Below are 144,179 nucleotides of genomic sequence, written 5' to 3' on the forward strand. Positions count from 1 at the left end.
CCATTGCTAACAATCCCTTCCCCCCAGGTGGTAGGGTTGCCAGCTATTAGTAGTTTTGTTTTTATAAAAAAAAAGTAAAAAAAAAAAACACTTAAGGGGACTCCTGAAGTATAAATTACGAGCATTAAATTGCGTAGCGAAATTTATATAAATTTACATATAATAATTAGTTATATTTTTCTAAAAACTTATAATTTTTTTTATTATATAATAATTTAAAAAACAACATTAACAAATATCCAAAATTATTCAGTAAATGTAAAACAATTACAGTACATCAGTATTTGCATGGTTGTGTTTCGGTTTGAAGAGTGGGATATGACGTGAATTTACTGGGTACAGAGGAATAACACCTGAGTCCTCAGGAATGGCAACGCATGGGGGGTATCATGGGTGAAACAGTATACTCTGTTATGTCCATGGTACTGCTCATGTCTATAGGCGACGGTTACCACTTTCCATCAGGTGGACCGTCAGCTTGTTTGCCATTCTAAGTTGTATAAAAAAAAAACCATATTCGACACACCATCTAGTGGGGGGCATCCTACACTGCGTGTCGGGTACACGCAGTGTACAGGGAAGCCATTCAAAAAACTTTCTATTTATGTATATATAAACTATTAATCCCAGGCCGAGCGTCTGGACCTAGAAGAACGCTACTCCAGTCTACAAGAGGAGAACGCAGCCAAAACTCGCAAGCTCAAACGGGCGGTCCAGCTCCTCAACTCAGCTAAGGCGGAGTTGGCCGACCAGCAGCGGGAGCAGCAGCGCGAGATGGAGGGCATCCTGGACGGAGTCCGAGCGCTGCGAAGGGAGATACAGTTGGCTGATTTAGTCCTCGACTCCTATATACCCAAGGAGTACCAGGTACTGATTATACAGCTGTGGTTCCAGTCTTTTTAACCGACTTAAAAAAGAAGGAGATTCCAATTCGACTGTATTTTTCTTTTATATTTGTGACCTCATATCTCCGTCAGTTGTGAATCTATTTGGGATTTTTTTTTAATCTGAAAGGAGATACTTAAATATTGGTTCCATAGAAATTTAATCAAAATAGGTTTTGTCATAATTGATAGGGCGGGTTGGTAACCGCAGTTAGTTTTCGGTGGTGTTTTAAGAGAGACACTGCCACACATCCCTCGAGCATTAAGTTCCCTTTGTCGCCTCCCGTAAGTGTTGTAACCCACGGGAAAGGAAGGGGTGATCTATTGTACGCCGGGACCACACGGCGGTTAAAATAACACAATGCAAATAATTGCAAATAATAAAAAAAAAATAACAATGTTAAAATATCGTTCCTTTTGACTTTTACGGTAGGATTTATCACATACAAAATGTGATAAATCTTCATTTACTTGGCCAATTTCGGTGTGAACGAAAACACGAAATGGAGTCTAAAAATTTAAAAATTTTACTTCGTGGTAGACCCCCCGGACAGTTTCCTTCCAATGTAGATTTGACATAGACGTTCGTACGTAGGCACTGATCGAACAGTACGTGCACTGGAATGAGCAGTTGGGCGAGTGGCAGGTCAAGTGCGTCGCGTACACCGGCAACAACATGGCGCCCCACCAACATCAGCAGCAGCAACAACAACAGAAATATGTACGGTGAAAATACTTCAACGACTAATGTAATATTAGTGGAAGGGAAGGGATTGTTAGTACTGCAGATTACTAGTCCCATTGCTAACAATATACCCCAAGGGGTAAAGAGGTTTCTTCAGGGTCGGCAACGCGCGCGTAATACCTCTGGTATTGCAGGTGTTCATAGGCTACGGTAACCACTTACCATCAGGTGGGCCGTATGCTTGTTTGCCACCTCAGTGGTATAAAAAAAAGCCCTACCAGGTCAACCTCCGCATGGTCAACCACCGTGCTGAATTCCAGGTGTATTCATCACGAACTCATCACCATCAAGTATCCTGAATAGGTTACGTAATTTCCTCCCAGTTACCACCAAAATTTCGCCCGCACACTTCTTACTTCTGTCCATTCTTGATAATGACCCATGTTATTTAGACCTCACCGAAGAGCAATTAAACAAACTTGAGTGTCTTCAAAATTTATATATCCGCTTCATATTTGGTCTTCGCAAATATGATCACATTTCTCAATTTCGTACTCGACTCAAGTGGCTTCCGTCTGTTTTCGTCGTAATCTGCATATCCTGTCTCTTCATTACGCAATCCTTTTTAATCCCGCTGCTCCTGATTGTCTAAAAGACCGATTCTTGTTCCTCAATGAGGCTAATGATCATACTTTACGCAGTGTCAATAATCTCCGCCTCAAATTTCCCGCTCATTCTTCCTTCTTTTATTCTAAATCCTTTACTGTTCAGGCAGTTCGCCTGCGGAACTCACTACCTGCCTCTATTCGGTGCACTCGAACTCTCATTAGCTTTAAAACCTCTGTGAAATCCTACTCCCTCTCCCTTTAGTACTATTTTCCTGTGTTCTCTCTTCATTTTCCCTCGTCATTCTCTTCTATTGTGTGTGTGCTACTAAGTATGTGTATGTTTATGTATATATTGGGACAGAGGTGCCTGAGCACCGCCTACTAAATTTTATGCTTGCCTCGTGGTTGACTGGTAGAGAACGCCATTAGGTATTAAGTATATGTACACTTATATAATTGTACATTGAAGTTTAAATAAATGTATCAAAACAATACTATGTTTACAGATGGAGCCACCGGACTTATCGGACCGCTATTTATCGTACAGTCGCGTGAACACGCGGCCGGGCACGCGACTAGCGCGCCCCCAGACGTCGGCCGTGCCGCGTCCGCACACCGCGCTCCGGCAGCGCCAGTAATGCGGATACTACTATAACGCCCACTACTAGCACGCATGCTAGTATTGTAATCACTATTAACTACTTAAAGCGAGGGTTTTTCTGTTAAATGAGGTCAACTGGCGCACGCACTAAATTCGAACGAGCATACAATAAATATACACTGAGCTTTATGAAATACAAACAGGCGAGAATTGATCGCTCCAGATTAAAATATAAACATAAGTGGCGAGAGGTACTCGAGATAGCGCAAATCGGAACACATTTGATGCGCGTTAGGGTCTCGTTCGAGATGCTTAAGTGGTTAATATATCCGCTACTAATGCACATGTTAGTAGCGCGTCCTGCTAGTGTGTCTTACTAGCTCACTTGATACTAGCGTGCCCATTACTAATATGTCCACTACTAGCGTGCATGTTACTACGCATCAGTTGCTAGCGTACATTTTAGGAGATGCTCAAGTAATACCTAACGTGATTTCTGTACATTTTTAATAGTCCTCCCCATGTAATACACCTTAACATTTATCTGTACGTCCCTCCCTAAACGTTACGTAACACCTAAATGAGCATTTTTACCTCAAAATTCACAAAATTAACGCATACTGACAGCGAAAATAAAATAAATGATTACGTACAATACAGTTGAGGGGTTCCCTCTAAAAATAAAGAGAGGAAAGGATCGACAACTTGGGAGATATTAATATCCTACTTTTTAATTTGGTTAAAAAAATACATTATTACGTAATGCGTTGTTATAACCCTTTTCCCGCCCCCTATCGCATTTAAACGTTTCACAAGACCCGCCCCTTCCCCCAAATCGCGTTATGCAATACTTGAACGCTCCTTTACTACCGCGTTGTATCCGCTATCGTGGCCACAACCAGCGTGAATGCTACTGCCCGTCTATTACTCATATATCCGCTACTAGCACGCATTCTAGTAATGTCCGCTTATAGCGCGTCCACTACTAGCACGCATGTTACACATCCCCTAGTGGACACTAGTGTGTCCGCCACTACCAGGCATGTAACTAGGGTGTTCGTTATTATTGTGTCGGTCACTAACACTACTAGTGTGGCTACAACTAGAGTGTCGACTACTAGCATGTCGACTACTAGAGTGCCAACTACTAGCGTGTCGACTGCTAGAGTGACAACTACTAGCGTGTCGACTACTAGCGCGCCTGAACATTGTCATTTTAATGCTACATGATATTACTATTATATAAAAAAAAACATTGTGTGAATGTATAATCGACCGCATACCGTAACATTAGCATTACTAGTGCGGCGGCTAATATTTTCAACCGACTTCAAAAAGGAGGTCGTCAATTCGTGTATTTTTTATTTATGTTTGTTACCTCAAAATTTTGTTAGTTGTAAACCGGTTTGGAAAATTCTTTTTTTTTTTATCTGAATTAAAATTGATTTAGTAGTTTAGTTTTGAAATCAAAATAACAGATTTTTCCAAAATTGAAGTCGGTTTTTTTTTTAATAAAACACGAACATAACTATTGCATTATGATCTCAACTTTTCTATTCAAGTGAACATTATGCTATCCATAGATTAACTTGCATTTTATTTTTAGCTAAACATTTATACTTAATTTTAAATTAAAAAAAGATGTTCCGAATTGAACTTTAGCACCAGTGAATTAGATACAATTTTCTGTTTTATTCTATAAAGATTAATTTGATCTATGTACCTTAATTTGTGATTTTGCTAGTCGCATTCCGTGATTTTAATGCTTTTATTGTATCAGTATTAGCTATACAGTAGAGTCTCGATTATTCGATTAAAATAAAACCAGCGGTATTCCGGATAATCGAAAATCCGGATAATTGATTCTAAAGTCAAATCAAACAATACATAATTAAGTTTTTTTTTTTTATTTATTTAATAGTTTTACGTACGTCATTTAGACAATACGATATAAAAAAAATACGACCTACAAAGATAATGGATTACGTAATAACTATTTACCCAATTAATACATAATTCCATTTTTAAATCTGTAATTAGAGCCGTGAAAAGTAAGTCCGGATAATCGAATATTCGGTTAATTTATGTTCGGATAGTCGTGATTCCACTATATATTGCAAATTATTTATTACACATAATTTTATTATATATTAGTTTGTAATAGTGCAATATTTTTTTTAAATAAATTTTATACCTGTAAACCTAGTGGTTTTATTTAAAACTCTCTTAGATATGCCATAGCCATGGTACCCGTCGCCTATAGACATGAGCAGTACCGTGGACATAACAGAGTATACCATTTCACCCTTTGATACCCCCCATGTGTTGCCATTCCTGAGGACTCAGATGTTAGTCCTCTGTACCCTGTAAATTCACTGCTATATCCCACCCTTCAAACTGAAACACAGCCATGCAAACACAACTGCTTCACGGTAGAAACACGAATGGGACAGAGGTACCCAAGCAAACGACTACACATACAACAGGAGGTAATACCGAAGAAAGATGAAGAAAGAATACAGGAAAATAGTCCTAAAGAAGGAGCGATAGTAGGATTTAACCCTTAAAAGCCTGATTTTTTAAATCATATTAAAAAAATATATAAGTGTACCCTTTACTGTTTTTACTAATGGGGAAAAATAGTAAAAAAAAATCAAAACGATATTTTTATATATTTATTTAGAAAAAATATTTGGTAACGTGTTAACAGCCAAATATTAAAATAAAATCGATTGTAGGCGCCCAATGCGATTTATAACCGGGGTTTGATACCGGGGTATCAAATTTGAAACTTCAGGTATTTAAGGGTTAATAGAGGTTTTGAAGCAAGTGAGAGTTCAGTCCCGAAAGAAAACGGGAAATAAATCTATTAGAAATTTATATTAGTATTTAGAATGATAAATGAAGCCGTATGGTCCCGGCATAAAATAGGCCACCTAGATTCAATTCAACTAGAATTAGCCACGATGGTTTCCAGGGGAAACCACGTGGAGGTCGACCTGACCCTGAATCTACCCTATATTACTAGTAATGAGGATATTTGACCTCCATTACTAACAATCCCTTTCCCCCAGGCAGATCAATTAGCCTATAGTGATTAATACACCTGGAATTCAGCACGATGGTTACCAAGGGGTTCGACGTGATAGGGTATTATATTACTAGCAATGGGACTGGTAATCCCCATTACTGACATATTATTTGACATTAATTTTATGCCTGTCTACAACAAATCGGCCATATAGATTTCCGAACACATTTCACATGATATTTTCAAAGGGTTTTATATAAATTTTTGTGTTTAGATTCGATTATATTTGTTTATTTGCCCGAACATTGTCTTTTACAGATATTGATCCATTGTGAAGTACAAATGTTCGCCTTATAGTCTAAAGCATGCAAAGTTATTAGATTTTTCAAAATTGTATTGTTTATAAGGTCCCTATTCTTTTGAAATATGACACTCATTGGTGCAATTTTAAAGAAAGCCCAATCCAAAGAATCCGTATCGAGGAGATATTCTTCTCCACCGCCTGAGATTAAAGAGGATGTGATAATTAAGAAGAAGAAGAAATTGTTAGTGCATAAGGTGAGTTATTTTTTTTTAGGATAATGTTTCTATAGGAAAAATTCGAACCGTCATGTTTAGGGTTGTGCCAATGAAGCTGCATTACTGATTTGTTCTCTACACTGTGGTAGTATTTTTTTTTTATAAAACTTAGAATGCCAAACAAGCTGACGGCCCACCTGATGTAAAGTGGTAACCGTCGCCTATAGACATGAGCAGTACCATAGACATAACAGAGTATACTGTTTCACCCATGATACCCCCCCATGCGTTCCCATTCCTGAGGACTCAGGTGTTATTCCTCTGTACCCTGTAAATTCATGCCATATCCCACCCTTCAAACCGAAACACAGCCATGCAAACACAACTGCTTCACGGTAGAAACACGAATGGGACAGAGGTACCCAAGTAATCGACTTTTGTACAAAGTCTCCCTTTGTAATTAAAACCATAAGAAAATTATATAAAAATCGCCTGCTCAGGTCCTTTGGACTTCTACCCTGTTCGTATTTTTTTTAATGGATGATAATGGAGTGGTAACTTTGCTTACGCTAAAGGTATACGGTATGTATCTATATAATACAATTTTATCTTTAGCTGTTAAATTGGTTACACAGGTTACGCTCTGGGTTCGTTGCACGCGTCTATTTTTGAAAATCAGTGCTTTGCTGCTTAAGCAAAACCATCACTGAGCTGTAGCCTATTTGGGTCACTGCGACACATATGGCGAAACCATATTTTATCTTTTGTTGTATATTTTAAAAAATGTAAATATTTTGATTGTATAAGCTCATTCGTAAATTTACGTGTGTCATAAATGGCTCAAATAAAAAGTTTTTCTATCTATACACTGGCGGAGCACCAGTGAGAGATTTCTTTTAAATATTATTTTAAGGGCTTTTACCTTCTTCAATATATCAGTCCTATCGTACCCTGAACTGATTTCTTAAACGAAACTTTATTTACTTTCCCTAGACGCGGTAAGAGAAGAATTAATGGGCATCAATAATTTACAGAGATGTTCTGGTTTAAGTTCAGCTAACATAGATTGAATGAGACCAACGTTAAATTTGTTTAAGTTAAAGTGGCGCATGAATTCTTCTCTTTCCTTCGTGTTAATACGACACTCTAATAGAATATGATGCACATCATCCATGGTATTACAAGTTTGACAATGGGGTGACAAGGACTTTCCCATCATAAGTGCAAATATTTTTGATGGATAATGACCAGATCGTAGATGAACAGCTAATTTAATGATAAGTGAGAATGAAAAAGCAGGTCTGTTAACTTATTGCACCGGGAATTCAGCACGACGGTTTCCTGGGAAAACCACTTGGAGATCGATTTAACACGATATATTGCTAGCAATGGAACTGGTTCATTCTCACCTATCGACCCTTTCTAGTAAGGGGAAAAGGGATTGTTAGTAATGGAGTCTAAGAATCCCATTGCTAGCAATATACCCAACCAGGTCGACCTCCTCGCGGTTCCCCCTGGAAACTATCATGGTTAATTCCTGATGAACTCATTATGATGGGCCAACGGGGTTATATGGGTGCCTCGTCGGTTTATATCGATAGCGAGGGCGGGGTTAACATTCCATTTTCATCCATTAAAAAAACCCTTACTAGTGCCCTGCCAATATATACCGTTAGCATAGTAAAAAAAAAATCATACATATATGAATCTAGAAGTCATAACACCGCCTTTTTGGACAGTCATGTAAAAACGCCACCAATTTGAACATTTTTAGTTCGCGCACGTGAAGCCCGCAGTCGACTCGTCTCCCCCGCGGTACACCCCAGCACTAATGCTGCGTTCGCTACCCGTGTACCATCGCCAGCTGCTACATACGTACCAAGAAAACATACGACTTCTTATGGCCATAAAGAGGATGCATTTTCTGAGGGTCAGTTATAGATAGCAGATAGATAGATACTTTTCATTGTTCCCTCCAAAAGATTACAATAGTAAACTTATTATAAATATAAATAATTACAAGAAATAATCGCAATGAGAAAACAATGGGCGACCTTATCGATAAGAGCGATCTCTTGCAGGCAACCTTTGGATGGAGAGGAGTAATTATAAACAATTTGGTGGGAGGCATGATGAAAAATTCTGTTAGTTCTAAATATGGGAGATGTGATACATATAATAATATAAATATTATTATTTTATTATTTTTCCATTATTTCTGCCTACCCTAATGGGAGACAGGCGTGACAGATATGTATGTATGTATGTATATAAATATTATCCCTACTCATTTTATATATATACATACACACACACACAATCACACGCATATATATAGATACCTACTCTTTATTATTTCCTCCAAAAGATTACAATAGTAAACTTATTATAAATACAAACAATTACAAGTAATGATCACAGTGAGACACAATGGGCGACCTTTTGCACTAAAAGTTGTTTTAAATAGACATTTTTATTAAGTTATAGGTATTTTCAATTCCAAAAGTGTATAAGTCCGTAAATGGATCTATGTTAATTGGACGTAATAAAACTTAATCCATCCGTTTATTTAGACTTGGATCTTGTAACTATCTGTACCTGAAAATCTCTTTAAATAAAGTTATTAACAAATTGAATTAAGTATCACCGAATGTAAGAACTGAAGTAAGAACGAAGTACCAGAGGGAGACTGTACAAAAGTCGTTTGCTTGGGCACTATCCCATTCGTGTTTCTACCGTAAAGCAGTTGTGTTTGCATGGCTGTGTTTCGGTTTGAAGGACGGGATATGGCGTGAATTTACTGGGTACAGAGGAATAACACCTGAGTCCTCAGGAATGGCCACGCATGGGGGATATCATGGGCGAAACAGTACACTCTGTTATGTCCATGGTACTGCTCATGTCTATAGGCGACGGTTACCACTTTCCATCAGTTTGTTCAGTTGTTTGCCATTTTAAGTTGAATTAAAAAAAATATATCGATTTTCGATTTATATTATCCCAATATTTTGTTTTGTTCTATAGTTCTATACTCAAACAATTATAATAAATATTAAAATATAATAAATAATAATAATTAAAGACTATTCTTTTTTAATAACAGTAATTTATCATAGGGTAAAGTGGACTGCTGGCGGAAGGAACCACCTCACACAGCCACTGAGCAATATTACAAAAACCGAATGCATTTCCTTAAACAAGTGCAAAATGAAAATGAAAATATGTACTGGCGAATTGTTAATTCTGTAAGTGTTTCATTGTATAAATTCATCATAATTGTTAAACACGAAAACTACATACGATTTTAAAAATTCCTCCACTTTTTAAGCTAGCGTTGCTAGTCTCAAGATGTAGACTTTATACAAAAGACATCTTGTTTATTTGTATTGAATTATTTTGTTTAATTCCACTACCATTAGTATGTGTGTGACTGGCAACACTCGAAGATTGACCACCACTATTTTTTTTTATTGGATGAAAATGGAATGGTACCCTCGCCTGCGCTAACTGGGATACGTTGGCGGGGCACGAGTGAAGGGTGAAAGATGAGAATGAAAACAGGCCAGTTAGCTCATCATGATGAATTCATCTGGAATTAACCATGATAGTTTCCAGGGGGAACCGCGAGGAGGTCGACCTGGTTGGGTATATTGCTAGCAATGACTAACAATCCCTTTCCCCCCCAACCACCACTATTACTACCATGTGGTCCGGCATAGAATAGGCCACCCCTTCCTTTCCTGTGGGTGTCGTAAGAGTCGACTAAGGGACGGTGAGGGATAGGCAGTAGCGTCCCTCTTAAACATCTCTAAAGCCCAACTGCGGTTGCCAATCCGCTTGCCAAGCGTGGCAACTACTGGCAGAATCCCCTAAGGGGAGGCTTATGTTCAACAGTGGAAAGTTAAATGATTACTACCAAAAGTTCTACAACATTCCGTTTTAGATATCAATCTCCGATTGCCATTTTGTTCACGCACGTTTTGCGACATGTGTTTCACCTCTAAACGAGGCAATTTCACGCAAAATATTAGATTGCTGCTCGGAGCCTAGTGTTAACCGTTCAGCACCCAATTCGACCGTCTTACCGTATTTATATCCCTTTTTTTTGATGGGTGAAAATGGTATGGTAACGGGATTCACTGGTGGAGCACCAGTGAAGGGTGATAGATGAGAATGAAAACAGGTCAGTTAGCCCATCATGATGAATTCATCAGGAATTAACCATGATAGGTTCCAAGGAGAACCGCGAGGAGGTCTACCTGGTTGGGTTTATTGCTAGCAATGGGGTTCTCAGTCTCCATTACTAACAATCCCTTTCTCCCCTTTATACCCCTTTAACCGGCGTGAGTAGAGAGTATACTAATAATATGCTGGCCATCCCTCGCCGTCCCTTAGTCGTCTTTTACGACACCAACGGGAAAGGAAGGGGTGGCCCATTCTATGTCAGGACACACGCGGCGAATTAAATATAATAAAATTTAATTGAGCCCACGACAATTGTATAAAACCCATGTTAGTGTAATTTGATTGCGACAATAAAAATAAATTTATAACTGTAATCCAAAAAATTTTCTATTCTGTTTTTCCTGTACTTCAACTTTGGTGCTCCCTTGGACTATTTATTTATTTATTATATACAAGAAATTTACAATGCCAGTACATTGAACCCCGCATTAGGCGAACCTGTATCGTGGGAGTTCATAAGAGATTACCAAGACGTGGTGATTTACAAATATAAACTAGTGAGCCCAACTTTTTTTTTTATACAACTTAGAATGGCAAACAAGTTGACGGCCCACTTGATGAAACCGTCGCCTATAGATATGAGCAATACCATGGACACAACAGAGTATACTGTTTCGCCCGTGATACCCCCCATGCGTTGCCATTCCTGAACACTCAAATGTTATTCTTCTGTACCCTATAAATTCACTGCCATATCCCACCCTTCAAACCGAAAGAGCCATGCAAACACAACTGCTTCACGGTAGACGGTTCACGGAACAGAGGTACCCAAGCAATCGACTTTTGTGCAAAGTCTCCCTGTGGTAAAACTATAACTATACATTTGTGAACTATTTTTATTTTCAATTGATTTCAGAAGGCGCGTGTGGCTAGCACGGCATCACTGCGCAAACACTGGCGACGTAACCGCTGCCAGATCCTGCACCGGGCACAAGCGCCTTTCGTGCTGTTTCCACCTGTGCCCCAGCAGATCGTAGAAGACGCTGCGTTTGCGCCGCCAGCGGGCGTAAAACGACCTAGGTCAACTAAGTAGTGCTTACAATATAGTAAGGGGGAGGGATTGTTAGTAATGCGAACTACCAGTCCCATTGCTAGCAGTATGTTTAACCAGGTCAACCTCTTCGTTGTCCCCCCTGGAAACCATCGTGCTAAATTTCAGATGAATTCATCACGATGAGCTAACTGGCCTGCCTTTTCATTCTCACCTATCATCCCTCCTAACTGGACATATGCCAATAAGGCATATACTACACAAGATGGGTCTATTTTCGGACACACTGTACAGACTGTGCGGGGAGAAATCGGAATCCATGGAACGCTTGATGTGCAACTGCGATTCGTTGGCAAGTATGCGCATGAGGCTACTGGGAACGGCTTATTCAAAGCCAGGGAACTACAGATATCTCAAACCGCGGGATATCGTTAGGGTAACACATAGGATCTATGAAGTGACGGTATAAGGCAGGGGGAAGCACAAAAGATCCGTATGGGTCGACGTGCAACAGCTTAGCTGACCCCATATGCGAAAAAAAAGATGAGACAAGATAAGACCATCCCTCATTGGTGCCCCGCCAGTGTATATTGATAGCGCGCGGGGCTTCTATTGAGTGAGAATGAAAAAGCAGATTAGTTTTTTTTAATACTACTATGGTGGCGAACAAGCATACGACCTGTCTGATGGTAAGCAGCGTTGCCATAGCCTATGAACGTTTATAATACCAGGGATTTCATACGCGCGTTATTAACCCTTAAGAAAACTTAATATGCTTTTTTAAAGAACTCCATGTTTTTTTTTAATGGGTGATAATGGAATGGTAACCTCGCCTGCGCTGCGCTGCGTTCCAAGACAGGTGAGAATAGAAAGGCAGGTCAAGCATCGTGACGAATTCCATTAGAATTAACCACGACGGTTTCCAGGGGGAACCGCGTGGAGCTCGACCTGATAGGGTGTATTGCTAGCAATGGGTCAATTAGACCCCATTACTAACAACCCCTTTCCCCCCAGGGAACTCCATGCTGTAGTCTCTAGGGAGAATTGACGTCAAAAAGTAGGTTAGAAATCCTGTTTCCTAGTTCCTTAATTCCAGTGAGAACCTTCCATTATTTGTAAACATAATTAGAAATATAAAAGACAAGCTTTTACAATTTTCTCAGGGTTTTTCTATCGTTGCGTATCCGCAACGGCGCCGTGCTCGGTGACCTGACCGCGGAACTCTTTACCGACGTGTGCCCACGGACTTGTGAGCTGTTTCTCGCTCTGCTGAACGGCGATGGACTCGGCCACGGTTACGTAGGCACTTGCTTCTTCAGGTCAGTTGTCATTAGTACTGTTTTGTTGGCGAAAATCCCTAAGAAAACCAGATACTTTCTTATATTTTTTATCTCAGACTTCATAAACCTAACCTGAGAATAGGAGGGGGAAAGGGATTGTTAGTAGTAATGCGTAATATACCATATCTTTTTTTATGGATGAAAATGGTATGGTAACCCCGCCTGTGCTAACGGGATACGCTGGCGGAGCACCAGTGAAGGGTGATAGATGAGAATGAATACAGGCCAGTTAGCCCATCATGATGAATTTATCAGGCATTAACCATGATAGTTTCCAGGGGGAACCGCGAGGAGGTCGACCTGGTTGGGTATATTGCTAGCAATGGGATTTTTAGTGTCCATTACTAACAATCCATTTCCCCCCAATATACCCTATCAACCTCTCCGTGGTCCCCCCTAGAAACCATCGTGCTGAATCCCAGGTGTATTCATCACGATGGGCTAACTAACCTGCCTCTTCATCCTCACCTATCATCCCTCACTGTTGTATATCGTAAGCGCGGGCGGGGTTACCATTCCATTATCATCCATTAAAAAAAAACCTCAGAATAAGATACCGAGATCTTCTCCCTCAATGATCTCATGAAAGTTACGAGTTTCAAAGTACTTATGCCACTATAAAATCATAACCCACCTACACACCATAGTGGGGGGAAAGGGATTGTTAGTAATGGACACTAAGTATCTCACTGTTAACAAAATACCCGAGCAGGTCAACCTCCACGCTGTTCTCCCTGGAAACTGTCATGGTTTTCCTCTTGTAATTTCCAGTATAATTTCCTTAATACGACGTGTACAAGATATCAATCATGTAAGAAAACAAAAAAGTTACAAAATATAAAATCTAAAAAAGAAAACTTATATAAAAAGAGGTCTGTCGCCAACAGCAGATATTGCAGATTTCATTACATCTTAAGAAAATGTTATGAAAATTATTATAAAAAAAAAAGTTTCACATCTGTTCTATTACATAAGTGCTTTATGCATATTTATTTATTTATTTATTCTTTATTGCACAGTAAAATTTTGTACAAATGGCGAGCTTAATGCCATATGGCATTCTCTACCAGCTAACCATTGGGTAAAAACAGAAAGCGTATGAAGGGCAGATGTGGTGAAAAATATGTGACAATTATAGTAACACATTAAGGCAATACACAATATAAATATAATATACACATAAGAAATGCACATATAATACATAAACATTACTTTTAATATATATGGATAAACTAATACATATGAAATATATACATATATATATATATATATATATATATATATATATATATATATATATATATATATATATATATATATATATATACATACATATACATAAATTAAAACAACGATAAGCATTATGAGATATAATAACTATTGAGTAACCTGTAACTAGAGCTGGTTTTCTTGACTCAACAAATATTGAAATATAAATTATAAAAAAAAAATCATTTTAAATATTTCAAATTGTCAATCAATAAAATATGTCAATGTAATGTCACAAAATTATGATTAAACTTATTTAGTGTCGATTAATTATAATTTTATTTCCTATATTAATTTTATACTTAACCTATCAGGAGATGCTGGTCTCAGATTCAGGTTTCGCTCCTAATAACGAAATACTGATCAAAGTCGTCAGTCCTGAAGGACAAACGTTCACCGCTTACTTCTCTGAAGAGACCCTCGTCGAGGAAGTCAAGAACCGGGCTTTGGATTATTTTTATCCGAATGGAGAAAATGGGTCTGGCAGATTTAAGATCGTTCGTGTCTTTGACACGTCAATATTGCACGACTTCTTGACACTCGCGCAAGAACAGGTAATGATGCAAGAAGAGTTTCTATTAGTGGAGAGAAGGATTTCAGAAGCTGGCACCTTATGGGATCTAGGAACTGTAAGAGCTCCCCAACATGGTACTATAGCTGCTGCTACGGCGTCTCTCCCGGCACCACAAAACACAATCCGTCAACCAAACCTTCAGTCTTTACTGTCAACTAACGAATTATCTCACGAACTTCGGAAAATTCTGATATCACTAATAGAAGCTGGAGCCCGTTTGGCAGCAGCCGGCAAAAACTACGAGATGACATTAGCTCAGCTATCAGCAGCATTGGACGAGCCCCAGCGACCTCACCAAAACATCGTACAAGTCATAACTCCTGAGGAGATCGCTTCTAAATTCAATCTTATAGAGGAAACCACGTCAGTAGCATCGACAGCCACTAAAACGGATGGCCAAGAGTTATTCAAACGCGCCGAACACTTGCAGAGGTTTTTAGAGAAGTTCCGAATTTGGAGATCGAAAATTGCTGACCCTCCTAACACAGAAGCTGTGACAGCGTTAAAAGATCTTGGTTTCTCCTTCGAAGAAGCGGACAAAGCATTACGTTTCACAGGCTGCAACGTGCCTGCTGCTGCATCTTGGTTAATTGGGGAACGTGGTTCGAGCGTTTTCGAATTGATCAACGGCTTACCCGATGGCTTAATATTGCAATCTCTATTGAAGCAGCCTCAGATCCAACGTGGTCTGCTGAATACGAGGATGCTGATAGCGTTCATAGCGATGGTGGGGCAAACCGGCACCGCTTCGTTATGGCTCAATTCTCCCCACGGAAGTCCTCTGCTTTCTCAGATTTCAAGAACTTACCACTCGGAGAAGTACTGCCTGGCTGTCAATCAGTTTTCAGAGACGAGACGGGAGCGTTCTTCATCATCACCTTCCACATCCAGACAAAGGAATTGACTTATGGTTTTATTAACTTTTTGAGAAATTGTTACGTAATATTTACTGGTAAATAAAACGTGTTTGTGCTATTATTGTTACAAATGATATGTTAATTTTAAACTTTCACGTTATTTACTCAATTCAATTTTTCAATTCCATTCAATTTATTCTATAACAATATTACATTGTGTTAAATTTGATAGGATATTTAGACAGTACAAGTGCAAAATCACAAATATGCAACAATTTTACATATTAACAATGTCACATATAAATAAGATAATAATAATTAGTCTGAATTCATGAATTAATAATAATAACACATACACAATCGGGACTTAAGGCGATGAAAAAGCTTTTACAGGTACATAAATAGTACTTACATACCTGCTTCTTTATTAACGTTTCGACGTGGATTACACCACGTCGTGGTCACGACAGGGCTGAAGTGAGCGGCGTCTTCGTCTGGCAGCTCGCGTAGAGTCCTCGGGTACCCTCACATTGTCACCATTACTGTCTAGAGCCACCCTACACACCGCATTCACGGTATCCAAACTGCGTTTAAACAAATCACCGCGTGTTTTTAGTGTAGGTCTTACTACTTGATCACTGGGTTCCATGCTGGTGAAAGCCAATTTTTTTTTATACAACAGAATGGCAAACAAGCTGACGACCCACCTAATGGTAAGTGGTAACACGTGTAAGTAGTAACCGTCGCCTATAGACATGAGTAGTACCATGGACATAACAAAGTATACTGTTTCGCCCATGATACCCCCCATGCGTTGCCATTCCTGAGGACTCAGATGTTATTCCTTTGTACCCTGTAAATTCATGCCATATCCCACCCTTCAAATCGAAACACAGCCATGCAAATACAACTGCTTCACGGTAGAAACACGAATGGGACAGAGGTGCCCAAGCAATTGACCTTTGTACAAAGTCTCCCTCTGGTGAATCTAAGCCTATACCCATCTTCCTTATTGAAATAAATAAAATTTAAATAAATTAATATGGTACTAGAAATTTACTTCGATTTTAATTTACACCAAAATTTTATGAGTACCTTAGACTTATATCTTTCATCATCCCAAATGATGATAAGACGTCTAGAAGTAAGGAGAAATGAAGGGACAATATGGTAATTACCAAGCAGATGGCACCAAATAAATGGCTAAAATTTAACTTCTGTATTACTTATTGTAAAACACGATCACACCTTACTCTGCTAATGTTAAAAATCTTTGACTATTTTTTTTATACTACTGGTGGTAGGTGGCAAACAAGCATACGGCCCACCTGATGGTAAGCGGTTACCGTAGCCTATAAACGCCTGCAATACCAGAGGTATTACGCGCGCGTTGCCGTCCCTAAAAACCCTTAACGTAGCTTTAAGCTGATTTATTGACTTTCATCGATATTTATACAATGTAAAAAACAAACTTTTATATTTTTAGTATTTTTTAATGATATTTAGAATGGCAAACAAGCTAGCGGACCACCTGGTTAAAAGCGGTAAACATCATTTATAGACATGATCAGCACCATGTTCATTACCAAATACACTCTCATGTACATGGTACCCCTAATGCGAGGAGGAGGGATTCTTAATAATGCGGACTACCAATACCATTGCTAGCAATATATTCTGTCAGGTCCACCTCCACGTGGTCCTATCTGGAATGCATCGTGCTGAGTCCTAGGTGTATTCATCACGATGGGCTAACTGACCTGCCTTATCATTCTAGACTGTCTTCCCTCACTGGTTCCCCGCCAGCGTATACCATTAGCGCAGGCAGGGTTACCATTCCATTATCATTAGAATAAAGGTACCCCTAATGCATTGCCATTCTTTTTTTTTAATATTATTTTAAGGGCTTTTACCTTCTTCATGTATATCAGCCCTATCGTACGCTAAACTGATTTCTCAAACAAAACTTTATCTACCTTCCGTAGACGCGGAAAGAGAAGAATTAATGGGCATCAATAATTTACAGAGATGTTCGAAAATTTCTGGTTTAAGTTCAGCTAACATAGTTTGAATAAGACCAACATTCAATTTATTTAAGTTGAAGTGGCGCATGAATTCTTCTCTTTCCTTCGTGTTAATACGACACTCTAATAGAATATGATGCACATCATCGATGGTATTACAAGTTTGACAATGGGGTGACAAGGACTTTCCCATCAACATTGCCATTCTTGAAGACTAAGATTTTACGCTTCCATACTCTCTAATTTTACTGCTATATTTTACCCTTGCCTTTCAAACTGAAACACATCCATGCAAGCATAACTACTCCACGGCAGACGACTTACGTACAGCACCCCCCCCCCCCCCTCCATGCCTAAATTAATAAGGATAAACATCAATGGTACAGGAAAGTTCCAAATCTCTACTGGAGCGGCGGAGATGTGATACACAACAGTGGGTACGGATGTTACGCGCAGCGTGGACGCCTAATGCCGATTGGGGCTGAAAACTACCACTTCCCACACTCGATGCCAGGTACTAGTAATCACGAGAAGCAGTTTAGTGGCCTTCTAACAGAACACTGTGAAGGGAGAATGTTTAAATAGATGATAATGAAGTTGTATTTTTTCTTTTTGATGGGTAAAAATGGTATGGTAACCCCGCCTACGCTAACGGGATACGCTGACGGAGCACCAGTGAAGGGTGATTGATGAGAATGAAAACAGGCCAGTTAGCCCATCATGATGAATTCATCAGGAATTAACCATGATAGTTTCCAGGGAGAACTGCGAGGAGGTGACCTGGTTGGGTATATTGCTAGCAATGGGATTCTCAGTCTCCATTACTAACAATCCCTTTCCCCCCTACACTGGCGGGGTACAAGTGAGGAAAGATAGGTGAGTTTGAAGGAATGAATTCACCAGAAATTATTCACAATGTTATTTTATGGCTCATAGATATGTTGTTTTATTGTTTCCTCCAAAAGATTACAGCAGTCAATTTATTATAAATAGATACAAACAATTACAAAAAAATGTTTACACTGAAACGGCCTTATCACTAAAAGCGATCTCTTCCTGGCCTTTGGATGGAAGGGAGTAATTATAAACAATTTGGTGGGGGCACGATGAAACATTCTGTTAATTCTAAATATGGAGACGTGATACATGATAAAAGTCGATTGCTTGGGTACCTCTGTCCCATTCGTGTTTCAACTGTGAACCAGTTGTGTTTGCATGGCTGTGTTTCGGTTTGAAGGGTGGGATATGGCGTGAATTTACTGGGTACAGAGGAATAACATCTGAGTCTTCAGGAATGGCAACGCATGGGGGGTATCATGGGCGAAACAGTATACTCTGTTATGTCCATGGTACAGCTCATGTCTATAGGCGACGGTTACCACTTTCCATCAGGTGGGCCGTCAGCTTGTTTGCCATTCTAAGTTGTATAAAAAAAAACATGTAATAATATAAATATATATCCCTACTCATTATTATATGTAATGCATATTACGATAATGGAATGGTAACCCCGCCTGCGCTATCGATGTACGCTAGTGAGGTGCCAATAAGAGATATATAATCTCTAACGACGAAACAGGTCAGTTGGCTCGTCGTGACGAATTCATTAAAAATAAATCATGATGGTTTCCCGGGAGAACCGCGTGAGGATCGACCTGATGATATTAATTGTTAGCAAAATTAAGTCTTATTACTTTTCATGTTAAGGTCTACTATCGATGCGCGTGAGTAGCGACGATGAAGTGTGTGGCATTTTCAACATCACCTTCAAGCCACTGCCTCAATTTGATCTTCGGAACGTTGTCTTCGGGAGAGTTAGTATTTAATCCTACCAGTATATTACAAGAACGAAAGAATGCAAGAAGAAAAGAAAGAAAGAAGGAAAGAAATAAAGAAAGAAGAAAAGAAAGAAAGAAGGAAAGAAAGAAAGACAGAAGGAAATAAAGAAAGAAAGAAGGAAAGAAAGGAGAAATTTAAGAAGGAAAGAAAGAAAGTCATCAGGATAGAAAGAAGGAAGGAAGGAAAGAAAGAAAGACAGAAGGATAAAAAGAAAGAAAGAAAGAAAGACAGAAGGAATGAAAAAAGAAAGAAGGAAAGAAAGAAACAAAGAAAAAGTAAAAATGCCATAAGCACGCGTACAAGTTGACCTAACTCGTGCCATTAAATTCTAGTGCTATGCCTCTGAATCCCGTAATTTTCAGTGCCATATCCCATGCGTCCCTCTTAAAATATTACCAATGCCTAACTGCAGTTGCTAACACGACTACCAAGCGTGGTATCTACTAGCAAAATTTCTCAAGTTTAGCAGCAAACAGTTAATGGCTGTATCATCCCCAGTTGTGACATTTTTTTTTGATGGGTGAAAATGGTATGGTAACCCCGCCTGCACTAACGGGATACGCTGGCGGAGCACCAGTGAAGGGTGATAGATGAGAATGAAAACAGGCCAGTTAGCCCATCATGATGAATTCATCAGGAATTAACCATGATAGTTTCCAGGGGGAACCACGAGAAGGTTGACCTGGTTGGGTATATTGCTAGCAATGGGATTCTCAGTCTCCATTACTAACAATCGGGCATTCTAATACCGGGAGTACTAATGTAGATGTTTTTAATTTGTGAATATTTTCCGATTTGTTTTTTAATACGTGATAATGTAATGGTAAACCCGCCTGTGTTGGACAAAAGAGAGGGACGAAAGTAAGGATGAAAGCAGAGGGCCTACCACGAAATGTTTTCCGAAATTTCGGAGCGAAACGAAACACAAATTTGATATTAAAATTACATAATACATGCCTGTTTGGAAATATTAAAAATGTTAAAATGTTGTTACTTTGGATTTTTATGATAGGATGTGTGACGAACGAAATGTTCAACTCCATTTATTGGCCCGATTTTGGTATAAACAAAAACACGAAATTGAGTCCGAAATTTCGGAATTTTATTTCATGGTAGACCAGCTGGTCAGTTGATCCTACATGACGAATTTCAGAAGAATGAACCACGATGGTTTCCAGGAGGAACCGCGTGAAGAGAAACCTGAAAATGGAAAGAAATGGACCCATGGATATTATTCCTTCCCCTTCAATATTTCCAGATTATCCGTCCGTGCAAAACCTACGAGGCTATTCGGGAATTGGGTTCACCGCTTAGTACTCGACCTATCGTCGAGATGACTGCAGCTCGGCATCGCGTCGATGGCCGCTGGGTGTACGGACAACCTAACACTAAGATCTAATTTTTTTTGTGATATAATTAATGTTTCGACTATATTCAGTGTTATTTAATAATTTAAATACTTTTTAATAAGAGTATTAATTCGATGTCATTTAATTTTATTAATCATATTTCTTACTTTTCTCCTCTAACTAAAGGTCATCTGAGAAATTGCTTAACAATAAGATCGAATATATATATATATATATATATATATATATATATAAATTTAGATTTAGACATGTTCATGTTTCACATTTACCAACTCACATCCTCACATTGGTAAGTCCTAAGATTTACTACTAAAAGATTTACCAATGTATGGAATTTTACAGTAACATAGATATACTACATATGTTTACACATATATTTTATTATTTTTTAATTGTATGAATGAACGAATAACAAATTGTTTAAGCCATAAGGCGCCAAGGAGCATCAAACAAAATTCACTATTACATTTGTAAGGAGAGGGACTCACCAGAGGGAAACTTTGTACAAAAGTCGATTGCTTGGGTACCTGTGTCCAACTCGTGTTTCAACCGTGAACACCAGTTGTGTTTGCATAGCTGTGTTTCGGTTTGAAGGGTGGGATATGACGTGAATTTACTGGGTACAGAGGAATAACACCCGAGTCCTCAAGAATGGCAACGCATGGGAGGTATCATGGTCGAAACAGTATACTCTGTTATGTTCATGGTACTGCTCATGTCTATAGTTGACGGTTACCACTTTCCATCAGGTGGGCCGTCAGCTTGTTTGCCATTCTAAGTTGTATAAAAAAAAAAGATTAAATATAAAGGTATTATAAATTAATAACACAGATTCTATTATTAGGCTTTATTTAGTGGGTCTTTTAAATCAGTCTACATTGCTTGAAATTAACATTTTTCGAGTGTGGAAAACATAATTTTATCATTATACCTAATAATTTTACAACAAATAAACATAATCAGAGAAACGCGAGTTGATCACACCGAAAGATCCGTACATAAAATAATCTGCCTTAATTTTTTTTATTAAACAAAAAACATTTAGCAGTACCAATATATAATTATTTATTTCTACACTACATTTGTCAATTTTAATTCGTATTTACTAATAAAAAAGATTCAAAGTACAATGTATTTATAATTTTCATTTGTTTTTAAATAAACATAAAAAATATTGAAAGTTATTGATTCATTTTCGAAAACTGACAAATTCCAATGTTGCCGCACCTCGATAACTCTCTTAATGGTGTAGAAAAAGGACAGCGATATGTCTTCTGTAAGTATGAATAGGACGGGCGTATAGCTTCACTTACAAATAAGAGAACTTTTGTCCATCGCCAAGGTTTTTGTAGATTTGATGCAAATGTTTGATTCCAGTATGCTACAAATATTGTTGCAAATATGGGTTCAAACATTTGATCATCAAACACATGAATACAAATTGTCACTTTACACTATTAACATGTTTTATTACTCTGTGATGCTAAAAAATGATGATAAAAAAAATATCTGTCATGCTTAGTTAACTTAAATTAGCTTACTCTAACTTAACAACATTAAACAGAGGGAGACTTTGTACAAAAGTCGATTGCTTGGGTACCTCTGTCCCATTCGTGTTTCAACCGTGAAGCAGTTGTGTTTGTATGATTGTGTTTAGGTTTGAAGGGTGAGATATGGCGTGAATTTACAGGGTACAGAGAAATAACATCTGAGTCCTCAGGAATGGCAACGCATGGGGGGTATCATGGGCGAAACAGTATACTCTGTTATGTCCATGGTACTGCTCATGTCTATAGACGATGGTTACCACTTTCCATCAGGTGGGCCGTCAGCTTGTTTGCCATTCTAAGTTGTATAAAAAAAAACAGGCGAAATTTAAGTATGCGAGTATGTATTTTACATACATCTCAATAATAATTATGTACAAACAAGAAAAAACTAGCATTCAAAAATCGTACACTATTTTAACAGTGAAAGAAAAACGGTAGAGATCGCAAACAGCAGTATAATAATGGACAATGCATTATACTCTGCAACACGTCGTAGTATGGTGTGGATGAGAGCTAATATTTTAATGTAGTCTTTAGCGATGTTGTAGTGATGATGCGAGTGCGAGCCTGAGGGTTAAGGGTCACGAATTGATAACGAAACTAGTCGAGCTTTATCGATTTAAATATACGTAAGTTAAACCGGTGTGTTATTACATTAAAATATAATGTGTACTTATAAAAGCTGATTATATATATATATATATATATATATTAGTTTTTACTGCTAACTGCAAATTATTACCTGACGGAAAGTGGTAACCGTCGCCTATAGACACGAGCAGTACCATGGACATAACAGAGTATACTGTTTCGCCCATGATACCCTCCATGCGTTGCCAAAACATAATTATCAATGTCTAATGTTATTTCTGTGCTGTAAGTAATGGAAAGAAATCATATATGTATTTATCTATTATGCCTATAAATTCACTCCCATATCTCATTTCAATGTGAAACACAGCCATGAAAAGTATAGCTGCTTCAAAACAGCAACACGAGTTGGACAGAGTTATTAACGCGGACGACTTTTGTACAAAGTCTCCTTTCCCTCTGGAAAATTACAATCAAACCATTTGTTAAATCCGTAAGTTACTTTTCATTTACCTTTTTCTATAGTTTTATCAATCTGTCACTTACACCATACTACAACGCACGCAGTGCAATGGCCAATATTGGAACTAGCATTGTATCCAATGTTGGGTCAAATACCAATTAAGGAACATTACTAATGATATGTATTGTACATTGTATGAACACGTTGGTACGCGCCTCACATGCCTAGATGTAAGTCGTCTCGTGTCTTGTGTTTGAGGTACTTGAAGATTTTCCTAAAAAAAAAAAAAAACAAAATAATAAATAAAAATGCTGTGTAGTCCAGTACAGAGTAGGCTTAAGAGGGAGGCTTATGTCCACCAGTGGACATTTAATGACCGATATGAGAATGAAAGTGTAGTCCATTCTTTTGTAGTATAGTATACTTAACTATAGTGTACTTCAATGTAATATAGTATACTCTACTGTACTATAATGTACTGTTCTGCAGTATAATGTATTTTACTATAGGGTAATGCATTCTTGTGTAATTATAGGGCAGTTTACCGTAGTGTACTCCACATAATATGATATACTCTACTGTACTGTATTGTACTGTACTGTAGTGCATTGTTATGTAATTATAGGGCACTTTACCGTAGTGTACTGCAATGTAGTATAGTATACTGTAGTGTATGGCACTGTAGTGCAGTGTACCAGTGTACTGACCAGACGGCGGTGGGCACGTGCCCCCAGCCGGGCCGCGCGGCGACCAGCAGCCGCTGCAGCGGGCGTGCGGGCAGCGGCCGGCCGCCGAGCACGCTGCTCAGCTGCGGCGCGGCCGCCCGCGGCCACGGCGCGCCGCCCGCCCGCTCCACTACCAGCTCCATGCGCATGCGCACCTCCCATACGCAACGCATCGCCATGTTCGCCACCTGTGCCACGGATCATGTTTAATAATAACAAATAGATTTATTTTAACTTTACAATTAATCACAGTTAAATACAATGATGAATGCTTACCAGAGGGAGACTTTGTACAAAAGTGGATTGCTTGGGTACCTCTGTCCCATTCGAGTTTCAATCGTGAAGCAGTTGTGTTTGCATGGCTGTGTTTCGGTTTGAAGGGTAGGATATGGCGTGAATTTACTGGGTACAGAGGAATAACACCTGAGTCCTCAGGAATGGCAACGCATGGGAGGTATCATGGGCGAAACAGTATACTCTGTTATGTACATGGTACTGCTAATGTCTATAGGCGACGATTACCACTTTCCATCAGATGGGTTGTCAGCTTGCTATTCTAAGTTGCATAAAAAAATATTAAAGTAATCAAATTATAAATATAATTGTGAGGGATTGGTGCCTGAGGTAGGTATAGGAATACCTGTATTACAGGTCACCAGGGCCTCACTCCGCAGGGTTACTTACTAAGTACTTGTAATATAATAAGTGAATTCAATGTAACAAATATTATATCTTAGGATGCAATATGGCAGTAAAATAACATTGTATGGAGGAATGAAACCTTAATGCCCTCACTCATAAAAACTAAAACCTTATACAAATCTAGTTTAATTACTTTTTTGTTTTTATACTACTGAATTGGCGAACAAGTATACGGCCCACCTGATGATAAACGGTTACCGTAGCCTATGAACGCTGACAATACCAGGGGAAATTACGCGCGCATCGCCGACCCTGAAGAAACTTAATTTATCTATTACATCATTCCTCACTGGTACCTAGCCAGTGTATACCGATAGTGCAAGCAGGGTAGTCATTCCATTAATAGGCCTATGGTTTTTTTATGGAGGATAATGGGATGGTAACCCCGGCCGTGCTAACGGTATACACTGGCGGAGCACGAGTGAAGAATGATAGGTGAGAATGAAAAGGCAGGTCATTTAGCCCACCGTGATGAATCTAAGAATAAATTAATCACAATGGTTTCCAGGGGGAACCACGTGGAGGTCGACTTAATAGGGTATATTGCTAGCAATGAAGGTCCCCATTACTAACAATCCCTCCTCCCTTTATAATCTAAGGTTATTCGACTATACCCTTACTTACTGTGAAAGTTGTAGGTGAACCTTATTAAATAGGGGGGAAAGGAATTGTTAGTAATGAGGTCTAATAACCCCGTTGCTAGCAATTGACCCTCTCAGGTCGACCTCCACGCGGTTCCCCCTGGAAACCATCATGGTTAATTATTGTCGAACTCATCACGGTGGGCCAACTGACCTGCATTCATTCTCGCCTATCGTCTTCCACTGGTGCCTCGTCGGTGTATACCGATAGCGCAGGCGAGGTTACCATTCCATTTTCATCTATTAAAAAAAAACCTTATTAAATAAACAAAAAAATAAGTACCCTGAGCGTCAAGCAGCAGTCGTCGGTAAGCGTGTAGGCGAGGTGCATTCTTGCCTCGTGCATGGCGCGGCCCCAGCGCAGCGCCACCCGGGCTACAGCGGCGCAGCGCCGCAGCAGGCCGGGCACATCACCAGCTCGGCCGCAGCCTTCGCCCACCACGTACCGCATCGCCTCCATCGCGAACCCCACGCACAGGCTCGCCACCGAATTCTTCTTATCTGGTCATTGTAATCAACAAAATAAAATCTAAGACGGAGTAGTTACGGAGTGCTCAGTCCTTAGCTTCGTTTAAAGGACATGTCTAATCACATTTTCTCTCACTGTACTTACTATTTGTCATTGTACTGTTATATTTTACTGGATTCGTCATATTTACTTGTGTTTGCTATATATATATTTATATATGAATATTTTATCACTCACACACGCACACACGCACGCACGCACGCACACATAAACGGACGCACGCACACACGGACGCACGCACACACGGACGCACGCACACACGGACGCACGCACACACGCACACACATACACACACACGCACACATACACGCACGCACGCACGCACACACACACATACACGCACGCACACACACACACACACACACACACACACGCACGCACGCACTCACGCACGCACGCACGCACGCACGCACGCACGCACGCACGCACGCACGCACGCACACACACGCACGCACGCACGCACGCACGCACGCACACACACACGCACGCACGCACGCACGCACACACACACACACACACACACAAACACATTTTATTTTGTTTAGTATATTCGGTTTTGCAAATTTTAAAAACGAATGGTGTACATGGTGTCCGAATTGGGGGCCTGGATTTCTGAGATACAGATCTCTGATCTAGTTTACGGTATTTTTTTTCATGTAACTGTAATTTTCTGTAAAATTTGTGGAGAAAATAAATTTTAAAAAAAAGTAAGTTTATGTATATATTTAAATCTGTATTTTAAAGTATCGTGTAAAGCTAGTTAGAAATGAACCTACCGTTCGCATGATACGTGGTATCTACGGTGGCGCTGAGCACGGGCGTGTCCGCCCGGACCCTGGTGCGCGTAGAGTCGTGGTGGCGGTGCTCGAGGCGGACAGTCAACCGCAACCGGCCGTGCAGCAGCCTGAACGACCACATGTCCGCGCCCGATGACTCCCACTCGCATTCGTGGCTCCTGTACACAGTAAAATATACATATATATATTAGAGGTAGGGTGTCAGGGGTGTCCTTATCTAGGAATCTGTCCAATTTTAGAATAAGGGTATACGGGTATGCGACCCCAGCCTCCCGAGCCGCTGCAGTGTCCTTCCCCCTTTTCTTTCCCACATAAGTCCCTTATTCCTGTCATTTACTACTTACGACACCCACGAGAATGGAAGGTTAGTTTATAATATTAGTAAAAATTAAAAATCTTACCCCATAAAAGGAAGCATGTCGATCTTCGTAACTACATTGGCGCTCGATTCGCATTCGCTAACGTCGACACTCGACTCGTGCGACACTTCTGGCCGCCACAACGACCGGTACTCCCTCTGTTGGCTCAACATCGTTTCGGCATTGCTCGACGTCGTCACAGCACTATCCTGCTCTCCCACACGCATCTCCATCTGATTCTTACTGCTTGTAAACGAACTAACTATATCTGGGCTCTTAACACTTACATCCGATTGTACTGTGTTCGGTGCCTTTGAATTACACTTGTTTAATTCCTCCAAAATCTGCTTGTTCAGCTCTTGATCTACCTTCGGATTTATATCATACTTTGTCACCAATTGCCGTACAGTCACATCTGTTAATGGCTTTTTATGTTTCTGTCTAGATTTCGATGGAGACTTTATTCCTTTTGTTGATTTTACATCTAATTTCGATTCTATCTTCGTATCGAAGTTTTCTAGTTCTTCTTTCATATCGGATTTAGATTCATCCTTCTCTGCGGTAGCTATCAACTTTTCGGGTGATAAATTTAGTTTACTGCCAATATTTTTCGATGTATTTGGAGTGTTAGACGTTTTCTGCATCTTACTAACCGGTTTCGGTGTAATATCTATGGTCGACAGCGTACGGTTATCATATTTATCCTTATTTGATGGACTGTAATTCCTTTTTTTGGGATTATTCATTATTTTTATTGATTTATTTTGTTCTTCGTCATTGGATGTGAGATCTGAATCGATTTTATCTAATGCGTTAGGTATTTGTTCTTGCTTGTATATTATTTTAACGAGCGATTGGCTTTCTCTTTTGGATACGTCATTTTTCGAAGCAGTGGCTCTAGTATCAAGATTAATATCGAAAATGCTACGTGCATGCGCATCGTCCACTAATGTAAGAGACGAATTGGCTTCTAAAAGTTCCTTGTTCCCTTTCATAGCAATCACAGTGTTGACTTCTGTATTTTTGACCTCCGTGGCTTCAACATCTGTACTCTGATCAATAGACTGTGGTTTGCTGATATTAGAAATTAAACTTTCGGTGTTTGGTATTTCAGAGTCGGTATCGCCTGATTGTTTAACTGAATGTAACAAATTAACACTTTCTACTTTGCCGTGAGTGGAAATATGCTTGTTATTCAGTTCTTCTGAAGAATATTGCACGGATTGATCCCGATCGGAACCACATAAAGTCTCACTAGATTTGCTAGGGTTATATCTATGGACTTCAGGATACTCTGTCGGAACAAGTAACACATTGTTCAGCGGATTTTCGTGGTCAAAGACTAGAACTTTACCGGGCACGGTCTGTTCAATCGACAATCGCTTAGGACGGAAGGAAACTTCTTTGAGATCATCTACTATCATCTCAGATTCTGATGGTAACGTTTGTTTCATACAACTTTTATAGGGCGATGTCTTATCAACATTAAATGTTCTTGAGGGAATAGATGTTTTGTCGAGATCGAAAGCTGACTCTGTATTAGAATATAATTCAATGTCCATATCAACTTGGCTTGACGTGATCAGATTTGCTTGGATTTGTGTGCTGCATGTTGAGGGACTTTTTTTAACACATTTATCTATATCAACTGTATCGAATGGTAATACGTCAGCCATGGGCTTGACTAAATCGGTCATAAGTGCTTTTAATCCATCTGAGACATCCTTTAAATAGCTCGGTATGACTTTTGCCTTGCTCTCTTTCATATAAGTTGTCTCACCAAATGCAGTTTTTTTCAAAGGCGAGACTTGTGTATCAGATTTGATACTGTTTTCGCTTACTGAATCATCTTCGAAATGCAAGGTTTTTACCACTTCATTACTGACTCGAATAGATTTTTTATGAGATGTACATTCTTCCATTGGCGTGTCGATAGTTTCATCAATGCTGTCACTCTCATCCATATCTATTGACATCTGCAATGCTGCCTGAGCCATTGATATGTTTTTTATTAAATCCTCTCTACTAATGACTATAGATTTTCTTGGTGCAATACTTAAACGTTCCAGCTCAACTATACTAGATTTATTTTCTAAAGCAATATTGCCTTTCACCTTTTTGGGTAACATTTCTTCAGTCTCTTTCCTATCAACTGAATTTCGCCTGTCAGTAAAATCAGAAAGCATGTCTAGCAACTCCTTAGTATTGTCCGCTTCTTTGAAGCTTTTAGAAAATTTAGAAACATCTAATCTCTGTGATTTATTCGAATTTCCTTTTTCTACATTTAGATCAGAACTAACAATTTTCTTATGATGTCTGTTGTTCAACGGACTCTTTTCTTTTATAGAATCTTTAGATGCATATAATGATTTTTGCAGATCATTAACTATCTCAGGAATTATTTCTTCTTTGTATTCCAACGGTAGAGATGGATTTTGTAACTTAGGCAATTCTTTGGTTAACATTAAACACTTCTCACCCTCAACTGGTTTAGAATTGTCATCTATATTTTCTTCGTTTTCCACTGTCTGAGCTCCTTCTTTATCTTTTCTTATTATGAAAATTTCACTTGATGAACTTTCTGTATTAGTTTTTACTGAAGTACAATTTGATGGTTTCTCAGTCATTAAGTTTTTATCTTCCATAGCAGATTCCATAGAAGCATCTGACATATCTAATAGATCCTTAAGGATAGATTTTGTTTCCAGTTCAATGTTTTGTGCTATTTCATTATCAGGTTGGATTTTGGTTTCTATATTTATTGTTGATCTGGATAACGATTGAGGTGTTTCATGGATATTTTTAGTATTTATCGACTGATTATTTGACATTGTTTGGGTAATTACTTCATTTATTTCGTCTTCATGATCACTCATTGGTATAGCTTCTACAAAATCATTGGCATTTTCTAATTTTATACGCGAGCTCATTTTATTACAGGTATTAGATGCTGGTTCCTCTAGTTTTGAGTAACCTTTTTCTATTTCTGTCTGTATTTTTGGTGAACTTTGTTGTACATGAGTGACTGCTTGGTATACCAAAACGTCTTGATTGGCACTATTCATTACCACTTGTTCATAACTCGAATTGTTTGTGGGTTGATTTAGATCTGCAACATTATTCTTTTTTGATGTATCCAGTATTTCGTTTTGAATGGATATTATTTTAGCAAGTATTGGTTTAGTCATTGATAAATTACTAGTTTCGTCGTGATATGTAATCGTTTTTTTTTTCTCTGGTTCTATTATATTATTTTTTATTAATTTTTGAGGTACTGTTGCAGTGACAGACATGTCGGCATTATCATTATCTGCTTCAAATACTATCGTTTTTCTTTTAATATCCATTTGCTTCTTAGACATTTCAATTATAGGAGCATTAATATTATCAGAAGCCTTTTTACACTGTCCATTTATTTCTTCCGATAAAAAATTATTATAATTTACTTGTGTGACAGATACATTATTATCATGGATAATAGTTTTACTGTTTTTAGAACTTGTTTCATGAGTATTGGACAAAATTATATTCGTAGGTATAACTTGTGTGACCGATATGTTCGTTGTATCATTTTCACAGACAATCGTTCTTCTTTTGTCATTTGATTCAATTTTAGATGGCGTTGAATGGAGTTGAGATATCACTTCCATTTCACTATGACTAATAGAGTTTTTCTTTTCTGATAATAATGTTGTTACTGGATGTATATTTGTAGGAACAGTTTGTGTCATAGATATATCATCATCATTCTTAAAAACTATAGTACATCTTTTTTCTTTGATAAACGAAGGTCGTTTAGATAGGTCTTCATTGGATATTATGATCTTTTCACTCACATCAACTTGAGACGTTTTTATTGTTACTTCTTCTACAATTGTTTTTCTTTGATTTAATATGATATTTGAAGGCACTGCTTGAGTAACTGATATATTACTCTTGTCATTTTCATAGTCTGTTCTTCTTTTTTCAGATGTCTCAGTTTTTGGTAAAGAAACATTATGATCGACAGCTTGTGTGAGAGAAATATCTGCCATATCATCAGAATAAAATACAGTTTTAATTTTCTTAGATTCTTGACTATTAGGCAATATAATGTTTGAAGAAATAGCCTGAGTTACAGAAATATCGCCAGTATCATTTTCATAAATTACTGTTTTACGTCGTTCTTCGTTTTTATTGGACAATATAAGATTTGAGGGAACTGCCTGCGTCATGGAAATATCGCATACATCATTATCATAATTTAGTGTTTTATTCTTATCTATATTGACTGCTAAAATGTTAGTAGGAATTGCTTGTGTCATTGAAATTTCGCCCAAATCACTCTCGTATATGATCGTTTTTCTTTTATCAGGCATATGTAAATTTTCATTTTGAGACATAATATTTGAAGGTAAAGCCTGTGTTATTGATATATTGCTTGTGTCATTCTCATAAACTATTGTTCTCCTTTTTTCTGTAGTTTCTTTTTTATTAGGTATGATGATATTTGAAGAAACTGCTTGCGTAATAGATATATTTCCAGTATCATTTTCGTAAACAACAGTTCTTCTTCTTTCAGGATCTATATTATTTTTTTCAGACAGTATAATATTTGAGGGCACAGCTTGAGTAACTGATATATTTCCAGCATTTTCTTCATAAAGAATCGTTTTTCTTTTCTCCGATATAGGATTAGATAAAGCCTGTGATAGAGATAAGTCATCGTCATCATACAGCATACTATGTTTGCTGATATTTCTTGAAAGAGAATGCGATGACACTTCTCCGAAATTGGGTAAATCGTCATTTACATTGATTACTACAGTTTTCCGTTTTGTGCTATAAGATGAATTTTGCTGATAACTTTTTTTTGTACCTAAAACAGCATCTGCTTCTTTACCAGACTGCACAGTCAATCGTTTTCCATCAAAAACCAGAACTTTATCGGATTCCTCATTTATAGCAAAATTAAGAGTTTCCTTCGGAGTGATATAAGGATTAATTGCAATATTCTCTTTATCGCAAACCCAATCATCATTATAGTTAGTCTTTAGATTAACTTGGCTGGAGTTGCTGATTTTGGATACATCTTGAACTTTTGGACAACGAATTGTATCAGTTATAGACATGTCTGACTCTTCATCTCTTAAATTGGCATGTGTCACATTTAAGTCCACTTCTATATACTCAGATATATCCCTGCCACCTTTAAAATAATCAAGACCTACAACATTATTCTTCTTTTTCATTAAATCTCTCTGTATTTCATCCAAATCGTCTTTATCATCACCTCCAATGGTTTGCATTGTTGAGAAATTGACATCAATTTTACCTGACATTTCACCCATAGTGGGTATAATAAGGTCATCGCCAAATACCTTGCTCTGATGCTCTGTAAAGGCGCTTAGCTCGAAATTATTGTTGGGCATTGGTAATTTATTATCAGCACAGTCTAAAGATACTAACTGTTCCGTAAAATTGGCATTGTTAAACGAAGAGTTAACATTTCTATTGGTAAGAGTATCGAGTGACGTGAGGAAATTTTCTACTTCCACTTCTTCGAACTGTTGATCAAAGATACGTTTGCCTAAGTGTCCGATAGGTGGCCGCAGCGCATGACCTTCCGAGTCATTACCTGACGACTCCAATGTTTTATTGTGTTCTTCGTAAAAGTTTTTCCAAGTTGTCGTCGCTTCGTTCGTTACGAATTCTCTGGGGAATTGAAAAATAACTGTTATATTGTTCAGGCCACGTATAACTAAAAACCACGTATAAATAAAACACATTCATCATCATCAACAATCATCATATCAGTCTTTAACTGTCCACAGATGAACATAAATAAGCCTTGGGGGTTTAGACATAATTGCCACGCTTGGCAAGCGGATTGGCAGCCACAGTTAGGCTTTAGAAACGTTTTAAGAAGGGCGTTGCTGCCCTTCCATAGTCGCCTGTTACGATACCCACGAGAAAGGAAGTGGTGGCCTATTCTATGCCGGGACCACACGGCGAACATATTAACTATAAAAAAACATATTAGTTTTTAACAATTTACAGTGGGCCTGTATACATAAAAGTTGCAATCTTTTCAACAAGGAATACACAAGATATTTTTGATATTGCACGTGGTTTGACTATATTAACTTTTCGACTTTCACATTGCATAGGTTATGGTTTATGAGAAATAGGAATAACTGTTTAATTGATCAGTTTATTTGATGGGCCAAGACCTTTTAATAACGGTCCATATCTACTGTCCCAAGGTTTGTATCTACCTACAAAGTTTGTTCATATCTACAAATGACCAGAGAAATGATGAATGAGTTACCACTTACCATCTGTATGTTTACCCTTGAATAATAATGAAATTTTGACATTTATTTACTGCATTCAGATTGTGATGATCACATAGCACTGAACAAATTTTATCACTTCATGGGAATCACCTTCACCAAGTTGTATATATACATCTTAATTTTAATATATAACAATCTCGTATCAGGATGTTTAACCAATTTTAATGAAGTTTTGTAAATAAATGTGTGTTGATTGGCATTTGCAATACCTAATATCTTTTTTTTATACAACTTAGAATGGCAAACAAGCTGACGGCCCACCTGATGGAAAGTGGTAACCGTCGCCTATAGACATGAGCAGTACCATGGACATAACAGAGTATACTGTTTCGCCCATGATACCCCCCCCCCCCCTTGCATTGCCATTCCTGAGGACTCAGGTGTTATTCTTCTGTACCCAGTAAATTCACGCCATATCCCACCCTTCAAACCGAAACACAGCCATGCAAACATAACTGCTTCACGGTTGAAACACGAATGGGACAGAGGTACCCAAGCAATCGATTTTTGTACAAAGTCTCCCTCTGGTAAAAAATATCTATTGGCAAAGGAATCCCTGACACATTTAAGAGCGTTCAGAACTTTTACCATTACCTTCAGTATGAAGGTGATAAGACAACGTCACAGTTCAGATAATTGCGACATTTTGCAATGTTTCTAATTAGACGTACTCAAAACTTTGTACCTACTTCATATTTCAGAATTTCTTAAATACCTTTTCGCCGTTAAAATGCAAATCTTCAGTGACAGCTTAATAAGAATATTACTGCACGATTAATGTTTTAGGCCGCTAGCAAAGAGCACTTTTTAAAAAAAAATATTTATTTCATTATTGCACCATAAATAAAAATATACAATGACAAGTGAATAATTCAAGTGAAATACAGTAACATAAATACAGATTGAAATATACACATAAAGGTACAAAAGGCGGTCTTATCGCTAGGGCAATCTCTTACAGACAACCTTTGGTTAAAGGAGAACAGAAATGGGCAGGTGGCGCAAGAGTGAATTAATAATTTTTCGTGCATAAAATACAAAAGTCTATTAGAAACATTCTTTTTTATCTACTTCGGTGGCAAACAAGCACACGGCCCGTCTGATGGTAAACAAGGTAACCATAGCCTATGGACGCCAATAAAACTAGGGATGTCACGCGCGTTGCTAACCCTTAAGAATTCTTCTACGTCCTTTTTGACGAATCCCATACTGTAGTCTTTAGGGAAAGCCTCGACAAGAAGATCATTCGACATTCTGTGTTCACGAAAAAAAACCCCTCCAAGAAACCGCACTGTGCGTAACCATTCTGGTTCTAAGATATGAGAAGATTAGAAACAATGCAAGATGTTCAATTCTATTCGAATATTGACTATTTATTATACTAATGCGACATTCTCATACTGGCTTAGCAAAAACCGGTTAAGTGCGAGTCGGACTCGCGGAACGAGGTTTCCGTACAGAATCATAAAGTTTAATTTTTTTGTGAAATAGCTGCAAATTAAAGATTTTCGGATTTCCTCCTTTTGTTTGTGCTACACGACATTGTTTCTTGCCAAATTTCACGATTCTAGGTCAACGAGAAATACCCTATTGATTTTGGCTTTGATTCCCTTTGCGAATGTCAAAATATGCGATATAAATGGAACATAAAGAGCCGTATCTTTTGATTGCGTCGATTTAGAAGCTTGATATTTTTCTTGCTTTAAAAGATTGCAGACCTGAGTGTATGATATTAGTTTGAACTTAATACCTCCATGCGTTCCTAAGAAAATGGGTTTTTTTTTATGAGTGATAATGGAATGGTAGCCTCACCCGCGCTATCGGTATACACCGGCGGGGCACCAGTGAAGGATGGTAGGTGAGGATGAAGTAGGTCAGTTAGTCCATCGTGACGAATTCAACAAGAATTGTTCATGATGGTTTCCAGGGGAAACCACGTGGAGGTCGACCTGATATTACTAGCAATGGGGCTGTCAAACTCCATTGCTAACTACCCCTTTCCCCCCAACAAACAGACGGTTGGACAGACAGAAATCGAAGTGATCGTATACGGGTTCCGTTTCTTAGGAGGTACGGAACTCCAAAAATGAGAACATGAAGAAACTCACGCCACTCCAGTTCGCCGAGAGAAACTGACGCGGCGACTTTTTGTTGTGTCGGTGGGTGTTGCAACATTGAATTCCACCTCTGAAAATGGAGTTCGTGGCGGACGCTGACTCTTTAAAATGGACGAACGCCTCTTCCTTCTGTAAGATATTTAAGAATAGGTGTTTGTCATATATATTGATTTTTTTTTTACAACACAGGGGGCATACGAGCATGCGGCTCACCTGATGGTAAGTGACTACCGCCGCCCATGATCACCCACAACACCAGCGGCATTGCAGGTGTGCTGCCGGCCTTTTAAAAAGGAATATACTTTTTTCTTGAAGGTTATGTTGTCGTATCGGTTCGGAAATACTACTGCTGGAAATTGATTCTAAAGAATGGTTGTGCGTGGAAGAAAGTGCCTTGAAAAACGCACGGTGGAAGACCGCCACTCGTCCAGATGATTGGGATGAAACTTTAGTTTGTGGCGGGTTGTACGGTGGTGAAATGGGTGATGTGGGAAACTTTTATACTTTGTTAAATAATAAAGTGTACTAATGTAGGTAGAACATGTTTCAACATGACATAAACTGATTTTTTTTTAATGCAACTTAGAATGGCAAACAAGCTGACGGCCCACCTGATGGAAAGTGGTAACCGTCGCCTATAGACATGAGCAATACCATGGATATAACAGAGTATACTGTTTCGCCCATGATACCCCCCGTGCATTGCCATTCCTGAGGACTCCGGTGTTATTCCTCTGTACCCTGTAAATTCACGCCATATCCCACCCTTCAAACTGAAACACAGCCATGCAAACACAACTGCTTCACCGTAGAAACACGAATGGGACAGAGATACCCAAGCAATCGACTTTTGTACAAAGTCTCCCTCTGGCAAAAAGCTAGTCTGATACAAGCTACACAACACATTTTATTTTGCTAAATTACATTATTAGAACATATGAGTGTTAAATGAAAGGAGATAGATAGCAGCAGTAAGAAGAGGAAAGCTTCACTACAAAAACCACATTCCCATACGAGCCATGCTGCTCGCGTACCCATGAATTGTGCATTGCACTTGATTGGGAATATGCTCACTTGGTATAACAATATAGACAATTTAGCTGATAGACTGGAAAAATTGGTTGACACTATAAGCTGTGATTACTGCATTTTCTATGACATATCTTTAATATATATATTTACATTTGGTTTAAAATGGATTTGGACATTGTATTATATTATATACACTCCTCGCAAAAATTAAGGGAACATAAAAATTTTTGAAATTTTTGGGTGATTTTCAACAGGCTGTATTTCAGTGAAAAATAATCGTACAGGAAATTTAAAAAAAGGGTTTTGAAGCTTGAAAACTCTAGTTTTCAGATTTTTTGGTTAAAAAATTTTTTGAGCTCCGGTTTCCATGCAATTCTTAAACAAAGCTCAAAATAATTTTTTTCTAAATTTTCTAGGTTTCGTTTTTCACTCTATGGGCATGGAAAAATTTTTTCGAGCTACTCCATTGTATAGGTCTCTTAGCGTGTTTATTCAGCTTCAAAAATCGCTTTGGATGGCTCAATTACGACCATTTGTCTCCGAGATATCGAACTTTGAATGCAAAAGCATCCTTTTCCATTCAACTGCTAATATCTCTGGAACTACTGGTCGCACAGCAAGCAAAAATTTTTCTTAAAAATTTTCTTGATTTTTTTCGATTTTTTTTTTTTGATTATGAATTTATAAAAAACAAAAAATTGAGTAAAAAGTGAAAAACAAATGAAATTATTGATTTTTGAATGGATTAGGGTGAGTTTAAGGGACAAAAACCTTGTTCCCTTATTTTTTCCAAAATTTCAATCAATTGGTCCGGGAAAAACCGTTGAACCGATCGCTCCAGGGATTTAGGGGGTTCTTTAAGGAACAATAGACTGTAAAATTTTCCTCAAACCTTAGCTTTCCCGCCCATATTAGCGAAGATACAGCCAAGTAACCAAAAAAGGAGAAAAAGTCACTTTTTTCCACTTTTTTCAATTCAATGTTAGAGGTGGAAAAAAATTTTTTCTTCACTAACTCTTGACTGTGCTTAATTGGAAATTTTATGCAGATAAAGAAACTCGGCGCCCGCTTGCTGTGTGACCAGTAGTTCCAGAGATATTAGCAGTTGAATGGAAAAGGATGCTTTTGCATTCAAAGTTCGATATCTCGGAGACAAATGGTCGTAATTGAGCCATTCAAAGCGATTTTTGAAGCTGAATAAACACGCTAAGAGACCTATACAATAGAGTAGCTCGAAAAAAATTTTCCATGCCCATAGAGTGAAAAACGAAACCTAGAAAATTTAGAAAAAAATTATTTTCAGTTTGTTTAAGAATTGCATGGAAACCGGAGCTCAAAAAATTTTTTCACCAAAAAATCTGAAAACTAGAGTTTTCAAGCTTCAAACCCCTTTTTTTAAATTTCCTGTACGATTATTTTTCACTGAAATACAGCCTGTTGAAAATCACCCAAAAATTTCAAAAAATTTTATGTTCCCTTAATTTTTGCGAGGCGTGTATAATTATCATATTTCTATTTACCATTATGTTTTAAATTACAAAATTGATATTTAATAATAATTAAAAGATACAACTTGGTTGAGATTGGAAGCAAAACTATTTTAATTGTCATAACTATTATACAGGTACCCACATCAATTGACTTAATCAAATTACCCATTATTTTTATACATAACATATCTCACCCCTATAATCTTGAAGTACAATTAATATCTATAATAGTTACAAATACAGAAATCAGCACATAAGACTAAGATACTCTTTATATTAATCACAACACATGAACGCTACACAGATTCCCTAGGTATACCAATTATATCTGGCCAGGAATCAGGGTCTGGTATTTCAATCTCAGGCGAAGCCTCAGGTACAATATCATCTGGTTGATCCCAGGATGGTCTACGTTGGCGCATAGTATGCTCTTTGCTACCACGTGATAAAATCTGATCTACATGGCGCCTATGTATCTCCCCATCCTCTGTTCTCACCCTATATGTGGTTGGACCTTCAACCTCCACAATGGTAGCCCTGAGCCATTTCCGTCCTGGCTCATAAACCCGAATTAACACTGCTTGATTTATATTAAACGTTCTGTTTCGAGACTGTTGGGCTACAGCTTCAAGTTGCTTCTGGGCATCATCTGGTACACAATTAGGGTGTAAATTGGAAACAGCAGTTCTATATCGACGGCCATTTAGAATTTCCGCTGGTGTTTTATTAGTGCTATTCGGTACTGTGCGTAAATGATACAATACTTTCGATAGCTTTTCAGGCCAAGATATGTTACAATTGGCATATGAAAATTTCTTAAGTTTATTTTTAAATGTTTGTATAGCACGTTCAATATGCCCATTAGTCGCAGGATGATACGGGGGTGAATACTTGTGCTTTATACCATTCTTTTTCAGAAAAGAGTTAAACTCTTCAGAACTAAAAGCCCTGCCATTATCAGATACCAATATATCAGGCAATCCTTGTGCAGCGAAAATCTTCCTTAATACATTAATAATTGTCTCACTGCTCATTGATGGAATAATCTCGGCTTCAAACCACTTGCTATAACTATCCACCAGTACAAAAAATGTTTTACCTTGGAAGGGTCCTGCAAAATCTACATGCACCCGACCCCAAGGTTTCTCCGACGGTATCCAAGCCTGTGGATCTTTTGGTGGATTATTTCTCACTTGTTGACAATGCACACAGTCTGCCACAATTCTCTCAATGTGTAGATCCATATCACGCCACCAAACATATCCTCTAGCATAAGCCTTAGTCTGAACAACGCCAGCATGGGGAGCATGTAATAATTCCAAAACTTTACTCTGCAGTGCTTTGGGTATAATAACTCTGTTGCTCCATAGTAAACATCCTTTACTATGAGAAAGAGCCTCTCTGCGAGACCAAAATGGTTCCACTTCCATATTTGGACTAGAACGGGGCCAGCCATGTAGTATATGAAACATAACTTTCTGTAGAATTGGATCTTTCTTAGTTTCTACTGCAATCCGTGTTACATCAAGGTCCCACCCCTCTGGCTGCTCATCAAGTAAAAGTACTTCTCTTAGACGTTCCTCTTCCCCTGCAGACGTATTAGGCACTGTCCATCGACTAAGGGCGTCTGCATTTCCAATAAGTTTCCCTGGCCTATATTTAATATTATAATTATAACAACCAAGCTTCAGCGACCACCGTAACATTCTTGGTGATATTTGGTCAGGTATAGGTTTTAAAGGGTTAAACAGACCAACAAGCGGCTTACGGTCCGTAATAATATCAAATTTACGTCCTGCCAAATATTCATGAAATTTTGTGATACCAAATATAATTGCCAGGGCTTCCTTGTCAATTTGTCCATAACGCCGCTCATGTGGCTGAAGAGTTCGTGAAGCCATCATAATCGGTCGTTCTGATCCATCATCCATCACATGGACAATCATAGCTCCTAGACCATAATCAGAGGAGTCACAAATTAATAGCAGTGTTCTGTTTAATTCATATCCAACTAATGTCAAATCTGATGATAAAAGATTCTTAGCTTTGTTGAAGGCCACTTGTTCGGCTTCACCCCATATCCAGGGTCGTTTTGCATCTAATAACCTATACAATGGTTCAAGAATCGTCGCTTTGTCAGGCAAGAATTTTTCATAAAAATTATAAAGACCCAAAAATGCCCGTAACGCCACCTTACTCTGAGGTGCTGGTTTCTCTTTAATCTCCTTGACCTTTACTGGAGATGGATGTAGTCCTTCACCATCAATCATATGTCCCAGAAAGGTAATGCTGTCTGATGCAAATACACATTTCTTTACATTAAGACGAAATCCCATTGAATTCAATTTGCTTAAAACTTTGCATAACCTTTCATTATGTTCTTCAATGTTTCTCCCACATACAGCAATGTCATCGAGCAAGCATGCTACTCCTTCCATGTCTACAAGGGCTGCTGACATTAATCGCTGGAAAATTGCTGGTGCCGCACTCACACCAAAGGCCAAACGATTCATCCTCATGAGTCCCATAGGAGTGTTAAGCGTTAACAGTTCAGCTGTCTCCTTATCCACCTTCACCTGTGTATAAGCTTGCTTAAGATCCAATTTACTAAACACACGTCCTCCACTTAACTTTGCAAAAGCTTCAGCTGATGTGGGCAGTGGGTATGTATCTGTATTTATAGCAGCATTAACAGTGGCACGATAATCTCCGCAGATACGGAGTGTGCCATCATCTTTCTTAACAACTCTAATTGGTGTGGCCCATTTTGAATACTTAACTGGTGTCAAAACGCCATCATTAATCATCTGTTTCAAAGAAGCTTCCACTTGTTGTTTAAGTGGAAATGGTACTGGTCGAGCTTTAAAATACATCGGTGCCATCTCAGGTCGTACATGTAATGAAACTTCTGGACCAATATATTCTCCTAAATCATTCTTAAATAAATCAGGAAATTTGTCTATGAAGGATGCTAACTCTTCATTAGACCAGCACAATCCAGAAACATGTATATCCAGAGGGTTGAACCAATTTCTTCCTAATAAACTTGGTCCCTTGCCTGTTATCACCAACAGCTCACATTGTGCCTCCTTGTTACCTAAACTAGCCCGTACATTAGCCAGTCCCAGCACTTTCAGTGGTTCACGTGTCCATGTCACTAATTTTATGTTGGTAGGATTCAGTGGGGGTGGTGTTACCCATAATTTGTAATAAGTTTCCTCTGAAATAATTGTTCTCGAAGCTCCAGAATCAATTTCCATGGAAAGGCTCACACCATCTATTATCACATCAGCTCTAATTGCTGGAAGGTACTTTTCTGTACAATTATACACCCCCAACATCTCTTCGGGCAAGGACTTACAGCTTCCCTCCCCACATTCTGTAGTCTGATGCACTTTCGCCAATCTCCTCTCACAAGCAGATGCAATATGCCCATAACGTTTACAAAAGTAACATCTTGCTTTCACAAACGGGCAGCGCTCACCAGTTTTATGTAGTCTTGCACAATGTCGACAGTCATTTGACTTTATCCTACCAATTTCCATAGGTTCCGTAACATGGAACGGAGTTTGCTTCTGCAGGATGTTATCAGGGTATAAATCCAAACATGTAGCTTGATAATTGAGACACATTTGTAAAGCACTTTCATAAGTTAGCTTTTCTGTTTTCAATAATTCTCTTTTCAAGCGTATATCACAAACCCCTAACACCAGTCTGTCTCTCAACTGACGTTGCAAGTCCGAAAAGTTGCACTTAACAGCCAATAAACTTATAGCTGCTACAAAGTCCTGCACGCTTTCATTTTGTAATTGATGACGTTTATGAAATTTTTCCGTTTGTAAAATTTCATTAATTTCCGGTTCATAAAATTTGTCTAAAACATGTAGTATATGGGAAAATTCCACTTCAGTTGGTCGATTTGGTACTAATAGAGATACAATTAAGCCATAAGTGTCTTTTCCACACTGAGATAAAAACAATGAACGCGCTTTATCGATGTTCTGTTCACCATAACCCGCGGCATCGAGCGCACATAATAACTGCTCTTTATAATCCCTCCATTTATCTGTTTTTGGATTAAAATGTCCCGGAAGCACTATATTGGTAAGATTTGACGTCATTTTCGCATAATTACATTTATTTTCATCAGTCGCCATTAAAAGATACAACTTGGTTGAGATTGGAAGCAAAACTATTTTAATTGTCATAACTATTACACAGGTACCCACATCAATTGACTTAATCAAATTACCCATTATTTTTATACATAACAATAATAATAAATCTTTTTTAATTCATTTTTAATACCCATAGTTTACATTCATTATGATAATAATTTAATTTTAATTAATTATTTTTAAATACAATATACAAACATTAATTAATAAAATAACAAAATAATTTTATTACAAATAACTTGATCATCAGGTACACAGTGGGATACCGTCTTAACAATAGGATTACTTATATTCATGAATCTTCGATGAAATTTTACTTTACATTTAGATAAAATTATTGTATTATACAAAGTTTATTATTAAATTATATTATTTTTTAAAAAGCATTATTATTATGTAAAATTATTTTATTTATTTAACACTTTATTGCACCAAATAAAAAACAATAATTATAGTAAATATTAAAAACACTATGCAATCTCTTCCAGATAGAGGGTAGGTGGTGCAGTTTGTATAATACACTAATATATACAAACATAATTATATATATTAAAAAAAAACAAATATATACATAAACATACACATATTTAATAGCACATATACAACAGAAGAGAATGATAGAGCAAAATGATGAGAGAACATAGGAAAATAGTACTAAAGGGAGAGGCAGTAGGATTTAACAGAGGTTTCAAAGCTAATGAGAATTTTACTGCACCATAATTCAAAGTATAATCTTAATCTCTTATAATTAAGTATTTATATTAAATATTGTAAATAATTTGACATGTACAAAAATTATAATTGACTATAGAATCATCCGTAAACTGCAGGTAATGATAATTAAATAAATAATGACACCCAGTTTACATTGGCAGCATACAAATGTAGAATTACAGATGAAGTTGTAGGCAGGTTTGTTTTAATATATAAATATGGAATTATAGGCAGGTAACTGATTGTAATAACTGTTATAATTGGTTTGGTCATTTGGAGAGGATGGATGAAAGAAGAATTACGAAAGAGATTTATCGAGCAAGAATGAATGGAGATGTCCATGGAGGTCGCTCTAGACGAACATATGTCGACCGAATAGGCGACGTGCTGAAGAAGGGTCAAATTAAAAGATATGTATGTATGTTATAATTTGCAATAGCCTCATTGCCAGGAAATCATACTGAAAATCATTGTAACAAATTGTCAATGAATTCGTCTCGATTGGTCAACCGACACTACGTCTGTTAATTTTCACCTATCTTCTTCACTGGTTATAATTTTATTTTCATCTACCAAATAAAAAAACTTTTATCAAATCTGACACGGTAAGAGAGCAAATAGGATGGTTGCAAACATGAGTTGAAGAGGATAAAATATTATTCAGACCCAAACGGTATTAAACAAGGGCAGGAACGTGATAATAATTATGTTAAATTAATATTTTATTAAATATACATACGTAGCGGCGGCAGAAGCTTCGGACGATCGGCTTTGTTGCGTCTCATCCATTTTTACCAAGTAACAATACCATTAATTTCATAAATACTGTATAGTAAATTCTCATAACATTATACTAAATAACTATTCTCATATAAAACAGAATAACAGCACTTTTAATTACATTCAAAAGCAAACAAACAAATCAACAAACGGTAACTTATTCAAATTTGACATTGAATGTTTTTTAAATGTTAACTTTTTTTTTATTTCGCATTAGTGTTACCATAACAATTTATGGATATTTTAAAGGGTATCGATAAGAAAAAGACTATAATTATAAGGATGTGTATATAATAATCCATTGGATTAGCAAACTTGAAATAAATACAGATTTTTTTTATTATATTAGTATCTGAAGGAAATCTTTAAGACACGAAACGTGTTATACTAAAAATAGAGATCCTTAGTTTTAAGGTTTTCTCCGCTTACGTCCTGAGAGACCTTAAAAGACAATATTACCTACATGGAAAAAAAAAATAATTTTGCTACATATACATCAATATGTAATTAAAAAGATAATTTTTCTCATTTTCGTCTAACTACTTACATAATAAATATTACTGTTACTGCTGTAATAGCTAAAAGAGTCGTGTACACAGAACAAATAGTCTGCCAGATGATAATTGCATAGTATCCTACACTCACTGCTTCAGGCATTAGTATAACAGACCCACATTGCTTACCTAATTTTTTTATATAATTTTATTTACAAAATAATACATTACAATTTTGCTACCTAAAGTGACATTTTAACGGTGACAACTGAAATTTTCTTCGATCACTTTAGCTGCAAAGAGCACTTAAGGAAAAAGGCGCAATATTGTGTATTATATCTAATTTATAATTGGATTTGGAAAATGTTTTTGATAATTAACTACATATATATCTTCTGATATTTATAAAATAGTTATAAACTTTTTCTAATATTTAAATTACCTTTTTGTATATAAATAGAGAAATAGTTTTCACATCATTATAATTTTGCTCTATATATATATAAATAAATGCTAGGACATGACAACGGGTCACCTGTATAAGGTTTTAATGCCTCATTTTATTAGACTAGCGAATCCTTAAGTGTTACTATGGTTCTACGTAATTATCATCACTATCATCATTACTTCATCATCATCATTATCATCACTATTATCACTATCACTACATAGTGTCGCTGTCGCTGTCTATCCGTCCATATGTATGCTTAAATTTTTAAAACTACGCAACGATTTGTGAAGCGGATTTTTTTAATAAATAGAGTGATTCAAAAGGAAGGTTTATATGTATAATACATGCATAATATTGTACAGAAACATTGATAAATTTAGAGGTTTCTAATGTGATGTTGTAAATAAACACAGTTTTTTGCGTTTACATTGCATACGTTGGCTGAACCCCACGAGATAAATCAAAATAATGTACTACAGTATTGTATATCTTAAAAAGGTCAACAAAAAAGTTTGCGATGGTATATGTCTATCTCTTAAGGATTACCCACAATAACCCGTTTTTATTGTTTACATTTTACGGAAAAAAATAGGTTATTTACGAAGTGATTTCAGGCAATACAGCATTAATTTTTATCCAATTAAGTACCTTAAATACATTGTTCATTTAATATAGATCAAAAATGGCCCTGTACAGCATGTAATTTATATGAATATTTTCGAAGATATTACAGATTTAAAATACACGGTCATAGTAGTTGCGTCGGTACCGGCCGAGTTGAGGGGGGGGGGGGCGGAGCTATTTAGTATCAGCATTGCACCCGTACGAAGCCGGGGCGGGTCATCGGTTATTCTTTACAATAAAAATTAAAGGAAAGTGTAAAGTGCTATACTTTTAAAATATTTCTAATAAAAGCTTTTATTCTTATTTAAATTACAGTGTTTTCGATTTTTAGTCACTTAATATTGGGTACCATAAAATAAAAGTTATTTGTTGGGCGTTCCGTTATCTTAAAAGTTTAGGAGCCTCTGCCTTAGACAGCTTAGCTTCGATATTCTAGCCATGAAGATGGTAAATACATTTAAGTTTGGATCCTTTACGGTGTAGATAAAGAAACTCAAATAATAAAGGGCACAAAAGAAATCAAACTTACGCTTTCTTTCACATAAAAATAAGTATAATAACAAAAAAGAATTTAAAATAATCGTTAATCATATTCCGTTCCCGTGAAGCTAGTACACGATGTAGACGCTGTTGTTGTTGTATATGAAGACAATGAAGAATTTCGCTGTTTACTGAAACATTTAAAACATATTGATAAGGATTTGTATAATTTAAGTATTCATTATGTTTAGAGTTCTTGAAACTGATAGAAATTGACTTCTGACTACCCTTCTTCTAAATAGCGAATGTAACGAACACACCCAATATATTTTATCTATTTTTTTTTTTTTATTCTTTTTTTTCAGTGGAATTTCGCGGCTCACTTTTGGCCGCAACAGAATATCAGTGTTTTGCTCTTTTTAGAGCAAAGCAATAAGCTGAGTTATGGCCATTTTGTATTACTGTGACACACGCATGAAGAAAAAAAAAATCTTACTAATTTTATGCATTTTGTTTTTATTTTTTATTTTTGTACATTTATCTTTTTTTTATCTTTTTTCACTGTACATTTGTGTCTGTTGCTGTTTGTGTGCTGTAAGTAATGCAAATAAATTATTTATCTATCTATCTATCTATATCTCTATACAGGAATATCTAATTTCGAACTAAGCAATATTTATACTAAAATTAATAGATAATTGATAGACATAAATAGTTTTTTTGTAAATACACATGTATAAGTAGATATAGTTAATTTTAAACTTTCACGTTGTTTACACATGTTTTAAATATACGATTAGAACTTAACGCGATGAAAATTTTTTGCGTACTGTTTTACCCATAATGCTCCCCATGCGTTGCCATTCTTGAGGGTTAAGGAGTCATGCCTCTGTACCCTGTGAATTCACGGCCATTCAACTGTTTCACGGTCAAAACACAAATCGAACAGAGGTACCTAAACAAACTACTTTTGTACAAATTCTCCCTCTGGCGAATCGGTTATTATAATATTTACCTTTTTGATGCTTTACGCTTTTGTCGCGTTTTCTTAAGTGGCTTTTTTCTTTTTGAATCGTTGTCTCGATGTGACTTCTTGTCATCTTCTTGCACATTATCTTCTTCATCACATTTAGTCTTCATCTGTCGTCGCTGTCTCTCTTTGTACACTTCGCATGAGTCTTTTGGGACTACTTTCCAAGCGCCCTTGCCATTAGTACGTTGATTTTTCTATGAATTTAAAAATATTGTTATATAAAAATAATATTAATATAACATTTTACAATATGGATATCAGACAAATGTCTATCATTTATATGTATAGATACTTAATTTTTTTTCCAAATACCACATATAATAAATAGAATATATTCAGACTAATAAAAACAGTTAACTACCTACAGTTTGCTACCTTTGTAGTATAAAAAAGAAGTCATATTCATGAATACTTGTGCTTGTATTGCGCAGAAATAAAACCCGCGACAGTTGAAAAATAAACTGTTATAATACCAAGGTCCCTTTAAGACCAGTACTACTAATAAATGTAAAGTGTAACGCGAGTGCGTAATCAGTTTATACGCAGTTTGCCAACTTATTCGTTTTGCAAACACAATTCGCCGGAGGGAAAGGGATTATTAGTAATAGAGACTGAGAATCCCATTGTTAGCAATATAACCAACCAGGTCGAACTCCTCGCGGTTCCCCCTGGAAACTATCATGGTTAATTCCTGATGAATTTATCATGATGGGCTAACTGGCCTGTTTTCATCTATCATCATCTATCTATCTATCATCTATCACTCTTCACTGGTGCTCCGCCAGCATATCCCATTAGCGCAGGCGGAGTTACCGTTACCATACCATTTTCACCCATAAAAAAAAACACAATTCGCCAATAATTTAGCCGTCAGCTACTGTTATTTAAAATTTTACCGTCTCTCATTTTTGCCCCAGATACTCCCCGAGTCCCAATTATTATTTTTTACTCTTGTAACTAACACGAACACGAAGAACTTCATTAATATTTTCAAGGTCCAAAGTGGAAATGCCATGAGTTGAGCCAAAATTATATTTTCTTTTATGTGTATATTTATTTTTTCTATTATTCTTACGTTTGCGTGTTTTCTTTCGTATATTAAATTGACGCGACAATCGCATTTTTTTGCCTAAATAAATATAAGTTAAAATGATTAGTTATCAATAATATTAGAATTTTGATTTGTGTCATTAACATTAATATTTTATTAAAATCCACTTTATATATAGAAAAAGAATATTTCCAAGTATCTTTAATCTATGATTTCAAGAGAGAAACATAAATTGAGAATAATACTTGAGATACTGAGTCTCACATTTATAAAATTTACGAATTTATAAATTTATGGATGTTTTAACAAATGGGTAATAAGTGCAACAGCACTTTATACTAAGACAGTACAGATTAAGAAAGAGTTATCGTCTCGCGAACGCATATTATTATAATGAAACAACAAAACGCAATTTGTCATATGACTGAAATAAGCAGTGCTACCAACCTCACAAACTCCTCCTCCATTTTGGGGCAGCTGATGTTTGTTTGAGAAATTAAAATATCTAAAATATCTCTGATATTCATCTAAAATGGGTGCCTCGTTTGTTCCCATCACTGTTTTCACCGTTTTATGGGGCATAGTTGGTATAGTATGCCCCTTCTTCGTGCCTAAAGGCCCAAATAGGGGGTAAGTGTTTGACATGTTTCTTGTCGTAAATATAGGATCGTTTTCCTTAATTAATCGTATTATTTAATTATATTTTTCAGGATTACTCAAGTGGTGTTAATGCTGACTGCGGCTACGTGTTGGTTATTGTAAGTATCTATGTTAAATATGCTTTAAAATGACTAGTATATGACCTCTATGAATCATCTTAAGAGAGCTAGTGTTAGATTCATATAATGGAGTGTGCTCTTATTACTAATTAGCTATTTGCTCCATCTTTGACTGCATCAATCAATGTATAAAGTATCCTATTTGTTAAGTTAGGATATAACCTATCCATGTACCAAATTTCATTCAAAACCGTTCAGTCATTTAAGCATAATTTAGTAACAAATATCTTTATTAATTATGAACTATCTACTCTAACTTAATATTTCATTTATATTCATACTTATTTAAATTCATGGCATTGGTTTCCCCACATTATTTATAATATTAGTTGCATGTAAGTGAATTTGCTTATTTATATGTAGTGTCTTGTACGGATCAGTGAAAAATTATAAAATTCTGTTAAATAGGTATATATTGAGTACAGCAGTAGAATAAAGAACAATGATTAAATGAGATGAAACAATTATGGAAAAAAAAATCATTTATGTGGCCAATAATTTTGCAAATATTATCATGTATACATGTAGAACAGAATTTTAACGAACATACTGTGATTGTCATTTCTGACAACCACTCATTTCTGACAATTGTTAGATAGATAAACACTGAGCTGTTTATGATATGCGTAAATTAACAAATGTGTTCATACAATCAAATTAATTACACTTTTTCAAATATAAAATAAAAGATAAATATGAAAATATGTTTTCTCCACATGTGTCGCAGTAACCCAAACAGGCCACAGCTCAGTGATAGTTTTGTTTAAAAGCAAAGCACTGAATTTCAGATGGAAACTGATTGTTTTTCAGAAAGGATGTATGGGGCTTTGCAAATAGTGTTATAAATCCAAATGTTTAAATTATTAGACAAATAAAAACTATAATTTACTTAGAAGCTACCTTCAAACAAAATCTCTCAGATTTATTCTAAATAGCTTTTTCATGCAGCTATTTCTTCTTTTTTTTTTTAAATGTTTTCCATCATAGAGAAAACAGTGACTTTCTGCCAATGTCAGGGTTGGAGAAGACTCAGTGTAATTCATATATTATGACGTTTTCCAGTAATGTAGATATGTCATTCAGTGGAGTTCTCTGGAAGGGAGGACAACACGAGATATGTTATTCGGCCATTTAAAAATTTGTTTTCTTTGACAACTCGGTCAATAAACTGCATTCACCCTAACATTTGTTTGACACATAGTATTTCAATCATCATCATCATCATCATCATCATCATATGAGCTGTTAACCATGCACTACTGAACATAGATCTCCCCTAATTGGGGTTGCCAGAATTTCAATGGATGGATGAATGGAGAAAGAGTGATCTCAATTATGACTAAACTAGTTATTTTAATCAAAAAACTAAATTACTTAACAAATTTTGATAAAATTTCTATTAAACCGATCTGTAAATGTACACTTTATCCTTTATGATAAAAAGAATTATTTTTGTGAAAAGTTGGTTGAAAAGTGGTGACAATCTACTAACCAGTGTTATTAAAAGTATTATAGGCACCGTAGAACCCTCTAAAAATTATTTTACTCATAGTGTATTCTATCTGCCAGTTTTAAATTGGGATGAGAGTATAATATTCATTCTCTGTAATTTTACTGCCATATCCCTTTTTATATAAATATATATACATATGTAACAGATAAAAGTCACTATTTCCTATTTCCAACAAGTTTTGTTATATATATCAAAAATTCTTTTTTCAAAAACTACTAAATTTTTCTTAAATCTATTTTTAATGTTGGTAACAAAATACACAAAAAGTAAAGAAAGTTCTATTTTCAAAACTTATTGTCTTTGGTACCAAAAACTAATATACATAATTTCTTTTTAATGTTTACAGCTGGCTATGTGCATACATGGCGCAAATGAACCCTCTCATCGGGCCTAGACTCACCTCGGAGACACTTATCTGGATTGCCCGCACATGGGTAAGTATCTATCTACAAGATTCATACTATATACCATATAAAACCATCATTTTAAATATGTCAGAGCCTTTAGGCCAGATCTATAGCAGAATGCCAGTCTTGATTGACACCACTAGTCCACTCTCAATCTGATCTTGGTCTAATATAATATTATTACATAAGAAATAGTGTATGTATTTACATGACAATCCAGTCCTATGCATTTTTTTATGCAGCTTAGAATGGCAAACAAGCTGATGGCCCACCTGATGGAAAGTGGTAACTGTCGCCTATAGACATGAGCATTGCAGTCATGATCAATCTTCAACTGTTTCTAGGGGAGATCCAGCCTTAGTAATGGTAGCTTAGGAACTCTAGAATTTATTACTGTTTACCATCAGATGCTTGTCTGTCACCTTTGTGGTATAAAAAAAATCATATAGTAAAAATTCATAGCTGAAAGAAAGAATATCCGTTCCTCAAGCTAGGGTACCCTGTGTTATGAGGTACCAGGCGACTAACGTCTCCAGTCCCAACCCACAAAACTCAGATTCGAACCAATTCAGAATAATTTGTTTTCTAAATTGGCGAGACTGGGAATTGAACACAGGTAAAATGACGAATCAGTAGTTGATTTCCACTTGGTCTCATATTAATTTTGTAAAAATTGTAAAGCAAATTCTATCTTCTTCTATTGTCCTATCTTTTTCTTCTACATACATACATACATATCTATCACTCCCATTAGGGTAGGCAGATACATGGGAACTCCAAATGCTTCGATTCAAACAAGCCTCTTTCGCGGGGTTACGGATTTTTTAAATTCTATATAAGTATAAAAATATACTTTTAATGCTATATAAGTACACACACACACATATATATATATATATATATATATATATATATATATATATATATATATATATATATATATATAATAATAATATATATATATAATAATAATAATAATAATAAAGCCTTTATTCTCTGACATTTTTACTTTAACTTATATACTACTTATTACTAAGGTAGCTTTCTAGCAACCATTATGTTAGTCAGGTTGTCTGTCGACATAGGCCTCCCCCAACTGTTTCCACTTTCCCCTATCCCTAGTTGACTTTCTCCATCCTTTAGGTAAATCGTCCTCCCATCTTTTGATTTGTCCTCCTCGTTGTCTTTTCCCATTTCTAGGATACCATTCTATTATATCCTTCGTCCATTTTTCTTTGTTGGTTCTCATTATATGTCCAGTCCAATTCCATTTAAGTTTTCTTATTTTTTGTAAAACGTCATTGATCTTTGTTTTTTTTCTTATTTTTGAAGTTGTCCATCGATCTCTTAGTCTGATGTTTAACATACTTCGTTCCATGTTGCGTTGACAAACTACAAGTTTTTGGGTATCTTTGTTCTTAGCAGGCCAAGTTTGACATCCATATGTAAGACATGGTAGAATACATGTGTTATATAGTTTGCTTTTTATTGCCATAGGAATTTCTTCATTTTTAACTATTTCGTTTAAAGACCAGTACCGTTTCCAAGTGTTACTTATTCTTCTATCTATTTCTTTAGAATACTGGTCTTTTATCGAAATTAGTTGCCCCAAATATATATATTCATCTACATATTCTATGACTTCTTGTCCTATTCTTATATTGACCCTTTCAGTATTCGTCATTACTTTAGTTTTCGTTGGATTCATAGATAAACCTGCTTTCTTGCTTTCTAAATCTAATTGTTGGAGCATATTCTGTAGTATCCCTGGTTTCGTTGCAAAAATCACAATATCATCGGCAAATCTTAAGTTATTTAGGTTTTCTCCATTAATATTAATTCCAAAATGTTCCCAGTCTAAATTCCTAAATATATATATATATATATATATATACCGATTTGAACATTTCTATTATTGTTTTGTTTATTATAGTACAGAGGTGGTTTAAAAGACAAAAGGTCTCTTAAAATCGTTAATTTTGTATGGGATTCGCTACTTCGGATTACTTTTAATAGATGGCGTTGTAGGTGATACGAAGTTTAATATACCATTTAATCTAATCATAAATACAGTTTTGCTATTGAAGCCCCACCATTCTATTTTGTAGAGGGAAAGTTAATTCTGTTACGCTGTATTTATTTTATTTATTTTTTAATGAGGCACACATAACAAATTATAACCATGTTAGGTTTATATATAGGTAATTATGGTTTTTATACTAGGTTACAATTCAAAAATATGTGCACACAACATACATTTACACATAACATTTCAATTTCGACAGATGGAAAACAATAATTAGTAAACAGCTGTACTGTATATAACATTATATATAATTTACATTAAATGAAATTTATACCATAAAACTATCACCACACAAGAAAAACAGCCCAGCCATCCTAAACATGAACTACATCACTAAATACTAACTAAAGACACCCACGGGGAAGGTAGTGGTGGCTTGTTCTATGACGGGACCACACGGCAAAAATAATAAGAAAATGGGAAAAAATTAAAATAAATTAAAAGTGGAAAATATTAAGTTTGCAGAGTTTCCATATTACTTTGTGACAATCGTTCGCAGCATCACGATGTCCTCGGTTAAATTTTTTAAACAGTATTAATTGTGTAACTAAATACGCTCTCAAAATACTTTGTTCTACTTAATTTGTTTGTAAGTATAAAATTATGCAAACATACATTTCTATTCGAGTTTAAATTCCGCTTACAAATTAGGTGTTCACAGGATTTTTTTATAGATGAAAATGCTATGTTAACCTCGCCTGCGCTTTAGGATATACGCTGGTGAGGCACCAGTGAATAGTGATGATAGATGGAGATGAATTCAGATCAAACGAAAATTGCATTCCTTTGATTTCTGTAAATCTTTATTTATTTATTTATTCATTAGTACAAATATGTGTACATGGCGGACTTAATGCTAAAAGCATTCTCTTCCAGTCAACTGTAGGGAAGTGTCAGAATACTCGAATGCTGTACTAATCTTCACTTTGATAAGTTATGTTTTAAGTTTAAATTATTATTTTTATTATTTTTATATGAAATCTAAAAAATAATAAAAATAAATATTATAGTAAAGAAAAGAGGAAAATTATTAACGAACGAACATCAAAAATCGTCGGTGCTGCCTCTTCAGAGCGATTCAGGAACTAAAAATTGCAATATTTAATAATTATGTATGATATCTCTTGCTTACTTGATCGTTAGTGGCACTATTTCACAAAGAGTAATTTAAGATTGAGTTTCACAAAAAATACGTCAATTTTGTGTGCCACAACCAGTTAATTAACCTACCTGTAGTACCTGAAAGCTTGTATGCCATTATATGGAAAAATGAACGTAAAAGGATATAATATAATATCGCCGTGTATTCAATGCATGATAATGGAATGGTAACCCCGCCTGCGCTTTCGGTATACACTGACGGGGCACTAGTGACTGATGATAGGTGAGGATGAAAAGGCAGGTCAGTTAGCGTATCGTGATGAATACACCTGGAATTCAGCACGATGGTTTCCACGGGGAACCACGGATAGGTCCTGATAGGGTATATCGCTAACAATGAGACTGGTAGTTAGCGTTACTAACAATCCATTTCCCCCCAATATCGTCGTGTAGATCCCGGCTTAGAATGAACTTAGCTTACTCTCCAATGTGTGTCGTAAGAGCCGACTAAAGGAAATTAACAGTGGGGGGGATAGGAATTGTTAACAATGGAGTTTGACAGCCCCATTGCTAGCAATAAACCTTATTATGTCGACCTTCACGTGGTTCCCCCTGGAAACCATCGTGAATAATACTTGTTGAATTCGTCACGATGGGCTAACTGACCTGCTTCATCCTCACCTATCATCCTTCACTGGTGCACCGCCAGCGTATCCCGTTAGCGCAGGCGGGGTTACCATTCCATTATCATCCATTTTTAATGGATGATAATGGAACTTGAAACTTAATGGTAGGATGATAGGCAGCAACGTCTCTCTTAAAACATCACAAAAAGTCCAACTGCGGTCGCCAACCCGCCCGTCAAACGTGGCGGAAACGTTTGGTGGACGAGACTTATGTTCAACAGTAGACAGTTAAGGGCAGATGTGATGATGATGATGATGAAGTAGGATATAGAGATTTCACTTTCAATAGAAATAGACATCCACGACAATGATTATTTGTCGATTACAGAAAGTTGGCTGCGTTTCGTTAATGCTAATTGAGTACAATGTGATCATCAAGGTCACAATTGCGTCGCATTATACTCTGAATATAATTCCGTCTTTCTCGCACTCCACTGAATCAGTGGAGATGGCAATAGAATGCATAGGGTTGGCAGTTTGGAAAAGTTGACGGAATAGTCTATCAATGAATGGATTAATGTTTTATTATTTATTGAACAGTTGTAACTTGATCAGAGAGCGAATAATAGTGTTGTGACGGTCCTAAGATCGAATTCCAGCTTCATTTGCTTGATTATTTTATTATATTTGTTACGTCATAACTTCGTTAGTTGTATAAATCGATTTGGGAAATTCTTTAAAAAAAAAAAACTACAATTGTGACAAAACTATGTAGTTATTTTAAACTAAACTACCGAATCAATATTAATAAAATTTCTTTAGTTTTTCGTTTCGATTAAAATTATTTATCTTTTAACCTTACAGATAAAAATAGAATTTTTCAAAATAGCTTTAGAATTGGCGGAGTTATGAAGTAACAAACATGAAAATTGCCATTGAATTAAGAATTTCACCTTTTGATGTTGGTTTAACCCGATTTCAAAAAAGAGGTTCTCAAATCGATGGTTCTTTTTGTTGTTCTTGTAATTGTATTTTATTCTTTGTTTGGGTTAGGAAATTATTTTTTTATCTAAAAGGATATACTTTTAAACTAGTCTCATAAAAAAAATTAACAAAATCGATTCAATACTTTAGTTTTTAAATCAAAATTTGAAATGTTATGCCACGATTGATTTATCGGTATTTTGTTTTTGTTGAACAAAATTTAAAATTATTATTTTTAATTCGATTAAATAATCCATTTCTAGATATAGTTTACCAGAATTTATATAAGGTCACAACTGTGATACTCGCATTTAATTTGTAGCAGTACTTTTTGCCCTATTAACCCTTTTAGTGCCATTGATTTTTACTCATATCTACTTAAAAATGCCAAAGAAATCTTTGTCGTGTTGATGTCATTTAACCTTGTCTCTAAAAAAACTGTATCTCCTCCAAAAAATATCCAATTTTAATATTTTTATACAGCAAGCTAAACAGCGACTGATTTCACGAGCACTATGACGCTCGTGGCACTTTTAGTTGCATCATCATATTAATTTTTCTCAAATATCTCCCATGTATCGACTAAATTACATTTTTTATATTTGTAAGATTTGAAAGTGTTGGCAACCCTAAACGCACGCGTGTTAGTGTATTGTGCCTATGGCGCGGTAACGTATGCGCTGTCTATAAATAGTGCGGGAGGAGGGCGAGGCGTCTCTCGTGCGAATGTCGCGGCCTCTGCGCCTGCGCCGATAGCGCGCACCGCTGACGCACAGCTGTCATAGAATTGCTAGATACTTTAAAACGTACGCCTTGTCTTTTATATTGGGTAAATTTGAAGTCTGCATTAGCGATACGTTAAACTAAGAATGTACTGTTTTGTCATAGCTGATTTTATAAATGTGTAAATTTGTTTAATTTCTCTTGACACCTTAATGGCTTAACGGATCAGTATGAAATTTTGCATACGGTGATATGGGATAGAGAAGGACATAGCTTACTACTATTTGTCTCGGTCATTTGAGGTCATTCGATTCGAGTTAGTTTCGGTCGGACGAAGTCGCGGTTGAAATTGGGTCCTATAACCTAGGTTCTTCAAACATAACGTAGATAAAAAAAATTAAACCGACTTAAAAAGATAAAACAAAAACCAAATATCTGAAAAAATTCCGAAAAAATGTCAATATGTACGTTTAAAATTTTGACGTATATAATCTCTGTATTCTAAAATATATATAGGATCATTATATATTTTGATATAATAAAATAACCTCTTTTGTAGACTTAAAATGAATGATTGAAAACACATTATTGTTCTCTTTAAAGAATAATCAGAATCTACCAGAGGGAGACTTTGTACGAAAGTCAATTGCTTGGGTACCTCTGTCCCATTCGTGTTTTAACCGTGAAGCAGCTGTGTTTCGGTTTGACGGGTGGGACATGGCAGTGAATTTACAGGGTACAGAGGAATAACACCTGACTCCTCAAGAATGGTACCGCATGGGGGTATCATGAGTGAAACAGTATACTCTGTTATATCCATGGTACTGCTCATGTCTATAGGCGACGGTTATCACCTTCTATCAGGTGGGCCGTCAGCTTGTTTGCCATTCTAAGTTGTATAAAAAAATACAGATAGTTAAAGATTAACAATATGTACATAAACAAAATGAATAATTAATTGTATAAACTTAATTAAATAAAGCAAGATAAAGAAGCAATAGTGGGCGTCCTTATCGCTAAATAGCGATCTCTTCCAGGCAACCTTAATATTATTATTATTTCAGCCGTCGTCCGCTGCTGAACATAAGCCTTCCCCATAAGAGGAGTTTTGCCAGTAGTTGCCATACTTGGCAGACGGGTTGGCAACCGCAGTTAGGCTTTTAAAGATGTTTTCATAGAGATGCTGCTGCCCATCTCTCCACCATAAGCTTCCTTAGTCGCCTCTTACGACACCCAAAGGGAAAGGAAGGAGTGGCCCATTCTATGCCGGGACCAACACGGCTTTAGACAAAGAGGAATAATTAAAATTGTGTCTGGTCAAGGCGTAACAGAAAAATAATAGGACTAAAAAAGGGAGAAAAAAGGGACTAAATATTTAATTGTTTATAATTACTCCTCTCCATCCAAAGGTTGCCTGCATGAGATCGCTTTTAGCGATAAGGCCGCCCATTGTTTTCTCACTGTGAACATTTTTTCTAATTGTTTGTATCTATAATAAGTTTACTATTGTAATCTTTTGGAGGAAACAATAAAGAGTATCTATCTATCTAAAGATAAATTGAAATGTAGTATAAATAATAATTTAATTACACATGTTAATTTAGAGATGAGAGCTCTGAGAAGTATGTGTGGTATTACATTAAAAGGTAGAGTGAAAAACAGTGCAATTAGAAAGAAGCGTGGAATGAAAGACGATGTAGTGACAAAATTGAAAAGAGAATGTTGCGTTGATTTCTTTTTTATACAACTTAAAATGGCAAACAAGCTGACGGCCCACCTGATGTAAAGTGGTAACCGTCGCCTATAGACATGAGCAGTACCATGGACATAACAGAGTATACTGTTTCGCCCATGATACCCCCCATGCGTTGCCATTCCTGAGGACTCAGGTGTTATTCCTCTGTACCCTGTAAATTCACGCCATATCCCACCCTTTAAACCGAAACACAGCCATGCAAACACAACTGCTTCATAGTAGAAACAAACGGGACAAAGGTACCCAAGAAAACGACTTTTGTACAAAGTCTCCCTCTGGTGAGGGAGACTGTACAAAATTCATTTCATTGTCCATTCGGTGAGGATGCATGAAAGAAGAATTACGAGAGAGATTTATCGAGCAAGAATGAATGGAGATGTCCATAGAGGTCGCTCTAGACGGACATATGTCGACCGAATAGGCGACGTGCTGAAGGAGGGCCAAATTAAAAGTAACTGACGAGCGTGTATGAAAAGATTGACGAATGTGAAGGAAGCAAAGGCTTGTTTGAATCGAATCATTTGACGTTCTATTGTTTCTGCTTACTCTAATTGGAGACAGGCGTGACAGCTATATATGTATGTATGTACATAATAATAATACAAACACCGAAATCATCCTAATCGTTATGTCGGTGAATGGTCTTATCCCAACCAGTCTGGAACATCTCAGACGGTTGGGATTCCGAGGCGGCTTACTCCCGGGAAAGATGCAGAAAGCGGTGCTCTTAGATACTGCCCGCATTGTACGCCGGTTTCTCTCCCTGGGGCCCTGAACCCCGGCCGACTGTGCTTCTGCCGGGGGTTAGTTGCCATCTCCTCTCCTTAAGAGGGGAGATGAGAATTTTTGTATAATACTAATCATGGCCGGCGGTGGTCACTTACCATCAGGTGAGCCGCATGCTCGTTTGCCACATGTGTTGTAAAAAAAAAATAATGATACTTATAGTACTTACATAAATACAGCGTAAAAGTATTTCCTACACATTGTAATAAATGCGCGGGTGACGCTTACTCCGAGTAGTTGGATATTTTTAGCTCGCGTCAAAGAACAAGGTCCATGTTACAAGGCAACGATAGTTTCATGGGTGGTTATTTTAATAGCCATGGTGTTTGGGACATTGTCAGTGCCAGGGTCGGTGCTCATCTACATTTGTCACTAGCGACCCGCCCTGGCTTCGCACGGCCATGGAAAGATAGGTAAAATACAGCCATATCGTCTTTTTTTTTTAATGGGTGAAAATGGTATGGTAACCCCGCCTGCGCTAACGGGATACGCTGGCGGAGCACCAGTGAAGGGTGATCGATGAGAATGAAAACAGGCCAGTTAGCCCATCATATTGAATCCATCAGGAATTAACCATGATAGTTTACAGGGGAAACCGCGAGGAGGTCGACCTGGTCGGGTATATTGCTAGCAATGGGATTCTCAGTCTCCATTACTAACAATCCCTTTCCCCCCACAGCCGTATCGTTGGTAATGTAGCAATCTCTAAATTAATTTAGAAATCAATCGAAGCATTCAATTGGTGTTAATTTTTAGTTAGTACTTCTATTGGACGTGGATTGTTTCATTGTCGTGTCAATTGTTCGTTTCTATACAATTTTAACCGACTTCTGAAAGAAGGAGGTTTCCGATTCGGTTTTTTTTTTTGATGGGTGAAAATGGTATGGTAACAATGGTATATATATGGTATGGTATGGGAACAAATGGGTAGCAATGGGATTCTCAGTCTCCATTACTAACAATCCCTTTCCCCCCTTCCGATTCGGTTGTATTTTTTGTATATTTGTTACCTCGTAACTCCGTCAGTTGTAGACCGATTTGGAATTTTTTTCTTATCCGAGAGGATATATCTGATAGGGTATATTGCTAGCAGTGGGGTTATTGGATCCACATTACTAACAATCCCTTTTCTCCCTTAACGACAATTTACAATAGTTACTAGAAGGAGACTTTGTACAAAAGTCGATTGCTTGGACACCTCTGTTCCATTCGTGTTTCTACCTTGAAGCAGTTGTGTTTGCATGGCTGTGTTTCGGTTTGAAGGGTGGGATATGGCGTGAATTTACCGGGTACAGAGGAATAACACCTGAGTCCTCAGGAATGGCAACGCGTGGGGGGTATCATGGGCGAAACAGTATATTCTGTTATGTCCATGATACTGCTCATGTCTATAGGCGACGGTTACCACTTTCCATTAGGTGGGCCATCAGCTTGTTTGCCATTCTAAGTTGCATAAAAAAAATTCTGGATACCTTTTTAGTGTCCATTGCAGAAAAAAAAAACTTCTGACAAATTTATTTTTTTAAATTTTGAACAAGAATTATTTATATTTAACCTTGATTTATTTCACCAATAAAAAAAATCATGCAAAGAAGGGTTAAAAATACGCAACGACTCTCAAATACGTGTGCCACATATGCTAGTATTCTTGCCAAGTTATGTTACCAAAGTACGCACTTCATTGTTGGCTGGCAGGCGAGTACTGGTGGCTTCCTTAAATTATGGCAATGCGACAATGTTACTCCTTTTGGCAATTGTTTCGTGCAGTCGACTGCAGTTCATTTAAAAATTGTTTTATTCTATACTAGTGATTCGGCCAGGATTTTCACGGGTAGATAGTATTTTCTAAAATAATATGTAGTTTATAAGGTGAAAGAGTTTTTAAAATCGAATCAGTAGGTTTTGAATTGATGGAGATAAAAAAATTTACGAATTAAAAAAAATGTCTAATTAAAAAAAAATTAAATAATAATAATGTTTTACCACACAAGCATAACATTGATACTGGGCAGGCAACATAACACATCTAAATGATACTTAATACATCGGGGGGGGGGGGTATTATTAGTAATGGGGTCTAATTGACCTATTGCCAGCAATACACCCTATCAGGTCGGCCTCCATGTAGTTCCCCCTGGAAACCATCGTGGTTAATGGAATTCGTCACGATGGGCTAACTGGCCTGCTTTCCGGGCGGAAGTGATTGTTACTAATGCGGCCCACAAATCCCATTGCTAGCAATATACCCTGTCAGGTCGACCTCCACGTGGTTCCCCCTAGAAACAATCGTGAACAATTCTTGTTGAATACGTCACGATGGGCTAACTGACCTGCTTCATCCTCACCTATAATGCTCCACTGGTGCCCCGCCGGTGTATACCGATAGCGCGATTAAAAAAAAAAACTGACCTGCTTTCATCGTCACCTATCATCCCTCACTGGTGCCCCGCCAGTATATACCGATAGCGCACACGGGGTTACCATTCCATTATCACCCATTAAAAAAATACACATTAAAGGACATGTACATAACATTTTTAATATTTTAAATAAAGAATTCTTCTTTTGTTTATTCAATGAACAGGATTGTCGATCATCCAAATTAATATGAGACCATTATCATGTTTTTTTTTATTTATATTTTTTTATTCAACTTAAAATGACAAGCTAACGGCTCACCTGATGGAAAGTGGTAACCGTCGCCTATAGACATGAGCAGTACCGTGGACATAACAGAGTATTCTGTTTCGCTCATGATACCCCCCATACGTTGCCATTCCTGAGGACTCTTGTGTTATTCCTCTGTACCCTATAAATTTACTGCCATATCCCACCCTTCAAACCGAAACACAGCCATGCGAACACAACTGCTTCACGGTAGAAACACGAATGGGACAGAGGTGTTTCGAGCAAACGATTTTTGTATCAAGTCTCCCTCTGGTAAATGTTATGTCGCTGATTTTAATTTTAAATAATTTCAGACATTTAATATGTTTTTTTTTTGTTGCAGGGCGAACCCTACTAATAAGTGGAGGGGAATTAAATCCTGTTTATATCGCAGTAAGATGTTGAACCTTGGTGTTGTCGATGCGTTATTGAATATAAGTTGCAATTGTAAAAAGTAAACATTATGGTGTGGCCAACAACGAAATTATGCAATTTTTATGTTTAAGAATGCTACCAAATTACGTTGCTGGCCATACCAACGGAGTATAGAATTTAATATTTCAGATACTCGTTAATTACCTACCATTTTGAATATAAACTTGGCAATCTGAAAATAATCTATCATCTTTAGAAATATTAAAAAGAAATCCGATAGGGCCGTGAATTTAAATAAAATAAATTTTCTCACCTCTTTGTAATCGATTTGTAACTGGCCATTTACGAACTTTTAGCGGGAAACTTGTTCTAAATTCAAATAAAGGGGAAAAATATTAAGAATAATAAAACCATTTCTTTTTTTTTTTTACTTGCAATAAGTAACTATGTACAAGTTTATTAGAGCGGGAGTCTTATTTATTTCTAACGTAAGAAAGAATCATTCCAATGTTAACATCCATTTAAAGCTGTCTAATGAGTATTTATTTACCTACCTTATTGTAAAACATTGTAATTGTAGATAAAATATTTTAATTTCAATAAAGTTATTTGAGTTACGTTAGATTTTGTTTTATTTTCTCACATATGTATAGTGTTTTTCAACCATAGACTTTTTTTATACAACTTAGAATGACAAACAAGCTGACGGCCCACCTGATGGAAAGTGGTAATCGTCGCCTATAGACATGAGCAGTACCATGGACACAACAGAGTACATATACTGTTTCGCCCATGATACACCCCATGCGTTGCCATTCCTAAGGGCTCAGGTGTTATTCCTCTGTACCCAGTAAATTCACGCCATATCCCACCCTTCAAACCGAAACACAGCCATGCAAACACAACTGCTTCATGGTTGAAACACGAATGGAACAGAGGTACCCAAGCAATCGACTTTTGTACAAAGTCTCCCTTTGGTAGTAGTAAAACGTGTTTTTTTTTTTATTGGATGATAATGGAATGGTGACCACGCCTGCGCTAACGGTATACGCTGGTGTCCCACCAGTGAGGGATGACAGGTGAAAATGAAAAAGCAGGTCAGTTACCCCATCGTAATGAATACATCTCGAATTCAGCACGATGGTTTCCAAGGGGAACCACGTGGAAGTCGACCTGACAGTATATTGCTAGCAATGGGACTGGTAGTCCGCTGCCGCCGTATTGGCAAATAGGTAATGCAAACACAAAAACGAGATAAGAACATGATTACACTAGTGTGCGTGTTTTGTAAAATTGGACACGTGACAGATCTGAATTTACAGGGTACAGAGGCATAACACCTAAGTCATCAGGAATGGCAACGCATAGGGGGTATCATGAACGAAACAGTATACTCTGTTATGTCCATGGTACTGCTCATATCTAAAGGCGACGGTTACCACTTTTCATCAGGTGGGCCGTCAGCTTGTTTGCCATTCTAAGTTGCATATAAAAAAAACATTAAGTTACGTAGAAATAGACTATCGTTTACCTTCATGCCAAAGTAGGTAAACTATGAATTGAACAGTATATTTTCATACGCAAAAATTTTTATTTCAGATTCGAATTATCTTTATTCAAATTTATTTAAATCAAAGAACAATTGTTCTTAGATTCAAATAAACTTTTTTTTTTTATACAACTTAGTTCACAAACTTAATTTAAAACTTGTTCACAAGGTCTTTTAAATCGTATTTTTTTTTTATTCTACTGAAGAAAAGGACAAAGGTATGTTTTACATTTTGCCGAATACTATATATAAGATTAGGGTAGGCGCGTACAAAACCATACTTAAGGTTGCGCCTTCCTTAAGACAAGATTTTCTTAGATTAACACCTACGTAAAATGGAAAGACTGTTAGACAGTACGTTATTCTAAGTCTATGGCTAGACATATACCCATAGATATTCATGGTTATACCTGGGGGAAGGGATTATTAGTAATGGGGAGGTTAGTCCCATTGCTATCCATATACCTTTCATGTCGACTTTCACACGTTCCCTCTGAAAACTATAGTCACTAATTTATCGTTGAATTCGTCACAATGGGCTAACTGACCTACCTTTTCATCCTTACCAATCCGTCACTGGTGCCCGCCAATGTATAGCCTATAGCCCAGTTTCATTATGGCGTGCTTGTAATTTTCTTTTTTTTTTTATTTATATGATTTGTTACAGCCTATTATTTAATATTATTTTTTTATATATTAATATTATTACTAACAATACTGTATATATATTAGGAATATGGAAATAAATAAAAGGCTTTATTATTATTATTATTATTATTATTTAATATTCATGTTTATAGACTATCATTACCAATTTCCATTAGGTCAGTCTTTTTTTTTCTTTAGTTTACGATCAAGGAAGGCAAAAGTCTTCATTTAATTGCTCTGTTACACCCGTTTCCCGGTAGTCAGATAAAAAAAATCACAGCTGTTAGTGATTGTCAGTGATTATGTCAAAGTAACAAAGTGCAAGTAAAAAAAAGTTTATCATAATGTTATGAAAAAAAAAATTACCGAGTTGTTTATGCAAAGCACGTGATTATATAGGTCGTTTGTAGTATTTTAGGGTTGCGTGTGACAGTGTCGAAAACGGATAAGTTGTAATGTATTATTATAATAATAGTGTAATAATATAATAATAATAACCATTCGTGTTTCAACCGTGAAGCAGTTGTGTTTGCATGGCTCTGTTTCGGTTTGAAGGGTGGGATATGGCGCGAATTTACTGGGTACAGAGGAATAACACCTGAGCCCTCAGGAATGGCAACGCATGGGGGGTATCATGAGCAAAACAATATACTCTGTATGTCCATGGTACTGCTCATGTCTATAGGCAACGGTTACCACTTTTCATCAGGTGGGCCGTCAGCTTGTTTGCCATTCTAAGTTATATAAAAAAATCAAGAGGCTTTCGGCTAAATCGTCTTTAAAAAAAGTCTATTCTGATTTTCGTGTGCAATATAGTATATCACATATATGTGTGAGTACATTTGTCATATATATTTATTTGTTTATATATGTAAACTTTAGTATGTATGTATAACAGTTATTATTAGTACCGCATTCGAGTATTCTGGACACTTCCCTAAGTTTTAATATTTACATACATGTACTAATGAATTTTATTTTTTCTATTTGACTATAAAACTATGGAGGGTGGCGTAAGGAGAACCATCTATGCGTGTGAAAAAGTGTCCGTCAAAAGGCATCAAATACGGAACTCTAGTATAAAGTCCAATACACTCTTGACCCATTTTTTTCTAGAACAAATAGATCTCGACTACTGCTCACATAACAGTGGGCAATTATTTTATTGGAAATTTATACACGAATATTGTACTCGTATCACGCGATAACTGGCTGAAATCTCTTGTGAGTGCAGATCTTGCATTTTTTTTTTAATTGGACGAAAATGGAACGATAAATGGGCCATTGATTTATGGTGGCAGGACACCAATTAAGGATAATAAAGAGATGTCCGTTTTTTTTTAATTTGTGGAAATGGTTTCGTAATCCCGCCTGTGTTACGTTGGGGGTTTACCAGTGAGGGATGATAGGTGAGAATGAAGCACTTTTTTACTGGATGATAATGGAATGGTAACCCCGCCTGCGCTAACGGTATACACTGGCGGGGCACCAGTGAGAGATGAGTGATAAGGATGAAAACAGGTCAGTTAGCCCATCCTGACTAGAATTAACCACGATGGTTTCCAGAGGGAACCACGTAGAGGTCGACCTGACAGGGTATTTTCCTGGTAAGGGGGCTATTTGACCTCATTACTAACAATCCCTTTCCCCCCGAAAAGGCAGATCAGTGATGAATTCAATCATAAATTAGTCACGATGGTTTACAGGAGGAACTGAGTTTAGGTCGATCTTATATTAATAGTAATGGGGACTAACCTCCCCGTTATTAACAATCCCCTCCCCCCACAACGCAGGCGTGATTACCATTCCATTATTATCCTTAAAAAAAAAAACTACAGCCGTAGATGTCAAGTACACCTTTGTACGGTTATGTAACGAAGGCCAATCAAATACCGTCCCATATTAGAAGCTGGCGATGCGCCAACCGCACGCACAGAAGTAGTGCAAGGTCACAATCGCGGGTCAAACGCGTCCCAATCGATTATATAATAGGAAAAAACTAGTATATTTCAGTGACAATTGCGAAGGTCCACTGAAAATAGTAACAGTTGGATTTGGTACAATGTTAAATTGTTTATTTGAACGTCAAACGAGTTGTTGTCTTTCCGTCGTCGAACCGTACAATATTGTAATGGATGAATTTTTATATAATCTGTCTTACAACCCAAATGGACGCTAGTAAATGTTTTTTTTTTTTTGTTTAATAGATATTCCAATATCATTAATTTAAAAAAAATCTAGTTAAATTCGTCAAGTTGGACCAACTGACCTGCTCTCATTCGCATCTGTCATCTCTCACTGGTGCCCCATTAGCATATACTGCTAACAAATCCAACATCACCCATTAAAAAAAAATTAATTGGTTAAAAATAGATTGCAAATTTTGATAGAAAAAACTTTGGCATACAAATATTGCAAGAAAAAGAATATGTTTGTAAAAAGAAAACAAAAACAACAATTAGAATAACTGAACAAAAATGTATCGTAGAAAATAAAGAATCGACAACAATTCTAATAAAATTGATATTGATTAGAGTTTACTAATCAATATCAATTTTATATTTATATTTATATTTTATATTATAGCGAGAGTCACTAGTAATTCTATTGAACACAGCCCTTGATGAGGTTTCATAGACAGAAACGTTTGAATTTAGAACGCGGAAGCGCGCGTCTGCTTAGAAAAAAATATTTTTAAATGTAGATATAGAATACTACAGCCACTATTCTCAATTTATGTTTTAAAAAAAACTAACCTTTGCCAGCTACTTCGTTTGCGTTTATTTCAGAAGTAGAAAAAGTAAAATGAGTGGTCTATTTAAATTACAGATGAAATACAAGGATAAAATATACATTAGTTTTTAAGTAGACATTACGAACAGAGTGAAAACCGCGCCTAATTTGGTGTAGTAGATATTGCGTGATGACGGAATAAACATACAGACAGGCAGGCAGATAAAATTTCAAAAATTATTATTTTATTTTTTAATTGCTCTTATTAAGACCTTCATATCAATTTTTCTTATAGACTTCGCCTAATTACAATTTTATTTTATCACTAAGATATGATCTTAAATTATAGATATTTTATATTTACTTTAAAAAAGAGATGAAAAAAAAATTGTCTATTACACACAACACAGAGCTACTGTACTTAATCTATTACAGAACAGAGGCATTTTACTATATTGTAAAATGTCAAGTCATTAAAAAAAATCGAAGTGATTTAAAACACATAGATTAAGTAAATGCAATTTGTTATACAAGATAACAAATTTGCTTCCGCAACAAGATTAATTATGTTCCTCAAAGAAAAACAGATGTGTCGGTCGTGACAATAATTATTATTTATACAAATAATAACATAATAGTAGTGGTTATTTGATTAAACTTATTTTAATTAATTCCGCCACCATTCTTATTGTTACACAGGTTTTATGGATTTACAATTGCGTCAATCTTTTGTAGCAATTACAAGACCAATTCAATCGATATTACACAAGAGAGATTGTTTATACTGACCTCTTTTGTAATTGACCGCTTTTTTTTTATTAGATTTTAAATCAATTACTAATGGAGGTCCGGGGATCAAGCTGTACGGCTTAGTTCCTTTGCCTTACTCACTAAAAGGATAAGATTCTTAATTCGTCTAAATTGTTTTATGTTACACTAATTTTAATAAATCTTCCTATATTGGTCCCGTATTAATTCCGGAATAAACGAAGCTGCTATTTTTCTCCGCGGAGCAAAATTCTGTTTTACATTTAGATATACAATTCCGGTTTAAATAATAAAAAAAAAAAAAACTGTGCCTACAAAGCAACTTGTATTTCATATTAATAAAGCATTATCATAAAAAAAATCTAATATGTCTACAAAGCAACTCATATTTACCAGAGGAAGACTTTGTACAAAAGTCGTTTGCTTGGCCACCTCTGTCCCATTCGTTCTGTTTCAACCGTGAAGAAGTTGTGTTTGCATGGCTATGTTTCGGTTTGAAGGGTACGATATGGTAGTGAATTTACAGGGTGCAGAGGAATAACACCACAGGAATGGCAACGCATGGGTCACTATCATGGGTGAAGCAGTATACTCTGTTATGTCCATGGTACTGCTCATGTCTAAAGGCGACGGTTACCACTTTCCATCAGGCGGACAGTCAGCTTATTTGCCATTATAAGTTACATAAAAAATGCATCGTAATAAAATCTTAAAGCAAATAACTTCTTTGCAGAGCAAAAATTGTAATCTTTTTTCTACGGAGCAAATTACGAATATACCTATTTATTAGTGTTTCATTGTAGGTAAATATGTTACAATTTTAATATGTTATCTCTAAGTGGGTATGCGCTAAATTAATTGTACTTTGTCATTGATAAGGCTGACGAGTACGTAGTTATGTCTATCTCTAAATGATAGCCGAGTAATTATTTCATTAAGAGACAATTAACAGTTGTGTTTGCATGGCTGTGTTTCGTTTTGAAGGGTGCGATATGGCAGTGAATTTACAGGGTACAGAATGGCAAACAAGCTGACGGCCCACCTGATGGAAAGTGGTAACCGTCGCCTATAGACATGAGCAGTACCATGCACATAACAGAGTATACTGTTTCGCCCATGATACCCCCCATGCGTTGCCATTTCTGAGGACTCAGGTGTTATTCCTCTGTACCCAGTAAATTCACGCCATATCCCACCCTTCAAACCGAAACACAGCCATGCAAACACAACTGCTTCACGGTTGAAACACGAATGGCACAGAGGTACCCAAGCAATCGACTTTTGTACAAAGTCTCCCTCTGGTTCTTTATTTTTATTTATTTTATAAGTTTTGTATCTTTTTAATGAGTAAAAACTAATTTTATTTATTAAATAATTAACTATAGACACGTCAAGATACATTGTGTGCGTAATTATATAGAACACTGATAAAAAACTACTTAAGGAGTAAATTCCATTATCTTTTTAAAACTCACGAACGTAACCTTCGTTCCAATAATACTCTCCAATTATCTTTCCCCTCTCACCGTACTGGTTACGCTTCAAACTCTTTTCTCCTACATTCTTCACGATTCTGGAACGCGCTTCCTGATGCCATTAAGAGACTACCGACTAAACCGTCTTTCAAAAAAAGCGTTTACGCTCACTTTTTATCTTTATCCGAGCAGTAAGTGCTTTATATTATTCCCAAATTCGTGTATAATATAGTATATATCATATATGTGTAAGTATATTTGTTATTCATATATATTTATTCGTTTATATATGTAATTTTAGTATGTATGTATATCAATAATTAGTAGTACCGCATTCGAGTATTCTGACACTTCCCTATGGTTGACTGGGAGAGAATGCTTTTAAGCATTAAGTCCGCCATGTACACATATTTGTACTAATGAATAAAAAAAAAACCGAGTCAGCTAATTTGACAGTTAGCTGACAAATAGTTTACTTGTTTTTGAGACTCGATGCTTTATCTAAGATAATATAAGAACTATACCTAAAACTCAGATGAATTGGAAACCTATCCTTTTGGCATAGATTTATTTAAGGGGAGGGGAGGCACCCCAATATTGTCTGCTCCCCACCCCAGAATACGAACGGCTTCCAACTATGCGCATAAAAGAGATGTCTGAAACTATGTACGAGTTATAGGCATTTTATAAAATGATAAGGCCTCGTCTAAATAATAATTTTAAATGCCTTTTTGTAATGCCAAATGATTCAAATAATACACAGTAACATTGTAAACTTGTTATTAATCTATCATTTTTGAACAGAACTTGGCAAGTACGAGCATACGGAAGTGTTATGTAAGCTAGCGCTTCGAGGAAAATCAATGATATTGCATTGCGCCACGTCGTCTCTCCGCAATACTGGCGGGAGGGGGCAAAGGGGCAAAAATTGTTAGTAATGGAGTCTGAGAATCCCATTGCTAGCAATATACCCAACCAGGTCGACCTCCTCGCGGTTCCCCCTGGAAACTATCATGGTTAATTCCTGATAAATTCATCATAATGGGCTAACTGGCCTGTTTTCATTCTCATCTATCACCCTTCACTGGTGCTCCGCCAGCGTATCCCATTAGCGCAGGCGGTGTTACCATACCATTTTCACCCATCAAAAAAAAAATACTGGCGGGAACTTTTTTTTTAATGTTAATTTTTAAACGAAATTGAGGTTATTAATGAGTCTGAGTTTTCTTTTTTATGTGGCGATGTAACACGATTACATTGACACTCTTTTGACAATTCACAATAATTCTTGTTGCGCAATCGACAGAGTGTAAACTCTTGTAATTCGTATTGGGTCGATTGAAGATATTTTTTTTTTTAATTATTTTTTTTAATTCTTCTTTTACCCTCTTCAGGTGCATCAGCCCTATCGCACATTGAATTGATTTCTCAGATTTTACTACTTTCTACTTTTTCTACTCACGGAAAGGAATTAATGGGTATCAATAATCTATGCGAAATGAGGGGAGAAGGGATTGTTAGTAATGGGCATTAGTAGCCACATTGCTAGTAAAATACCCTGTCAAGTCGACCTCCTCGTGGTTCCCCCTGGAAACCATCGTGATTGATTTATTGTTGGATTCGTGACGGTGGGCTAACCGACCGATAATCACTCACTGGTGTCCTGCTAGCGTATACCGATTGCGCAGGCGAGGTTACCATTACATTATCATTCATTAAAAAAAATTAGGCGTAGTAACACTGTTTCTAGGGAAGCATATTTTTTATAGGCATTCGATTCCGCGTTCTAAATTCAAATATTTAAAATTTAAATGTGTCTATAAAACATTGAAAAAAAAAATCTTTTTAGCAAAAAGTATCTGCTTATCTATTAAAATCTTGTTATTTTTTTAAAATTTACATTTTTTATTTATTTACTTTTGTATAAATCTTTAAGTACAGATGTATCAATTTATATTTTATTTTAAATAAATCCTATTAACATAATAAACGTGAAAATTTGTAAAGATTTTTGGCATTGGATTTTTGCTACTTTTTCATGTAAAAACTACTAAATGTTTTTAAATGAAATTTGGTACACGGGTAAGTCATATCTTAATTTAATACACAGGTCATTTTATGTAGCAATTCATGCGAGCTAAGTCGCGGGACAAAGCTAGTAAATAATAATCGTCAACGTGAGCAGTTATCAACGCGATAGTTATTATGTAATGAGATTTTTCTTGGCATTGCATCAAAAAATTTTTTTGCGTCTCCAAAGTCGTTAATATGCCACTATTTTTTTTTTGTTGATAGATAACGATATCGTCTTTGATAAGTAATGAATATGCATGTTGTGTAAAGTGTAACGAAATAGTTCAGATAGTAAGTTAGATATCCAGGGCCGGATTAATCGTGTCGGGGCCCCTTTTTTGTGGAGGGAAAATACTCATGCAGACCTACATACCTCGGGGAGATATGTTTTTTTTTAATGAATGATAATGGTATGGTAACCCCGCTTGCGCTGTCGGTATACGCAGACAGAGCACCAGTGAAGGTTGATAGGTGAGGATGAAGCAGGTCAATTAGCCCATCATGACGAATTCAATAAGAATTGTTCACGATGGTTTCCAGGGGGAGCCACGTGGAGGTCAACCTGATAGGGTTATTGCTAGCAATGGGGCTGTCAAACTCCATTGCTAACAATCCCTTTCCCCCCTCATCATCATATCAGCCGGTAGCTGCCCACTGTTGAACATGAGCCTTTCCCTTGCGGAGGGGGGGGGGGGGGGGTTGCCAGTAGTTTTCACGCTTGGCAGGCGGATTGGCAAACGCGGTTAGGCTTTGGAGATGTTTTGAGAGGGACGCTGCTGCCCATCCCTCGCCCTCCCTTAGTCGCCTGTTACGACACCCACGGAAAAGGAAGGGGTGGTTTATTCTCTATACTAAGCCGGGACCACACGACGTAATTATTATTTTTATTAAATTTATTCATTAATTATTAATCTTTATTTAAATATATATATATATATATATATATATATATATATATATATATATATATATATATATATATATATATATTTTCTTAAATATCTCTCATGTACAGACATAGCGTAGTTAAAATTTTATTACATTTGTAAGTTTAGACATATCACGTTATCGTTGTACGCCCATTCTTTTTATCAAATTTTATCGCACAGTATTGACAACGGATTGCGACATTTAGCAAGTCACGATAATTATATAATTAAAATATTATAAAACTGTATACCGCAAAAAAGTCTGACTTCAATTTTTTTTTTTATGACAAACAAACTGACGACCCGCCATGAACATAAAAAATGAGCAGTACCATGAACATAAAAAAGTATACTGTTTCACCCATGATACCCCCCATGCGTTGCCATTCCTGAGGACTCGGGTGTTATTCCTCTGTACCCTGTAAATTCACGCCATATCCCACCCTTCAAACCGAAACACAACCATACAAACACAACTGCTTCACGGTAGAAACACGAATGGGACAGAGGTACCCAAGCAATCGACTTTTGTACAAAGTCTCCCTCTGGTTTTCATACAATTTTGCGCGATAAATAGATATGAGTGAACCACTTTATAAATTTTATATTTATTTTGTCTCATAAATTCTCCATCCTATTAATGCGTAACCACTCATTTTATTTATTAAATAATACGTCAAGATACATTTTATGCGTCAGTGTATGTCTGTACCCTGTAAATTCACTGCTATAGTAGTGAATTTACAGAGTACAGTGGAATATAAGAGGGAAATTTTGTACAAAAATCGTTTACTTGGGCACCTCTGGCCCATTCGTGTTTCTACCATGAAACAGTTGTGTTTGCATGGCTGTGTTTCAGTTTGAAGGGTGGGATATGGCAGTGAATTTACAGAGAAATACTCAGAAATACTCAGTAATGGCAACGCATGAGGGGTATCATGGTACTGCTCATGTCTATAGGCGACGGTTACCACTTTCTATCAGGTGGGCCGTCAGCTTATTTGCCATTCTAAGTTATATAAAAAAAAAATAAAGAGACAACAATGGGTGGCTCCATCGCCAAATAGCGACCTCCTTTAAGCAACTTTAGGATGGAAAGAAATAATTAAAATTGTATCCGATCAAGGATCAAAGATCAAAGAAAATAATAAGACTAAAAAAGGGACAAAAAATTGTAGTATAGGTAACATAAATAAAAAATATCATTTCAGCCATTATCTGTCCACTACTGGGCATAAGCCTCCCCCATAGACAGCCATAAAGAACGAGCCTGAGCCACCTGCATAAACTGCCCTCCTGCAATGCATTTCAGGTTGTCACTCCATCTAGTGGGGGGTCGTCCTACACTGCGTTTTTTGTAATAAATAATCTCAAAAACTACTTTGCCAATTTCAAAAATTCTTTCACCATTAGAAAGCTACATTCACCCTGAGTAACATATGCTATATTTATTGCTAGAAAAGATTAGGGATCCTTACTAAAGCTTTAGTAACGTAACTAAGGTGTAAAAAATGCTATAAAATATCTTACGTCGCGTGCGCTGCGGAAACTATTAGTGATAGAACAAAAGTATTCTTTATTCTTTATGGTACACAAAACATACTGGTAATTACAATTCATTATAAACATAATGTACAAAGGCGAGCTTATCTCTAATAAGAGATTTCTTCCAGCAAAACCTTTCCATGTTAATGTGTTATTTTTTAAATAAAAATAGGCAGTCATACGATCTGCATATATTGCATAAACGCATAAGTTATGTATACACAAAGAATAAGTATGTTCTACAGTATCGAAGAAAATGTCAATAACTACAAAAAACTGGAGGGAAAGGGATTATTAGTAATGGAGATTGAAAATCCCATTGCTAGCAATATACCCAACCAGGTCGACCCCCTCGCGGTTCTCCCTGGAAACTATCATGATTAATTCCTGATGAATTCATCATGATGGGCTAACTGGCCTGTTTTCATTCTCATCTATCACCCTTCACTGGTGCTCCGTCAGCGTATCCCGTTAGCGCAGGCGGGGTTAGAATACCATTTTCACCCATCAAAAAAAAGAACTTCGCTGTACTATATGTCCAACTATAATCGTTATGTCACAATAACTACTTTTTAAAATGTTGTAAAAATGACCAGCCGTGCGAAGCCGGGACGGGCCGCTAGTCATAAATAAAATAAATGTATTGAGTGTGCCAGCCCTGTTCCATTAGATATATCTTATATATATAAAAACGAAGATAAGACAAATGCCTTGAAAATTATTTCTAGATAGTAGACTTATTACGTTTCATTCTAATAATTCTGATAATGATATTTTCTTCTGTATTAATTTCCTAATCTATAGAATATCCTGGACACGCGTGGGAAGGAGAATTTACACAAAAGTCGTTTGCTTGGACACCTCTGACCCATTCGTGTTTCAACCGTGAACCAGTTGTGTTTGCATGGCTGTGTTTCGATTTGAAGGGTGGGATATGGCAGTGAATTTACTGGGTACAGAGGAATAACACCTGAGCCCTCAGGAATGGCAACGCATGTGGGGTATCATAGGCGACACAGTATACTCTGTTATGTCCACGGTGCTGCACATGTCTATAGGCGACGATTACCACTTTCCATCAGGTGGACCGTCAGCTTGTTTGCCATTCTAAGTTGTATAGAAAAAAATGATGGATGGTCAAACAATGATACCCCCCATGCGTTGCCATTCCTGAGGACTCAGGTGTTATTCCTCTGTACCCTGTAAATTCACGCCATATCCCAACCTTCAAACCGAAACACAGCCATGCAAACACAACTGCTTATCGAATTCATCACGGTGGGCCAACTGACCTGCATTCATTCTCGCCTATCATCTTCGACTGGTGCCTCGTCGGTGTATACCGATAGCGCGGGCGAGGTTACCATTCCATTTTCACCCATTAAAAAAACTAATGTAAGGAAGTATAAGCTGTAATCTGCGGCTCCGTCTGCGTGAATAATTACATAAGCTAACCTACGTGCTAAGTAAGGATAGAAGATAGACAGACCTATCGTTATATCAAACGATAATATCCGTACAGTTGTTTTTTGTGATAGAGTAACAAACATCCGTCTATACAAACACGCTTTCGCATTTATAATATGTGGTTTCCAAGAAATACCGCGTGGAAGTCAACCTGACTTTTTTTTTATTGGATGAAAATGGAGTGGTCACCCCGCCTGCGCTAATGGGTCACGCTGGCGGGGCACCAGTGAAGGGTGATCGATGAGGATGAAAACAGGCCAGTTAGCCTATCATGATGAATTCATCAGGAATTAATCATGATAGTTTCCAGGGGGAACCGCGAGGAGGTCCACCTGGTTGGATATATTGCTAGCAATGGGATTCTCAGTCTCCATTACTAACAATCCCTTTCCCCCCAGTCAACATGACTGGGTGTATGCCTAGAGATAGGACCGCCTATATCTAACAGTCGTACAGTTCACGGAACTATAACTAATTATATTTATCATATGTATATGATAACCCTATACTACAAGGTCAAGGTCAAAAGATCAATGTCGGTCAAGGTCAAATGTCTACAGTTCTCTAGGACAGTGTTTTTCAACCTTTTTCTCGACACGACCATTTTTAGTATGAAAAAATATTTCGTGACCCCCGAACCTTTGCCTTTTTTTTTCATGTATTTTATAATCTTACAATAATGTTGTAGGAAAAGAACACTTCAATTCATGTAACATTTTTTTTTATTGGGGGGAAAGGGATTGTTAGCAATGGAGTTTGACAGCCCTATTGTTAGCAATTTGCCCTATTAGGTCGACCTCCACGTGGTTCCCCCTCCAAACCATCATGAACAATTCTTATTGAATTCGTCACGATGAGAATAAAAACAGGCCAGTTAGGCCTATTTTTATTCTCATCTGTCACCCTTCACTGGTGCTCCGCCAGCGTATCCCGTTAGCGCAGGCGGGGTTACCATACCATTGTCACCTATCAAAAAAAAAGTAGATCTTTTTTAAGAAGATGTAGGGCGTGTATTGAGGCTGATGGTAAACAATTTAAACATTTATTGTAATAAAAAGTGTTATTTCCCTATCTGACTTTTATTCTAATAAACCTAAACTAAACTAGGTCAAGATTTTTCATTGTTTTATTAATTTTACTTACTATTGTTGACTTTGATAAAAGTGGCGTCACTATCTGTCTCGCTCACTCATGGCAAACATGTTTACTATCTATCTCTGTCTTCAATTTGCTGTAAAATTAAGAACCTACCAAGAGCTTGTCCGAATACAATTTACCAGAGGGAGACTTTGTACAAAAGTCGATTGCTTGTGTACCTCTGTCCCGCTCCATCGACGCTGGCGAGATTACGGCCCTGGCCTCCAAATTAAGGTCAGTCAACGACCCACAAGAAAGACTCGCAGCCGTCTGCGAGCACATCGGCGTACTAGTCGCCATCCTCAATTTTAACAATTAATTATGGATCTAAGGGCGAAAAGATGCAAACCTCGGTCCGTTAAGTTAGCGTTTTTCAACGCTAACGGACTACAAGGGCAAAGAGACGAAGTCCGTGAGTTTCTCACCGTCCATCAGGTGGACGTTCTCCTACTACAGGAGACCTTCCTCAAGCCTTCAACACGCGGTCCAAGAATCGCAAACTACAATATCGTACGCAATGACCGCATCAGTCGCGGCGGCGGTACGTTAATTTATTACCGAAGGTCCCTTCAGTGCATTCCGATCGACACGCCTCCGCTCGTAAACATGGAAGCCTCGATATGCCTCCTCGCGATGACAGACCACCGACCGATCTATATAGCATCGGCATATCTCTCTCCCTCCAAAAAGCTACTCCGGGCCGACCTCCAAGCTCTCATGGACCTGGGGGATTCGGTAATTATTGCCGGAGATCTAAATTGCAAGCACAGCCTTTGGAGCTGTGCTTATCCGAACCCAAACGGTCTCACCCTGGAACGCCTTTCGCTCTCCATGGGTTTCGACATCCTTCCCCCAGTGCACTTCACGCACTATCCGGCAAACACTGCTCATCAGCCCTCCATCCTCGACATGGCCCTACTAAAGAACGTAGCCTTAAGGCTGAGTTCTATGGAGGTCCATGCCGAACTCATCTCCGACCACCGCCCCGTCACATTCTCGCTAGGCCCACCTGCAGACGGGGCGCCTCAATTTAAAACGGTCACGGATTGGAGCCGGCTCGAGAAAGTCCTCGAGTCGACTAACTCTCCGGTACTGGACCGCATCCCGGACGTAGTCGAATCTATCGAGGAGACGACTACAGCCATTGACGCGCTAACAGAGCACCTGCAGTCGGCAGTCAAGGACTGCTCCAGGGAGGTTCCGGATACGGGCGACCGTAGATGGAACCTGCCTGATGATGTAAGGGCTCTGCTGCGCACTAAGAATGCAGCCACACGAGCGTATGACCGCTATCCCTCAGAAGAGAACCGAACCCGCCTGCGAGATTTACAGCGCGAAGTAAAGAGTCGCATAGCGGAACTTCGGCGAGACAGATGGGATAAGTTCACCAAAGAACTCACCCCCTGCCATACCGCGTACTGGCGAGTAGCCAAAACCCTCAAAACAGACCAGTGTTACTCCGACCTTCCGCCCTTAGTCCGAACAAACAACAGTCCGGCCTTATTTGATGAAGAAAAGGCTGAATGCCTAGCAGACAGCCTAGAGGCCCAATGCATGCCGAGTACCCTTCCGGTGCCCGATGATCATCTAGAGAAGGTAGAATCCGAGGTGGAGCGAATCCTGTCGATCCCTCCAGTAGAGTCACTCCCCCGTTACACTGGATGAGGTGCGAACACTCATCAAAGGAACCCCCAACCGAAAGGCACCCGGTGCCGACGGTATCTCTAACAGACTCCTTAAGAGTCTGCCAGAAACCATTCTGCTACTTCTAGTAGCGATCTTCAATGCGGCAATTACCAATGCCATCTTTCCAGATGCTTGGAAAGAAGCCGATGTCGTAGGCTTTCCCAAACCTGGGAAAGATAAGTCCCTTCCCACCAGTTTTCGCCCCATCAGTCTCCTCAGCTCGCTGGGGAAGCTGTATGAGAAGCTAATACTCGCACGCCTGAAAGACTGGCTACAGTCCAAAGGCATCCTGATCGATGAGCAGTTCGGCTTTAGAGCCAAGCACTCAGCTGTTCATCAAGTACATCGTGTAGTAGAACACGTCCTCAACGCCCGACACCTGAAATCCAACGGGGTCACATGTGCCCTGTTTCTCGACGTAGCGAAGGCCTTTGACAAAGTCTGGCACAGCGGCTTGATTTTCAAACTGCACAAGATGGGAGTGCCAGACAGGCTCGTGCACATCATACGAGCCTTCTTGTCCAATAGGTCATATCGCTATCGCGTCAATGGAGTGCGTTCCAGCGCACGACCGATTAGAGCCGGCGTCCCTCAAGGCGCTGTCCTCTCCCCCACCCTCTTCTCGTTGTACACCAACGACATCCCGCGTCAGCCCCGAGTGCAAATCGCCCTCTTTGCTGATGATACAGCCCTATATGTGGACAGCACGTCGGCCGCCTGTGCAGCCAACAGGCTTCAACGGGCGGTGGACGAGCTGGCCTACTGGTTCAGAAAATGGCGCATCGAAGTCAACCCAGATAAAAGCGCCGCCGTGCTTTTCACGGCCAAAAGAAAACCATCCCTTCCCGCCTCTATTCAGCTGTTTGGCACGCCCGTCCCCTGGACGAACGAAGCCAAATACCTAGGCGTGACACTAGATTCCAAGTTGAGTTTCGCATCTCATCTTAAGCGCGTCCGAGGCCTGGCCAATTTTATACTGGGACGCCTCCATCCCTTTATTAACAAGCGCAGCCAATTGTCGCTTAACGCAAAGCTGACGCTCTATAAAGCATGTATAAGACCGGTGATGACGTACTCTAGTGTCGTCTTCGCCCACGCCCTTCCTTCATTACTTCACCCCCTTCAGGTGGTGCAAAATAAATTTCTGCGACGGGCCACGGGCGCCCCGTGGTACGTGCGCAACGTGGATCTACACCGCGACCTCAAAATACCCACTATAAGGCAATTTATGAAGCAAGCGTCTCGACGCTACTTTGCCTCAGCCGAGTCCCATTCAAATCCGCTCATAGTAAGAGCGGTCAAATACAAACCCCCCATAGAGAACGTCGCTCCAAAACGTCGTCGCCCGAGGCACGCACTCTTGGACCCCGATGATCCAACTACGACGGCAAACGCGTCTCCCTCCCTACCTACCGCGGAACCCTCGACAAGAGCCCCTACAAACACACCCACACATCGCACACACCGCCCCCGCCGGCGGGGGCGAAGAACCCCCGCGACACACGGTCCGCGCGCGATCAGGTTTGCGCCCGAGCGCATAACAACCGCGTCGCAATCTCACCCACCCAGACGTACCGACCCTTCGCCGTCCCTCGACGGGGGTCGAAGTGCGGTGGCCTAAGCCGAGGCCGAGCCACTCTGGCGCCCTTAGGCGCACACACACACCGCAGTCCATAAGAAAGAGTCGACACCTCTGTCGCTCCCCTCTCGCGGGCTTGGAGTGCCATCAGCACTCGCCCCTGCATTCGCGTCCGGTGAAGCTGTAAAGGCCACACACGGCCAACAGCAAACACATTCAGAAAAAAAAAAAAAAAATACCTCTGTCCCATTCGTGTTTCTACCGTGAAACAGTTGTGTTTGCATGGCTGTGTTTCGATTTGAAGAGTGGGATATGGCGTGAATTTACAGGGTACAGAGGAATAACACCTGAGCCCTCAGGAATGAACGCATGGGGGTATCATGGGCGAAACAGTATACTCTGTTATGTCCATGGTACTGCTCATGTCTATAGGCGACGGTTACCACTTTCCATCAGGTGAGCCGTCAGCTTGTTTGCCATTCTAAGTTGTATAAAAAAACCAGTGCCATTGCTAGTAATATATCCCATCAGGTCGACCTCCACATGGTCCGCCCTGTAAACCATCGTGCTGAATTCCAAATGTATTTATCACGATGGGCAAAATTGACCTTTTCTCTGGTAGTTCACATTACTAACAATCCCTCCCCCCATTCAATCTATATTAGCTGAACCCAAATAAGAAATATTTGAACATCTGTGTAAACTAATTGATGCTCATGTATTCCTCTCTTTCCGTGACTAGGGAAAGTAGATAAAATCTCGTCTGAGAAATCAATTCAGGCTACAATATAGATACAGGGTTAATATACCTGAAGAATGTAAAATTCTGTAAGAATTCAAAAAAAATTGCAGTGCAATTTATAGAAAAACAATCCACCAAAGTGACAGATGACAAAGCCCTTACATTTCTTGAAATTGATACTAAGAACAAGGAATTACATAGAAGGAATGATAAAATAAAAACTGTAAATCATATGGTTGCCTCCTTTCTTCTTATGCAAATATAATTAGTAAAAAGAGAACGAAGGATATACCAGCACTTACTATTTTTCTCAATTCATAGCAGGCTAGTGTATAGAAAATGTTTGATATGTCAATTATTTGTCAATGACAAATTTTACATTACTAGATTATATATACGACACAGTTTATGTAGAAAGTATGCAAGCAGGTTGTATCTGAATTTGGTAGGGTTATACGGCCGTATAACATTTTCTGTACACTAGCCTGCTATGAATTGTCAATTTTATCACTCCTATGCAATTCCTTGTTCTTAGAATTGATACGCGAATCGTTTTTGTTCGAAAGATAAATTACATTTGAAAAAATTGCTATGCCATAGACATATTTGACGTTCGGATACTGCACTGGCCATTCTTTATTTAAATTTTTAAAATATACCTGGCTTGGGTCGTTCATAAAAACAGCGCCTCAAATCGACTATTTAAATGCAACTTTATTGCTGAGCTCCTACGACATATTTTCAATTAAACAGGAGTTTTATACTCGCTTAGCAACTCAAGGAAGTGGACACCAATGGTCGGGTATGTACGGATCGTGTAGCTACGGTTATTCGAGCCCGGTGGATATTGCGGCTGAGTTGAAGCAAGCTGTATTATTATTTCTCTCTATACGACTACTTAGTTGCGTTTGGTTACACCTTTATAGTGTGTGAACATAGCGTTTTTTTTTTAATGAATGATAATGAAATGGTAACCCCGCCTACGCTAACGGTATACGCTGACGGAGCAATAGTGAGGGATGATAGGTGAGGATGAAAAGGCAGGTCAGTTAGACCTGACCTGCCTTTGCATCCATCGTGCTGAATTACGATTGGTTAACTGACCTGAGGAGGGGGGGGAAAGGGGTTGTTAGTAATGAGGTCAAATAGCCCCATTACTAGCAATATACCCTGTCAGGTCGACCTCTACCTGGAGACCATCGTGGTTAATTCTAGTTGAATTCGTAAGGATGGGCTAACTAACCTGCTTTCATTCTCACCTATCATCCCTCACTGGTGCCCTGCCGGCATATACCGGTGATTGTTTGTAGCTATAATAAGTTTATTATTGTAATCTTATGGAGGAAACAATAAAGAGTATCTATCTATCTATCTATTCAAGGTAGTTTTAATGTTGTGCCTATCACAAATAAAATTTTAGAGACCAGGCTAAAGTGGTATGGACATATAATGACGTAATGACGTTGTAAATGCCTTTCCATGGCTGTAAAAAGGAGAGGACGTGATAGGCCGCAAACTACCTGAATGCCAAATGTCCGAAAGAATATGAAAAAAGCTCGGCCTAACCGACGCAAGAGGTTGACTTAACAAAAGTGGATTAAAAAAATATATCGTACATCACAACGTGGACGTGGTGTATACACATACACACATATGCTGTACGCTTCTATTCAGAATTACGTTTAAATTTTTTATTAATTCATTAAAAATGTCATGTGATTAAAATTGTGTTCAACAAGTATTTTTGTGGTTCACAAAAATCGACATAAATTGTGACAAAATTCAAAACTAAACTACTGGCCCTCTAGACAAGTGGCAAGCGAATTCGTCGATGGAATCGACATCGGTAGCGAGTCCGTGAGATAGAATGAAATAGCAACGCCGGATGTCTCATTCCAACTCACGGACTCGCTAGCGATGTCGATTCCATCGACGAATTCGCTTGCCACTTGTCTAGAGGGCCAGCACCGATTTCTATAAAATTCCTATAGAACCTGTAAGTCTGTAAGTCTTCAAATTTCGCCAAACCCGTTATGTTGATTTAAAAACTAAAATACCAAATCGATTTTGATAACATTTCTATGAAGCCAATCTGTAATGTTAACAAAATTACGTATAATTATCAATTGGGTAGCTCATTAATAAGTAGGGGGTTTTTTTTACAACACAGGGGGCAAACGAGCATGCGGCTCACCTGATGGCAAGTGACCACCGCCGCCCATGATCACCCACAACACCAGCGGCATTGCAGGTGTGCTGCCGGCCTTTTAAAAAGGAATATACTCTTTTCTTGAAGGTTATGTTGTCGTATCAGTCCGGAAATACTGCTGCTGAAAGTTGATTCCAAAGAATGGTTGTGCGTGGAAGATAGTGCCTTGAAAAACGCACGGTGGAAGACCGCCACTCGTCCAGATGGTTGGGATGAAACATTAGTTTGTGGCGGGTTGTACGGTAAGTAGGGTTTTGATGTGGGAAGACCTTACTTTTCGAACTGTGCACTCAAGCATTCAGAACTCTCGGATTTGTATTGCGACAAGCAGAACAGTTGGATTGCATACAAGCTATTAAATTGCTATATAATGCTTTTGTTCGTAGTAAATTAAAAAATAACGCAATTATTTGGAACCCACATGAGTCTAAATATATATTTATGGTGGAAAAAATCCGAAGGAAATTTGTAAGATGGCTGTAGACTGTAAGGCTCACCCAGTGGATGTAATAAATAAATAAATAAATCAATGTAAGTAAATTAAATATCCTTTTAGACAAAAAAAAATGTATTTTCCAAATCGGTTTACAACAGGGGGGAAAGGGATTGTTAGTAATGGAGACTGAGAACCCCATTGCTAGCATTATACCCAACCAGGTCGACCTCCTCGCGGTTCCCCCTGGAAACTATCATGGTTAATTCCTGATGAATTCATCATGATGGGCTAACTGGCCTGTTTTCATTCTCGTCTATCACCCTTCACTGGTGCTCCGCCAGCGTATCCTGTTAGCGCGGGCGGGGTTACCATACCATTTTCACCCATCAAAAAAAATCGGTTAACAACTGATGGAGTTATGAGGTAAGAAACAACCGAATTGAAAACCCTTTTTTCAAGTCGGTTATGAAACCGACTGATCTCAATGTTACAAGGATAATTCTTGTAATTACAAATAATTTAAACTTAAGATTCTAGCAAAGAGATCATCCACATTGGCGTCACAGTATATACTGTGATGCCCACGGTGCTGTTTACGGCTATATACGACGAATGGGACGGAGGTTGTCGGGGGGAAAGGGATTGTTAGCAGTGGAGTTTGACAGCCCCATCGCTAGCAATATGCCTTATTAGGTCGACCTCCACGTGGTTCTCCCTGGAAACCATCGTGAACAATTCTTGTTGAATTCGTCACGATGGGCTAACTGACCTGTTTTATCCTCACCTATAATTCTTCACTGGTGCCCCACCGGTGTATACCGATAGCGCGGGTGAGGTTACCATTCCATTATCATCCATTAAAAAAAAAATGGGACACAGGTGCCCAAGCAAACGAATTTTGTGCAAAGTCTCCCTCTGATAATTTTTTTTACTTTTTTATTTTTATTTATTCTTTATTGTACACAAAAAATTACAACATATATATATATATATATATATATATATATATATATAAAATAAAGATGTACAACAGGCGAGCTTAACTCTGTAAGAGTTCTCTGTTACATGATGAGTTATGTGATGTTACATGTAAGTACTTTGTTACATACTTATTCTGATTCTACCCGCAATTTCCGCAAATAACTAATTTTGAAGCTCAATGACATTCAGTTTTAGTTTTGTTTTCCTATCATACAGATGTTTGTTTGAAAAATGCCAAAACGAAGTCTCAAATCGTTATCAGTACGTGGAAAATTGAAGTTAATATCCGTTTATGAAAGTGGGAAGACACGTGATGACGGTGTCGAATTTAATGTGCCAAAATCTACTCTTTCTAGAATAATTCAGAATAAAATAAAAAAAAAATCACATTATTCTAACTTCTATAGATGGAATCTTCTGTAAATGGGACAGATATTTATTTACACTTGGATATCTGTGACATTGGGTAAGTGGAATACCTGTATAAGTGAGACAAAAGTGTACAAAAGTCGATTGCTTGGGTACCTCTGTCCCATTCGTGTTTCAACCGTGAAGCAGTTGTGTTTGCAGGGCTGTGTTTCGGTTTGAAGGGTGGGATATGGCGTGAATTTACTGGGTACAGAGGAATAACACCTGAGTCCTCAGTAATGGCAACGCATGGGGGTATCATGGGCGAAACAGTATACTCTGTTATGTCCATGGTACTGCTCATGTCTATAGGTGACGGTTACCACTTTCCATCAGGTGGGCCGTCAGCTTGTTTGCCATTCTAAGTTGTATAAAAAAAACATATTTACAGCTCCCTTGATGTCTCACTTAACCAGATTTCACAGTACTAACAATGGGATTGGCAGTCCTTAATAACTACCAATCCTTGCAATGGGGAAGTTTTTTTTTTAATTGATAATAAAGGAATGGTTACCCCACCTGCGCTAACGGAATACACTGGCGGGGCACCAGTGTGAGGTGATACGGGAATGAAAAGGCAGGTCACAACCCATCGTGATCTATACACCAGGAATTCAGCACGATGATTTCCAGGGGGGACCGCGTGGAGGCCGACCTCATGGGACATATTGCTAGCAATGGGACTGATAGACCGTATTACTGACAATCCCTCTCCCCCCGTATTGGAGGAGTTAGTCCCCATAATTAACAAATCCCCTTTCCCCCTTAGGCGCCGTACTAGCTATAACAAAATAGGTTCAATAAAGGTCATTGATCTTTGTCCGCGGCCGCCACGTTACCTACTCTGTCTGTAGAACGCATTTATACATACCTACCTATATATGCATAGTCTATAGCCAATAGAACCCAATGAACTATATGTAAAATATATGTAACCATAGGGAGACTACAAAAATCGTTTGCATGTGTACCTCTGTCCCATTTTTTTTATGTGTGAAAATGGTATGGCAACCCCGCCTGCACTAACGGGATACGCTGGCGGAGCACCAGTGAAGGGTGATAGATGAGAATGAAAACAGGCCAGTTAGCCCATTATGATAAATTCATCAGGAATTAACCATGATAGTTTCCAGAGGGAACCGCGAGGAAGTCGACCTGGTTGGGTATATTGATAGCAATGGGATTCTCAGTCTCCATTACTAACAATCCCTTGAGATCTGCTTTTTTATCGTCACCTGTCATCCCTCACTTGTGCCTCACCTCGCCAGTATAAAATGCCATGGTATATGCCAATAGCCTGCGCTATTGGCATATAACATGGCATTTTCACCCATTAAAAAAGACCTACGTTTAAGAATACGTTACCTTATACATATTAAATAGTTTATGTCAACGAATCTCATGTCTATGCACACAAATTTTGCATAAAAATAAGTGTCCCACAAAAAAAAGGACTCGTTGTGAGTAAAACTGTTATTTTGGCCTAAAATTAAGTTAATGAATCGATTTTGATAAATTTTCTATGAAACCAATTTGTTTTGCTGTGTATTTGAGCTCTCTGATCATCATTGATCTTGCAATTACGATGTGACAACCAATAACTACTACGTTCCACAAAAAAAAAACCGACTTTAAAAAAAATCAAGCAATTTACTACTCGTAAACGCCTTCCACAAAAAAAAACTGACTTTAATTTAACAAAAAAAATCAAGAATTTTTTTTTGTTTTTTTTTTTATATTCTTTATTTATAGATAAATATTGTGTGTAGTTTCAATTATATTTCTTAATATTTTTTTTAACCCCTGTGTGGGTGTAGTCGCATATTTCTGTAAAATTAAGTTTCTTTCTTTTCAATTGTAGCAAAACCAATTATTATGATTAAAAAAAAAATATTTTGATTTAAACTACGGAATCGATTTTAATAAAATTTCTATAGAATCAATCTATAAGTACATCCTTACAAATAAAAAAAATCTAAATCGGTTTACAACTGACGGCGTTATGATTTAACAAATATATAAAAAAAAAAAATACAATCGAATTGAGAACCCCGTTCCTTTTGAATTCGTTTAAAAACTATTTCTTATGCCTAGATAGCTTATGTCAACGGTATGACGTGTCTATTCCACACGTTATAAAATAGCCAGTAAACCTACTTTGACACTTGCTCGGCAAACATTATCTAATGATAAATTCAAGGCCAACATTGATTATATAATACTAATATACGCATAACCAAATTATCTACTATACTACTTTTTTTTTAATGAGTGAGAATAGAATGATAACCCCGCCTGTGCTATCGGTATGCGCTGGTCGTGCACTATTAAGAGATAGTAAGTGAGGAGAATTCCACGAGAATTAACCACGATGCTATCGCTGTGGCTATTAGACCCCATTACTAACCCCCCCCCCCCCCCCCCGCACACTATACTACAATACTATTAAGTATACACAAACGACCTACAGGAATGTATAGTAGCGTAAATCGTATTTTGTTAAATAAGTATTTAATTACCTACGTATTTATCGCTTAAAGATATCTACTAGGCGCCTCGTAACCACGTCATGTGTAAACCGATTTGGAAAATCCTTTTTTTTTTATCTGACACGATCTTCATTCAAATTGAATAGAAATTTTATCAAAATCAATTGAGTAGTTTGGTTTTTAAATGATTATTATTGGTTTTACCTCAATTGAATTGTTTTTTATTTGATACAAACTATTTTGCGTGCAAAGAAACTTGCCAGTACCTATAAGGGCATAGATTTGTATTGGTAGAGATATATAGTGCATCCTATATTCTACATTATTAAAAAGAATAATTTGAGAATAAATAGATGGAGGTTAGTCACTTTTTCACCCAAAAACAACTGAACGAAATTACACGTATAGGTAACTACTCTAATATACAAAATACTTTACCAATTAACTCGATAAGCCGCGTGTACCAGCTGTTTAATTCTAGAAATGGCACTCATATGGCATGTGAGTTGTGACGTCATCGAGATTACGTCATCGGCATTCGGCAGACGAGGTAACCTCAAATATGTGGCTTTTTCGGTTGTCACAATGATACCTATCCAAAATTAACTTCGTAATTATAAACCGGTTACATAATGGACTTTTAAAACACCTATTAAAATGTTAGATCTGTTAATTTCGTTTCCTTTGTCTTAACAAAATGATAGATCAAAAAAATGTATAAGTTCCTAACCTAACCTTATATAGGTCTAATTAAGACATACCTAGCATATTGAACTTATTAATATATTTCCTTTGCTTCATAAGTTATTTGGAAATAAAAATATGAAATCAGATGAGAAGGAAAACCACAATATTATTTTTAACATTTCTATATTATAATCACTCGTAATGCATGAGATTTTCTATAGAAAAATCCACACCGAGTAAACAATATGATAGATACCAGACCTTAGCTTCGACCATTCTATTAAAATTACATCTTCAATTACTAAAGTCTCAATGTGGTTCATTACACTACACTTTTCCAAAGTGATCTAAAATAAATATGTCTTTGTGTCCTCACACATACAGCATAGCACAGATACATACTGTTACATAATTTTTAATAAAATCACATGATTTTGATAATTTTCACAGAGTAATGTGAGCATTACATAAGTCCATTATACTTTTAAAAAGTACAAGGTCTCACTCCAAGCAATGTCACTAGGTTATGTATTGATTATAATCAGCAAAAAATATCCCTGCACACCAAATATTATTTAATTACATACATGTGCCAACAAAGATTTCAGTTATGTAGCTCTTGAGATGTCTGTACTATTTCCTGTCTTAACCTTGGCCTCAATGCATAGAATGAAAAGGTTACATAACTGTCACTCACTGGCAGAATGACTGGTGGAAAATAAAGAAATAATTCCAAAATTATTCAAATTTAGAATAGAACAGATGAAATCTTTGATGCTACATTGTATTTCTACATGATACACATAAGACAAAATTGCTAGGGCGCCCACCACACTTAATTATGTAACACAAGTATTGATTTAATAAAACAATTTAATATTGGAATCAATGTATAACACTTTATTTAACTAAAAATAAGTTACTAGAATTGATTTTCACTTCTAATAATACAGATTTCCAAGGAGTGACTTTATGGATGAATGGGCAATTGAAGTTATGGTAACAATTCTTACATTTAATTTAGAGGAGCTTCTTGATCTCATCATATAAGACGAGCACGAAGGCACCACCAGTGCCTCTGAGAACGTTCGAGAACGCTCCCTTGAAGAAGGCCGAAGCTCCCTCTGTCTTGGCAATTGTGGCCCAGCAGTGTAGTGTGCTCCTGTAGAGGATATCGCTCTTGGCGCGACCAGACTGCATCATCATACGACGACGGACAGTGTCGAAGGGGTAGGAGACGATACCAGCAACAGTGGTGACGGTCTGTGCGATGGCCCAGCTGATGACAAGAGGTGTGTTCTTGGGGTCGGGTAACATGCCACGGGCTGTGTCATAGAATCCGAAGTAGGAGGCACGGTAGATAATAATACCTTGTACTGACACCCCGAATCCTCTGTACAGGCCGATAAGACCGTCCGTTTTGAAGATTTTGGTGAGGCAATTTCCTAGGCCACTGAACTCGCGCTGGCCATCGCCTTTGCCGACGTCGGCGGCGAGACGGGTACGCGCGAAGTCGAGTGGGTACACGAAGCAAAGAGATGTGGCACCGGCAGCACCTCCGGATGCCAGGTTACCGGCGAAGTAGCGCCAGAACTGGGTGTTCTTGTCTACACCGCCGAGGAATACCTGCTTGTACTTGTCTTTGAAGGCGAAGTTAAGGGCCTGCGTGGGGAAGTACCTGATGACGTTGGCGAGGTTACCACGCCAGAACGATAGGGGCCCCTGCTCCTTGGGAATGCGGACGAAGGCATCGATGATACCCTTGTAACGCTGGTCCTCGGTGATTTGCTTGCTGACATGCTGAACCTGAAGTAGCAGCTTGACACGCTCGATGGGCGCGACAGCGGTTTTCGAGACAGCGGCAGATACACCGCCGGCGATAAAATCTTTCGCGAACGCGACCGGATCAGCGATGTTCGACATTTTGTTCAATTAGGTGGGTCCTTCACTAGGTAATTGCCTCGCGGGCGTCGAGTTGGAATACTACAGGTACACACACGGAATGGAGAAATCACGAAACAACTAACTCCTGAATTTTATAATCAGGAGATTTTAGAGTAGTTTCGTGATCACGGGAGCACAGGGGTAGGTGTGTGCCTTTTTTGAAATTCGATCGATCACGTTCTCTCGCAGTTCTGACCAGAGGAGCGGCGCAAAAGAAGGAAGGAAGGGGCAGATGTTGCCAACCTAACGAAAAAGTACCACGAGGTCAGTGTGGCCATTATAAATTTCAAGATTTTCCTTAAAAATAATATTAGTGTTATAATAACAAATCAACATAATTTCGTTAAAAGAAATCTATAAAAGATATAAATGCGGTACGCCTAATTTAGTAATCAATATCAACAAAAAACATATCAAATAAAAAAGTATTGATCATTATTATGTAGTACCAAAACACATAATGCGTCTTCCAACCTGAATTATTATCGATTATTAATTATTAGTTTTTGGTATTCAAAATATATAATAATAGACAAAATTTTATATTATTTTTAAATGGAATATAATAAATGGAATATTAAACCTTGATTAATTGTAGACTAAATAAAAATAGCAACACTGAAAATATGACTATTGATTGCGTTTAGTTATATCTTTGTTGAAACAACTTAATCAATACAATATTAGAATACAAATATAATAAAAAAATCTTTACTACTACTTTTCAGTGTTTCATAAATTATCTTTAAAATACACATATAATTCTATGTTAATAGATGAAATATTTTTAAAAATATATGAAAAAAATAGAGAAATCATGTTTGACTAGAAACTCAATGTTTTTCGCAAGGTAGGCAACCGCATAGGAATAATAGTTCACATAAACCTTTGACGTCAACGAAATATGTAAGGACGAAAACAGACGTACTGGGTAAGGCCGGATTCACACTATGATATCGCTCTCGGTCCACTTTCAACTAGTACGATTTTATTATGTACTAAGAAACACTGGGGCCGATACTGATGCCACATTCTCTTAATAAACTTAATATTTTATTTTCATAATATAGCGAATTTATCGTTTTATGGGCCACCATAAACTAAAATTATAAAACCTTAATCTATTAGAAAATTAGCTTACATTGGTGCTTAAAATAAAGGCCTAGAGCACTTATCTCGTTCTAATCAATCTCGAACTGTACTATACCGAGAGCGACAATATAGTGTGAATTCGGCTTAACATTTGGAATCCAATCGATCGATGACATTCGTTTAGGACGGAGAATACGAATGGTAAAAAATAACCTTTCGTCACACAGTTTTCTTTTTAATGTTGAATTATATTGAACATGATTACATGGGAGATTAACCCTCTTATTCATAAAAACGTCAAAGGTCTCATAAACCAATTTTAGCCATTGAACTGTTTTGTCTTTTTCTTTTATGCTATATTTCCCAATTTGAAAGAAAGTGACAAAACAGTTCAATATCTAAAATATGTTTATGAGACGTATGACGTTTTTATATGTAACAGGGTAACAATTTAATCGGAAGGGGGGTGTGGAGGAAAAGAAAGGATGAAATTATATACGTGTAAGGGACTGAGAAAGATATTTGTATATTTTTATATCTCGATCAGTAAACTTAACCCACTTATAATAATAAATAATGCCTTACTCTTTTTACTTGATGACATAATATTCGCTCTCTTCTTTTATGCGATGTCGGTGATAAAGTCAGTTTTGAGGGAGACTAATAATTATTAAATATATTTTGTATTTCAAATTGTTTATTACGATATGACATTTACACAATATCTGCCAGAGAGTTATATTTTCTTTTTCTACTTTATTAGGTAGAAGTTTTGATCTACGGCTATATACAAACTTCGTACTCTCATCTCAATACATACGTTAGACAGTAATTATACCTAGAATTATTCTTAATCTATGGAAACAAGCGATAAACTGTTAACATGCTAAGGTCAATAGTGTATAATAATATAATTAGGTACCTACTACCTATATTAAATGCTACAGTCTCTAAGATAATTATCTGGCTTATTTCCAATTGTACTACAAATTAAAAATCGAATTCTTAATCTATGGAATCAAGAGATAAACTGTTAACACGCTAAGGTCAATAGTGTATAATAATATAAATATAATTAGGTACCTACTACCTATATTAAATGCTACAGTCTCTAAGACAATTATTTGGCTTATATCCAATTGTACTACCAATTAAAAATCGATTATTGATTTAATGTTTCAATTTGTTACTGATTTGATTTAAAGAATGTTTCTGTGATAATTTTAACAAAACTTATCTTTTCATCAAGATCATTCGTTTATTGTGTTTTACGATATTAATAACAACAAATGATCTTAAAAATCAATAAAGTACATCCGAAACCCTCTTGGGTACAGCAATTATGCCATAGAGACGTCATCTTTAAAATTTTCATAATATTACCAAGATTTATATTAAAATAGTTCTATAGAACCAGACTATATTTATATTTTCACACACTTTCTAAATTTATTTGCGTGTTGCCCTAACTATAATATTTTTTTATCTGTGTTGACTGACGAAATTTATAATTAATCTGTGGTGAAAACTTCAATAGTTATTTTTTGTTTCCTGTACCTGAATTCTGACATTTTTCTTTATCCATCTGCGTCTTTTTTTGTGTGAGTTCGTTGTATTATAAAAATTAATTATAGTATATTTATTTTTTTAAAATTAATCTGTAATTATGTTAATTTAGCATGCAGGTGGGTAGAACGAGTTCGCCGTCTATAGCAATGGACGAAGATACAGGCGTGGGTCATGTTCTTAGCGACTTTCTCTTGCAACTAGAAAATTACAACCCTTCAATACCGGATTCCGTGGTGGCACACTATTTAAACATGTCTGGATTCGAATCACAGGATCCTAGGTGAGTAATTTGTTTTTCTAACCATTACAGATTGTTACTTGTTGACTTAATACTTTTATATTGTGGAGGTAGTATGTAAAATGGTACGTTATACTAATATTTTGTATTACTTTTTACGTGATGTAAATGGTATGATAACCCCGTCCGACCTATTAGTATACAGTGGCGAGTTACCAGATGATATGTGATCTAATGTATGATAAGCAAGGACGAAAGTCAGGTCAGTTGGGTCACTATGGCGAATTCGCCAAGAATTATCCTTGATAGTAACCAGCGGGCGCTACGCGGAAGTCGATCTGATAGGTATTTCATACTAATCTGTCATCCCTCACTGGTGTCCCACCATTGCAGTCCAGTACAAGCGGGGTTATCATGGGGACTGCTTGTAAATCAGGATTGTTAGTAATGGGGAGGTTAGTCCCTAATGCTGTCAATATACCCTTTTAAGTCGACCTTCATGCAGTTCCCCCTGGAAACCATCATGACTAATTTATCATTGAATTTGTTGACATGGGCTAATTGACCTGCCATTTCATTCTCATCAGTCTTCCCTCACTTTTACCCCGCTAGTGTATACCGTTAGCAGGGCCGTAGGCAGGGCTACCATTCCATTATCATCCATTAATGTACACATTGTACTGGGACACTCACAGCATCAGCTGAGCTAGTTCCTTTTATATATCTAATACGAGACACTTTTCATATATGTATTTTCTGTTGTAATTATGTTTTTCTGTCAATAAATATTTTCTACTCTATTCTATTGTACCATTCTATGTGCAATCCATTGATGTGAGGTTGAAGCTGGATCAGTTTTACTTTCTATTACAGGGGGGAAAGGGATTGTTAGTAATAGAGATTTACCAGCTCCGTTACTAGCAATATATACTGTCAGGTCGACTTCCACATGGTTCCCCTGGAAACCATCGTGAACAATTCTTGTTGAATTCGTCACGATGGGCTAACTGACCTGCTTCATTCTCACTTATCATCCTTCACTGGTGCCCCGCCAGTGTATTCCGATAGCCCGGGTGGGGTTACCATTCCATTATCACCCAATAAAAAAAAATATATATATCACCTATTAATAAAAAAAAACATCTACAATTATAGGTATTTACTTTGTGTATACTTATTACTAGTGATCCAGCCCGGCTCTACAGGTAAATAGTATTTTTGAAAATAATATACAGCCTATGTTAATCACTGGTAACATGATTTTCTATAGGTGAGAGAATTTTTAAAATTGATTAAGTATTTTTTTTTATTTATCTGTTACAAAAAACAGTCAACAGTCTGGAAGTTTGTTTTAATGATAAGACCATCTTTTGTACTTTAAATCTAATATATATGTTTTTTTTTTTATATTACTCTTTTAATTCTTGGTACAATAAAGAGTACTTAAATAAATCCAATCTTTCCTCTTTGTAATATTAGTGTATATTACCATCATCATTATTTTAACCATTATCTGTCTATTGTTGGACATAGGCCTCCCCATAGACTGCCATAAGGAATAGTCTTAAGCCACCTATATCCACTGACTCTTTGTTTTGCATTTGAGGTCATCACTCCATCTAGTGGGGGAGGGTGGTGTCCTAAACTGCATTTGCCCATATGGGTTGCCATTAAGAACCTTTAATCTCCATTGGTTACTGGTTCTTCAAGCTATGTGGCCAGCCCATTAAGCTATAGAAAACCAAGTGTTGCCTTATATCCTCATTTGTGGTTTTCAGGTTAATAAGGCTGATAGCATTAGCGTCACAGAAGTTCCTGTCCGATATTGCAAATGATGCTCTGCAACATTGCAAGATGCGTACATCGAGCCAGATCAACCAAGCCAAAAATCAAAAAGGCCCCAAAGAGAAGAAATATGTCATGACTATGGAGGACCTGGTACCAGCGCTACAGGAGTATGGAATTACAGCAAGGAAGCCTCATTATTTCGTCTGAAAAGAAAAACAGGCAAAAGAATTTTTGTTATTCAGTTTTAAAGTTTTCCGTGACGATATAAGGGGGCTCCTAAATATGAGGAGGTAATTTCATGTATATATGATGGATAATATGTATACATATGTATAATATAGGTATGGTGAACTATCTAATGTTTTTTAAGAGAAATGTCATTGTAAGACTGTCAATGGAAGCTTCTTGTCTATGGTCTATTTATTTTTAATAAATTGTAGATAATTGACACAGACCTAGCAGTAAGCTGCCTATATATTTTTATTATCAATTTAATCACGTTTGTTTTAGAATATTCTCAAAAATGCTTTTCATGATTATAAAAAAAAAATAACCAAATATCAGTCTGTAGTAGTCAAGAATGTTGTTTCATAAAAAGACGTGATATAATTAAATGTCACAAATGTATGTATGTTGCATGTCAATTTTAGCCCTTGTTACATTTAAAAGGGGCTATTTTATAAACTTCAGCTAACTAAAAATTTTATATTGGAAAAGTTTAGAAGGGTGATAAAAATTGTAAATTATGTGATATTTATGTGGTAATTGACAATGGTGATGGCTCAGTAAGACAATGGGGTCGATTCTGAGGCGTCATTTGTCCTCTGTCTCTGTCTGTATGTCTATAAGGCCCAATACAACCTTATTATCTAATAGATTTAAGTCAAAATGATGGAAATATTTGTTTATAGTATATCCTACAGCCTAAATGATCGCGTACTACGCGGATTCAGAAATGTTTTCTCCCACGAACACTCAGGTTATGGAATGAGCTCCCTGCCGATGTTTTCCCAAGAGACTACAGCATTGGGTTCTTCAAAAGGGGGGTAAAGAGGTTTCTTCGGGGTCTGCAACGCGCGCGTAATACCCCTGGTGTTGCAGGCGTTCATAGGCTACGGTAACCGCTTACCATTAGGTGGGCTGTATGCTTGATTGCCACTTCAGTGGTGTAAAAAAACTAGTAACCCATAAAATAGTAATTTCGTAAATTTATCAACCCATAACTCTATAATTTATCGAGTTATGGGATAGATTTAGAGAAATGATGTTTCGGAATCGACTCCAACGTTTGACTGTGCTTTTGGATTGGTAGGATCGCCTGAAACCTAGAATTTTATAATTTATATATGGATTTTATAAAAATAAATGTCACGCGGGAGTGATACGTTAGAGAGTGTATTTGCCACGTTAATTTATGTTTTTTTTTATTTAGTAAAATGTGTAATTGATCAATACCATTTAATTGTATGTTATTGTCACAGCACGATACAATATTGTATGATTATACCGCCACGATATAATAGGAGAGCACCATGTAATTTTATGTATTGATTTGTGTATATTTATATAAATATATGAGTATGTATATTTATTTATATTATATACTAGCTGACCCCGTAAACGTTATTCTACCACTTATTGCGAAATATAAAAATCGCAATTAAAATACAGGGGTTGATCGTAAAACGGTGAAAATTTAAAGTTGTATGTATTTTTCAATGCTAATTTATAATAAAAGAAAAATAAAAAAATTTGTCAAAAGAAATAAAAAAAAATTTTTGGGGTAGGTCACCCTTATCATTGAGAGGTATAAAAAATAGACGTTGGCCGATTCTCAGACCTACACAATATGCACACAAAATTTCATAAAAATCGGTAAAGCCGTTTCGGAGGAGTTTGGTGACACACTCACCGACACCGTGACACGAGAATTTTGTATATAAGATTTATAAACTTAATAGTAACCTAGTGGTAAGAGAACAATTTTGAAATTTAAACATGGAATACTTTTAAAATTCAATTAGAAATAGAATCTAAGAACGAAAATAAGGTTTTGAATTTATCGGTGGGATGTTTATTTCTTTTATTTTATAAGATTTTTATAGAAACAAGTTTGTTTAAGTACATTGTTAAACATCTTGTAAGTACACATATTTTAATATCATAACTACCGGTTTAACTTACGTGTAATTTGATCGAAATAGCTAGATTAGTTTGGGGACCATTCGGGACCTTTAGTCTTGCGCAGTTCCGAATGATCCCGAAATTAGTCGAACTTTGTCGACCAAAGTCCACATAAGCTAAACCGGTAATTGTTAAAATTTTAATATATTTTAAAAGGAATATGCAGGTAGCGAAACTTCGACAACCTTCGCGGAAAGTAACTGGCATATATAAACGAAAAGATTGATCCATTCGCTCCTACATAAGCATCATGCGTTATTAGCTATTTATACTTGGTCTATGCTCAAAATATATAAATTTAAAAATACCCCCATACATTTTGCTCTCCTATTATAGTGTTTATGGTAAAATCGTGCCTTGTTATGGTGAATTGGAGTTAGTTACACTAAAAAACAGCCATCTTTTATAAACATGTCGGGTAATATGGCCGTTTCTTGCATAAATATGGATGATAGCATATCTTTTAGTATTCTATTAATGTTATTTACAGACTATATTGATCATGCGTTCGCTCAGGATGGTGTGGTCACATTTTTATGTTATAAAAAAAAAGAAAGTAGCTCCAATTATAAGCGTGTTCAGTCCGTCGAGTCATTTTCTATGTGCACTATGGGATTTTTATCATACTTTATGTTTCGGCTGGATATGTTTTAGTTTTTAAATATATTTAAAAATTTAGTGGGTTCCTTATACTGTCAAATATATAGTAATTGATCAATTGTATTGTTTAACTATAAAATGATAATAAAACCGCCCATTCCTATGTTATAACTCAAGAATAGGCATTTCTATCCTATCACCACTGGATAAGGTCACCAAAAGTGTAACTGCGGTTGCCAATTGCGGTTTTGTTGTAACAGACACATTTCCTTTCACTACTCTGCTCCTATTGATCGTAGCGTGATGAAAAGTATACTATAACCTGCCCGGGAGTATGAAGAATAATTGTACCAAGTTTCGTTAAAATCCGTCGAGTAGTTTTTGTTTCTATAACGAACATGCATTTTTGTCACCAGTATCGATGACTAATCACCCCCTGATATTTATTTTGGAAATATATTTCATGTACAGAATTGACTTCTGTACAGATTTATTATAAGTATAGAATAAGATATATTTGACAGTCTATTAAACCCCTTAAATAGACAATTTTTAAGATCTGTGTTTTTATAAATAAAGCAATAAATACAGTTGCCTATAATATATTTTTGTATTTATAATATTTAGTTTGTGCATTCTTTTCTTTTTTTTTTTTGTATTTGGAAATTCATAACAGATAAAAAATTGAAAATGTACATAGTTAATTATATAAACGTAAGGGGTCGTCTATTAATCACGTGAGCACCGAAAAGGGGGGGGGGGGAGTTTTAGTGAGATATCATAAGTATTTATCCGACTTGCTAGGTGCTTATCCACTAGTGTAGAAGAGAGAATATATTTATTTATTTATTTATAGTTTGTTTTTGTGGCTATCGTAACAGGCGACTAAGGGAATTGATGGTTAAACAATGGACAGCAGTGTCCCTCATAAAATCATATCACCAAGATCTAACTACAGTTGCTAACCCTGCCAAGCGTGGCAACTACTGGCAACCCCCCCCCCCCCCTTACCTCATACAGAGAGGCCTATGTATAGCAATGGACAATTAACGGCTGATATGGTATACGATGGTCCATAAAACACAAATTTTGCAAAATTTTTAAAATTAAAATAATAGGTTAAGAAAAGATTTAGGAAAATAGTGCTTCAAAATCAAATTCATTGTAAGTGAATGCAGGTGGCTCGGAACATGCCTCTCTGCTATGAAGAACGTTTGTTCTTCATAGCAGAGAGGCTAATAGGCTAGGCTAGATAATTCAGCAGGTGGCAATAAACACCTGGAATGACGATGATGATGATTTTGTAATCATTTAATGACAAAATGGATTTTTTTCAGGTTATATTTTATCTCTCCGTATTTGAAATATTTCCAGACCCTAACTGCGGTTGCCAATCCGCCTGTCAAACGTGGCAACTACTAGTATTGTAAGGTTGTGGTCAGTTACTGGCTGATAAGGTTTAAAATAAGGTCATTCCTGTTGTCAATGCTCGGCTATGGACACAGGATTATTGTTAATAATGAAGCGATTTTGATATTCTTAATTTAAAAATGAATTTTAAAAAGAAAAATAAAAAGCGTCGGTCATATATTTGTTTGTGATGATTGAAGGAGCTATTTTTCTAGCTTATCGAGTAGAATTTGTTAACTCTCGATTTTGCGTTCTATATTCAAATATTTTCAGTCGTGTTATCGTAGTGATTGCTCTGTGGTGTTTACGAAATATTTCGTTATTATTTTGTATACTTTGTTCTTGATTGAAGTCGGTGTAGGCGGTATGGTCTATGACTTTAGCCTGTTCTGTTTATGGGCCAATAAAAAAAAATAAAGTATGTGTGCAGAACACTTTTTTTTTTTTACAAAATGAAGCAAATTGTACTTGTTTATATAGCAAGTAATTTGTGTAAATTATTTATTAGTTTTTGTGTTGTTAAATTGGGCGTCCTAGGTATGCTACTAAAAATGTTAAAATGAGTTTTAATTTTTGTATGTTATTTATAGGAAGTTGAGTTTCGCTGTCTAGTCTGTCGTAATTTTTTTTTTTTTTGTATTTTTTTTTTATATCTTCAGACGTGTCATTTCACTGACTAAGAATTAAATAATTAAAGTTCTGAGTTAGTTCACTGATTTTTGGGTTGGTAGATATTCTCTGCAAGTATCAAATGTTATTGTACGAAGTCAGAGGTCTATTATTGTAATCGTTTTTGTTATATATTGTTTAATAATTATGACTGTATGTTTTTAAATTTAAGAAATAAAAAATAAAATAAAAATTCATGGTGTCTCAGAAAAAAAAAAAACTTGCAGATACAAAAAATAAGTCAAGGACCTTTTATACAATTTGTTGTATTTCAAAATCTCAAACAATATAAAAAAAAAAAAAACTTAAAATTAAATTTAAATGTCATACCTCGCGGTTCTGGTATTTTTCAAAGCGAAATCGAATGTTGTCGAATACTAGCCTACAGAGTTACTTTGTGAATGTCTTGTCTTATATTTACTTTGAATTCGGATGTGGTTGATGGACTATTTTCGCATATTGTATTTTTAAAATAACCTAAAAGAAAGTAAAAGTTGTAAGGTCTGGGCTCCTCGAAGGCTACTTGACATTGCTTCTTATTAGTATCAGCTTTCTCGGCAAATAATCGCGTCCGACTTTCATTGATTGGCTTCACGTATGGCAAAAGGATCTTGTTGAAACAACTTGTTAACATTATAATCTTGAAACTGCTGCAATTGTAACAAAAAAAAAAAAAATCGTTGGTAACGAGCTTAATTTGTGTTTCGCGGATTTTCCTTATTATAATTCGTTTATTTCCTTCGGTCTTCAAGTCTTGGTTGGCTCGATACATCGAGCTAGTATTGCATACATGCAATACTAGCACTGCACACTTGTCTTCAAATCTCCTCAGTTTTGAATCAATTTATTACTTGGTGTATGCCCAATATCATGTAATGCGCATTTTTTTAGCGAAACTTGCTTCGCACAATCACATGTCTTGTAAAAACATAAAATACACGCTATTCACCAGTCATGTCGGAAAAGTTTCCACAAAATGGCGCTTCTGACGTCACTACACGTGTTTCCCGCTTTACATGCGCTTTGTTTTCACGCCATATTCAAATTGTGAGTATATTTTGAGACACCCAATAGTAACTAATCAGCATGAGCATCTTAAAAGCTATTTAAAACTGAATAATTATATGACGATGCAATTAAAGATCTGCGGTATGATTTATCTTGTAAGAATACATCAGTAATGTTTTTGGGCCCTATCCCATATTATCGTGTCTATATGGAAATTAAAGTGTAGCTTTCTTAAGCAAAACGGTAATCAAATTTTCTAGTCCCACCAATGAGGCGATTTCGTCTATTATCATTGTTAATGATGTGCGTTTGCGTTTTGATGATGAACGGATGATATGGTGATGATGATGATAATGAATAAATACACCTAGTATTTGAAGCGATTTCACTAGGGTAAATAAAAATAAATAATTTTGAAGCGTTGATGTATTGAATATAAATTTGATGTAATGCGCTGAAGTTTGTTTTGCAAGTAAGTTACAATTTGAAACCTGAAAGGTCATGTAAACAGTGCCGGTTTTAGTACTACCAGCGCCCTGGGCGAGATTTCTACGGCGCCCCCTAACTGCAATTCAAACCCATACGAAAAAAGGCGAAGGATAATAATGAAATAACCATTTATGAAAAGAAATAAACATTTATTAATAAAACTAATAAAATTTTACTTTTCTAGCCTTTCTATCGGCGAACTCTTTTATTAAGTTATCAAAGTCGATGTTTTCAGCAATTTCATTTTCGATTGACAAAGTTGCCAAGTTTGTCAATCTAGATTGAGATATTGTCAATCGCAGATACGTTTTTATTAGCTTAAGCTTAGAAAAACTCCTCTCTCCACTAGCAGCCGTTACGGGAATAGTTAATAATATTCGTAATGCTATCCAAACATTTGGATATAGTTCTTGTAAGTTGCGGTCTTTGATAAAATTTAAAACAAAAACAGGAGTAACCACTTTCTGATCAGGCAAAAACGATTTCAGACTTACGAGTTCATCGCACAACATACATCCATCTATATCTGATTTGGAATTTACATTTAATTTCAATTGAAGATCACTACAGAGTTTGATAAGGTCGTGTTTTTCTGGAATCTGTTTTAAATTGTACAAAAAAGACCAAGATTCCGAGTACTCACATGACTGTTCAAATCCTTCGTTGAGTGAAGTTAACGTCGTGTCCAAAAGACAGTTGAAAAATTCAACCTCAATTTTTTTTTTCTGGAGAAGTTATAGGCTCATCTTGGGCAGTTTCACCAGCTTGGCGCTTAACACGTCGAATTCTTGTTGTCGCTCTAAACACAGGTTCTATTTCTAACTCTTCAGCCAATTCCTTCGCAGTTAAAATGGCGCTTTTAAAGCCTGTATTTCTATATTCTTCCAAGAAATTGCAGCATTTTTTCAACATGTCTGTGCATTTACCGAGATCCATGTCTGTTGATTGTAGAGATTTACTAACGACATTAATTTGAAAAAGTATGTCATACCAGACAACCAATGAAACTATGAAGCCGAAATCTTTTAGCTGTTCGGCTAGAGTAGTAGCCTCATGAGAGACTTGAACATCAGTTTGCTGAGTTTCAATAGCCAAAGTGATTAAAGCGTCATGGACGGCGCTAATTTGATAACGGACTGCTTTAACACTGCCTATTCTTGCTTCCCAACGCGTGTCACTGAGTTTTTTTATAGTGTACAATCCCAAGTGATCGGTCAGAATTTTCCATCGATGAACAGAAGCTGAAAACAACGTAAACAACCTCTGAAGTACTCCAAACAAAGTGACAGATTTTACAGATGACTTAGCGGCATCGCATAGTACGAGATTGTAGCTATGACAGCCACACGGTACATATACAGCTAAAGGATTTATGTCCAGAATTCTCCTTTGAACTCCAATATTTTTTCCTTTCATGTTTGCTCCGTTGTCATAGCCCTGACCTCTACAATCGTTCAATTCCAGTCCGTATTTATTTAAAATATCAATAATAACTTCAGTCAGCCTTTCACCAGTCGACTCATTAACAGGTATAAATTCTATGAAATGCTCTTTTACTGATATTTTATCGACATCTGATGATAAATCAACAAATCGTATTGTCAGTGAAAGCTGTTCTATATGACTAATGTCCGGAGTACAGTCAGCTATAATAGAATAATATTTCGATTTCTTTGCACGTGATATGATTTCTGACTTCACTTTTTTTCACACCATCAGCTCTATTAATTCATTTTGAATGTCTTTTACGCAGTAGTGGTCAGAAACATCACCCTTTACAGCTAATCGCAAGTGCTCCTCCATAATTGGATCAAATTTGGCTAGTAGTTGTACTAAACCCAAGAACTTTCCATTATTTGGCGTATATTCTTTCTTTCTTTCTTTCTTTCTATATAGTTTGTCGGAAGTACCTCTAAACGCCATATTGTTTTCAGCTAAATACAGTGTAATATGCATTAATCGACACAAAATATTATTCCACCTTGTAGTTTCCTTTCTAATCAAATGTTGCTCTTGACAATCTATTGTTTTTCCCGTTTTTAATCTTAGTTCAGCCTCAATCCATGAGAGGTAAAACTTCTTATGAAAAGTGCTACTTTCATGAACTTTTAACATTTCTGATAAGTGTTTCCAGTCGTTATATCCTTCAGATGCTAAATTCGACGTTGAGCTGCTATCAAATAGCCGGCAACAAAAACAGTAAACTCGATTTTTAGAAACTGAGTATATTAACCAACGACGCTGAATTATTTCATTGTTTTGCAAGTTTTTTGGTAAAATGAGAATTTGAGAAATGTCGCCCTGTATCATTCTTTGGATAATTATCAATGTGAGTTTGCACTGGGCCATTAGTTATTATATGGTCAATAATTTTGCTATTTCGAGTGAGTGGCCAAGTGGCTGGATCCGATATATTTGGAACAAGAGAACTAACGTCATCTAGAATTTGTATTTGTTGTACATTACCAATAGTGTCATCCTGAGCAGCATCTGTAATTGTAACACAACTTGTCTCCTCACTTCGGGAAACTTCGTCCACAATCTCTTCAACAGCTAACTGATCTGACTTGTCAGACAGAGACTCCACTACCGATGCATTCGCTTGTATTTCAGATGTAGATGCCACATTAAGGTCTTGATTTTTTGTTGTGATATATTTGCCTATATTCATAAACTTTTTTGTTTTTTCAAATTTCTTCTCTTTTTCTGCTTTTCGTTTTCTATATTTTGACCCAGATGGTTTTCTTTTGAAAGGATCAACGTGTTCAGACATTTTGTACTAATCAAATCTGCAACAAATTAAATCTGCGTAAGTCCGATCATTTCTATAAATTAATTAAATATAACGCTATTGAGTGAGGACGACCAAAAACGCTTTATATTCAGGAAAGCGTTAGCATACACGTGAACTACGATCGAAAAATCTAGGTAAGGTAATATTGTCATGGCAGCGGAATAATTGTGAAATGTTATATTTAAAAGCTTGTGTTACGTGATAGTGCTTAGATTTGTATGAAAAAAATCACGATCATCCACTCGTTCCCGAAAAAATTACTTCTATGTACAGTCAGATGCAAAAGTCGGTGGACACTTTTCACCTTTAACACAAAGGCTTACGAATGAACAGTGTTCATCCACTTTTACACTTGACCGTACCTCCTCGACATTCATTTATTATCTCCGTGTTAAAATTTCATCAACATTATATAGTCGGTTCCAGAGATATTTTATAATATATAATTTACTTTAAATAGATTACCCCACTCCAAACATAACATAAACAAACAAACAAATGTTACCTCTTTAGTATAATGAGTAAAGATAGTTAAAATAAAATTGTACTTACCTAATTAGTGAAATAATCCGTCATAAAGCAAATACCTACTTAAACACTATTTGTATTTCAACTTTTTGGATAAAACCTATGTCACTCTGTAGTCGGCGACAAAAAGTAAAAAACATGCACTTCGTAACTTAGCGTGGACCGCCTGATTACTGCGTCTGTTTGTTTTAAAATATGTAATTGCGATAACTGTTTTTAAGTGCGTGCACCGATTGAATGAATAAGAATGAGCTGTGTTCCGCTCCATCAAAAATAACGCCAACTCTTTTGAACTAAAATGTTAAAAAGAGATAGATAATGTGTTTCTCTGTAGTCGGGGATTCCCAGTAAAATGAACTGTATGTATGTAGTGCTCCGACCGAACGGATTGAGCACTGCGTTCCATTCTAGTGTTGCCAACACATCGTTTTTTTTTTTCGCTTACAGAGATGGGAATATAAAGGGGCGCCGCTTGACGGCGCCCCTTAAAGTCCGGCGCCCCTGGGCGGTCGCCCAACCGCGCCCTACCCTAACGCCGGTACTGCATGTAAATTTCTTCTGCGTTATGATTGGCGTTCTCGCGATGTCGTGATGCGCGGCTCTTGTGACTGGTTGATGTTGTGTGTGATCGTCTATTAATAACTTAGCAGTCGTCCATTGGTTTTACCGCTGAAACCGCTTCATTATACGCAGGAGTGAATAATATTCATGGCATTATTGTTAATGCTTTAACAACCATCTTGCACAGTCGAGCTGTAAATCAATTGCATCAGTAAAAAAAAGATACACATGAGGCATCGGCTGTATGGTCTGTCCTTTTGCCTTTCCCAAAGGAAAATATTTTAAATTACATAGAACTACATACAGGAGATAAATAGAACAAAAACAAAATACGGTACACAGATGTTAAATTCAGAATGTTTGAAAATTGGAAGAGTTATTTCAATTATTGTACAGCAGCTTGTTAATGGTACTTCTCAATTAATAGTAAATGAAGTAAAACTCCTTGGTTTTGTAAGTCCACTCAATATGTCACAAGAAAATATAATTTCACTATCTAGTCGTTGCCTTTTAAGATTCGTTTATTGTCGTCTTAATTTTTTTCGGCCAAATATTGCAAATTGCAATACGCATGAAAGACCAAATTTTGCACCTTGCTTCTTTTTTTACTAATCTTTTAGTATTCATCGCCTTATATTCATTGATGGGATAATTCAAATTTAAATGAGAATCGAGATTAAGACGACTTTTAATAAAGTAAAATATGAGGTTTTAAAGAGAATGTTGTTGTTATATTTTTAGTCTGTAAAAGTACATGTAAAAAAAAACAATGGGTTTAATTTTAATTTTTTTCCATGGTATTTATTTTAATCTTCCAATAAAAAAAAAAAAAGAAAAATAGGTGTTATTGAAGTTATTGTCTGTGGTAGCGCAATTTCTAAACTTGTGAATTGATTTAGTTCGTTTTATGAAATATGGTCTTACTGGACTAGAATTAATAGCTCTGAAGTAAGTATTAACGTTGTTATATCAAAATAATATAAAAGAAAATAAATATATGTATATTATATTACAAAATATGTAAACATAAGAACTAATATTTATTTTTTTAAATATTTTAAGGGCTTTTACCTTATAATTTGTTAAACATTTATAAACAATTACCGTTTCTTGGTCCTTTTTTAATATTAATCAGTCTAACACAGGTTGAGAATCAGCAATCGTTGTCGAAAATTAAATAATTGAGCAAATAAATCATAATTCATCATAGATGAGATAGAAAATAGAAACATTTTTACCTTAAACATCTAGTAAATCAGTATTTATGATATGTTATTTCCTTAAACTCACACAACTTGAAAATAGTTTTTTTTTTAAATCAATAAATAAAAAAAATATATAACGATTAGAAACTACGATTATATTAAATATAACAAAAAACATCTATTCGTACTCATTATGTACTGAATTACAGTACATATGAATTCATTTGACTGAGCAAATGAATGATTTAATTCACCTTTTGCGCCTGCAGCTTCACTACCACCTGATACTTCGTTATATGATATGTTTTAACCAATACAAACACATTAATTTTTTTTTTCACTAAAATTTCTTTTTTTACCATTTTTATGTGAATATTTTTTCTATTCCCTTTTGCTTTGCTCTTTATTTTGACATTTCCCTTCTATTTAATATGATTTCCTTTAATTTTTTTTGTATATCGGTTATTAATGGCATATTATTTTTTGGCTTATTTACTATTAGATGGAAGGAGTTGGTGTCGTGTCGTATCAAGAGGTAAAGAGACTCGCTGAAAATCGTAGTGAGTGGCAAGAGCTCCACCGACAAGAGCGCAGCTCTTAAATGGATAGATAGATAGTTTTTAGCAGATGTCTTACCGTTTTAACTGAGAAATTACTAGCATCTGTTGGTTTTCCTTCAATGAGAAAATTAAAAAAACAATGCTTGATGGTTCAGCTATTGGCTTATTAAACATGTGCGCAATAATTTAAGCTTGTGTCTAAATAGGGCATGTCGTTGAAAATTTCAGGATTTTCTAAAATTTGTCGTTCGGATAGAAGTGACGTATTTTTGATAGCTTCGATTTTGACAATCTATAATAAAAAATGGCGTGAATTTAAATTTGAACGGTGCAGCTTGACCGCACGGTGAGCGTGGACTGTAGGGGTAGGGACACGGTATCGAATAGAAAGTATCGATACTGTACTCATGAGTAGTATCGATAAAAAAGTATCGTACTCGTAAAAGAATCGACACAAAAGTATCGAGTTCTTTTCTCAGGCAGGGCCTACGCGGTACGCCATACGTTAGTTTGTCAATGTTAGTCAGTAAGTATCGTCTGTACCTTCATACAGTAAGAGAAAATGAAAAAATAACAAATGGTACATATAATTATAAGATAAATAAAAACAACCTGTAAGTAAAGCCACAATTTTTTAATCTAAAATATTATAAATCCCATTCCTCCTCGGTACAATCGCTCAAGAAAAGAAGTTCGTCGAGCCTTTTTGGCGATAGGCGGTTACGGGTTTTAGTAATTGTACTTCCAGCTTTCGAAAACAATCTTTCTGAGGGCACTGAAGTCGCAGGAATCGATAAAAATTCTCGTGCCAATTTATATAATTTTGGGAAAACAACTTTCATATCTTCCCATTGTTTCAGAGGATCCAAAGAAAGTGGCGAAACCTGTGTTGATAAATAATGGCTTATTTCATCCTTATTTTCAAACTGTGATGAAGAACTGGTTTTACATCGCTTTTTCGTGTGAGCTAATTTCTTGTGGTGACTCCAAAAATCGTAAGTTGTTTCAAGAGAGGAATCGCTGTCATGATCGCTGCCGATAACACTAGGAGACGTTGTTATATATCTTCTCAGTAAAGAAATTGCCTTTGCACAAGCTTTAGCGTCCTGAAAATGGATATTCTTGAATCTCGGATCTAGCAAACATGACATTGCAATCAAATAATTATCTTCAATATGTCCGAATCGGCGTTCTATCTGTTTTAGGATTTCTTTTTTTACTGTATCTATTACCCTTCCATGGGGACCATCACCATCACCTACAGCCATAGGTATATTAATAATCTTCAAACAGTTCACCATCGGAATTATTTTACTAATGGTTACATACTGTTCACCTGATAACTCTTTGGTTACATACTCCAGCGGTTTCAAAATACAAATCAATGTTTTAATATTTTGCATTTCTACAGCCGATGGTGTGGGTGGTGCTTTTGTATTTAACATCAAAATTTGATGAACTATTGGTGCTAATTCAATGTATCTCTGTAGCATATAATAGACGGAATTCCACCGAGTCTTCACGTCTAAAATCAGTTTGAGAGGTTGAGACCCAGTTTGTTTTTGACGTAAAGAGTCACTGAGGATTACACTGCTCTTGAAAAATTTTACAATGTCTCGTACCTTGCTTACTAATGCTCCTAAATCATTGACTGACATGGCAGATTCAGCGATTAGATTAATTGTATGAACAAAGCAAGGTAAATGTTTGTTCTTTTCTAGAAAATTTGCTATGCCGGCTATCATGTTCGAGCCATTGTCTGTAACTACTGCAGTTATTTTATCCAAACTGATGTGTATATCTGCACAAATTTCTTTTAATTTTTCAGCGATAAAATCACCAGTATGACGCTGATCCAGTGCAACGGTAGCTATGCAACGTGACACCAGTTTGTCTTCTTGCAAATAATGAGCAGTAACCCCTAAATAACTGGTAACAGTCATCATCTCACTCCAAATATCGCAGGTTAATGCCACGTGATCTACATTGTCAAATATATTTTCTACTTTCAAACGCATTACACTATAAAAGTGTTCGAATTGTGCTTTAAGGGTATCTACATGAGGAATTTTAAATGATGGACACGCTTGATGCATCAATTTTTTAAACCCACGCCCTTTCACAATGTCAAACGGTCTTTTATCAACGCAAATAAAATAAAGCAAACATTTGCAGAGTTTCAAATAATCTTTTCCTCCATCCAAATAAGAGTATTTTCGTTCCATTGATTGTACAATTGAAAGTTGCCTTTTTTTTGGAAGTGGTGCATAGGTTTCTTCTAACTCACCATCACCACTGATTACTATTGGAATTCTCTCGACATCAGATGGTGAAGGAGTTGTTAACAATGTATCTGATTCAGGTGCTTTCGATGTACTTGTTGATGGTTGGGGTTCGTGATCACGACTCGGTAAATTCGACAGTTCTAACTTTTTCTGAATCGTCGACATCGTCGTTTGTTTTTTATCTCCTTTTACACTAAAAAATATATAAAATAATCAGTTTCGTGCGCCTATTAAATTACTACAAAACAAATTTTAGGTTATATAAATAAGGACCATATAATCATTAAAAAAAATTACCTTGAGGCATCAGAATTAGGGTGTTTCTTTAAATGTTTATTCATGTTTGACGTATTCCTTGATGATTTTAAGGTTTTGAAACAAATCTTACATTTCACTTCGTCTTTGTTAATCTTGACGAAATACTGCCAAACGTCACTCTTGGTAGGCGGCATTCTTTGGATATTGCAATGATTCAAATTCCGATACAAACACAGAATAATTGTGAGTGCTGTTCTGAATAGGTTGAAATATCAATAAGTCAATTATCATTTATCAATAACGCAAGAAAATCGATAAATATCAAAATGTTATAAATAACAACCATATAACAACCAACTGTCAGTTAACAACAACGAACGAATGAACCAGAGTTTTTTTTGTATAACTTTTCCGTGGTAGGTTAGGCATAGGGATCTAAGCCCATACAGCTACAGTACAGCCAATGAACCATAGACTAATTAAACAAGTGAAATGTGAATCCGGCAACCTACCGGCAACGGAACTAACTCTATGAATGAAAGCTTCAGCAAGATTGAACAAGATGGCGTTGCTAATGTTGCCATAAATTATAAAATGAATAAATAAAAAAAAGTAATTTATTCGATACGATATCTGTCAAAAGTACTTGTTAAGTAAAAGTATCGAATACAAAGTATCGAGTACAAAAGTATCGGTATCGAAAAGAAACCTACTCGATACCATAAAGTATCGATACTTTTTTCGTGTCGCTATGTAGGGGTGCTGGTTCAGGCTGGAGAGAAACGATAGTAGTCTTTTCTTGAAGCTCCCGGTTCCGTACTGAAGAGTTCCTATTTCCTTATCGGTTGGGGAGTGCAGTGCAGTGCAGTGCATGCCGCTCGAGTATCCTGTCTTCACGCATTCCCTGGTGTGGGAATGGGGAAACCAGTCCGGGGCTGGTTGGCCCCTCTCTGGTTGTTCTCCACGCCATGCGCGACTACGCATGGGTCACTGGGTGAGCCTTAAGCTGGTGGTGGCTTGTCGTCTTTGCTTGCGATTCGATTAAGTTCCTCACGTGTGTACCGACCGGCTCGCTCAACGCGGTCTTCGCCTGCCGGGTGAGACCCCTTGGGGGGAGGCCCAGCAAGCTGCCAGCGGATGTATGAGCGACCGGTGGTACCATGGTGATCGTGGTGGTCTTTTATGGTGTCTTGACTGGTGGTTGCGCGCGAACTTGTTCGCGCGCGTATGGCCTGGAGTCCGGGGGGCGCGCGTGTAGCGGCGCCAGATCTTTCAGATGGTCCCAGGTCGACGCGTCGGCTCGCTCGAACAATCTGGTGGCCAGGTCCTCGATGAAGCTGTCCAGTGTTGGCATCTTGAGGTCCCTCTCAAGGGTGGAGTTTCTTACGTATTTGTGAGCACCGGTAATGGTACGCAACGTCTGATTCTGCTGGGCTCTGATGGCGTCCTTCATGGCTTTACTTACTTGCATACCACACCGGTGCTGCATATGTGAGCCGTGATCGGATATACGTCTTGTATATGGTAAGTTTGTTCGTGAGAGGGAGGCTTCCGCTCAACACCGGACGCAGCAAGTGCCTTGCCACTCGCGCCTTGTCGCGAACTTGTTTCGCGTGGGCGCGGAAGGTAAGCCGACGGTCGATCTTGACTCCCAGGTATGTGACGGTGGGGGCCTACTCGATCTCGGTGCCTCCGAGCTTGAGCTTGGATGGGTGATGCCGCTGTCCGAAGAGGATCGCCTGCGTTTTGCGCACGTTCACCGACAATCTCCACTTGTCCAGCCATTGTGGTAGTTGGTCTAGGACCCTCTGCATCTTCTGCGCTGCATGCTTCGCCGATATGGACGTCGCTACGTAGGCGGCGTCGTCAGCATACAGCGCGAGAGTCGTCTCTGGTGTTGTAATGATGTCGTCGGTGAACTGCGCGTAGAGCGCAGGCGATAGGCAGCTTCCCTGAGGCACTTCTGCCCGGATGGGGCGCGTGGTCGAGCAGCAATTTTCCACCGTCACTGTGAATGTTCGGTTGTCTAGGAAGGAGGTCACAACTTTGACGAGCCTTCTTGGCGTTGTCGTCTGTGTGGCCAACTTGTGCAGCAGACCGTTGTGCCATACGCGGTCGAACGCCTTCTCCATGTCCAAGAGTACTGCGACGACTTGCTCCTTCTTGTTATGTGCGGTTGTGACTGTATGCAGTACTCTGGCTAGCTGGAGTGGTCAGCTCTGAACCCGAACTGTTCCGGGCGAGGCTTCAGGTGTGGCTGTAGGTGCTTGAGCACCAGCCTCTCGAACACTTTGGATATGTGCTGCAGCAACGTGATTGGCCGATAGGATTCCGGCTTCAATACGTTCTTGCCGGGCTTAGGCAGCGTGATGACTTTGCCTATCTTCCAGGGGGTTGGGAAATGCCCTGTGCGCATGATACCGTTGTACAGGCGCGTCAGTGCCGCTATTGTGCGCGGTGGCAGGTGACGCAGCGCCGTATTGGTGATACCATCGCTGCCTGGGGCTTTCCGAGGCTTCGTCTTTCTGATCTCACGCTCCACTTGTCCCGGCGAAAAGACTACCGGGTCTTCGTGCGGTTCAAGTGTGGGTGCCAGGTAGTCTTCGACAAATTTGTCGATGGCTGCAGCGTGTTCGGCATCTTCAGTCGGGTTAGGCTGAAATTGGCGTTCGAGGTGGTCCGCGTGTATCTCCGCGCGGTCTGCTGCGCGGTATCGCGGCTTCCCGTCGCTCGCCAGTAATGGACGGATGGGTGGTTTGGATTTGGTGAGCCGGCGACAGAGGCGGTGAATGCTCGTCCAGTCGTCGCCGGCCTCTTCCATCATGCGATCCCAACTTTCTCTTCTATGGGACTCGAGCTCGGTCTTTATGGTGGATGCAAGTCGGTTCAACCTCGTCTTGAGGACAGGGCATCGTGTAGTCTGCCAGTCCCTACGCAGCCTACGTTTTTCGGCCAGCATCTTCAGTGTGGAGGCCGGGATCGGGAAGAAGGATTTGCACACCGATCCCGGTTTGGCCGCTTCGCTCATGGCGTTTTGCATAGAGACCGACAGGTCTTCTGCGAGTCGTTCGACGTCTGACGAGGTTGAAACTGCCATCGTTGGCGTGTTACGTTGCATCGAGTCCCTGAACTTCACCCAATCGGTCCGGCGGCGCGAGGCCTGCGGCGTCTAGTGCGATGGCTCGTTCTGGAGTACTATGCATACTGGTAGGTGGTCGGATTGGATGTCCTCCAAGAGGACTTCCTGCGTCAGTTGGCCGTCTACGCCCTTGAACAGTACTATATCAAGGACGTCAGGCGTCTTCGTAGGATCGTTGGGATAGTGAGTTGGAACCTCTGGCCCTTGGGCGGTGATATCCATTCTCTCAATTATCCCTAGTAGAACTCTCCCGTGTACTGAATCGTTGTTCGAGTTCCACGCCGTGTGTTTGCTGTTCCAATCGCCCGCGGCGATGGTGGGCAGCGGCGAGTCGAAGATTTTTTTTTATGTCGGCTGCTGCAATCCTCGTGTTCGGCGGATGGTATATTGCGAACACACGGGTGGGGCTTCCATTTACACATATCTCGACCCCCAATGCGTAGAGTGATGTTAACTGCACTAGGGGGAGTTGCTGGTGGACGATTCTTCTTTTGACAAGTACGGCCAACCCGCGATATACCCTATGGCCGTCCGAAGTCTCGTCTTGTCTGTATGCATAGTAACCAGGGACGTGGAGTGAGTCGTTGGCCCCTAGGCGTGTCTCTGACAGTAGACACACATCGACATTGTACTCCACGAGCATTGCCTTTAGTAGCGTCAGTTTGCTGCGGACTCCGTCCGCGTTCCAGTGTACCATCTTGATCATCGTGGCACCTGGGACAACTTCAATAGACCAGCGGTGATTGCCGGCAGGGGATCTGCGCCGGTTTGCACCGCTAGTAACACCTCCATCAGTATATTGACCATCGTTGTCATTACTGTGTTCAAGTCTATGGAGGTGTTAGTCTTCTGTTGCAGTTGTTGCTTCGCCATCTTCCCCTTGTGCGTTTGTGGCGCCGTTGCAGGTTGTGCGGTGGCGGGCGCATGGGTCTGTGGGGCGGCGACCGCGGGCGGACGGAACGTGTGCGTCGGAATTGGGGCCTGGGATGTAGCAGCCGCCGCTGGGGCGGTGTTGTATTTGCCCCTCCTCCTCTTTTTGTTTTTGCTGCTGTTGGTGTTGTTGTTTGGCGGCGGCTTGTGTCTGTCCGTGGCCGGGTTCGCCGGGGCCATTAGGTTGCCCTGGTTTGCGGCTGTGGGGACGGACCGATCACTCTTCGTTGCGTCGCCTGTTGTTGTTGTTCTAGCCACCGTACCCGCTTTCTTGTTACGGGATTCTCTGCGGAGTACGGGGCAGGCGGGGCTGTTGGCCGTATGCGCGTCTCCACAGTTGGCGCAGGTCGGGGGTTCTTCCCGCGGGCGTGGACATTCCCTGGCCTCGTGTTCGCCGCCGCAGCGGACACAAGCCAGCTTTCTGTGGCACCCGTAGGAGGAGTGCCTGAAGGTCTGGCGTCTGTGGCATTGTGAGGGGCCCTTCTTGCCCCTCCACGCTTCAATTTTGACCCCCGGCATGCATAGTAGTTCATCCACTGAGTAGATGCCGGGGGTGATGCCTGGGGTGCGTTTCAATTGGGCGAAAAAGATGCACCCTGGGCGGCCTTGACGGGCTTTTATTTGGCGGACATACTCCGGGCTATATCCGAGCTCCGTCAAGGCGCCGACGATCTCCTCTACGGGTGTGTCCGCTGGGATTCCCCTGATCGCCACTTTCAGGCTTTGTTCGGCCGGTAGCTGGTAGCTGAACCAGCTGATTCTTTCTTTCTTCTCCAGGTCGGTAAGGTATCTTTGAATTATTCTATATTCGTCTTCCGACCTGGGAGAGAATCTTACGCCCTTCCCGAAGGGGCGGGCGTTCGGCGCGTAATTCAGCTTCATCTTGAGTGCTCTGAAGTGGCGAGTCCACTCGGGCAGCTGCTCCACTATTAGTGGGGGAATCCTTGGTTTTGCCGCTGCAGCGCGAGGAGGAGCGGCGGCTGCGTTCGTTCCGACGTTCGCGTTTGTGTTCGTATACACATTTGTATTGGACGCCGACGTGCTGGGTGGTGGTGTCGTTTGTCTGATGGCGTCCGCGTACGTGGGAGCTGGTTGCAAGCGTAGGGAGTGTTGGTGTTGAGACAGGCTCAGACTGGCTGTTCCCGCCTCTCTGTGTCTGAGCCTGGGGTCTCTCTGCGGCATCGGGGTGGGTTGCAACGGCGGGGACGGCTCTTGACACGGCCTTTTGTGTCCGCCATCTGGTTGCTCCGGGCTTCGGGGCCTTCGGGCTGGGCGTGTGGTCAGCTGGACCGATCTGCCTGTCCCTCGCCAGCTCCATTTCCTCGACGGGCGGGGTAGGCTGGCCCTCCAACCTCGTAGCCTCGTCCCCCACCAGGGCGGCAATTCTCTCCTTCATGCCCTGGGAGAGAAGGTCCGCGGCCAGTACTTGCGCCAAGATCAGGGAGTCGCACTCCAAGGTTGATCTTGGTGAAAGACCAGCCAGCGCACCTCCGCTCCGGCTTCCGGAGAGTCCTGCCGGACCCGGTGGCGGTGCGAGACGTGAAGCGGAGGGCAAAGCGCCTGTCCCTCTCGCTCTTGCGGCTGACGCGGACGCTCCTGCGGTGTCGGCGTCCTCCGGGCTCGCGATCGGCGGCGTCTCCAGCGGCCCGCGGGTCTCTCCGCGGTGCTGGGCGGCGGCGGGCGTCGAATCCGACACTGAAAAACGTCCATCCGGCTGGACGTATGGATGCGCTGGTCGGCCGGATGACGCTTCCGGGCGTCCCACGAACACTGTGGGCGTCGCGGCGGGCGCTGCCTGCGGGGCGCGCGGGGTAGAGGCGCCGCTTCTTCCTGCGCGGGCGGCGGAATCACTCGCGTGGCCGCGCGACGACGCGGTCGCGGCTTGAGGGCTGGCGGGGGGCGTGACGTTCGGCACGCCTGGGGCGCGGATCGCGACGCGGGAGCGCGAGCGGTCTTTCCCCCTCACGCGGGGGGACTCCGCCGATCGCGGGCGCGGCGCGCGGGCGCGCGCTGCAGGGGGGGGGGTTACTGCCCCTCTGCGCGGTTGGTACACTGCGGCCCTGATAAGGGCCTTTTTCATCCGGCCGCCTGGCCGGGCTTGACATCTTCTTCTTTCTTCTTAGTGGGGTCTTCCGTCTGTCTCACTGCGGCATGAGGTCTCCTTGAGGTGGACTTCGTGTGGAGCGGTCGTCCGCGATCCTCTCACGCTGGGGTCGCCTGTCCCCCGGGTGGGCTTCTTTCTTGAGCGGGGCTCCTTCTCAGCCGCCCGGTGTTGTTGGCAGCCGGCCGTGGTCTGGTACGTTTGCATCAACAAACGCACCAGACGACGTCTTCACTCTTGTTAGGCGATGCAGGGATCCGTGCGGTGTGGCTGTAGCTGTAGTCGCGGCGTTGCGGTTGGGGTTGCAGACCCGAGTTGGACTGCCGATCTCCGATGCGTTGCACTGCCGTGGACTTGATGCTGGCGCTTGTGCGTACGCAACAGCTGCCACTTGTTGCTTCACTTGATGTCTTCGCTGCGGGTCGCTGGCCGATCTGCAATGCTGCCGCTGCTTTCGATGATTTTCTTGCAGTTCTGCCACTTGTTGGACTTCGCTGAAGACAGTTGACTCGCTTGCCGATCCATGCCGCTCGACGGTAGGCGGCCTATCTTTATACCCGCCCGGTCGCACGAGAACATGTACCAACTCACATTAGTGAGTCGGTGCGAGCGGGACGGGGCGAGTGTGAGAGGGACGCGTAACTCTTCAGAGCGGCACCATTTGGCGTCTATTTATTTATCATAATTATCTTATTACTATTATTTTTACAATCTTTTTCTTATTTCTACTTGTGGTTAATAATAACTCGACACAATAAAATGTTTTATTCAACTTACAACTATAAATACATCAGAAAAAACCTATATAAAATTAACAATTTAAATGATTAAAACTAATGACAAAAATAACTATAAAATATCGCTATAAACTATACAAAGAGATTACAATGTCGTGAACAAAATTCTTAAAAGACATCTTCGTTCGGCCAGATGCCAAATTTTTTAAATGCGTTTATTACATTCATAGGGTTTAATGCCAACGGTAACGCTTCCTTAAAAACGCTTGGCAATCATATATGTATAGAGGAACTCAAGGCAAAATGGTATATTTAAGGAAAAAGTAGTCATAGTTAACAAAATATGGCTTTATATTAATATTTTTTTATATAATATCCTTATTAATAATTAGTCTAAAATTTTTATTAATCGCACTTTGATTAAATCACAGAATTCGAAAATATTGGATGATTTCCAAAATCCTCTTTATGACCAATTTTGATACACGTGAAGGTAAAATGGGTTACGCTAATGGGCAAAATGGACCAAATGTTAGATTGAACTGTGAATGGTGGTTATTCACAACCTAATCTGAGGAACATCTTTTACACACTTTTTGTGTTCTCATCGTCGGGGTCTACGTTGGCACAGTTAGTAGTAAGTAACTGGGGTTCAATAGTTATAAATCTTTCATCGCTCGTATCACTGTGTTTTAAAATGATAGTTGTCGATGCTGCCAAAAATCAAAATCTGTCAAATTGATTGCATTTTAAAAGCCAGATGCCTGTGTTTTCGTACGCATTGCAAGATGTTGTGTGTAGCTGTTTTCTAAAAAGCTTGGTTAACAAATTCTGCAATTTGGAACTGCGTATTATATTTACTCCTAACTAACATATGCACTCCTAACTAACATGCACTCCTAACTAACATATGCACTCCTAACTAACATATGCACTCCATGTTTTCATCCCAAATCAATAACGTCTAGATTTTTAACGTGACTGGTGTGCTCGTCAAGTAAGAACAATACAGAATTATCTGGAGATGCTCTTGAAAAATGAATGAACTTCTTAAACCATCCCGTAAATATGTCCTTGTGTATCTATCCACTTTCATGACATATGCTCCAAGAGCCTCGTGGAGCATTTCTCATTAATTCATCCTTCATGGACCATGATTGAAAATGGACCATGGTCCATTATACCTGGGTCCGTTTTGCCTTTTAGGTATTTTGAAATAATCTGAAATTTGGAGGATAAGCATTCTATATTTCTTTTTTTTTTTTTAATACAAAGATGAAATGATGCAAATAGCAGTGTCATATCATTAATTTGACAATACTAAATACAAAAAAGTGCAGGCTGATCAAAATTGACGTATTTAATATGAAATTACTAAAAAACTTACCACGATAAAAATCCCATCATCATCATCCGGGTCTTCTTGCCCGCCTTTAATAGTGTAGGCGGGTGAGGTAGGGGTCTCGGGGTAAACCCCTTTACCCCGGCTGCATCTCCGGAGGCAACTACCTCCGGGTCACTGGGTTTTGAGCCGGCATACACTGGTGGTCTGTGTATGCCGGCGTGGTGTCTTCTTTGTTGTGGCCTCTTCTTCTTTCTTTTTTTTTTTTTTATTTTTTTTTTTTTTTTTTTTATAATATATATATATATATATATATTTTTTTTTAATATTGTAATTCTCCCCTCTCGCCCGTTCCCAGATATATATAATAGTTGTTAATAATAAATAAGTTGTGTTAGTAAGGGTCGACACAAGAAGTATGTCGGCCCTCCCCCCGCTTGGACGCGGGGGATATAATTACACACTTGGAACGGGCGAGAGGAGGGAATGAGAAAGAAGAAGGGAAATGGGGAAAAAGGGTAGGTAAGTCGTCGTACTGGTAGACGAGGCAATCACGATCACTATTCGCCTGTGCACAGGAGGTCCCTAGGCGTGGGACGGCCGTCCGGTGGACGCGCATGCAGCGGCGCGAGGCCCCTTAAGTGTTGATGGTGTCCGTTGTCGGCACGGGCGAACATTTTGCTCGCCATGTCGACAACGAACCCTCCACCGTTGGGACCCCTAAGCCGCGGGCGATAACGTCGTTACGGACGTATCTGCCCGCTCCCGTGCACAAGCGGAGAGCGATGTTTTGCTGGGCCTGCAGCCGGCGCCTAAGCGTCGGAGAGCACAGTGCATACCAAGCGGGTGCGGCATATGTTAACCGTGAACGGACGTAGGTCTTATAGATAGAGACCCGCGTCCGTAACGGCAACCTGGAAGTTAGCACCGGTCGGAGAAAGGCGCGCGCCGCGCGAGCCTGCGCTATGGCACGCGACACCTGCGGCACCATTCTCAACGACCGGTCGATGTCGACCCCTAGGTATCGCACGGTGCTCTCCCACGCGATTTCCTTATTAAGGAGCCTTAAGGGCGGCGGCGGTGCTGTACGACTGCGGCGGACAAGTAGCGCGACCGTTTTGTCAACATTGACGGCCATGCGCTACCTGTCCAACCACTCCGGCAGCAGGTCCAGTTGCCGCTGCATTTGAGCGGCGGCTCTCGTCTTCCAGTACGACGACGTGAAAAATCCCGTGTCGTCGGCAAACAGAGCGAGCATGACATCCCGTTCCAGGGCCAGTGTAAAGGGCTGGCTGTCCAGGACAGGGATGTCATTCGTGTACAGCGCGTAGAGCGCCGGGGAAATGCAGCTACCTTGTGGAACTCCGGCGGCCACTGGGCGGGTGTCGGAGTGCGCGTCCTCCACCGAAACGAAGAAGCTACGGCCCCTGAGAAACGACGCCACCAGTCGCACATACGCGGGCGGCGTGCTGGTATATTGTAATAATTTGTATACTAGGCCGTCGTGCCAAACACGGTCGAATGCTTTTTCGATGTCTAAGAAGACATCGACCACCACTCGACCGTGGTTGCGCTCGGCGGCCAGATGGTGCAGCACGCGCGCCAGCTGCAGAGTGGTCGAGTGCCCCGACCGAAAGCCGAACTGTTCGCTCCTAGGAGTGAAATGTTCGGCCATCCGTCGGAGCAGCAACCTCTCAAACAGTTTGGCTATGTGCGCCAGTAGCGTGATGGGGCGGTAGCTTCCTGGCAAACGGCGATCCTTGCCCGGTTTGGGGAGGACGATCACTCTACCCAGTTTCCAGGACTCTGGAAAATGACCTGTGCGGAGGATTCCATTGAAGAGCCTGGTGAGCGCCACCAGGCACCTTCACGGCAGCTGCATTAACTCGGCGTTGGAAATTCCATCGGGGCCCGGCGCCTTCCTCCTGGGGAGGCGCTCCACGGTCCTCCGCAGCTCAGCAGGTGAGATGAATTCGACACCCGCGAGCGGCGGGGACTCGCCCGATAGGAATTCCTCTACGCGCCGTGTCACTCGCTCGTGGTGCTCGACGACAGTGGGATCTGTGGGAACGGCAAGGGGATGGGGCTGGAATTGCCCCTGTAGATGGTTGGCTAGAATGTCTGCCCTGTCCTTGGCTGCGTACCTTCGTGTGCCCGTCGCGTCTAGCAGCGGACACACGGGTGGTGGCCGTGTTGACAACTGTCGGCAGAGCCGGTGCAGGTTGGTGTCGTGATCGGTCGCCTGTTCGATCAAATTGTCCCAGGCGGCCCCACGCCACACCCGCACCCCCTCCGACAGTTGTGCAGCCAAACAGTTGAGATCGCGCTTGACGCGCGGACAACGCATGCGCGCCCATAGGCGACGAAGACGGCGCTTCTGTGCGAGCATTTCGTATAGATCGACGGGTAATTTCTCGCGGCGGCGAGACGCGCCCGCCGCTCCCGAGGGGGTATGGGCGACCGTTGCCGCCTCCTTGGCGGCCACTATGGCGGCCGTGATGGCCGTGGAGGCGTCCTCGATCGCCTCAGGAGTGGCGAGCTCGCCGCTGAGGGAGTACCCGTCGAGCTCGCGTTGAAACGCCGTCCAGTCTATCCTCCTACTGGGGCGCGACGCTGGAACGAACGTGGCCGCTACGTCAAGCGCGATCAATACCGGGAGGTGAGACGTATTCAAGTCGTACAACACCTCCAGGTTAATGGGACAGGGGACATTCTTAGCCAACACTATGTCCAGGACGTCAGATGTGTGCCTGGGATTGGTTGGGACATGAGTGGGTGAGGAGGGGCCTAGGATTTCATAACCGCCGCTCTCGGCATCATGAAACAGCCACAAACCGTCCCTCGTTACGCGGGACGACCCCCACGCGGTGTGTTTCGCGTTGAGGTCGGCCGCCAGAATGGTCGGCTTGTCGCTGTCCATGATGGCTCGGATATCGTTCGAGCAAAAGCGAGCGGCGGGCGGACGATAGCCTGCAAACAGGCGGACCTCTACCCTCCCCCGCGTTCAACGCTACACCGTTGGAACGCAGGGAACGATATTTAGTGTGCCCAATCTCCGTGTGGACGACATCCCTCCGGACAAGAACCGCCGTACCACGGTACCGCACTCCCGCCGGAGAGACCTCGTCCCGCCTATACACGTGATAATTAGGCACACTGAAATCGATATGTGGGGCTAGCTTAGTTTCACCCAGCAGAATGACATGTAAGTCCTGCTGCTGGGCGAAGAGTCGGAGGTCGCCTGCTTTGTCGGCGACTCCCCCGGGATTCCAGTAGGCGATACGAAGTTCAACCGCGCCCGTGTAGCCTTTCCAACGAGGCCAATCCGCCGAGCGCGGCCGACTTAATGTCCGACCCGGTCGCGAGCGCCTTTAGAAAATCGGTTAGCAAACCCAACACTAAAAGTAATGGGTCTGCAACCGACATCCCAGGCGTGCTCGCGGCCGGCGTCGGAAGGAATCCGTGGGGACGCCTTGCGTGGCTAGGGAGCGAGGGGGGCACACATCCGACGTCCTGGTTATTGCTACTAACTATTTGGTTAATAAAATTGTTTCTTAATTCTATGGGTTCCGCTTCGACGCCTTGGTTAGGCGTCGACTCGGCGCGCCGTCCGCGTCGCCTGCGGCCGCGGCGCTTCTTGGTGCCCACTGGAGCGCCGCGGGCCGTCGGTGGGTTGGCAGGTGTGGCGAGTGTCGCCCCTGCCGACGCCGACGCTGGTGGTGCTCCGCCTCCGTGCCCGGCCGGCTCGTGCCGCACCGGCGCGGGTTGGGTGGCGGAGGGCAGTTGTGTCGCACTATGTGCGACTGTGGGCGCCGTATGGCGGGTCGTATGGGTGGGGGGCGCCCTCGTGCGCCCCCTGCCGACGGTCTGCCACTCTCCTGGCGCCGCCACGGGTGCGGGAGGCATCGGCGCAGTCGGCGCGATGTTCCGGCGGCGCGCCTCCCTTTTATACACCGGGCAGCGCCGGTCGTTGGCCGTGTGGGCCCTCGCGCAGTTGGCGCACGTGGGCGGAGCGTCCCTCGGGCGGTCGCAGGCTCCCGCGGCGTGCTCCCCCGCGCAGCGGACGCACCTGATGGGACGATGACAATTAGTGGAAGCGTGGCCGTACGCCTGACAGCGGTGGCATTGAGCCATCCTGTTGGCGGACCGCCACGCCTCGATGGTTACGCCCGGCATTCTCAACAGCACCTTGGTGCTGTAGAGCCGGGCGAGGTCGTCCCTACTCATACGCGTCAACAGCGCGTGAAATAAGCATCCCGGGCGCCCTCGACGCGCCGGTATGGTTCTCACCAGGGACACTTGGAACCCTAGGGCCCTCAAGCTGGCGGCCACAGCGTCCGGCGGAGTGTCGGCGGGTAGGCCTCTGATGGCCACCTTCACCGGCAGCTCCTCCGCCAGGCTGTAGCAATACCAGCTGAGGGCCGGCTCGCTGTCTCCTAGCTGCGTTAGGTATCGTTGCACGGCACGGAATTCCGTCACGCTTTTTGCAATAAAGCGGATTCCCGTGCCGTACGGACGTGCATTAGGGATGTGGCCCAGTATCTGTTCCAATTGACAGAAATGGTTCTGCCAATTGGGCAGACACTCGGCCACTATGGGTGGGTAAGATTTACCCATTTGGGTCTCTTCGTCGACCGGTGCGGGCGCCGCTCCCACGCGCGGCGCGGCGCCGGAGGGCGCCGTAGTCGGCGCCGGTCGCGCCGCCGCGCCGGCGTACGTGCGGCGCTGCTCCGGTCTCTGCGGAAGAGGTGGGTGTAGGGGGGCTTGGGGGATGGGGGATGGGGTGCCGGAGCGGATACCCACATAGGACGTGTCGTCCATGTGGAATTCCGTCCGGTCCTCGAAAATAGGCGGGGGTGGGCAAATCGAGTAGCCTAGATACGTGTCGGCCGCGGGGGGTCGGCCCCGCGACGCGGCACGCTCCGGCTGGGATTGGGAGGAAGTGGAGTGGGTGTCAAGGGAAGTGTCTATTATTGTTCCCGGCGCCGGCCCCACCGTGGCAGGTCGGGAGCCGCCCACCAGCACGCGGAAACGGGGGGTGGGTATAATCTCGGGCTCCTCTGTGCCCACGGCGACGGGGACGGAAACGGGAACGGGACTGGGTGCAAGGCTGGGAAGGGAGGCGGGGGATGAGTCCTCGACGCAAGCTCTCTTGTCGTCGTGAGCCACTGATGACTCCGACGACGTATAGGAGGAAGAAGAAAGGGGGGCAGCACGTTTGGTGGCGGCCGTGGGGGGTCGGTCCGTGCTCGGCGAGCCGGGCGCCGGGGAGGGGGACGGGGACCGGGGAGTATCGCGCGGCGGTGTGCACTCAGGCACACGCCGCGGAATGCCCGATCTCCCGGCCGACCCCCCGGCGGTTGGCCCGCCGGAGCGGGGACCGAGCCCCAATGCGGACGCGGGTAGTATTTCTGATTTGGAGGGATCTAATAGATCCCTCTTGACGATAGGTCTTTCGGGGGCGCCGCGGTGGCGGCCCCGTTGGGGCATTGTTGTGGCGTCTTGGACTGCGGAGATGGACGGGGGTGGATGGTTTTTAGGGGAAAAGGAAGGCTAGACGGGACGGAGGGCGTCGTGAGGCGACGAGGGGGAAAGAGATGGGATACTTACGGGGGAAGGTGGTGGCTTGTCAAGGGACGGATGATTTCACAAGAAATCACCGCCCTTGGCTCGCGGTTCCCGGCTGCGGCTGTGGGGGTCGCCAGGCGAACCCGCAGGGTGGAGACGCGGTGCGTGGGCGCGCGGCGCGCGGCGAGGCCGGGTGGCGAGCGGAGCGGGGGCGCGACTGGCGAGACACCAATCGCACGCGTCGTCGCTCTCGCTCGCACACTGCTCTCTCTGTCGCGCACCGCACTCGCTCACGCTGCTGGGGACGCCGACGCCCGTCTAGTCGATCGCTCACTTCACACTTTACACGGCTTCACTCCGCGTTTGTTTTACGCACGTGTAAATAATCATTAAGTTCATCAAGTTTTAAATCGATCAATCAATAATTCATCAAGTTTTAAATCGATCAATTTTACACTTATTTTTGCTATAGCAAAAAATAAAAATCCCCTATCACACGTGGCAGTTTCAGTGACACTGACCAAAAGTGGGATTAGGAGAAGTTATTAATTACGCTTCTCATCAATAGATGGCTCTAATAGTTTCTGAATAATGGAATAGTTCCATTTTGCCTAGATATCGTTTTCTGGTTTTACTACTCATCCAAGAAGTTCATGCTTTATTAATATATAGTGGATTTCGGGTATAACGGCGATGAAGGGACCACTTTATTTTCGTCGTTATATCCGGAACTCGTTACAGGCAAAGGTAAAGAGATGCAGACACGTGCACATGTATAGTTTATATTCAATTATTATTGAAAATATTTGCACACATAATTATTCATTGGTACATTTAAAAAAATGTATAATATTAGTTTGCTTTAAATTATTTATTTTTTGCTAGTATACGGTGTAGGATGTATTCTATTTTCATTACTGCTTCAATATCGATAATATCCTTTCTATCACCAAATAAACAGTATCTTTTAAGCTTTGTTACAACACCTAACCACATCCTTAGTTGTAGGAATCTCAACTTCCATGCAATCTTCCTCCTCATTTTCTTCATCTTGCGTCGTATGTGATGGAACATCAGTTTCAACAATTTCACTATCGGACAAATCGCTAGTTGTAATAACTTATCACAGCTAGTCTATCGATATCATCATATATTTCCCAGTAAGCAACATTTGTTGCGCTTGATGATGCTGTAGTCAGTTATGTCAATGGTATGTTCAATTCATCATCGAAGTCGTCATCAATTGTTGCGATAGCCGAAGATTTATGGAACCCAGCGTGTAGAAAACAATTTTTGATCGTATCCGGAGTCATCCGAGCCCATGCCGTAGTTACCATTTCAATGGCATCTAAAATATTAATGGAAAATGGGCCTGGCGTGTTATCAATGTCGTTTATCATTTTCTGTACTAAAGTATTTCTATAATGACTTCTGAGGGTTTTAATTATTTCTTGATCAATCGGTTAAATCACTGATGTAGTGTTTGGTGGTAAAAATGCCAGTTTTATGTTGGTCAAATTCTCTATTTTAGCATGAGCTGGGTAATTGCTGATAAATAAAATGCTCTTTTTTTTGTTATTTCTTAGCTGAAAGTCCCATTTGCGTAAAATCTATTTATGCTGAGTGGTGCATAAAATAAATAAAACTGCTTTAAACTTCTTTGGCATATACGGCACGAGAGTTAAATCTTTGGTAAAACCATGCACACTCGTTTCGGGCGTTCGTGTTTTTGATGCTTGAAGTGAGTGTGATATATGCTGTTTGTTATTTTTTAGAATATCAATACACATAAGTCCACTTTCTAATAATTCCTCCATGAGTTCAGTAAAGTTGAATCGGTTGTTACCCGTTTTATTACGGTGTGTATTTTCAAAATCCTTGCACAGTCGTGGAACTGATTATGTGGGTATAGCCAGTTTCCGTTCCTCGTCGGAAAGGTCAACGCCATCTGAATTTTTACCATAATATAAGCATTGAATACATAAAACAACTTAACGTCACATACTAGTAGGATTTTAAGGCCATACTTCGCCGGTTTCTTTGGCATATACATAATAGCTGTTAAGGATCTTTCTGAATCATCAAACCGGTAAAATAATAATATAAAATAATAATACAAGACAAATAAATAAATGTACAAATTGCTAGAAGTCATAATTTCGCAATTTGATTGCTATTTTGTTTAATATTTCCAAGACATTGTACAATAAAAATGATGCATTTCAAAATTAATTTAAACTTAATTCTGGTTAATTGCTTAATTTTTTCAGGTAGCGTATTGTATAGCCTGACCAAAAAAATAAAAAACCTGCTCTGAGGGCGCTATATTAACTATGATTATGGCAACATCTACTATAGTCATACTATTGCGAATTGGCAAGTGTACTTTTTTTAGCTAGTGTTTAATTTAATGTAAACTATCGCAGAAAGTTAGTTTACCTACTATTTATTTAAATTCGCGGCTAGAAGAAGAATCGACGTTTAAATTTTTTTTTACTCACTACAATACAATCTAGGTTTATTTCTTTCTTTTCTAACGACTCAGGAAGGACAGTTAAAATTTACTTTTTAAAGGTTGTTCCTACTACAAGTTTTTTTTTAAAGTAAATATTTAAGTTTTAAAGTATTGTGAAATAAACTTCCTTAAAAGTAAACTATAGGCATTCTGATTCTGATTCTAATTAGGCAGTTTAAAAAAGTACAACTTTATTATTTCAGTATTAGCTTTATTTAATATTTTAATAGCATAAGTCTTCAAAGTCGGAATCCAAATATTCAACAGATTCATATGTTTCATGATCTTCATTGTCTGATTATTGTGTTTCAATTTCAGATATAACAGATTCATTGCTACTTGTATCATTGGATGTTTCACTATCGTCACCAACATTTATAATAAATTTTTCAATTTCTCCGTCAATTACTGGTCCCCTTTGTCTATAATCTTCTTCTATTTTCTTTGTATGCTCACAACAATTATTCCATGTATCGGCAGTTATATCCTAGAAAAATAATTAATAAGTCAGTAACTGTATCTAAACAAAATATTTAATTTTATATCAGATGAAATGTGATATTTACCTCAAAACAGTTTTTTACAAGCTGCATGAATGTGATATTGTCTAAACCAACATTCTTTGTGGCAACCTTCCCTTTTACTATGCCCCATATTATCTCAATAGGATTGAGGTCATAATGATATGGAGGCAGTCTTACTATTTTGTGACCATAATCCTGTACTAAATGATCTATTTCATATATTGGGTCAGGTTTATTTTGTTTTACTATAACCATTAGCATACTTTTGGTAGCATTGGTAGGGTAGGCAATATTATTTGATGAAAGCCAGTCTGTAATTTCTTTTTTTCTATTTATCATGCTCAGTGGCTTGTTGATTTGGCTAGAATGATATCTAGCGTTGTCCATGACTATACAGGTAGGTTCTTGCAAATTGGGTATTAATTTATCCAATACCCATTTCTTAAAATTAACTGTATTAATGGCGTCATGGAAATCTTTTTTTTTTTCTTTGTCATTATAAATTAATAAAGCATTAGGGATTAACCCAGTCTTGCCACCACAATGGACAATGACATATCTTTTGCCTTTAGCCACAGATTTAGATCCACCAGGCTCATTTTCACTTTGCCAGCATTTAGCTTGATTGAGCGAAGTATGAATATAACTTTCATCAAGGTATACAATTGGCATACCACTCTTCCTTACATCTTTGATTTCTTGTAGATATCTATCCCTCCATGCTACTATATCATACCGCTCCATAAGAATTATCCTTTGATTTCTACATTTTTTAAATTTATAACCTAATTTGTGTAACAGTAAACGAAGAGACTCCCTGCCACCAACAAAATTTATTGATTCTTTCAGAGCTGCAAGCAACCGCTTCAAACTCGGTACTTCTTTTCGGACGGCATAAAATTCTTGTAGTTTATGCCTAATTGCACAGAGATCGAAATCATCCAAATTGATTTTCTTTTTTGTTTTAGGTTTATTTTTCTTGGGTGTAGAAAATACAACTGAGGTCTGACCTTCTCTTCGTATTTTCATTACGGACGATTGGGATATACCTATACAAAAAAAAAAACAAAAATAAAAAAACAGAACTTTTAAATTAAAAATTAGTCACAAATTAGCCAATTCATATTGGACGTAGTATATGAGGTACCTACCAGTCATGTTGACAACAAGGTCCGTGATGTTGTTTAGAGGAATAGAGTCAATTCCTTCAGACCTTCTTTCTGACAAGTAATTATTTATATTATAAATAACTTTTCTTAACTGGCTTTTAATCGTCTTTGGCATTTTAACGCTGAAATAACTCACTTAACCAAGAAATACACCACGCACAATCGACAACACACTTTGACAGATGACAATAATGACATCTCTTATAGATGGTTGCCAGTTGAAGAAATTAGTTCCAATAGTTTTCCGCAATATGGCGAGGTTTTTTATTTTATTGGTCAGGCTATATAATTTTATTTCCAAACCAACATACAGTTGTATCAAGTCTAGTTTTTGGTATTTGGCTTGTCGTACTAACTTAGGATCCAATTCTCCCCTCAACAGAATGTTATCATCGTATAATAAAGCCGTAAACGTTGACCATGATATCGACATCTTTGGTAATTCTTTAGTGCAGTATACTAGGCTTATTAATAATATGGATTGGTAGTTAGGTCTTTTCTAATTGTATAATTGTTAGTTAGTATACATTGACGCTTATCTGTGAGAGCTGTATACGCCTTTAATTGATATGTTCATATAGCCTTAAGCTTGGTAGTGAGGAGTAAGATTTTTTGTTCAAACTTAGATTTAAGCATTTTGTAATAGTAGTTTTTCTCTTTTAATTACTAATAATATTGTATATTATCTACTTAATTATTGTGAGCATATTGTTGGTGTGTCTTTTATAAATAAATAAATAAATAAATAAATTCCTTTTTTTTATATGTTGTTGTATTCATGCTTTCCTGGGTGGGCGTATTGGAAAACTGTAAGGCTCGCCCAGTGGATGTAATAAATAAATAAATATCGTTGTCGTTATCTGTCGATATATAAAGCACGTATCGCTGATCTTTCTATTTATCTATATGTAAACCATTTAAAAACAAAGACTTATTTTCTCCTTTACACAACGTGACAGTACCAAGTTCTATTCGATTAACTTTTCGAGTGTTTATTAAAGCACCCGTACTAAGTTTGGCGATTTAATAATTTGACAGCTAAATCGTACGAGTTATAATAATTGTCCATATAGACACTGTGTCCCGAGTCCAATTTCTCCTCCAATAGCTTTAAAACTGTTTTTCGAGTGTATCCTATTCCGGACGTATCATCATCTGCACCACCGTATATTTGAAATTTGAGGACTGCTATCTGATTCTGCAAATACGTATAACTTTATGCCGTACTTATGGCGCTTATTTTTAATACCATATATTGCCTAAACTGGAGACGTTCACGCCATAACACTATCGATTCATCCAGAGAAAGCTGTTTGCCTGGGTAATAAATTTCATTCATTTGATTGTTAAAATGACCTGACGGACGATATCGGACGATTTTGGCCAGTCGATCTTTTTCATTTGTTTCAGATGAAAAATGGAGGCAACGCAATATTATCATAAAACGGTTACGTGACATATATTGTGCAAAACGAGGTATATTAAATAACCGATGCTTTTTCCAGTAATCGCTGAGTCGGTTTAGCCGGATTGTACCTGTGTGAAGAACTAACCCAAAAAATGTTAATAACTCAGTCGAGCCACCTGCTCCAGAAATGGTCTGCTAGTCGCTGCGCTCGCCGCCAGTGACTCCTGCTATTTACGTCGGAGTCATTGAAGGTTCCCGGCGTCTGCACGTTGCCTGATCCTCCCAGCAGAAAGTGGTTAGGCGTGTGTGCTTTTTCATCGTTCGGCGGCTATTGACAGTATATTCTGTCTCACACAACAGCGTGGCTAAGGTTTTTTCTGTCGGATGTTGCTCGTGCAGTGTAGCGCCAATGTTGTTTTCACAGAGCGGACGAAACGTTCCCACGCTCCGCCCATGAATGGAGCGCTGGGGCTGATGAACCGCCAGCGTATTCGACGGTTAATCGCGTCCTCGCGACTGGCTTCTATGGCGGCGCGATGTAGCTCTGCGTCCGCGCTATGGAGATTGGTCTCGTTGTCGAACCAAATCTCTGTGGGTTTTCGCCGTGTGTTTGTCCCCACAGTTGGCACACGTCGGAGGCTCTTCTCGGGGGCGCGGACAGTCGCGCGCCGTGTGCTCTTCGCCGCAGCGGACGCAGGCAAGTTTTCTGTGGCACCCGTGCGAGGAGTGCCGGAAACTTTGGCACCTGTGGCACTGTGCCGGGCCTCTTTTCCCTCTTCAGGCTTCAATTTTTATCCCCGGCATGCATAACAGTTCCGTTGTTTGGTAGATGCCGGGGATAGTCCCCAGGGTGCGCTTCAGCTGTGCGTAGAAAATGCACCCCGGGCGGCCTTGGCGGGCTTTTATCTGACGGACATATTCTGGACAATGTCCAAGCTCCGCCAGGGCTTCGGTTATCACCTCGACGGGTGTGTCCGCTGGTATTCCGCGGATGGCCACTTTCACACTTTTTTCCGCCGGCAGCTGGTAGGAGAACCAGCTGATGTGTTCTTGTTTTTCCAAGTCGGAGAGGTACCGCTGTATTACGCGGTACTCTTCCTCCGACTTGGGCGTAAAGCGCACCCCTTTTCCGTAGGGGCGCGCGTTAGGGGCGTAGTTTAATCTGCCTTTCAGCGTGCGAAAGTGACGCACCCAATCCGGCAAATGTTCCACGATGAGCGGCGGGACTCTTTGTTTCTTCGCCTCGCGGGGGGGAGGGGGCGCTGTGGTAGCTTGTGACAGCGCTCCTGGGTTCCTGGGCGTCCCTGCCGATGTCCCAGGCGGTGGAGTAGGCGCTCTGGCTGCCTCTGCATAAGAGGGAGCTGGCACAACGTTCTCTCTCGGACCGGCAAACTGCGTGTCCCTCGGTCTCAAACGTGGGTCCCTCTGTGCGAGGGGGGTGGGCTGTAGCGGTGGGGAGGGCTCTTGACAGGGGCGCTTGTGCCCCTCCTCCTCGGTCTCTGGGCTTCGGGGTCGCCTGACCGGTCTGGTGGACGAGATCATGAACGATCTGCCCATGTCTCGTGCCAGCTCCATCTCTTCCATGGGTGGCGTCGGCTGGCCCTCCAGTCGGGCCGCCTCGTCCCCGACCAAAGCCGCAATCCTCTCCTTCATCCCTTGGGACAAAAGGTCCGTCGCCAGCACTTGTCCCAAGATCAACGAGTCACACTCTAATGTTGATCTCGGTGACAAACCGACGCGCGGACCCCCGCCCGAAATTACGGAGGGGCCTGCGGCTCCGGACAGAGGTAGAGGGCGTCCAGTGGCGGGCAAATCGCCTGCACCCTTTCTCGAAGCGGTGGTGGTGTCCGGTGGCGATGCAGGAGACATCGGGACATCGGCAGCGCTTCCGGGTCTCGATGCTGTTCATTGTTGTACCCTGCACATGGATACGGCGTCGGTGAGGGCGGCGGCGACACTATGTGCGGCGGTTGCGGCGGCGAGAGGGTGGGGGACGGCTATTGTGCGGTTCGCGGCGGGCGCGGCCTGCGGGGCGCGCTGGGCGGCGGCGCCCGAGGTGGGTTTCACTGCATTATTACTACTAAGGGTTACACTGTGGCTTACACTGTGGCCGCTAGTAGACGCGGCGTGTGCGGCGGGCGCGGGAGGGGTACGGTGAGCGGCGCGGGAGCGGGCACTGTCCCTCGGGGGGGAGTCGGGGCGCGGACGCGGGCGCTACACGTGGGTGCGCGAGCGGCGGGGGGGTACGTCGAATTCCCCTCTCGCCGTGGTTACACCGACTGGCACTGTCTTCTTGTTCGACTGGCCCTTAGAAGGGCCCTTGTCGACCGGCGGCGGCGGCATTCTTCGGCCTTGCGGCCAGCCGCAACCCTTCTTGCTTCGGGGATATAATCCCCAGCACTGTGTTGTTCCGTTCTTCGCTGATGGCGGTCCCCGCAGCTCTTCTGACGACGAAGAACCGGCCGTTGTTCGTCTCGCTTACTCAATAAGCGAGGCAGTCCAACGTTGCGCGATGTAGATGAGTTCGGGCGGCTGTGGTCGGGAGCTCTTCACGATGTAGTTGCTTCCACGACGGCTGCGATGCGAATCCACAATGCCGCATAATTTTTTTTTTCGTACCGATTTTGCTGTTGGCCGCAGATGGCCTTTACAGCTTCACCGAGCGCGTGTGCAGGGGCGAGAGCAGAAGGCACTCCAAGCCCGCGAGAGGGGAGCGACGTGAGGTGTCAGCTCTTTCAGATGGACTGCGGTGTTTGCGCCCGAGGGCGCCCTAGTGGCTCGAACCTCGACTCAGGCCACCGCACTTCGACCCCCGTCAGGGCAGGGGCCGGTAGATCGAGGGGGGGGTCGCCGCCGTCGACGTTGGCGGACGAGACATACGAGCGGCGCACGGGCAGACGTCTGCCCGGTCGATGGTCCCCGACCAGAGCCGCAATCCTCTCCTTCATCCCTTGGGACAAGAGGTCCGTCGCCAGCACTTGTCCCAAAATCAACGAGTCACACTCTAATGTTGATCTCGGTGACAAACCGACGCGCGGACCCCCGCCCGAAATTACGGAGGGGCCTGCGGCTCCGGACGGAGGTATAGGGCGTCCAGTGGCGGGCAAATCGCCTGCACCCTTTCTCGGAGCGGTGGTGGTGGTGTCGGTGTCCGGTGGCGATGCTGGAGACATCGGGACATCGGCAGCGCTTCCGGGTCTTGATGTTGTCCATTGTTGTACCCTGCACATGGGTACGGCATCGGTGTGGGCGGCGGCGACACTGTGTGCGGCGGTTTCGGCGGCGAGAGGGTGGGGGACGGCTATCGTGCGGTTCGCGGCGGGCGCGGCCTGCGGGGCGCGCTGGGCATCGGCGTCGCCCAAACCGGCGCGAGAGATGGTAACACTCGTGTGGCTGCGGATCGGCGCGGCTGGTTCGGCGCGGGGGACGTTCGGCGTCTCTGCGGTGCGATGCGCGGCGCGCGAGCGGGAGCGCTCTCTCCCCCGCGGGGGGGAGATCGCTGATCGCGGGCGCTGCGCACGGGCGCGCGCGTGGAGAGGAGCAGCGGTGGTAGGTCCCCCCTACGATGATGGTACACTTTGGCCCTGAAAAGGGCCTTTTTCATCCGGCCGTCTGGCCGGGCTCGGCATCACTTTCACTGGCACTGACACTTACTGTTGCTTCATTTGGTGTCCGTGTGGACGCTTGTAGATGCCGTTGTGCGGCTCTTGGTTGCAGTCTCCCGCGATCCTTTTTTCTTGGGGGGGGGGGGGGGGGAATTCCCCAGATGGACGTCGAATTTGGGTGTGGCTCGTCTCAGCTGTCCGTGACAGCCGGCCGTTGCCCGGTACGTTTGCAACAACAAACGCACCAGACAACGTCTTCTTTGTTGGCGCTGGCTACGGAGGGTCCGAGCGGTGCGACGGCGGTAAAGGCGACGGTGCACACGGAGTTAAGTGGCGAGGGCTCGTAGATCGATGAGTGGTGGCGCACACGCTGGTGCACACGGTGGCTCTGCCACGGCGGTTGTTCGGTGGCGCTGGCGCGGTGATGCACTCGTTGGAGCTCATTGCGGTGGCGCACACGCAGCGAAGATGAATCGGTGCTGCCGCTGCGATGAATCTTCTGGTGCTGTCGATTTTCACTAGTTGCTGACGCTGCGACTGCTTGCTGATCCCCAATGCCGCATAAGAGAGAAGGGTTCATCCGCAACCCTTTACAGGGTTGCAGGTGCGGGCCTCGGGTGTGCACCCTTTACCCGGGCGGTCTGCACAGGCTGCCGCCTGTGCGTCATTAATTTTCGACCCGTGGGGTCGAGCCGACGCTATTGTAAATAGCGTCGGCTGAGGAAATAAAGTGGGGGGGAAGAAAGAGCATTATATACTGTGTCGTCGACCGTGCAGGGCCGGTTTAACCATCGCCCTGCGTTGTGCCTGCTGTGCGCAGGAGATCTCGCGGCAATGCGCGTGTCGCGTCCGGTGGGCGCGCGTGGAGCGGGGCTAGGTCCCTCAAATGCGGGTGGTGGCTGGCGTCCGCCCGGCTGAACATTGTACGTGCCAGCCGGCGGACGAACTCTTCCACCGAGGGGACCGCGAGATCTCGGGCAATTACGTCGTTATGTACGTAACGACCCGCGTCTGCGCACATACGCAGAACGCAGTTCTGTTGCGCCTGCATGCGCCGCCTCTGTGCGTCGGAGCACAGCGCGTACCATGCGGGGGAGGCATACGTCAGCTGCGAACGAATATAAGTCTTGTATATGCCTATTTTCGTTCGCAGCGAGAGATTGGACTGTAGGACCGGTCGCAGCATGGCCCGCGCGGTCCTGGTCTGTGTGACCGCGCGGTTAACCTGCGCTGTCATATACAGCGACCGGTCGATCTCTACCCCTAGGTAACGCACTGTGCGCTCCCATGAGATGGGGGACCCACGGAGGTGGAGAGGCGGCGGATAATGTGAGCGGCTTCGAGTCAGTAGCGCTACCGTTTTCCCCACATTAACGGAGGTGCGCCACTTATCGAGCCACTCAGGCAGGCGGTTCAACAGACGCTGCATTCTGCGTGCAGCGTAGTTGGCATTGGTCGACGACATGAAGTATGCACTGTCGTCGGCAAATAGAGCTAGGACGACATCGCTCTCTCCCTCGAGGAGCTCATCCCTCAAGGTGGGAATGTCGTCCGTGTACGTCGCGTATAGCGCTGGGGAAATGCAGCTGCCCTGCGGCACTCCGGCGGCGATTGGGTGGACGGCTGAGTCCACGCCCTCTACCGAAACATAAAAGTTCCGGCCTCGAAGAAAATTATCGATTACCCGCACGTAGGCTTGCGGCGTGCTAGTGTGCATCAAGAGTTTGTACACTAGGCCGTCGTGCCACACGCGGTCGAACGCTTTCTCTATATCGAGAAAAACACCGACTACGCGTCGACCGCGGTTATGCTCGACGGCCATATGATGCAGCACGCGCGCAAGTTGGAGCGTAGTTGAGTGGCCGCCCCTAAAACCGAACTGCTCGTCCCGTGGAGTGACGTACGGGTACAGTCGGCGGAGCAGCGCGCGCTCAAAGGTCTTCGCTACGTGCGGAAGGAGTGTTATCGGCAGGTAACTGGCCGGAAAACGTTTATCTTTCCCGGCTTTCGGGAGGGCGATGACTCGGTCGAGTTTCCAATTCGATGGAAAGTGGCCGGTCCGGAGTATACCGTTGTAGAGCTTAGTAATAAATACTAAAGCTCTACGGGGCAGCTGGGCGAGTGCAGGCGTGGGTATTTTGTCCGCTCCGGGCGCTTTGCGCCTAGGTAGGCGCTCGATTATGCGCCTTACCTCGCCGGGCGAAACGAATTTAATCTCCGTTAAGTCCGGCGTCGGAGCGGTGTGAAACTCGCCCACGCGACGTACAACGCGCTCATGGTGCTCGACGACAGTGCTGGGTGCGTCGGCGGCTACCGGATTGGCAGTGAACTGCCCCTCCAGGTGGTTGGCCAGGATTTCTGCCCGGTCAATGGCTGCGTAACGACGTCTGCCCGTTTCATCGAACAACGGACAGACGGGGCGTCGTGCCTTAGTGAGCTGTCGGTTAAGGGCGTACAGGGTGAACTGGTGTTCACCCGCGTGGGAGATGACACCCTCCCACGAGGAGCCACGCCAGTCGCGGACTCCTTCCGACAGCTCCGCAGCGAGACAGTTAAGCTCACGCTTGACCCGTGGACAACGGGTGCGGGCCCATAGGCGGCGGAGTGCTCTTTTGCGCGACAACTTATCACTCAAGTGTGCCGGCAATTCGACTCGGCGGCGAGCTGCCGAGTGTATGGTAGTTGTGGCCGCCTGTAGGGCGCTTTGAATGCGCTCTTGTATATCGATAGAGGCGGCCTCTATTCCCTCAGGCGTGGAAAAGTCGCCGTCGAGAGGAATGTGCTGGAGGCTTGAGCGATAAGCCGTCCAGTTAGTACTCCGCCGCTCCGACCTGTGCGATGTGGTGATGACCGCACCTAGGTCAAGCGTGGCTAAAACTGGGAGGTGTTGTATGTCCAAGTCGTACAACACCTCCATATTGACCGGGCAGGGCACTCTATGCACGAGTGCTATGTCCAGAACGTCTGGATATTGTCTACGATTCGTGGGAATGTGTGTTGGGTGTGCGGGTCCCAACACTTCGTAGCCGTGACTGTCTGCGTCACGGAGGAGTCTAGTACCCACAGGCGATATCACCCGACTTCCCCAAGTCGGGTGTTTAGCGTTAAGATCGCCCATGAGTAATGTGGGACTCCTACCGTCCAGTACGTTCCGGACATCGGAGGGGCAGAATTCACTGACCGGGGGGCGATAGGCGGCATATACTCTCAGTTCCGCGCCGTCGATGTTAATGCTTACTCCTATGGAGCGCATGACGCGGAACTCGGGGAGCGCCAACTGCATGTGTACTATGTCGCGGCGGACTAGTACAGCGGTGCCACGGTATACCGTACCGGCCGGGGATCGCTCGTCCCGTCTGTACACAAAGTAGTTGGGCACCCGCAACGTCTCCTTGGGAGCCAACTTGGTCTCCCCCAGGAGTATGATATGCACATCCTGGGTTTGAGCAAGGAGACGGAGGCCTTGTACCTTATCCTTTATCCCCCCGGGGTTCCAGTACAGGACGCGGAGAGAATTACTCCGCGACTCTGTACTGGCTGATTTTGGCCAATCCGGCGAGAGCCGCCGACTTTATGTCCTCTCCGGCCGCTAGGGCCGTTAGGAGGTCTGTGAGGAGCCCTATTATTAATGTTAGGGCTCCATTATCTGTTACTGTAGGTAATTCGCGCGTCTGTTGTAGTGAACGTAGTGGCTGGGAGGCCGTCTGGGCCGACCGCCACGGCGGTTTACTCGAGTAGAGTGGGGCGGCACTCAAAGACGGCCACACCCCCTGTCGCTCGCTCACTACGTTTTGCGCCATCTGGCGGCGAGCGGACGAAACCGGTACGGTCGCGACTGTCGGTAATGCAGTCCCTCGCCGCGCAGATGTTTGGAACGGTTGAGTTGGGGGGGGAATGAGTCCCCGTTGTTCGAACGCGGCGCGGCCGCGGGTTTGCGTCGGCGGGACGACCTCCTCGAACGGCGTCGATGTAACCGCGTTTTGCTCGCGGTTACGACGCCTCCTGCCGGCCCTGTTGCGCCTTCTGCGCTTGGGCTCCTCACCACGATTAGTGGGTGGGTTTGCCGGGGCCATGAGTGTGCCCCGGGACGACATCGTCGGTGGGACGACTGTCACCGGCACCGGTGCCAGCGGTCGGAAAGTTCGCTGCGGCACCGGTGCGCGTGTGGGAAGTTGCGCCTGAGTCGGCGCCGACTGTGCGGGCGCTCTTGCGCGTCTGTTGGCGCCGGGGGCGCGCGTCGGAGCAGCGGGGGCGGCAGGGCGGGTTTGGATCCCCCTGCGGCGCGCCTCTCTCTTGTAAACCGCACACCGTCTATCGTTGCCGACGTTTCAGGAGGTGGAGCTGGCGCCTTGGCTACGTTGGCATATGTTGCTGGTAGCGGGTCTGTGTTTGTGGCTTCGGCTGTCCTATGCCGTAGCCGAGGGTCTCGTTGTGGCATGGGAGTCTGTTGTAATGGCGGCGACGATTCCTGACAGGGACGCTTGTGTCCCTCCTCTGTTTCTTCAGGACTTCTAGGTCATCGCGCCGGTCTCGTTACAACAAACTGCTCACTAATGCTTCTGGCCAGCTCCATTTCCTCTATGGGGGGCGTTGGCTGGTCCTCGAGGCGGGCAGCTTCATCCCCGACCAGAGCGGCGATCCTCTCCTTCATGCCTTGTGAGAGAAGGTCCGTGGCCAGCACTTGCCCCAAGATCAAGGAATCGCATTCCAAAGTTGATCTTGGTGAAAGGCTAGCCCGCGTACCTCCGCTCGGCAACTGGGAGAGTCTCGCCGCTCCCGGCACAGGCATGGGCCGAACACCCGAGGACAAAACGCCTGCCCCCGTGTAGGCTTCTTCAGTCGGCGACGCTGAAGACATCAGCATTTCTATTGAAGAAGAATGGGCGGCGTGGATGGCACTGGTATGTTTCATGGAAGACACTGGCACTGGCACTGGCACTGATCGCGATGATTGTGGTGTTTCTTGAGGGAGCATGGCTCCGGGACTGGTTTTATGAGACTGATTCGCGGCGGGCGCGGCCTGCGAGGCGCGCTGGGCATCGGCGTCGCCCAAACCGGCGCGAGAGGTGGTAGCACTCGCGTGGCCGCGGATCGGCGCGGCTGGTTCGGCGCGGGGGATGTTCGGCGTCTCTATGGTACGATGCGCGACGCGCGAGCGGGAGCGCTCTCTCCCCCGCGGGGGGGAGATCGCTGATCGCGGGCGCTGCGCACGGGCGCGCGCGGGGAGAGGAGCAGCGGTGGTAGGTCCCCCCCCCCCTGCGATGATGGTACACTATGGCCCTGAAAAGGGCCTTTTTCATCCGGCCGTCTGGCCGGGCTCGGCATCACTTTTACACACTGACACTTAGCACTTATGCTTCATTTGGTGTCCGCTTGTAGATGCCGTTGTGCGGCTCTTGGTAGCAGCCTCCCGCGATCCTTGCTTCTTGGGGGGGGGCCAGTCCCCAGATGGACGTCGAACTTGGTGTGGCTCGTCTCAGCTGTCCGTGACAGCCGGCCGTTGCCCGGTACGTTTGCAACAACAAACGCACCAGACAACGTCTTCTTGTTGGCGCTGGCTATGGAGGGTCCGAGCGGTGCGACGGCGGTGAAGGCGACGGTCACGCAGAGTTGAGTGGCGAGGGCTCGTAGCTCGTCGAGTGGTGGCGCACACGCTGGTGCACGCGGTGTCTCTGCCACGACGGTTGTTCGGTGGCGCTGGCGCGGTGATGCACTCGGAGCTTGCGGTGGCGCACACGCATGCGAAGATGAAGTGGGTCTGCTGCTGCGATGAATCTTCTGTCGATTTTCACTGTTGCTGACGCTGCGACTGCTTGCTGATCCGAATGCCGCATATTCCGTATCCTGTCTTCTCACATTCCCACTATGTAGGAATGGGGAAACCAGTCCGGGGCTGGTTGGCCCCTCTCTGGTTGTAATCCACGCCATGCGCGACTGCGCATGGGTCGCTGGGTGAGCCTTAGGCTGGTGGTGGCTTGTCGTCTTTATCGATGTTCCGATGTTCCTCACGTGTGTGCCGACCGGCTCGCTCAACGCGGTCTTCGCCTGCCGGGTGAGACCCCTTGGGGGGAGGCCCAGCAAGCTGCCAGCGGATGTATGAGCGGCCGGTGGCACCGTGGTGTTCGTGGGTTGTTTAGGTTGTCTCGGCTGGTGGTTGCGCGCGAACTAGTTCGCGCGCGTATGGCCTGGAGTCCGGGGGGCGCGCGTGTAGCGGCGCCAGATCTTTTAGATGGTCCCAGGTCGACGCGTCGGCTCGCTCGAACATTCTGGTGGCCAGGTCCTCGATGAAGCTGTCCAGTGTTGGCATCTTGAGGTCCCTCTCAAGGGTGGAGTTCCTTACATATTTGTGAGCACCGGTAATGGTACGCAACGTCAGATTCTGTTGGGCTCTGATGGTGTCCTTCGTGGCTTTACTTAGGTTTGCATACCACACCGGTGCTGCATAAGTGAGCCGTGGTCGGATATACGTTTTGTATATTGTGAGCTTATTCGTGAGAGGGAGGCTTCCGCTCAACACCGGACGCAGCAAGTGCCTTGCCACTCGCGCCTTGTCGCGAGCTTGTTTCGCGTGGGCGCGGAAGGTAAGCCGACGGTCGATCTTGACTCCCAGGTATGTGACGGTGGGGGCCCACTCGATCTCGGTGCCTCCGATTTTGAGTTTGGATGGGTGATGCCGCTGTCCGAAGAGGATCGCCTGCGTTTTGCGCACGTTCACCGACAGTCTCCACTTGTCCAGCCATTGTGGAAGTTGGTCTAGGACCTTCTGCATCTTCTGCGCTGCATGCTTCGCCGATATGGACGTCGCTACGTAGGCGGCGTCGTCAGCATACAGCGCGAGAGTCGTCTCTGGTGTTGTACTGATATCGTCGGTGAACTGCGCGTAGAGCGCAGGCGATAGGCAGCTTCCCTGGGGCACTCCTGCCCGGATGGGGCGCGTGGTCGAGCAGCAATTTTCCACCGTCACTGTGAATGTCCGGTTTCTTAGGAAGGAGGCCACAACTTTGACGAGCCTTCTTGGCGTTGTCGTCTGTGTGGCCAACTTGTGCAGCAGACCGTTGTGCCATACGCGGTCGAACGCCTTCTCCATGTCCAAGAGTACTGCGACGACTTGCTCCTTCTTGTTATATGCAGTTGTGACTGTATGCAGTACAGAATTACGCGTGTTATGTTATCCTTTAAGGCTTCAATCATGTTCAGCTTGTCTACATACACTACAAGAAATAATTTAGAGACGTCAAATCGCATGATCTTGGCGGCCAATTCACAGGGCCATTTCGAGAGATAAGCTGCTCACCAAATTCATCCTTCAACATGTCCATTGTTTCATGAGCTGTGTGGCATGTGGCACCGTCTTGATGAAACCACATGTCAACCAAGTTTAACTCGGCCAACTGGAGCAAAAAAAAAGTTGCGTATCATGGCTCGATATCGTTCGCCGTTGACGGTAACGTTTCTTCCACAGTCGTCTTTGAAGAAAAATGGACCGACGATGCCACCAGCCCATAAACCACACCAAACTGTCGTTTTTTCGGGATGCATCGGTAATTCTTGTATGGCATGTTGCTGTTCATCACTCCAGGTGCGACAGTTTTGTTTATTTACCTATCCGTTAAGCCAGAAATGAGCTTCATCGCTGAACACACTTTTTCGATAAAACAGCGAATTTTCATTGAGCTGTTCTAAGGCCGATTCATTAAAAAATTAGATGTTGTGGTAGGTCATTCAGCTTCAATTCTTGCAGAAGTTAAATTTTCAAACCCAAATCAATACGTAAAATTTTCCATGTGGTTGAGTAACACATGCCCAATTCCTGAGAACGGCGACGAATTGACATTTCACGATCCTCATTAACACTGGAATCTACGGCTACAATATTCTCTTCAGTACTCCGGCTTTTCGGTTGCTGTTATTAAACGAGTGACTGCTTCATCACGAGCGTTCGTGTAATATACACATTCCCTCGTATGCCTAGTAATGGCCGCAATGGCGTGGGAGTAGCTATCGTGCACTCTCAGTGTTTTGTGTCTGGTGTTAATTATTATAACGCCCTACGACGTCAGTCCCTGTATGAAGGGATCATGTAGATGAGGGCATTGTTAACTTTCAAAGTTTTATTGCCACTTTCTGAATAAGCAGATATATTTTAGAAGCTCAATCGACTTTTGCAGTCTTAATGACGGAGGTACAGGATTATAGACATGGGTATCTTTAGACGCAGCTGTACTTGTTGAGTGCAGTGGTTCAGGACTGCGAAAAACAGGTTCAGAGTCTACTTCGTTTATTTTTGTAATTAATTCACTGTGGATATTTAGTAAGTTGACATTGCTGAACACTTGTGAATTTTCTTTATTTATATCTAAAAATACAACCTGACAGACTTTATAACATGAATATTTTCTTTCATTAAATAATTTTCTTTCATTTCTAATTAAATGTTTTTCGCCTGATCGTACATAATCGATAGCTTCTGAGAAATTAATTGCGTCATTCGAATCTAATGTTCTGAACAAGAATTTGAGTAATGATCCATTTGCATCTATGAGACCTCTCTTAACATGAGGTTGATGCCCATAAATAAGGTATGGTATAGAAGAAAACTTTTAACGTTATTAACGTGTAGACTTTGTAGTGACGAAAGAGATTTCGAACAGTCCGTTTGAACTTTTGAACAGGAGAAGTTTGTACAAAATGTGTTTATTTTTTCGAATAACTGTTCTACCCGACTAAAATGAGTCTGGACGCGAGCTATATTCATATACTCGTATGTTACAACATTGCATTCGGTGTTAGTATACTTTACATCTATTAACTTATCAAATCAATCAATAGAATACCGAAAAAATAAGAGAATTGCCGTTAAATTATTTTAAATTGAAATTGAAAACATGGTTAATAGAAAATAATTTTTACAATATTAATGAATTTTTGTAAGCTATAAATGTATATATTAATGTTGTGACATTGACTTAGTTTGAACTTTAAATTGTAATTTTATTTTTATTTGACATTTCTATCATTTTTATTATTTACTAGCGGCCCTAATAGCTATCTTACTTATTATGCATGACCAAACTGTGCACTTGGTACCAGTAGTAATTTGAATATTGTATAATATAGTAAATAATTGAAAATTAAATATATAATTTACCTATATAAAATAACGTATCTGTAGGTAAATTCAGTAATAAATACAATGTTTCTAGCAAATAAATTTCATTTCATTACAAAGAATAGTCCGAGATTGCTTATTATCGGCGAGACAAACTGGCGGCACGAGCACAGCATTGTGACGTGTTTGAAATGAGACGTAGAAGGACACTATGTATTATATGCAGCGATTCACAAGTTTGCAAGTTTTATTTCAGCTTCAGATATGAAACTGCGACATATGCTGAGTTAGATCCTTTGCACAAACACCGCTACACTGCTACATTTCGTCATAGTGATGACGTTCATGTCTACGATTGATTAAGAGTGTCACTGTATGGTTGCCATTTATCTTAATAATTTTATATGGACCTTTCCATACTGGCGACAATGCTTTGTTTTGTTTGTGGTGACAGCGTATGTATACCATATCACCGGTGTTGTATATTACTGGCCTAGAATGAGAATCGTAATCCTTTCATTCTTTCTTTTGAACTCCGTATGTTTTGTAGCGCTTTGTTACGACAGTACTATAACCTACGATTAAATGCGCGGATATAGTCCGTGTATGTATTATTTTCTTAGCGATCTATAAATTAAGGCATGTAAGGTTTAAATCCTAGCAAGAGTTCGAGAAGAGAGTAACCTAACATGGCGGTATTTAGGTAAAAGTCCCACGTATGACAGTTTTCGTCTATGTATGATCTTAAATATTTCTTTAACGTCGAATGGCTTCTTTCTAGTACACCACAGGCTTGCGGATGATACGGAGATGCGAATATATGTTTAGCATTGGACAGACTTGGGAATATTTAGTTCATCTTCTTGCAAAGCTAAAATGAACCGGTGATTATGTGGTGTAGTCTCAGGTAAAGGGCCTATAATGTCTAGAAATAGTTTTTCGGTAGGTTTTGTAGCAGTTGACGTGATTATCATCGGGGCCCTACCCGTATGACGCATGGGCTTGTTGATTTGCCAAGATTTGCGTGCTTTAACATAATTCCCTATATCTTGGTACATGTTTTTCCACCAGTAGGGGAGAGATTCGGAGCTTACCTCCCCACCGCATGAGTGGGCCGTCGACTAAGCTTAAAAACAAATTTTTTTATATTACCTACCCAAAAATTCACATTCATGCAAGACAACGCCCGCCTGCCCACAGTGCACGTCGTGACCAGCTGCAGGAGCATGATGTGTCGCTCTTAAGCTAGCCCGCGCAATCACCAGATCTAAACCCCATAGAGCACGCGTGGGACATGGTCTAAAGAAGGGCTCTAAAGGATTTTCCTGCAAACATTGCAACTAAAGAGCAACATTTTTTGCATCTAAGCAGGACCTGAGACAATATTCTACAGCAAGACTGATCAGTTGATTCAAAGCATGAAACCTGCAGAACCAATATTAATGTCGTGGGTGGTCTAATTTTTGTATCATTTTAAAAAACTTGAATACTTAGCTTTCTTTTTCTTTTTTCTTATAAAAAAAACCACTCATTTTTAGTATTACCATTTTTTTCTTAAATTATGCAAAAATATCACTTTTATTTTATTTTGAAGCGTAGTCTGTTAAATAAGCTTTCCAAAAATATATACATGTTGCATGTTATTTATATTTTCATTTTAGTAAATTAAGAAAATTCAAAATATCCCTAGACGATGTTGATGTATTTCTGACATTGTTAGCTCTAGCCGCAATCAAAACATCCAAATTTCGTGAGTGTGAATAGTGGCCATCCAGAATTAAAAGAACAGGTGAGGCTTCAGTTGGGTGGGTCTTATTAACGAAGTGATTAAACCAGTCTGTGAACAGGTTTGCTTGAATCCATCCTGATGGGTGGCATATTTCTATTGAGCCTAGTGGAGCTCCCTTCATCAACGTTTGCGTCATATTTTTGCAGAGAAATATCAGCAGCGGTGGTATAAATATGCCACTTGCGCTCATCGCTGATACCACAGTCACCAACGATCCACGTTCAGTCGCAGTCAAGCTATCTACTTGTCTTCTGCCTCGTATACCAATTACTTTAAACATTTTACTCTGTACAATAGATAACCCGGTTTCGTAGACATTAAAATTTCTCTCTGGAGTATAATTATGTTTTTGGAATTCTTTTTCAATAATGTTAAAAAACTTGTCCACTGCTTCTTTATTGAAACCATTAAGCCCTAGCATTGGAAGTTCCTGTTGGTGATCGGATGGCAAGTTTATCTTTGTGGCATAATCAAAAATGGTTAAGCCAAGCTCGCCCGGATATGTTATTTCTAAACGGGTGTTCGATATTATTTTTTACAGCCAATTGATAAGCCACTTTACGAACATCTTGACGGGTCAAGCCGTAGTAGTTTCTTTCCATGACGGGAAGGTATGACACGAGACTTTCTTTAAGGTGAAATGGTAGGACAGGTCTTCTTCCTATAGTAGTACTGATAACCTCGTCTGATCACTGTGCACAAACTTTTGCAGTGGTTTTTGGTACACAGTAAAGTTTATTCGCTTTTTTCAAACCCATCTTTTTCTCTCTCACTGCTTTTACAGCTTCAATTATATTACTACTGATCCAACTTTTTCTTTTCGACTTCAGCTTTGATGCCAATTGTTATTTAGTAATTTTAATTATTCAAATCTGAGAGGTGATCCATTTTGTATTCGTTTTTCTATATCTCCCACAGATGTCTTATTGGTCAAAATTACGATCCTTTTCTCTAATTAATTTTTCTTTTTTCTGTTCGTACATGCCCTGTCGCAAGCCATGGCTGATCCTCCTTATGTTCTACCAGCATCTCCGACTACTTACTTTGCAAAGGGACCTCACTTCCTGACATGTTACGAGATATGCATTTATTTTAGTTGCTGATGTGTCCATACGAGCCCTCATTGAGTGTGCTCAGCAATATTGCTCTTCTTTTCACCCCTGACGCATCAACCGATGCGTTTATACCGTTCACGATGAACCATTGGCACAAACGAGTTTTCCAAGTCTTCCACGATTGTGTGGTATGGTCAAAATTAGGCAAATTTCCGAAAATAGCACTGGACTTTTTTTTTATTTGTGGTGTGAGTCAGTTTTAATCGTCGCTACTGATATGTACGGGGACACGGTGCACACGAGTGAAACGATTGCTGCTTAATAACACACTGATTTATTATTGACTATCGGAGTTGGGCGCAGCCACACTCGTCTTAAATCTAATTTATATCTATCTACGAGTACATACCAGTTACTAAAAATATAATCTAAAAACAATACAAGTAATTAAGAAGCACATTTTACTTACGTATTTAATAGATAAATCCAAAGTTATAAAACGTTGGTAAGGTTACATTAATATCATTAATTATTTTTAAAAGAGAATTAACAAATACAAATAAAGCGCGTCTGGAGGAATGTTAAGTACAAGGAATATAATATTCTCTAGGCGAGAGGGGGGCATAATGGGGACGTTAAGAAAAATACACAGTAAAATAATCCACGCAATGTATTTATTAATTAAA

The 144,179-nt window shown here is 40.3% G+C and overlaps 11 protein-coding genes across 13 annotated transcripts in view; 5 read left to right on the forward strand and 6 right to left on the reverse strand.

The window, feature by feature from the left end:
- Positions 1–4,979, forward strand: part of LOC113510192 (kinesin-like protein KIF3A) — a 41,158-nt gene extending 36,179 nt beyond the window's left edge. For both annotated transcript variants that reach the window (XM_026893641.3, XM_026893642.3), the window contains exons 12-14: positions 631–867; positions 1,480–1,605; positions 2,684–4,979. In XM_026893641.3, the coding sequence (XP_026749442.1) occupies positions 631–867; positions 1,480–1,605; positions 2,684–2,815 (495 nt within the window). In that variant the 3' untranslated portion in view covers positions 2,816–4,979. The remainder of the gene's footprint in view (positions 1–630; positions 868–1,479; positions 1,606–2,683) is intronic.
- A 943-nt stretch (positions 4,980–5,922) lies between these two features.
- LOC113510049 (uncharacterized) lies at positions 5,923–20,995 on the forward strand. Of its 2 annotated transcripts, XM_031910595.2 has the most exons (8): positions 5,923–6,367; positions 8,103–8,258; positions 9,445–9,573; positions 11,430–11,593; positions 12,728–12,883; positions 18,015–18,142; positions 19,336–19,442; positions 20,726–20,995. In XM_031910595.2, the coding sequence occupies exons 1-8, from the start codon at positions 6,236–6,238 to the stop codon at positions 20,864–20,866; spliced, it is 1,113 nt and encodes a 370-aa protein (XP_031766455.2). In that variant the 5' UTR covers positions 5,923–6,235; the 3' UTR covers positions 20,867–20,995. The 2 variants fall into 2 exon arrangements, with proteins under 2 accessions (XP_031766455.2, XP_031766458.2); XM_031910598.2 differs by lacking the exon at positions 8,103–8,258.
- Positions 14,393–15,732, forward strand: LOC113510175 (uncharacterized). Its single transcript, XM_026893623.3, has one exon. The coding sequence runs from the start codon at positions 14,491–14,493 to the stop codon at positions 15,649–15,651; it is 1,161 nt and encodes a 386-aa protein (XP_026749424.2). The 5' UTR covers positions 14,393–14,490; the 3' UTR covers positions 15,652–15,732.
- Positions 20,996–21,235: 240 nt separating the features above from the next.
- On the reverse strand, positions 21,236–44,004 carry LOC113510048 (uncharacterized). Its single transcript, XM_052898281.1, has 7 exons — positions 43,803–44,004; positions 35,641–35,778; positions 27,237–32,888; positions 26,815–26,993; positions 25,793–26,010; positions 24,149–24,354; positions 21,236–23,715 (listed from the first exon to the last, which is right to left on the reverse strand). Exons 1-7 carry the CDS (start codon positions 43,850–43,852, stop codon positions 23,658–23,660), a joined length of 6,501 nt encoding a protein of 2,166 aa, XP_052754241.1. The 5' UTR covers positions 43,853–44,004; the 3' UTR covers positions 21,236–23,657.
- A 1,991-nt stretch (positions 44,005–45,995) lies between these two features.
- LOC116413146 (uncharacterized) lies at positions 45,996–48,106 on the reverse strand. The gene is made up of 3 exons (XM_031910504.2): positions 47,888–48,106; positions 46,908–47,119; positions 45,996–46,083 (listed from the first exon to the last, which is right to left on the reverse strand). Exons 1-3 carry the CDS (start codon positions 48,044–48,046, stop codon positions 45,996–45,998), a joined length of 459 nt encoding a protein of 152 aa, XP_031766364.2. The 5' UTR covers positions 48,047–48,106.
- Positions 48,107–48,391: 285 nt separating this feature from the next.
- LOC113510110 (V-type proton ATPase subunit e 2-like) lies at positions 48,392–62,401 on the forward strand. Its single transcript, XM_026893528.3, has 4 exons — positions 48,392–48,606; positions 48,687–48,734; positions 50,615–50,702; positions 61,748–62,401. The coding sequence occupies exons 1-4, from the start codon at positions 48,509–48,511 to the stop codon at positions 61,760–61,762; spliced, it is 249 nt and encodes an 82-aa protein (XP_026749329.1). The 5' UTR covers positions 48,392–48,508; the 3' UTR covers positions 61,763–62,401.
- A 25,791-nt stretch (positions 62,402–88,192) lies between these two features.
- On the reverse strand, positions 88,193–89,496 carry LOC113510173 (ADP,ATP carrier protein). Its single transcript, XM_026893622.3, has one exon. It carries the CDS (start codon positions 89,241–89,243, stop codon positions 88,341–88,343), a length of 903 nt encoding a protein of 300 aa, XP_026749423.2. The 5' UTR covers positions 89,244–89,496; the 3' UTR covers positions 88,193–88,340.
- Positions 89,497–91,855: 2,359 nt separating this feature from the next.
- On the forward strand, positions 91,856–97,336 carry LOC113510119 (transcription initiation factor TFIID subunit 10-like). Its single transcript, XM_026893539.3, has 3 exons — positions 91,856–91,957; positions 92,035–92,205; positions 93,942–97,336. The coding sequence occupies exons 2-3, from the start codon at positions 92,036–92,038 to the stop codon at positions 94,156–94,158; spliced, it is 387 nt and encodes a 128-aa protein (XP_026749340.1). The 5' UTR covers positions 91,856–91,957; position 92,035; the 3' UTR covers positions 94,159–97,336.
- Positions 97,337–100,131: 2,795 nt separating this feature from the next.
- LOC113510142 (52 kDa repressor of the inhibitor of the protein kinase-like) lies at positions 100,132–104,530 on the reverse strand. Its single transcript, XM_052898202.1, is given in 3 exon segments — positions 100,132–101,033; positions 101,035–101,543; positions 102,057–104,530. Coding segments are annotated over 3 exon segments (1,674 nt in total). The 5' UTR covers positions 102,661–104,530; the 3' UTR covers positions 100,132–100,472.
- Positions 104,531–105,664: 1,134 nt separating this feature from the next.
- LOC128201382 (E3 SUMO-protein ligase ZBED1-like) lies at positions 105,665–109,081 on the reverse strand. Its single transcript, XM_052898195.1, has 2 exons — positions 108,542–109,081; positions 105,665–108,437 (listed from the first exon to the last, which is right to left on the reverse strand). Exons 1-2 carry the CDS (start codon positions 108,694–108,696, stop codon positions 106,607–106,609), a joined length of 1,986 nt encoding a protein of 661 aa, XP_052754155.1. The 5' UTR covers positions 108,697–109,081; the 3' UTR covers positions 105,665–106,606.
- Positions 109,082–123,716: 14,635 nt separating this feature from the next.
- LOC113516583 (uncharacterized) lies at positions 123,717–126,854 on the reverse strand. The gene is made up of 3 exons (XM_052898646.1): positions 126,510–126,854; positions 125,401–126,407; positions 123,717–125,321 (listed from the first exon to the last, which is right to left on the reverse strand). The coding sequence occupies exons 1-3, from the start codon at positions 126,640–126,642 to the stop codon at positions 125,133–125,135; spliced, it is 1,329 nt and encodes a 442-aa protein (XP_052754606.1). The 5' UTR covers positions 126,643–126,854; the 3' UTR covers positions 123,717–125,132.
- Between the last annotated feature and the right edge of the window lie 17,325 nt (positions 126,855–144,179).

The sequence above is a fragment of the Galleria mellonella genome, unplaced genomic scaffold, assembly GCF_026898425.1.
Source record: "Galleria mellonella isolate WM207_F2 unplaced genomic scaffold, CSIRO_AGI_GalMel_v1 utg121, whole genome shotgun sequence".
Taxonomy (NCBI): Eukaryota; Metazoa; Arthropoda; class Insecta; order Lepidoptera; family Pyralidae; genus Galleria; species Galleria mellonella.

Coding starts and splice junctions, on each gene's coding strand:
- LOC116413146 (XM_031910504.2), bottom strand. CDS start 48,046: ATGCGATTGTCGCGTCAATTTAATATACGAAAGAAAACACGCAAACGT. Junction 47,120..47,887: donor ATGAAGTTCTTCGTGTTCGT/GTTAGTTACAAG, acceptor TTAAATTCATAG/AAAAATCAACGTACTAATGG. Junction 46,084..46,907: donor AAGCGTAAAGCATCAAAAAG/GTAAATATTATA, acceptor TAAATGTTTCAG/TAAACAGCGAAATTCTTCAT.
- LOC113516583 (XM_052898646.1), bottom strand. CDS start 126,642: ATGCCAAAGACGATTAAAAGCCAGTTAAGAAAAGTTATTTATAATATA. Junction 126,408..126,509: donor CCTTGTTGTCAACATGACTG/GTAGGTACCTCA, acceptor TTTTTTGTATAG/GTATATCCCAATCGTCCGTA. Junction 125,322..125,400: donor TTGTAAAAAACTGTTTTGAG/GTAAATATCACA, acceptor TTATTTTTCTAG/GATATAACTGCCGATACATG.
- LOC113510119 (XM_026893539.3), top strand. CDS start 92,036: ATGCAGGTGGGTAGAACGAGTTCGCCGTCTATAGCAATGGACGAAGAT. Junction 92,206..93,941: donor TTCGAATCACAGGATCCTAG/GTGAGTAATTTG, acceptor TGTGGTTTTCAG/GTTAATAAGGCTGATAGCAT.
- LOC113510110 (XM_026893528.3), top strand. CDS start 48,509: ATGGGTGCCTCGTTTGTTCCCATCACTGTTTTCACCGTTTTATGGGGC. Junction 48,607..48,686: donor CCTAAAGGCCCAAATAGGGG/GTAAGTGTTTGA, acceptor TATATTTTTCAG/GATTACTCAAGTGGTGTTAA. Junction 48,735..50,614: donor GCGGCTACGTGTTGGTTATT/GTAAGTATCTAT, acceptor TAATGTTTACAG/CTGGCTATGTGCATACATGG.
- LOC113510048 (XM_052898281.1), bottom strand. CDS start 43,852: ATGGATGAGACGCAACAAAGCCGATCGTCCGAAGCTTCTGCCGCCGCT. Junction 26,994..27,236: donor GACATGCTTCCTTTTATGGG/GTAAGATTTTTA, acceptor TACTGTGTACAG/GAGCCACGAATGCGAGTGGG. Junction 24,355..25,792: donor ACTGCTGCTTGACGCTCAGG/GTACTTATTTTT, acceptor TCCGTGGCACAG/GTGGCGAACATGGCGATGCG.
- LOC113510173 (XM_026893622.3), bottom strand. CDS start 89,243: ATGTCGAACATCGCTGATCCGGTCGCGTTCGCGAAAGATTTTATCGCC.
- LOC113510049 (XM_031910595.2), top strand. CDS start 6,236: ATGACACTCATTGGTGCAATTTTAAAGAAAGCCCAATCCAAAGAATCC. Junction 6,368..8,102: donor AGAAATTGTTAGTGCATAAG/GTGAGTTATTTT, acceptor GAACATTTTTAG/TTCGCGCACGTGAAGCCCGC. Junction 12,884..18,014: donor GTAGGCACTTGCTTCTTCAG/GTCAGTTGTCAT, acceptor TCAATGGTACAG/GAAAGTTCCAAATCTCTACT.
- LOC113510175 (XM_026893623.3), top strand. CDS start 14,491: ATGCTGGTCTCAGATTCAGGTTTCGCTCCTAATAACGAAATACTGATC.
- LOC128201382 (XM_052898195.1), bottom strand. CDS start 108,696: ATGCCGCCTACCAAGAGTGACGTTTGGCAGTATTTCGTCAAGATTAAC. Junction 108,438..108,541: donor CCTAATTCTGATGCCTCAAG/GTAATTTTTTTT, acceptor TATATTTTTTAG/TGTAAAAGGAGATAAAAAAC.